General features: G+C 39.3%; 2 protein-coding genes across 4 annotated transcripts; both read right to left on the minus strand.

Annotated features, from left to right (window-relative positions):
- Nucleotides 1-27,403: 27,403 nt before the first annotated feature.
- On the minus strand, nt 27,404-62,863 carry SLC35F5 (solute carrier family 35 member F5). 3 transcript variants are annotated; one of them, XM_032215627.1, is made up of 18 exons: nt 62,702-62,863; nt 56,572-56,644; nt 55,473-55,544; nt 52,834-52,903; nt 49,179-49,445; nt 47,789-47,932; nt 45,600-45,662; nt 44,350-44,431; nt 43,461-43,651; nt 37,811-37,892; nt 36,774-36,861; nt 33,638-33,702; nt 33,221-33,325; nt 32,922-33,081; nt 31,214-31,304; nt 29,103-29,257; nt 28,485-28,576; nt 27,404-28,005 (listed from the first exon to the last, which is right to left on the minus strand). In XM_032215627.1, exons 5-17 carry the CDS (start codon nt 49,401-49,403, stop codon nt 28,492-28,494), a joined length of 1,536 nt encoding a protein of 511 aa, XP_032071518.1. In that variant the 5' UTR covers nt 49,404-49,445; nt 52,834-52,903; nt 55,473-55,544; nt 56,572-56,644; nt 62,702-62,863; the 3' UTR covers nt 27,404-28,005; nt 28,485-28,491. The 3 variants fall into 3 exon arrangements, with proteins under 3 accessions (XP_032071518.1, XP_032071510.1, XP_032071527.1); XM_032215619.1 differs by having other exon boundaries at nt 52,822-52,903; XM_032215636.1 differs by lacking the exon at nt 45,600-45,662 and having other exon boundaries at nt 52,822-52,903.
- On the minus strand, nt 53,943-87,613 carry LOC116523855 (homeobox protein Hox-B5-like). Its single transcript, XM_032238944.1, is given in 5 exon segments — nt 53,943-54,052; nt 56,572-56,644; nt 86,889-86,995; nt 86,998-87,290; nt 87,491-87,613. Coding segments are annotated over 5 exon segments (693 nt in total). The 5' UTR covers nt 87,601-87,613.
- Between the last annotated feature and the right edge of the window lie 16,216 nt (nt 87,614-103,829).

Here is a 103,829-nt window from a genome sequence, read left to right on the forward strand (position 1 = left end):
TATATTAGCCAAATTCTTGGGGGGGAAGCACAACAGCCACTCGGTCTTGTCCGGGTTGAGTACCAGTTTGTTAGCACTCATCCAGTTCTTAACGGCCTCCTACCCTTCCTTCCTCCCTCCCTCCCTCCCTCCCTTCCTTCCAACCAACCAACCAATCAACCAACCAACCAACCAACCAACCAACCAACTCAAATATTTTTATTTATTTATTTGCTTATTTATTTATTTATTTATTTGTTTGTTTGTTTGTTTTATATTACTTTCCACCAAGCAGTATGCAATCTGGGTTTTAGACAATAAAAATTCACATATTTGTTATAATATTCATCACAATAATATTAATAATATAACTATACAGTATATCAATATAATTACAATAGTACATAACATCTTCATCATCACATTCTCTCCACATTGACATTTCCTCTTTTTTTTTTTAATATGTCCTCCTTTCTAACTTCTGTTTCTATTGTCCAACCATTGGTAAAATACATCCCACATCAAGAAATATTCAGTTTCTTCTTTATCCTTAATAATGACCATTAATCTGTCCATTTCTGTGCCTTCTAATATTTTCTTAATTACACTCTCATCTGATAGTATTTCATCATTTTTCCATTGTTGCACAAATCTTCTAGTGCCAGTACAGTATTTATATTCTTGCTGGCCACACCCTTTTCTCTCCATGCACCAATCAGGAGGCAGGAGAGGCAACTACCATTCCCTAGAGCTACCCCCTTCCTCCTGAATTCTGCTAAAGTGCCCAAAGGGGAATCTCTAGTTCTAGACATTTCAGGATAATTTGGCGCAGAGCTAGGGTGAAAAGAGGATGAACCTGAGAACATCTAGAAGTATAGTAATGCTAAACAAAGCTCTTATCCTCTAAGAAATCAGTGAATAATTTCCATCACTTTTCTTCCCAGGACAGCTATTAATAAAATGTTAGAGTGATTTCCCCATTTAATACCATTTTCCTCTATAAACAAGATAATTATTCATGGATAGAAACAGAATCCTTAGGAGCTTTCATTTAACCATAGACATCTTCTCTACCAGATTGCTCAGAAAATCTTCAATTTAAACGTAGCCTATAGGAAGGAAATAGATTATTTAATTCCAATTGTTGCTTTTAGGTTTCATATCTAAGATATTTAATTTCCGAAGACTCCATGAAATAACATGTATTTGCCCTTTGTTTGCCTTCCCATATTTAATCTCATTAATACACCAATTGTATTAAACACGGCTTATAAATATGCATCTAAGCATGCTTTAAGTAAACAAATTTTTCTGAGTCCATAAAGGTTATTAGCATATCATCTGCATTCCTAATTACTGTGGAGAATTTCTGATTAATCGGCTCATCTGTAATTGATGTTAATTCTTTGCAAACTAACACCAATGGTATTATATGACAGTCCTGAAACTTGACCTCAGAATATTTGGGATTGTTTGATATTTCTACCCCAAACAATGTTGTTTTTCTACCCAATTAGCATGCTAAAATCTCTACATAGCAGCCGTTCCTCTTCAAATATATTCATACTGAAAGGAAACTGTCCTTGTTAGAATTACACCAGAATGAAACTAGCATGAAACACGCAACTCTGAATCTTCAAAGAATTGGGCTGAATTGTAATTCCATTCTGAGTTCCTGAATGCTTTTCTTTTTCTATCAAATGCTACTTTACATGGTTATTACTTCATTTTTTATGAATGGAATAAAAATTGTAAATGAACTGTTGAAAGAAGGTATAATTTAAATATCTGATTAAATTCTTGCCAGTGGAAAATGCATAGCAAAACAAAAAAAAAAAAAAAAAACCCCAAACACCTCAGACTCTCTATTGAATTCCTTAGTTAATACTATTACAAGCAAAAAAATCCCTTACAATCCCTTAAAAATATGCATTTTTAAAATAATTCGGGTATTAGGGTGAATACATGGACAGTCCCTGTTTACCTATTTTTGATCTATTGCTTGAGCAATAAACATCCTTTTCCATATGTAAATTCTTCTGGATTAATCAAAAGGCTCTTAAAACAGATACTGTTCTCAGGCAGCAAGTTTTCTATCAACTTAATCAAATGTCACAAAAGCCATATTCCAGATGTGTCTGCTCATTTATTAAGTACTGATCTTAATTGCCACTATTTCAAATGAAAATGAACTCCTATAAAGGCCCACATATGTAAAACTCATTTGAAAATAATCTAAATTATAAAGTGTTAAGCTGAAGGCTTGCTTGGAGTACAAGATATTCAATGCAAATTTCATCCTCAAAAGCTAAGGGAAGGTATGTCTTAAACGATAGAAATTTCCCACAGAAAATCCTGTATTGGGTTACCAAAAGTGTTTATTTATTAAATGTATTTATTAAATTTTGTATGCCGCCCACTCTCAAAAGAGACTTAGGGCGGAATCCCATTTTATTGCATACAAAACATTGGGCCTGTTTGCCTAAGAGATGTTTGAATTGTCCTACAGAGGTACAATATATTCAATGCAAATGTCTGTCCTGAAATCTTTTGGTCATGAAACAAGCTAATTCCTCCCTTTTCACTATTGTTTGAAATACTATGCTAATTGATCAGACTGAACAAAAAACCACAATGTATTCCATTTTGCAAATTGCTTTCCATATAATCAGTGGTGCCACTGTGTATTTACTGAGAAGAACTGTTATAGCCTTTGTGAAAGTCAGAGCAAGTCAAATGCTGTTAATTTATTGGAGAGTAAGTGAAGCTGCCATCTCTTCCCAATGTTTCCCACAGGTAACAAATTATCTTAAAAGCAGCACATCACCATTAACAGTTTTGAGATCTGGGATGGCAACTGGAGGGAAGGGCAAAAGAAGGCTCTGCTCTTATGCCTGGAGGAACCTCCAGCTATTGCAGCTGACTTCAGGACCCACTGGCAGCTGGCAAGGAAACCAAACCTAGGGCCAGAATAGCACAAATCGAAGCCAGCTTTTCTCACAACCTGCACAACCTGCACAAATCGAAGCCAGCTTTTCTCACAATCAGGGACCCACTGAAAGGAAAATCCACTGCAGATATCCAATTTTCATTTGCCTACCTTTGGAAAAATATGACTTCTAACCTTCCACTTTTGCCTTAATTATTGGTTTGTCATCTCCTCACCTGGGCACTGCTTAGGAATGTCAAGCCCATATTTTGATTGTCTCCACCTGCAGCTTACAGGCAAGCAGCCAATTCTTCCATGTGTTTTTGAGACCAAGCCAGAGGCTTCTATGCTAATACGTGTGTATATATATTTGTTTCTGCCTCAGTTGAGCCATATCCTTTGATGCTAACACACTTCTACATTGACAGCAATGAAGATAAACCACCTTTCTCTGTACTGGGGATGGTGGAGAGAATACTCTCTCTTTCTCCTGCTTTTGAGAAAGTCACTGAGTCCAAATAGCTGGAAAATGTACCTGTTTTGAGACTGCAAATTGTTGCTTATCTCCATCGTTACCACCAGAGGCACATCTATAATAAAGCCTGTGGTCCACCTGGAGCAGCAGTGATACATTACTTTTGGCAACACCAATGGGGACTTGTTAAAAATTGAGGGAAGCAGAAGGCAGTGTGCCTGAGAAGTGAGGGTGAAGTGAGGGGAGCAGAGCCACAGAATACAAATAAGGGAGGGTGAGAGTGAATACTAAATGGCAGAAAGCCTTGTGGAATCCATTTTGGCCAGAAAGCCACCACGAAAGACCTACAAATACATAATAATTGTCCCTTTTGCTTTTTTCCCCTCCTGTTTGCTCCTCATATGTACTGTAGCTCTCCAAGAAAACTACTGTCCCTTTGTCCAAAGTTGTCCCCCCTGTTGAGTTTGACAATGCTATGTTTAGGTGCATCGACTAATCAAAAGTCCATCTGGCATGATTCTAAAGATAGAAATAATAATTACTTGAGCATGAAAAGGGTAGAATTTTTAAATAAGGTCAAAAAGAAGCTCCATATGTGAAACACTAAAATACCAGTAAGAGAACAGGTTTGAAATGAGATCTTAGCTACTTGAATTAAAAGGGGTTAAACACCTGGAAAGAAAGAGAAAGTAGTCATATGGCCATTGGTTCCACCACAAATCCGTGAAGCCCTTATCCGCAGAGACATAAGCACGAAGACTAAATCGCGCCGTTCTAAGCGCTAAGGAAAAACGCGACCCTACCGCGATGACATAATTGCAGAGGGCAAATCTGTGCATTCCCAAGCACTCAGTACCCTAAACCTAACCCTAACCCTAACCCTAACCCTAAACCTAAACCTAACCCTAACCCTAAACCTAACCCTAAACCTAACCCTAAACCTAACCCTAAACCTAACCCTAAACCTAACCCTAAACCTAACCCTAAACCTAACCCTAACCCTAACCCTAACCCTAACCCTAACCCTAACCCTAACCCTAACCCTAACCCTAAACCTAACCGTAAACCTAACCCTAAACCTAACCCTAAACCTAACCCTAAAACAAACCCCTAAACCTAATCCTAACTCTTACCTTAAATGAAATCGGCTTTCTGCCGCGGCGCCGTTTTAAAGCGCCCTTCTGTTGCCGCGCTGTTGTCGCGGCGGTGATGACGCGTGGTGATGACGTCGCAGCTTTAGCGCCGTGACTTTATCACCGCGATTTTGACGAGCGCGGTTTTGTCGTGCCACGATGGCCATTTGCTTGCTTCTAGCACGGCCACACTTGGAAGAAATAGATGGATGATTGAAATGAAGACTAAATTAATGCAGGCTATCTGGAAGGAGATAGTCCTGGAGACTGACAAGTCTAGCTGTTAAAATTGAGTTGCTCCAAGGGGCAGTTTCATAGTGTGGTTTACTGACAGACATCAATGATAAATATTTGTATCTTGTAGAAGTGATCCCCAGAGTGCAACCTACTGTTAAAGTACTTAATTGTAAGAAGATGTTCCCAGAACTTAGGATTGATTGATATACCCACATTAAATGTAGGATGCTTAGAAAAGGGATGTCTAGAGGGTTGGAAGATTGACAGTCCCATAAGTGTGGTATGAATGAAAAGCAATTGAATTAAAGCACACTCAGGTCCGAGTTCAGCAGGATAATTTTCACTATTGATATGCATACTCCTTGAATCTGTCATACAATATTTGCACAAGATGAAAATGGTTATTGACATTATGGCTCCTCACCATATTTGTGGATGCTACAGAGCCAAAACAGTCATTAGTTTCTAGAGCCTCTTCAGATGATAGTCACACTACAAATCAAGCAAGACTCCAAGCAAATGTGAACACAAGCATTATGCTGTCCCTCCTATATCACAAAAAAGACTCCTCCTGGGGAGATTCAGGAGACATTTTATTGTGGGCATTAAAAAAAATAAGGCATAGTTTTTAATTTAGTTTTATTATATATTTTTAAAATGTTAACTTAGGAAATTTGTGGGTAACAACTGGCCTGTGAACTTTAGGATAGAGGGCAGACCGACTATTTTAATAATAACTAGACAAATAAAACATGGTAGAACCTCTGGCCTTTATAGGAATATTCCAAACCAAGCATAGATAAAGACTAGAGAGATGGTTTGCACATATGTTTGGCCTTTACAACATTTTCTTGTTTTGGAAAAAACAATGCTTTTTTGGGGGGGTTAAAGGCCCCTTTTAATGAATCTCCAGTACCTATTAGGTACATTGTACTACATGCACATTATTCATTCTCTCATTAGATCTATAATGCCATCCATCGTATGAAACACAACTCTGGGTGGCTCAAAGCAATAATAAAAATCAAATTGTTTAATAATCAATGGCTGTGAATCAGCTGCTAGCAATCTGCAATACGTCTTGATTAAGAGCTAGACTATAAAATCACTTGTGTGTTATGGATCTCCTTGACTGGGGGTTCAATTCAATTTCTCAATTTGCTACTGGGCTATAGAATGGCTTCCCGTAGCGCATCAATGGCAGGTCTCAAAAAAAGTCAGTCTGGGGTTTTTTTCTTTACTAGATTTTGCGGATTTGAGATGGGAGTTTATAGGTGGGAATGGGAGAATTTTCTCTCCCTAAAATTGCTTACCACTCCTAAACAATTGGAACATTATTTTTATTGAACATTAGCCATTTTGTTCCTGAGGTGCTTTGGAGGCTGCAAATCAGATGTGGGGGATCATATCCAACCACAGGTTTGGACTTATGACCACAACTGAAACCAAAATTTATGTGGCTAAGTGAGACAGTTGTTAAGTGAGTTTTGCCCCATTTTACGACTTTGTGTGGCACACTTGTTACATGAATCTCTACATTTGTGGGGTTAGTTACTGCTAAGTGAATTTGGCTTCCCCATTAATGTTGCTTGTCAGAAGGTTGCAAATGGTGATCATATGACCCATATGCAACTGTCTCATAAATATGAGTCAAAATACATGCTGGTTGCCAAGTGGCTGAATTTTGATCACATGACCATGGGGATGCTGCAATGATTGTGTGTGAAAAACAGTCATATGTCACTCTTTTCAGTGCCATTGTAACGTCAAATGGTCATTAAATGAATGGTTGCAAGTCGTGAGCTACATGTATAAGCCGTGAATGGGCTACTCATGTATTACAGGTACGTTCAGCTACGTACAATGCAGCAGTGCTAAATTACGGCTGAAAAGAACCACCTGTCAAGTCATCTGGTACTTGCCTCTGAGCATTTCATCAAGCAAAGAACTCTTTGAGTGTCATGGGAAAAAAATTAAACTAATTCCTTGGCTCCATAATGAATGGAATCTTGCAAATAAACTCCGGAAAATGTTGCACCTTGAGAGAAGAGAAGGTTGAGAGAAGAAAATAGTGTTTCTTTTAAGACCTAGAGCTGAGTTTTCTTTGACCAGGGGCTTCCTGTTCCTGCAGAACTTCCATTCGTTTTTCAATAAAGTTTCCCTTACCAGGCGTAAAACAATTTTCATACATTACTTTCTTCATTGTTTACCCTTTGTTTATGACAATTAAGTTAAATATTCACAAATGGCATGACATCCGTGGGAGTGTGAAGAACACAGCTCTTCTTTATCAATTGGAGTAATTAGTCAGCTTTTATGGAAGGGTCATCTTCATGGCCTAGGAAAATAGTTATCCACCAACACTTTTGTGGGTATAAAGGAAATGCCACCTACTTTCTTCTAGTTATTTTCTCTTAAAGCTATTTGCAACTGTCTTTACGAGACAAATCCCATCTCGTTTTCTCTCCTTTGTAGCAGTTCAACAATTCTATGTCACCACAGTGGTTTAAATTAATAACAACAATGCCTTCTTTTATACTTTAGGCAGCCAAATACTTGAAATGACGGATCCATTTTCCCTTCTTTTATGATGAACTGAACATAGTCCAAAAATAAACCCCCACAGTGGATCAAGGGATGATAGGAATGAAACATTTGGATTTTAAAATTATTATTATTGCAATGACAATTATAGCATTTGCCTTCTACATCGCCTGTAAAATTTCCTTGTTCTTTCTGAGTTTAACAGCAAATCCTACCAATAGGGTTTTTTGGGGGAGGGGGAGGTTGTAGATCTTCCTACAAATATCTTTGCCTCATCCATTCTTATTGTAATGAAATTTGATTTTAATTGTGAAGGTCTTGACTAATGAATTGAGAATTATTAGCACTTCAAAATTCTTAGTGAAGCTCAAAAGTGCTAGAACTCCTTGAGACCATATGTGTGGGTGGGTGAGTGGTACTTTCAAGAGTCTTGAGTCCTGGCACTGTCCTAAACAGGTTTCTGCAGTTTTGTTGGCAAGATTTTTGGAAGTGGTTTTCCACTGTTTGCTTCCTAGGGCTGAGAGTGACTTGGCCAAGCTCATCCAACTAGCTTTGTACCCAAGTCAGGACTAGAACTCACAGTCTCCGACTTTTTAACCTGATGCCTTAACTTCTACATCAAGCTGGTTGAAGCTGAAGATAGTTTATGCTCAAGAGTTTCAAAAATACTCTTCAAAGTACATGGAAGTACAATAGTGAAAAGATGAATTTTGTAAGAAGATGGCTGGATATCAGATACTCCAATGTTCATAGAAATCAGGAAATCTCCACTATGGTTCTAAAAAGAAAGAAACCTAAAACATAGGAGTCTTTTGGGTGGGTGGGGGTATATAAATCCACTAGTAACACATTTCCAAGTCTATGTGCTAATTTCACACCTCTAGCCCATTAATTTCACTGTTATGACCATTCAGGGAACTATAAGACATAGCCAGCTTCTATTATTTCCATTTTTATACTATCAGTACATTAGATGTTAACTTAACAGTGACCTAACTTATAACATCACTCATATATTAGATCCTGTGGAAAGAAAGAACTTTTCTCTGCAGCTTTGTACTCATGGCCTTCGGTCATTGGATGCTCCTCCCAACACAGAGTCATAGACACATATAACAAGAAATGAACTTAATGTGAAAGAAGGACAAAATGGCAGAGCGTATGAAGAACATTCTAATACAGGTAGTCCTTGACATATGACCACAACTGAATAGAAATAGCACTTAGACTTCTATACCGTTTCATGGTGCTTTACAGTCCTCTCTAAGCCGTTTACAGAGTCAGCATATGTCCCCCAACAATCTGACTCCACATTTTACCCACCTCAGAAGAGTGGAAAGCTGAATTAACCTTGAGCCTGGTGATATTTGAACTGCCTAATTGCAGGCAGTCGGCAGGCAGCAGAAAAACCACTGTGCCACCTCGGATGAACCCAACGTTCCCATTGCAAAGTGAGATAGTTAAGTGGGTTTTGCCCCATTTTATGACCTTTCTTGCCACAGTTGTTAAATGAATTACTGCAAAAGTTAAGTTAGTATTACAGTTGTTAGGTGAATCTGACTTACTCACTGACTTTGCTTGTCAAAGGGTTGGAAAAGGAGATGACATGACCCTGGGGCACTGCAACCGTCTAAATATGGCAAGCATCTGAATTTTTATCATACAACCATGGGGATGCTGCAATGGTCATAAGCTTGAAAAACAGACACAAGGCACTTTTTTCCGTGCTGTCATAACTTTGAACAGTCACTAAATGAACTGTTGTAAGTCAAGGACTACCTGTATGTTGAAGACCACAAAACATTATCTTATACTCCCTTTCAGCTCAACACAGAGCCATTAACAAGCATCATTAAGTAGAATAATCTATTTTAACTCTACAGCTAAATGAAAGGTTATAAGTAGAGGACTATATCCTGTATGCTACTTTTAAAAAGTCACGTGTTTCCTAACTGCAGAACAAATGATGTTCAAGAGCATGTTGTGGTATTCAAGGCTCTAAAAAGAATATCCTATGGTTTGTGGTCTTTGGAAAGACATGTGCTGATGGTAGGAAGACTTCTCCAATTTCAGTCTGAGATGTAAAATAGTATAACTATTTTTTGTTTCCTATCCTTTTTGACAATCCTCCCCGAGGCTGCTATTCAATTACTGAAAATGAATGGCCGCAGCAGGCTTCCACAACACTCTTCAACATAAATTTTGTTTTCCGCTATGCTTGGTTGTATGGATATCTTGTTCTGACAACTGCTTCTCTTCATCAAACTCTTCGAATGGTCCTGTAATCTACAAAACAATTGAACAAATCCTTTCAGTCATAGTGAACGTGGAGGTGCAATCCAAAGGTTAGGCCATGGTGCCAATTAACTCCAAAACCACCCTCGTGGACTGAGGAAGCACAGTTTTTATTAAGACTGGTATTATTTAAGAAAAGCGGAGCAGCAGTAACAAGAGACACACAAACTAAGCCACACTGCAGTAGCTCCCTCTGCTGGCCAAATCAAGAGAAACAACCTCCTGCAGGAAAATGAGCAATCCTGTCTAGATTTAAAATGAGGTCCTATCTCATTTCATGGAGTTGATTTGCCTATTTTAAAGATCTCTCTAGTTTTTACGTTCCGTGAAAATTTAATCTGTCATGTGTGTTCAATCAGCCTGGGGGAAAAAAATCTCTTACCTCAAACAAAACAGCATTATTTTTTCAGTATAGCTTTGCATGAAGGAACTGTATGCCATATGGGGATTTCTTTAAATTGAACAGAAGTGCCTTGTAAATGAAAAAAAAATGGCTTCAGGTTTACTTTCCTGTTCTTAAATTTTGAGAGGCTGTTTGGTAGTAAAATGTTTCTATTTAATGATGGTAAAAATATTTATATTTCAACAAGGGATATAATAAGCATAACCAAGAACTAGAAGGGATCATTTATTTTAGTCTTGGCTGGAGCTGAAATTCACACATCTTAAAGTTTCTGTGGTTGAGAAGCACTGAATTTTAGGTTGCTGAGTCCAACTCCCTGCTCAGTGTAGAAATCCAGCTTAAACAGTTGTTCAGTTTTGGCTTAAATAGAAGCTGAATCAATGCTTCTATTGTTGACTTGTTGGTCTGGATACCTTGAACTAGAAACTCCTTTTTGCAATTTATGGTAGTGGTGGGATTCAGCAGGTTCACACTGGTTTAGGCAAACCAGTTATTAAATTACACACACACACACACACACACACACACACCAGTAGCAAAGTGGATATCCTGGGCGCTGCGCTGCAATGGAAAAATGGGCAACAGAGCGGCTGGCGTGGGGGAAGGAGAAGGCTGCTTTCCCTCTTTCTTCTTCCTGCTCCTCCTCCTTCCCTCATGCCAGCCACTCCATTTCCCCTTTCTCCATTGCAGCACAGCACCCAGGATCAATTCATAGCAGGATTGTGGTGCTAATTTAAAGGTAATTTTAAAGGTAATTTAACAACTGGGTCAGGTTGGCCATTGCAGGAGGCTCATCCCGCATGTGCGGTGGAGTTGGAGGATAGGAATGGGCCACGCCTCCCATGAGAGCCAACCTGACCCCGGGTGAACCAGTTGTTAAATTATTTGAATCCCACCACTGACTTAAGGTCACCCTAAAGCAGCAGAAAACAGGTCCTGTTTTTCCCCTATGTGACATTCGCTCAGGTATTTATTTGATTGCTCTTTTTTCAAAATGAGTTTCTAATCCACTTCTTTTTAGTCTTAGCTTATGTTTCAGCTTCCAGTCCTGTGAACTGATCACCTTCTCTACATCAATTCCAATTTCTCTAAATGTTCCTTAAAACATGTATTTGCCATTTTTTAAACCAGCTGAGTGTGCAGAAGCCTAGAGAACTAATGCAAGTGCCAGATCCAATGATTGACTTGTAAACAATCCAAAACCAGGAATATAAAGCAAAAAGCAAAATGTTCTTTGAGATATGTATATATGTCTTTGTCTTCCGAAGAGAGAAGAAGAGAGCGAGACAGCCAGAGAGAGTATAAATCTGATAGTGTAGTAAAAAAACTAAAACAATTAATATTCCTTGTCACCGTGAACCAAATTATTCTTAAATTCTTCTCTGAACCCTCCATCAGTTAAAGAAAGGTGGTACCCAACAATCTTCTCATGTTAAAAGCCTGTGCTATTTTATGATCCAGCCCTTTATTTCAAAGAACCTATATCAAAAAGAATCAAATGAATAAAATAGGTTGGGGGTGTGAAGCGAGGAGTGGGAGGATGTAAAAAAAGAAAAGAAAAGGCCAGTGTGGTTCCCAAGGAGACAAGTGCATTTAGTCCCAGATTACAAAATCTATCTTGCTGTTTCCTTGTTTCCAAATATTGTTTCATTCGCAGAGTACTATGATTAGCATGTTGCTCTCTGTATGCATGTCTTCATTAAACTACAGAAATTAGAAAATGACACGGCATTTTTCCTGTGGGAATAGTTCACCAAGCCTTCGCTCATAAGGCTCATATGAACTAGGTTGCATCCTGCATTTGGCATACAATAATTTAAAGATTAGTTTTTTCCAAAGTCCAAATAGCAAAAAATCTACAGATGTTATACCTGGCAGGTGCATGAACTTTTGAACCCTGAATTTAGAAATGAGCCAATCATTCATTGATTAAATATATCGATTGTATTGATTCTGTGTGTGGTTTGGTTACATTTTCAGAAGATATTCAGTCAAAACTGGACCAAGTGTAAAGAAGGACAATAAGGTGATAAAGACTAAAAACTCATAAAAGAGATTAAAGGAACTGAGTATGTTTGGTCTTGATAAAAGATGGAATTAGGATAGGGGGAGGGAAACTCAAGTAGCTGAAGATTTTACTGAATCCTGAAAGGTTTTGAAGCTAAGGTGGTATCTCAGATTCCTTAAAGATATCCTGTCTTTTCTGATAAAGGTAGTTTGGTAATAATCCAATTGAAATTTCTTTGAGTTATTTTCATTATAGGGCTGTGTATCCAACACTATCTTCTATTTGGACGTGAGGATGATACCAGTTCAAGCAAGATCCCAGATTTATGAAACTATTGATTTCAAGTCAATCTTTCCTCAGGAATTGCTGGAGCTTTTAGCTCTTCTCAATAACTTACAATATGTACAGAAATTTCTAGATGAAGATGATTTAGTTTAATGTAAGTTTTATACTCAGCTTTTTCTTAAGGGGTTGATATGCCTAAATCCTATTTGTGCAATGATTTAGAGCAGCAAAAAGATTGCGGTCTGGCTCTTATTCTCCCCATCTGTCCTCAACGTTATTCAAATTAACTACAGAAGAATATTTATATTTAGCCATCTTGTTTCTGAAATGTATTTGGGTTGTTGATACTTATGGTTTTAAATTTTACTTCTCTAGGATGAACTTAATCAAATGTTATTTTATCGATGAATCTTTGACAACAGCAACAGCACTTAATATTATATACCGCTTCATAGTGCTCTCTAAGCAGTTTACAGAGTCAGCATATTTCCCCCAACAATCTGGGTCCTCATTTTGCCCACCTCAGAAGGATGGAAGGCTGATTCAACATTGAGCTTGGTGAGATTCGATCTGCCAAACTGTAGGTAGCAGTCAGCTGAAATAGCCTGCAGTACTGCACTCTAACCACTGTGCCACCTCCAATCCTATGCTGACTAGGAAGCAAAAGTCTTATAGGGAGGCAGATTCTGACTCAATGTTAAGAAAACTTTCTAATGACATGGGCAGTTCAACAGTGGAACCAATTATTAAAGAAGGTGATCAGTTCCCCTTTGATGAAGCTGTCCAGATAAAAGCTGAACAGTCTTTTGAACCTATCAGAAATGCTTTAATCTGGATTCCTAAACTGAGAAAAGGCTAGCATAATTAGCATCTTCTTAACGTGTTCCTGATAAATATAACCCAACGCATTAGACTAAAACTTTGACTTCATTTCATTGCTCTGTGACATGGCATTGGGCTAACTGAAATGTTTCAGAATGGATCGTACCAGAAATTGTAATAGTAATAAGAGTTCTGTTGTTTTCTTAATGACTATCTGCTTAATATGATCACCCTTATTTCAGACATTATTTAAGTTTAGTCTTACAATTATTACGGATATTTGTTTATCACCTGGAAGGGTGGGGAATTATATGAATGCAAATCTTTCCATCTGACCTTGAGTGCAAAATTATCTTTTTTTTCCAGATCAGCAGTGCAGGAGCACTGCTCATTTAGTGCAATTAAAATATACAGTTAAATTGTGAGAGATTAGAATTAATAGCGTATATCAGTACCAAGCTGAGAGTTGGATTATGTTTTCAGATTTTCAAAAACATAAAGGATTGGGAAAATGTCCATTAATATAATGAAATAGACTATAAAAACCCAGTATTGAGTTGAATGTTTAAGCGCAATGGCAGGTGGCTGGCAATTAATCTTGAGATCATACTCCTGAACCTAATTGATAAACTCATCATATTATATGAGTCCATACAACCTAACAAATTAAATCTCAAAGTCAGCATTAATGAAACATCAGTAGGAAAAAACATTCCATGGATAGAAGCTTTTTAACATAGATTTCAATAAGATCTGAATAAGAAAGTTATCTATAAAAAAATCATAACACAATCTTGTTATGTTGGAAGAAAATTTAATGTCTATGGTGCTCCCACCCCTAAAAATAATGGAGCAAAATTTAAAATTTAATGAAACAAAACCAAATGTTACAAAAGTCTGTCAAAATCTCTCAACTAGAATGTTTTCACATAAAAAAGCAAATATATATATTTGTGGTAAATCAATAAATATTAATTTTCATTCTATTAACTGTGCTTCAGTTGATCCCTATAGTTGTGTTGGAGTTGATACAATGCAACAATTATTTGTAAATATTTATAGTAATTATTTAACATACTCTTAAGTTTAATAAAGTTGTCCTAGGATTATCTTCACTGACCATCTATCAGTGGAAGGGACATCTTTAAGGGAATGGATTCTATTGACTGATCCTCCAGGTATGTATAGTGGTGGACATGGTGTCTACAAAGGAAAGCAAGCAAGAGTAAAATCCTGTTCTGGGGACCTGTAGAGATTCTCAGTCATCCAGTCACGATTGTCCCAAAGATGCTTTTTTTTAGGAGGCAACTGGACTTTCTTGTTTTTTCTTTGAAGATGTTTTTCCTCTTATCCAGGAAGCTTCTTCAGCTCTGACAAGACAGTGGGGAACCTAAAGAAGCTTCTTGGATGAGAAGTGAAATGTCTTCAAAGAAAAAAAAATGAAAGTCCAGTTGCCTCCTGAAAAAGCACCTTTGGGACTGTTCTGGAGGGTTAACTCAAACAATAATGCATGGTGCTCAGGATCTGAAGTATTTACATACTTCCATTTCGTTCTAATGTTAGAAGAATCCTTAACAGAAAGCTGTAATTGGCAGATAAAATATCGGATGAAATGGTATTTAGACAATTAACATTTATGACAATACAAATTTGTCCTTAGGATGTTGCAGCATCTCTTACCCTGCTGCAATTTTATGGGAACTGAAAACATTGGGTAATTTCCTTCTATTTATTGCTACTTCATACTTCCTCTCTTCTTGTCTCATGTGTTGACTTCTGCTTGAGGGCTCCTCAGGCCATCTGCCTGTCCTTTTGTACTCTGTAAAATTCTGCATGCATGGAGGGTGCCGTTAAGAACAGCACAATATTTGGCCTATGGTTCACCTGCAGCAAAACTATATTTCATGTGGAGGTGGCATAAAATGGGAAATGCATAGTTTTTGTTCTTTGGTCTATTTTGCACACTATGTTTTTCAGGTCCATCACCAACATCATCATCATCCCACATTAACCCACTGCAAGTTATGGATCACAATCTACTAATCCAGTGCAGAATGGTAGATTGAAATGTTTCATCTTGTGAGTCAAGAACTAAGACTGAGTGAATGGCCCAAAATTATCCTGTAAGCTTCAGTGCCTAAAGGAAGATAAGAGCCTGGGTCTCCCCACTCACAGTACGGCAGTTTGACAACTATACCACACTGTGTCTCATATATATGGATGATGTGAACACATTCACATAAACACTTCCCCCAGGGGTGGGTTGCTGCCGGTTTTACTATTGGTTCGCAACCCATGTGCTACCTGCGCGTGTACTCGCTTCGCTTGCGTGCACGTAGGCTGTCCAATTTAAATTGTTCTTCACGCATGCACAGAACAATTTACAGTGAACTGCGCACACGCAGTCACTAAAAACCAAAATGGTGGTGGCCTGATGGCGGCAAGGAAACTTGTTCAAAGGTCTGGCAGGCCTGGATCACTGCTGGTTCTGCGACCCAGGCCTGAATTCCGCTACCAGTTCGACTGAACGAGGCCAAACTGGGAGCAACCCACCTCTGACTTCCCCATGAAGTGTACATGTTAAGTACACACCTTGCATCCTTTAGTACTTATGGTCAGTCTTTAGTAGTTTGGGATAGATATCATTGGTTTAGGGAAGAGAGTGAGAAACTGGCCCAAAATCACCTAGCTGGCTTCTGTGTCTAAGGGAGGATTAGAACTTGGGTCTCTCACTCCTAGTCTAAGACTTTTAACCACCACATGTTAATGGTTCATAGTTCTAATATATATACATTAGGTATATCAATCCCATTTCCAAATGGTTCCAAGTCGTAAAAGACAAGGGATCTTATCTCTTTAGGCTAACAGTCAAAAGTTGGTATTTGCTCATCTTTATAAAAACATTTCTAAATTTTAGTACTTTGTTTTTGTTCATTATTTTAAAGGGATATTTGTACATTGTTCAGAACATAACTTCCTATTTTGTTATCTTTATAATTTAAAGAATTGCTGGCAGCAGGAGCCATGGAGGGAGGTCAAAATCAGCAAATCAGTGATGGATGGACTGTCACAATGCAAGCCCTGATTGTTGTGTATGTGAGTTAATATCATATGAATATTCAGATGGGTGAGCATGCATCGCAGGGTTCTGTCTGCTCTGTTGCAGATTTTGATCCTCTCCCCAAGGACACTACTGATTATAGATTGGTAATTATATTTGCTAAATAAAGAAGAATCTTGTTAACTATTTGCTAAAAAGATTCGGCCAAATTTTTTCCTTCAAAAAAACTGGGAAAAGCAAGAGTACCATTCTGCACACTCAAAGATAACATAGGATTAAAATACGTAAAATATTTATTTTGCTTTGTATTTTTAATCCATTCCTGGCTAAATATGGTATTTGAGGGAACTATTACCCTGTTCACTACAATATTGCTACTACCCTGTTTTCCTGAAAATAAGACCTTTCCGGATAATAAGCCCAATTGGGCTCTTGAACACATGCACTAAAATAAGCTATCTCCCAAAAATAAGCCCTCCCTGAAAATATTGCAACACAGCAGCAGCCATGAGATGACCACAATTGCTGCCTCCTGAACCTCAAAAATAATAAGACCTCCCTGAAAATAAGGCCAAGCCCTTAATTCGGCGGTCCAAAGAAAATAAAACCTTGACTTATTTTCAGAGAAACATGGTATCCTGATGCTTATGGTAGCATTTTGGAAGAATTTAGAAAATAAACATCTTTGTTGTCATACCTTTAAAAAATTTTCTGTCGGAGGGGGGTTCACTTCCTTTGTTTTGTACTAATCTGTCAATTTCTTTATTTATTAAATATTACTTCCTTGAAATGACAAAAAACACCATTTAGGATTTTTAAAAAATAAATACAAAAATTGCATAATGTGAGCACCAGTTACTGCTAGCCACATTCCCTAAAAATGTCACAAGTTTTTTCCCCAAAACTGTGCTAGTTTCCAAATCTTTTAGCAATTAGACGCCCACACTTAAAAGTTGAGTTTTTCTTTTGACTCCAGTCAAATCACAACAGTTTGCCAATCTCCGGCCTGGGAAAAACTAGCATCTTAATCAAAAATGCAAACCCAGAGACAACAGTGTGTATTGTAACCAAGGTTATAGTCTAGGGACACAGTCAAGAGTAAGAAAGCATGAATAAAACAAGACAAAATACAGAAGAAGCAATGCACATGAAATAACCTAGCTATGATTTTTTTTTAAAAAAAAGCAGCAATAATGGGAAATGAATAAACAATTAGAGGAGCGAGCTCATTTATTACCCAGTCAGAGAAAATAAAATTTAAATTATCTTCAGCCAAATTACTTCTGAGATATGTTGGTCAGGAAATATGTTGGTCAGGAAAGCCTCCAGAGCCTGGGGAGGGTGAAAAACACCCTCCCCCACACCGTGGTGCAGGAGGCCGATTAGGTCTTGCCCACATGGCCAGCAACAGGGCAGCGAACTCATTGCTGCAATTTTTGAAGCCCACCCCTGATTACTTGTCTTTGTAATTCATTCAAAATAATGAAAAAACCTCCCTCCCATTTTCACCTAGAGCAGTGTTTCTCAACCCTGGCCAGTTTAAGATGTGTGGAGTTTATTTTCCAGCATTCCTCAACCAGCAAGACAAGCTAGGGAACTTTTGGAGTTGAAATCCGCACATCTTAAAGTTGCCAAGGTTGAGAAACACTGATCTAGATATGGAATATTAATTTCATGATGCATATCAATTTCAGTGTAAATTGAACTCCTCTTGTATTGTTGGGCATGGGGTTCTTGGATAAGAGAAAATTGAATGAAGTTCAAGAGTTTGCCAGAAATGTTAACTTTAGTTGACACAAACAGTATAGAAACTGAGGCTAAATATGCTTCAAGATCTTCAATTGTAGATGTGGTGTATCACAAAGCATTATGAATTATTTGAGGAAGTATACTAACAAGCTCTGTTGAAAGAAAGTGTTGTGCAATATTTTCCAGGTTTCAAGGTATTTGCTTGAAGTAAATGGAGAAATAAGAGCTTGAAATGTGATAAGTTTAAGAATTCAAGACATTTTTGTATGAAAACACAAATGAATCAGTTTGCTGATTTACAGTCTTATATAGTTTCTCCCCATTAAGAACTTGTGGGCCTAATTTGATCCTTAACAAAATGTGTAACAAATAGCTCCCAATATTATGAAGTTAAATGTTGAGGTTAATATTTGACCTAGAAGGCTAAGTTATAAACATTCTTTTTGTTCTAAAAAGTTTAGAACAGATACACCAAGTGCAGATCCATATTATTTAACATTATGCTCAGTTATAAATATACTAACACATGCTTAAAAATCTTTTGGGGAGAATTTTTTTTACTTGTAATATAGTGCTAAAGTATGGTAAAAATAATACTCTGAAAACACATTTTATTGAGCAGATATAAACAAAATCAGAACACAAGAAGTGAAAACCAGACTTGTCAATGCTTAGTCTAACATGTATTGTTTTAGTGTCATTGATGAAATAAACCAAGCATATGTTTGAAACTTTCCCTACCCCCAGTTCTAGTATGGAAAAGGCATAGAATCATAGAGTTAGAAAGGACCATCAATATGTTTTTATAAAAATATAAATAGAATGAGAAAAATACATCAGGGGTTCACAAAATGTAAGCATTGCATTAAAATAACCAAAATATTAAATGAAACTGTTTATTCCACATTTTACCCTCTGGAAAAAAAGAGCAGCTTTCTTCTATAAACAACTGTTCCAGTATTTGACAAGTGCTATCATATCTTTCTTCAGGTGTCTTTTTAAAGACTAAATCTACTAGCTATTTCTATCTCTATGTATAGGATTTAATCTCTCTGATCATATTTGTGTCCTTTTCTGATCCTGTTTCAATTTCTGTAATCCTCATTAAAATGTATTGCCCATAATGGACATAGTATTTGAAGTATGATCTAATTAAAACAGAATTGAATGATCGTGTGATCAATCAATTATGTGATCCATCAATTAAATATATACATATTCAGAAGCCAAAAATCAAATTTGCCTTCTTTGCAACCATATTGGGCTGCAATGAATTTGCAATCAACAACTCTTCCAAAATTGTGATTGTCAGTAATATTACTTAAAACAGATAATTAGCATCCTGTAACTGTATATTTAATTTCTGTTCTGAATAATTTTGCACTCTTCTATGTTAAACTTCATTTGTTTACTTTCAATCCTTTCATCCAGATTGTCATGATTTTTATTTCTGTCTTATGTAGTATTATTGTCCTATCTCATCCACTTTGGTATCATCTATACATTTACAAAATATTCCCACCACTTATTAATCCAGAAAAGTAATAAAAATATTGTAGAGATCCCCAGAGAAACCCCTGTGAGATACCCACTCAAACATCACCAATTTGATGAGGAACCATTGACAAACACTCTTTAAGAAAGTTTTTTCAGCCACCATAATTGGTGTACCACTGACCCTATCTTAACTAACTTCTTCAACAGCATTTATGGGGTATTATATTGCTGAATTCAAGGTGTATGCTCATAGTATTCCCACTGTCTATTACATGCTTACAGATTATTTATTTATACTCTGTTCTAGATTTTTCCAGTATTGTTGTCAAGTCAAGTCTTTGTTTTGCTGAAACTTTCTTTTTTTCATTTTTGAAGGCAGCAGCATTTACTATGAAGACATAATTTAGATAGGAGCTATCATTTAACCATGTTTGTCTACCATTCTCAATCAAACAGTAACATATTAATCATTACTGTGTGTTTGTTTTTACTGGGGAAAACATCTGTACATTTGTAATACTGTTGTTTCAACTATAAGGGCAAGTCCCCATAGTTGCATTGCTAGAATTTCCTCCCATGCCAAAGCCAGTAGAATATCAAGCCATTCTAAATCCCTCACAATGTGGCATGTACCTGCATTGTGCTGCTCTTCATAGCTTTAGTACATGCTATTCCCAGAAAGGCTATGAAAGCCATAACCCAATTAGCAGAGCAAAGCAGCTGATTACAAGTGATCAAAAATGTAAAGTGCTGGTCTTTTTAAGGAAAGGAAAGCAATTTAGTTGGATAATAAATGGAAATAAAACCCAGGTGCTCATTTTAAATATCTGGAAAAAGTTTTCCATTCACAGAAGACTTGGAAAGCCCATGAGGAATATGTAGTCTCAAAGTTCTCCACAGCTATCAAGAAATTCTCAGAAGAATTAATGGAATGGAATGGAATTAATACCAGCAGCTTTAAAACTGACCAGTGCCATAACCCTTATACAAGTTTGATTTGGAGGTCAAATAATCATCTACATTTTTCAAAAAGTGAACTTATGCAAGCAAAATTTTAAGGTCCTGTCATGCTATGTGGAATGACCTGGGAGTCACGAGGAAGGGCTGAATGGTAGGTAATGATCAGAAAAGATAATGTTAAGCCCACAGAAGGAATGGGAGAATGACAAATGTCTTAGAATGGACCCTACCTGTTTCTTGGACTGTAAAAGTGATTGGGAAACAGATGTACTTTTAGACTTGCAAGATTGTTGATATAACTTCACAATAAAGACATAATTAATTCTCCTGGGTGTGCTTCTTGTCTAAGCTGACAGGCCTTTACATGTAGCCCCAAGGAGTACAGTCCTTAGGCTTGAGATGGGAATGCCAAAATTAGAAGCAAGGGCATGGAATTTAGTCTTCATAGGCTGGAAGCTGATTTACACTCTTCCTTATCAGTTAGTTATGAAAATATTCTTGGATGACTATTCATCAACATGGTTATCAGCAGTGAACCAGAAACATAGGTACTCTGGGCTTGTCATGGATTTGTTCTTAGTTTCTATTTTTGATCAGGTAAGAAAGACAGTTCACCGAAGACTGAATGATATCAGGTGTCAAAATGAAGGTAGATAAGGTAGCACCATCTCCTAGGATATACAAATTCTGATATATAAAAGCACTTTGCAAATTGCGAGTTTGTATTGTTGTTCCTAGGACTGAGAATGATTTTTTTCAGAACCAGACATATCTATTACCAGTGACGTGCGGTGAGGTTTATGGCTGGTGAGGCAGGCGGGCAAAAGCCACCCTGCCACCCCGGCGCTATGTCTGACATAGAGGCGGGACGCCTCTATGTCGGACATAGCAGCAGGGCGGCTTTTGCTCTAGCGCCGGGGCGGCAGGGCGGCTTTTGGCCACTTTCAAGAAAGCTTTCTTGAAAGCGGGCAAAAGCCACCCTGCCACCCCGGCACTATGTCCGACATAGAGGCAGGACGCCTCTATATCGGACATAGCAGCAGGGCGGCTTTTGCCTCTAGCACCGGGGCGGCAGGGCGGCTTTTGCCCACTTTCAAGAAAGCTTTCTTGAAAGCGGGCAAAAGCCACCCTGCCGCCCTGGCGCTAAAGGCAAAAGCAGCTCTGCTGCTGTGTCTGTCATAGAGGTGTCACGCCTCTATGCCGGGCACAGCGCAGGGCATCCAAAAGCCCTGCCGCTGTGTCCGTCATGGAGGCTTCCCTCCTCTATGGTGGACACAGCACCGGGGTGTCCAAAAGCCCTGTCGCTGTGTCCGTCATAGAAGCGTCCCTCCTCTATGGCGGACACAGCGCTGGGGCGTCCAAAAGTCCTGTTGCTATGTCCGACATAGAGGCGTCCCACTATGTCCAAAAGCCCTGCTGCTATGTCCAAAAGCCCTGCCACTGTGTCTGACATAAAAAAAGTGCTGGACCACGCCCCAGCAGAGGCGGGTAAAACACACACACACACACACACACACACACACAAATTACTTACAATAATACAATTACTTACAAATTACATTAATTTTGAATTCCTCCCCCTCCTCCGATCCACATAACTTTTCCAACTGTTTTAGAGGATTTCAACTCTGCTCTTGTCTGCCATGATGAAAATGTAAAAGGAAAAAGGCAAGAGCTGCTAAGGTCAGGCTGGGTTATCTGCTGCCAGAGTCCCCAATGGATGACTCTGCTTAACTGTTTAAAAAAGCCTCTTAAAAAAACGCCCTCTACAGGAGGAGGCAAGAGAACCAAGTGCCTCATCTACATAAGGAATTTTTCGGCTTTTAATCCTTGCTTAACACTGCTCGAGTGATCATAAAGATAGATTAAATGAGGCACGTGGTTCTCCCGCCTCCTCCTGTAGAAGGCACCTTTTTAGAGGCTTTTTTAAACAGTTAAGCACTAAGCAGAGTCATCCACTGTGACTCTGGCAACAACTACCTCAGCCTTTTTCCTTTTACATTTTCTTTTCTTTTCAGGATGACAGTGGCCCTGCCACTCCTGCCTGCACATCACTGTATATTACTATAGTGTTTCTACAGGCTGATTCCAAGGTGCAAGGTTTAGGGCTTTCTCCCGATTCCTGCCTATATTGGCCTACCCCATAGAGGCCAGTTCCCTCATCCAGCTTCTGCATAGCCAGATAGGATGGAAAATGAAATGCCAAGGTTCCTTCAGTTGCCCAGGTTTCTTTTCAAATCTACTAATCTACTTATTCCCAAATCAGGGTACAAGCATAAATACTGTCTCTTTCTTCTTTCTTTCTCTTTCTAGAAAGAAAGAAAGAAAGAAAGAAAGAAAGAAAGAAAGAAAGAAAGAAAGAAAGAAAGAAAGAAAGAAAGAAAGAAAGAAAGATGATAGATGGATGGATGGATGGATGGATGGATGGATGGATAGATGATGGGTGGATGATGGAGACAGACAGACAAAGCTAAATAGATATAATGCCCATAATGGACATAGTATTTGAAGTATGATCTAATTAAAACAGAATAGAGTTGAATGATCCTGTGATCAGTGAATTTGTGAATAGACAGATAGACAGGCAGGAACCCCCAATAGCAGTGGCATTGTGTCCTGACTGCACAATGAAACAAAGAAAGGAAACTCCAGAGGAAACACAATACCTTACACTTAATATTGTGTGAGATGGTTAGTTTTAGAATTGTGTGGTGTTTGGGTAAAAAAGCTGTCGGCTTTAGTCTACTACATGCAATTGCTATTAATGCTATTGATGACCTGCTTAAAATTGAACATAGATATAGTCCAGAGTTGCAGGAGGCAGGGGCACTTTCTCAGGGAGGAAAGTGACAAAGAAGCTTGGAATCTTTGGTCTGCAGGAAGAGTAAAGGCAGACTCCCACCTGGTAGTTCACTGAGTATATCTAAGAGTTATGCAAATTAGTGTTTTAGTCTGGCAAGATTTCTGTCTATAGGTGAGCAGCAGTAAAAAAAACTACTCGGAAGTAACTCCTCATGTCATTCTTGGTTGTTGGGGCCTGACAGCAAAGGAGCTTGGGATCTGGTCTCCACAGCCAAAAGAGGATGAAGGGATGGGGGAAAGTGTCCAGGATCAGAGAGTAAGGGACAATCCACAGAACCAACTGTAGCCACATTATTGACATGGAAGGCTTCCTTTCAAGTCTTTTTTTTTCAATTACTATACCTGCAGAGAGAATCTTGAGACATGACAGCGGGGAAAATTCCTGTCAGATGCACAAGAAACTGTCTTTGAACTGCTCAATATGGATTGCCTTTGAAACCCAGGTGGAGGCCTGGAATTAGTGGGTGGGTCCTGCGTGCAGTGGCTAAGTGGAGTTTGTCTGAGTGCAGGTTGAGCAAATCTATCTTTTTTAAGCAATTTAATCGTTTTATTGGAGAAAAATCTGTGCCTGTGAATGGTTGCAGTGTTATCAAGAGCCAATTATAATCAGTTTGAAAGGAATCGAAGGCACAGAAGCACTCGCCATGAACCTTCTGTCAGTTTTTTTTTTACACAAAGTAACACACCTCTCTATTTCTTTTTAAAGCTTGTGTTTGAAATCTGGAAAAAATACTGTATGAGTAAGACACACACACACACACATTGATTCTGAAAAATAATTGAAATAGACAAAACAAAATACAATCAAAAGGCTTCTTGAATTAACCTTTGCTTTTTATTTATGCCCAAATGTTCCACTGTATAAGCATTATCAGTCTCCCACCTCAGATATTTTTCCAATAAAGCCGTTGGCTTTGATCTTAAAATATCTAGGACAGCGATGGCGAACCTTTTCGGCTTAATAGGAAGACTGTTTTCAGGTAGACTGTCTTTGTGTCTTCAATATTAACTCAGTGTAAATAAATTAAGAATTTCCATCACTAAGAGATGCGGCCATAAAGCATGATATCATGTGACGCATCACTTAGCAATGGCAATCTGAGCACTACTTGCTGTTATTGTTAACCAAAACCCACTAGTTGTTAAGAGAGGATCCACTCCAAATCAAGCCATTCTCAGCTTGGTCCTTGCCAGCCTTGAACTTCCGTAAGGCAAATCACTGACTTCTCTTCAACTCTTCACCTTTCTGTCCTTTTGGCCACCTTGCTTCTGCCAGCCTTGCTGCCCTGCACAGCAGTGCAATGGTCATAAATGTGAGTACAGCTCATAAGTCACTTTTTTCCTCCCAAGGTTGGCATAATTTTGAACCATTGTTAAAAGTGATAAGTTGAGCATTACCTGTATTCAGAAGTTGAACTACAATAGTAAAAGTCATATAAATGCTGGATGTGACCTATTTTGCAAATTGGAGGGCTGTTTGGTATCCATAAAGCCTTTGATTCAAGAGCACTGCTTGGGAATCACAGGAAATCCATATTTCTAGTTCATTGATGATAACAATATTGATGTGTAGTCATCCAAGAATATTTGCATAAATATCCAACTCTGTTATTTCCAGCATTTATTCCCATAATGATATGCAGAATGCTGTGTATCATTGTGTAATGTAAAAGTTATGGTTGATCAAATCAAAGCCTCTCCTAACGCAACATATTATTTTTTTCCAGTTTCTTCTGTATCCAGAATATAAAGAAAATAGCTCCAATTGCTTTGTTGATCCTCTTGGGCAGGTTCAATGCAATTATCTGTAATACAGGTAATCCACATTTAACGGCTTCCTGCTTAAGCATCTGTTCAGTTATGACAGTGATAAAAAAGTAATTTTATGAGCAATCCTCATATTTATGACCAGGGGTGGGTTTCTCGCCCCGTTCCAACCGGATCTGTTGGAACGAGGCCGGCGGCGTCCTCGCGCACGCACGCGGCGTGTGCGTGCACGCATGCAGCGTCCTCGCGCATGCACGCGGCGCGCGCGTGCACGCACGCGGCGCGCGCATGCGTATTAGCGTCTGCGCGATGCTCCAGCTGCTCCTGGAGGATCGCGCAGGCGTTCTGCGCATGCGTGGAAAGCGCGAAATTCAAAAAAACCGTGTAAGGAGCGGGCGCGGGTGTGCGGGCGCGCGCGAGCTTGGGGGGGGGCTTCGCCGTTCCCGGAAGTTACTTACTTCTGGGTTCGGCGACCAACCGGATCGCAGGGACCGGTGCGAACCGGTTGAAACCCAGCCCTGTTTATGACCTTTGCAAATCTGTAAAATAAAGCAGAGTTGCAGTTTCACTTAGTGACCACTTCACCTAATCAGTCCCAGTTATGGCTGCTAATTGAGAACTAGTTTTATGCAAATAAAACTCCATTGACTTTTGCAAGTTGTTCCAATTGAATGGTCTACACCTATTTTCCATGTTAAAACCATCACATTTATTGGGGGGGGGGAGTTTCTATAGTTAAGGAATACAGGTAGTCCTCGACATACAACAATTCATTTAGTGATTGTTCAAAATTATAATGGCACTGAAAAAGTAGCTTATGACCATTTTTCACACTTTTGTAGCGTCCCCATAGTCATGTGATCAAAATTCAAATGCTTGTCAACTGGTTCATAATTATGATCTTTGCTCTGTCCCAAGTTCTCATGTGATCAGTTTTTGCAATTTTTGCAACCTTTGAACAAGCAAAACCAATGGAGAAACCAGATTCACTTAACAACTGTATTACTAGCTTATTGACTGCAGTGATTCACTTAACAACTGTGCCAAGAAATGTTGTAAAATGGGTCAAAACTCACTTAATGAATGTCTCACTTAACAACAGAAATGTTGGGCTCAATTCTGGTCATAAATTGAGCACTATCTGTAGTTTTCCCCATTTCAGTCAGCATGCTATAGTTAGTCCTTGAGTTACATCTAACAGTACTTCTAGAAAATGGAATTATGACCAATCTTCAAAGTTCCGACCATCACAGGGCATCTGAAGTCATGTGAACAAAATTTGGGCTGTTTCATCTCTGCTGATTGCCCCTATTCCTTCAGCTGCCTTGACATGCAAAGAAGCCCTTAGCCGAGGAGCTGTTAGAAATCACCACCAGGCATCCCAACCATGCCTGAAGGAGGCCCCATAGAAATATCCCCACCTTGCTGCTCAATGGAAGGATAGCTCTGGCCAGTAGTGATGCTTGTCACAAAGGACTTCCAGCCTTGGCCACCCTTCCCAGAAGGACACCAGTATCCAACTGCCTGCCTGGCCATACACCTTTGCACCTGCCCATTGCCCTGCCTGCCTACATTTCCTGGCGTTCTCCCTTCAGCCCATTTGACTGGGACTCCTATCTTTTTCCAAACCATGGCCCTCACTTAATGATCTGAACAGTCCTAAGGTTACAACAGCATCCTGGACAGCCAGGATTGTATCATTAAGCAATGCAGTTTTGTGACATCACAACTGATGACTGCATCATGTAGCAATGGAAATTCTGGTTCCAATTGCCATCATAACTACTACCTGTATTTTTAAAAATTGTTTCCTAAAAGCAACAAAATTGATTTATAAACTGGCTGGTAAATTCAAAATGTTTCTATCATTAAGTCATGGCATCTTGAAATATCCAGTGTGCAAGAAGAATCAATATGCAAGAACCTGGTTCTAGATTTGACCTCTTTTCATTGAATCACACAATTTCCAGGCATACATCATTAGCCCATATTCCCCAGATATAAACTGATCTATTTTATGAGCTGTGGTGGCACAGTGTTTAGAATGCAGTACTGCAGGCTACTTCTGCTGTCTGCCGTCTGAATGCAATTTGGCAGTTCGAATTTCACCAGGCTCAAAGTTGACTCAGCCTTCCATCCTTCCGAGGTCAGTAAAATGAGGACCCAGATTGTTGGAGGCAATATGCTGTAAACCATTTAGAGTGCTGTAAAGCACTGTGAAATGATATGTAAGTCTAAGTGCTAAGTGCTATTGCTATTTTGCATTCCACCCAAAGATCTGTTGTTTTCAATGGAATATGGGATGAGTTAATTTGAAAATGTGTAAAAAGTCTATGAAGTGAATAGTAACATATTATGAAGAAATTTTATCTACAAAAGTGAGACAGTACTTGTAACTATCTTTGTACATTTTTTTTAAATCTTGAATTTATTATGACATAATAGATATCACAAAGCACCCAATTGATTACCAACGCTTTCATATATATGAAGATACGTATGTATAGTATTTGAAAGCCACAATAACTTCTGCAATAATAAAGTTATTCAATAATTTGTTTTTTTCATTATTCAAGTAGAGTTTATACATCACAAAGTGATAATTCGTACCTATTACAGGTAAACTAGTGTTTTATCTTTCCATTTGAAAATTTTTACAAAAGTATGACTTTTTACAGAAGATGAAAAGTATTTGTAAAAATATCCAGCACTCAACAAAAATATGAATGTTTTCTTTTTTTAAAAGAAAATCATTGGAACAGCATTCTCTTTGATTTGTCAAGTAATTTCACCAGCTGAGTTCTATAAGGCAAGCTGGTTTCGTAAAGGATTGGCATTTCCTCTAACTGGTTAAATACTGGAAACTGAAAAAGAATCTGTATATTTTTAAGTTTCAAAAGAACTGAAACATTTAAAGATTCAGAAGAGGTACTGAAACATGATTCCATAAGGACTTTCCAAGTGATTGTCTCTTCGCTGAGTTTTCATGACATCTTTCGCTATTAAAAAAATGGGAAAATATAGCATTAATGTTCTTATATCACTGTATACATATCTTTGATAGGATATGTTAATCTATATTAATTAAACTTGTTACTGATGATTAACTGATTCCAAGCATGCAATTGTGTACCATCCTGCTCAGTATTTTAGTCCATAAAGAGAACTACGGACTAGAAAAATGGAAAATACTTTTTCCTCATATGATTTGACCTGCAACATGAGGATCAACATATTAGGCATGCTTACTTAGCACTGTAATGAGCAATTATTTCCATTTATTGTTATTTAATTATAAAATTATTTTGCAATAATATTGTCATCAAGGCTAAAGATATTGTTTATGAGTTCTCTAAAATGGAGCAGGGGAGGACTGGCCTTCAGCTAGGCTTGAACTAAGGGGAGGGTCTCATTCTGGTTCACTGTATTAGCATGTTTCTCTGTTAGCACATGATGAAGTTAATTTACAATTACATACCTGTTGCCTAAGAACAGCCACATTCTCCATCTTCTTGCGAAACGTTATGAACTGCAATGAGACTTTCACATTGCTCGCTTTCTTCAGATGTTCTATAGGATGTTACAGACTTGTGAGGCTTTTAAAATGCATTCATATTATTATGTTATAAAGAGCATAACTATAGCAATGGGATGAATATTACTTTACATCGCCCGCAAGAAATTGTTAAGGACAAACAATACAGATTTGAAATTCCGTAGCAACTGGAGTAATGTTGAGATCTTGTGTTTCATATTAGATATTCAAGCAAGTTTTTTTGAACAACGATAAGCAGAACTCTCCAGAATGATGTGAAGAAAAGAATGTTTCTTATAATAACACATAAAATACTACTGAAAATAAATTATAATAATAGGACATTCAATAGGTGTTCAAATGTTTAGGTCAAAGTAGAAGGAAAGCATATCATTTCCTTCATCATCAGTTAAAACCAGATCTTGCAAAGTTCAGATAGATCTTTACAAATTTCATTTTGAAATGATTTGTGGTTAAAAAAATGACATAGTAAAGACATAGTTTAAAAATTAAGGGAAGAAATATGAAGTGGACCGGAAAGAAGCAAATAAATCACCCTACCTCTGAATACGATGTTTTCGGCAGATAAATACAAAAACTCTTCTAATTCCCACCATTACTGGATCCCAGTTGTTGTAGTGACATAAAAGTGTTGCGATGAAAAAGGAAAAAAATACAGGGATTGCCCCTGCAAAAAATAACCAAGAAAACTGCACCTGAAATTAAAAGATCAGATTGATATTTTATCAAAAGTAAAGAAGTTAATGGAAAGACAAATATGTCATACGTTTGGATCAGGAAAGAGACATTTGGAGGGCAGTAAGGAGCTGTAGAAAAGAAGAAGGGAACATGAGAAGAATATTTAGCCAGAATCTTAAGTAAATCTTGGTTTCAGTAATGTCTACCCAATCTGAACTATTACGCTCCATAATGACATCAACCTTGGCTATGGTTGATGCTTGTTAGTCACATGTTTCCCATTCCTCGTGTCCCATTGTGTGTTCATGTTGAACTCATCAAATAATGGTTTCTCTTTGCTCTTTGCAGTTGTATCAGAATAGGTGAAAGAAAAGAGTGTAGAAGCATATGGCTCTCTGGGGTGTTTCTCCAACGATGAAATATGATGTTCATTCAAATGAAATCAAATGTGGAAAAGGATGATGCTTTCCACAAAGGGGGTCACATTTCTTTGATGGTTCTTCTAAATTAGTTACAAATTTCAAGTTTCTGAAGAAGCTATGTAGATCTCTACGGCTAAAAATGTTTGATCTGTTTTGGCAACGAATGAACTTTACAGCTTGGGCAGGGAAAGGAAAGTGGTAGATGAGAAGAAAGCCCACAAGATAAAATAATCTCATATTTGGGATGAAAAACATTTCAGGAATGGACACTGATAAAGTGTGAATCCTTTAATTTAAGAGGCAGAACTGTGTGAGTAACATAGACATCAACCAAGGTTACAGCTGACAGTTAAAACTGACAGCTGCATTAAATGCTAATTTCACACTATCTATGAAATATCTCACTTTAGAGTTAAAGTGTCACAGTGAGGGTAAATTTTACCAATGTTAGAAATAAATATGGAGAACAGATGATATTTCTACTGTTGCTAGTAAGATATTTCAGTGATCCAGTAACTGATGCTTTGCTTCTTTTGCTTTCCTGAAACAACGATGCAGAAATTTTCTTTTTAAAAACACATTCCTACCTAATCATAACTTTTATATGAAAAGAACAATCTAAATTCAGTAAAATCTCCCCCTACTCTATAAATATATTTTAAATTTATGTTCATGATGTAACAATTACTGGCTTAAATGAAAACTAACTGGGTGACTCACACTCAGTCCAAAACCACCTCACAGGGTTGTTGTGGGGAAAATAGGAAGAGGAAAGTGTTTTTGCTACCTTGAGTTATTTATATAAATAATAGGCAGGATAAAAATAAAATAAATAGTTAAAATAAAATAAATGAATGAATGGCAGGTTCATATTAGCACACAATAGACTGCAGCTACCACTACATCCTGCCTTATTCTGACTCCTAAAGCAAAACACCACAAGGGGGAGATAACACTCTATTTAGAAAAGTATTTCACTTGGGGAACTTACAATGACATCTATTTGAGACTTTCTGAAAACAGAGGGTTTGTATTGCAGTGCTTTTGTTGCTTGCAAACAAACACCTGTGCTTCATCAATGGAGAGCAAGTTTGGTGTAGTGGTTAATATGCCAGACTGGAAAATGGGAGACTGTGAGTTCTAGGCCTCTTTTAAGTATGAAAACTGACTGGGTCACTTTGGACCAGTCACTCACTCATAAGCCAAATCACTTTACAGGGCTGTTGTGGGGAAAACAGGAGGCAGGATTATTAAATATGTTCACTGCCTCAAATTCTATATGAAAAGGTGGGATAAAATAATAACAACAGCAACAACAGCATTAAAAGCTATTGATGGACTAGCAAATCCTATTACCTATAACTAAATACATTTATTTTTGCAACAGCATTAGAACTCTTCATTTGTTCATGAAGATTCCATTAGGAATTTTTAAGATTTTCTTAAATTTAAAATATGAGAAGGTGAGCTCAGTTAAAAAATTGAATTTTAAAAAATGTTGTTGGAATTTTCTGTAATATTTACCACTGCCTTCAGTACAATTTACATTACCTTTTGCATGCATATGTCAGCAATTATGGACAGAGGTATTGTAAGGCTCAGGGCAAGTGTTCCTATAAGTGATGAGGTAAGAAAGCAGCCCCTGGAAAAATGTTAAAATACAAAGTTTTGAGTTTTTTAAAAAATAGAGTCACATAAACAAATTTCACAAATGTATACCAGAGTTTTGCAGAATTTGTAGGTACCGGTATTTTGGCCTAGTAATATTGATTAAACCAAGATACTTAGGAAACTCATAATTTTCCTCTTAATTTATTGACCGGATCTTTCTAGTCCTACCATGTATTTCTGTTATACATATTTATTTGCATATCATGTATACTAATTTGCCATACATATATCATATCAGAGCTTAGTATAACCTGTCTAAGAAATCAAAGGATAACTACCTCTTCCACTATGCCTCAAGATTTTCAGATGCAGTTAATGAAGTCTAATGTTACACATCTAGAATAACTGATTCCAAAAAGTGTACTTGCTATCTGTAACTGATACTAACATACACTGCCATGTTTCAACAGAGGCCCTCTTCATTTAGGAACCACAATTTGGGACCAGAAACTTAGTTGTTAAGTAAAGTGGTTGCTAAGTGAAATTGTAACTGTGCTTATGACTTCCTTTGATTTATGGATCTGCAAGGGCCAAAAATGAGAGGACTGGCTGCAAAGTTATTTTTTTCAAAACCGTGAGTGATTGCTAAATGAAGCAGTTGTTAAACAAGAATTATGTCTGTCTGTCTGTCTCTTTCTCACTTACTCACTCACTCATTTGGCTCTGAAAAATTTCTTCAGGCTCAGTCGAAAGTATTATGCCAAAGATATATTGCTCTTGTCTTTATAGCAATTCATATGATGATTTTCACCATTTATTGATTAAAGGAAAGACTAAATCATCTACATGCACAGATAGCAACACTTACACATCCTTCAAACGTGAATATCCATAATTTGATTTTAAGGAATCAATTCAAACTAATTAGAAAATGTTTGTAAGATATATCTAGACATAATGGTTCTGATTAAAAACCATGCACATACAGATAGAACTTTGCTCTTTCAATTATAGATAAAGTTCCCCTCTTCTATTGCCATTCATTTATGGCCAGCTATGTTCTCCAAGCAAAGAATTGGCAATAAAAGTTGCATCTGCTATTAAGTTGATGTAATTTAGCTTCATTTGTGATATCCCTATAGCCTTAGGTTTGTTGGGAAATGCACAAATTTTATAATTGTACACTAGCATTTTAGGGTCACCTGAAATTATTATCCATTATGTCTAGACAAGAAGCCATATGTCATATCATGTCACATGTTGTGATGGCTATAAAAACCATTCCAATACACACTGTGTTAAGCAATACATTAATATAGTTTGATGTATGAATTCAGCCTTAATGGCTTGTTAACCAAATTATGGCCATAATTTGTGGATCCAACTCTAAAGGTTTTTTAAAAATATAAAATACGTACCATGATACGTAAAACCATATTATAGCTTTTAATATTTAATAAGCAATATTGGTCTGGCTGGATGACAACAGAGGATGAAGGGAATGATGCTTTCCAATGTATGGTATTGTGTCATAATCAATGCTTGGTAAAGACAGCAGTTTCCAAAACATACATTATGGAAAAGCAATTTCATTTGGTCCTATATAGACTGTTGTTAAGAAACCTAATAATCAAAGCAACAAACATACCACAACCAGAGGAATTCAGACAGAACAGTTCCAACAAGGCCATTAATGACTATGCACATTAGGGTTAATTTATTGGGAAATTCAAAGATCTCAAATCCAGTATAATGAAGTAGGAAGAAGCCTGGCCAAAGCAACAGCAAGTTAAACAAGCCAACAAAACCTGCAGGAACAGAATAAACAAACAAATCACATAACAAAGAGTTAGTCTTACATTGCAAAGTATACTTTGCAGAACTTAAAATATCAAATTCAAGATTCAGTCCTAAGTTGAAAAACGGAGTCTTAAAATTTGTTCTTACCAAAAAACATTGGAATATCAAGCTTATCTTCTCTGTCAACTTTTCGTTTTATCATAACTATATAGATCGCATACAGCACAGCTCCCATCAGAGACCACAGAGACCCTGTAAATAAGAAAGCAAGGTATTACCACTGGATTATTAGATGCAATCTTTTTGTTTAACAGACTACTAAAAGTATTCTATTTTTATTCAAATAAATAATTTATGCAAAATTAGAAAATTGTTAAGATCCTGCAAATTATTTCACTTTTTTTTTAAAAAAGCCGATTCCTTCAAAATGAATACTTACTACAGATTCAGCTATTAAAATGGACTTTCTACCCTTTATGTGTTTTTGTCACTTTTTGAATTAAAAATATAAAGCAATATTCATCAATCCCTTCAATTCATTGTAAAGAATTAAAAAAAAAATACCTATTGTATCTCTTCCTGCTGATTTCTCAGATCCAGACAAATTCACCATGACAACACCTCCAATGCTATTTTAGAAACAAATCATTATATTCTAGTTAATTTAGTCAAACAGTTTGTAGGGAAAGAGTTAACAATAAAGAGTGTTTACAATTGCCACTTATTGTTGTATTTCAATGGTCCTCAAAATTTTATATAATTTATACGGACTAAATAATAGCAAATTTTCTTAAAATTACAGAAAATAGCCACTTCTCAGGGGTGAATTCATACAGGCTTGTGAAACTAATTATGGTTTATTTGAATAGACCATTAATCCATATACCATGAGTGATAAACCATGGTTTACTAACCAAAACAACTATAAATGTAAGAGTTGAAGCCTGAGCTTGGTTGTTTTGGTTCTGCTTCCATGTGCACGGAGGACAGGGCACTAGTATTTACCATATATTAGGACAGGGTTTTTTTTCCTGCTTTTGGGAGGAAATAAAGTAGCAAATAGAAACCTTACAGAAGCACAATGGATGCACCTCATTAGTAAGGCTATCACTTTTTTCCATAGCTGCTCTATGGAAAAAAGCAAGCTTGCAAACTTTTGAAGGAGAGTCTCCCTTCCACGAAGGTCCAAAGACCACAGTCCCAACTAGGACCTGCTTTGCAAATGAATGTGGCCCTCTCCCTTCTAAAAGCCAAGTTTTTTTAAAAAAAACCTACCATATTGCTTCCCTCTGCTCTGCTTTATGGATTTGCCTCACTGCAGTATTTGCAGAGGTGAACTCCTCCAGCTTTGAGCAGCCTTTGCAAAGCTGGAAGAGTCATACTGCAAAGAGGAAATCACCTGGGTCACACTAAGAGCCTCACTGAACCAAATTGCAGTGTCATTTTGCTTCCGCTAAGAGAATCACATCATCTGCATGGCAGGAAGCTCTTCATGGAACTTTGCCCAGCCTAATCTAGAATAAAGTAGAACAAACGTATCTTTTCCCTCACCACTTCTGATAGGTGCCCATCAGGTTTAGTGCAAATATGGGTAAAACAGAGGAAGGTGGAACGTTCATGGTTGCAAAGCTTCAAATTCCTGCATGATTTCAACTCCTTTGACTTGCTAGAGATTACTGTCCGCAATAAATGAATGCCTGGGATGATTTGTGGGAAGGGACAACATTGAACTATGTGAATGTGTATGCTGCACAAACAAGCACAGAATTATGCAGTCTGCTCTTCTACATTCCTCTTCTGGTGAGATCATATCACTTTTGATCCCTGGGTCTGGATTCACACTTCATTTTAAATCAATCCAATAGTTTAACAGAACTGAATTGTGGAGAATAGATCAATATCTTACAGGTAAGCCCCCGACTTATGGCCACAACTGAGCCCAAAATTTCCACTGCTAAGTGAGCTTTGCCCCATTTTATGACCTTCTTTACCACAGTTGTTGTGGTAAATCGCTGCAGTTGGTAATTGAATCATGCTGTTATTAAGTGAACCTGGCTTCCCTCATTGACTTTGCTTATCAGAAGCCAGTTGGGAAGGTTACAAAGGGTGATCACGTGACCCTGGGATGCTGAAACCATCATAAATGCATGCTGGTTGCCAAGTGCCTAAATTTGGATCATGTGAGCATTGATAATGCTGCAACAGTTGTATGTATGATCATAATGTATGTAAGTATGTATGTGGTCATAAGCCACTATTTCAGTGCCACTATAACTTTGAACAATCACTAAATTAATGGTTATAAGTCAAGGAGTAACTGAATAGTTTAGCATTATTGAAATTTTCAGAATATAAGATCCATCTTTCCCCCCCTAAAAGAGTGTGGAAATGTGCGTCTTATACACTGAATACAGCCATTTTTGGCCTCCCAAAGCCCCATCCCCCCATCCCACTTTTGTAAAAATGGTCTGTTTTTCACAAAAATTGGGTCGTTTTTGTTTTTCCCCAGCCCTGCTGAACCCTGCAGAATGCTCCTGGGGGCACCTTTTTTTTCTTATTTACCTCTTCGAAATTTTGATGCGTCTTATACACCAGTGGATCTTATAGTCCGAAAAATATGGTCGGTCACTGTTGCTTGTCAAACAAGACACAGTTTTTCATGTTAAACCAAAATTCATAAGCAAGATGTGAGATCCTAGCCATAATAGCTTGTTTAAAACAAATCATGATAAGGGTGAAGTGCATGAATATGATACTGAACACTTCCAATTAACAAAAATTCACATAGGTATCCAAATCATGGCCTTGTTCACACATAACACCAAACCATATTGTGGTTTACAGGTAGTCCTTGCTTATTTTCTGCTCATTCAACAACTGTTCAAATTTATGATGGCACTGAATAAGTTTTACAACAGGTCCTTGAAGTTGTGGTCATTAACAGTGTCCCCATGATTACACAGTTAAAATTCAGGCACTTGTCAATTGATGTGCGTTTATAACTATCAGTCTCCCATGGTCACGTGATCGTCAGTTGTAACCTTCAAAGCCAGCATCTTACAAGCAAAATCAATGAGGAAGCTGGCAGGAAATCATGGTCATGTGACATTGCTTTTAACAACTGTGGGTGACTTTCTTAACAGCTACAGCTGGAACTGACATAAATTGGCATGGTTACATGATCTTTCACTTTACATCCCCATCACTTAGCAAAGGAGTTGCTGGTCCCAATTGTGGTCAGTAAGTGAAGATTACTTGAATTTGGTTTTAATTTATGTATTGTATGAAGTCAGTCACCATAATTTATTCCATAAAACATGGTTAGTAAATGTTAAACCAAAGTTTAATATCACATGTGAATTTAATCTTCGGTGATGCCACAGAGTTAGCTGATTTAAGAAGGTTCACGATGATATTAATCTAACAAATCTCAGATGGCTCATAATGCAGCTGAGAAATGGCTGCTTTAGTAGGGCAATGGAAAATAAAGAAGCAGTACTTATAGCATACATTCTGTAAACTAGAAAAACACTGCTGTAAACTACTTTGAATGATTTTTTCATGTAGTTGTATACAACTAGCTGCAACTAAACATAGTAACAAAATCTCCATTACTAAATCCAACTATCTAGAAGAATGTAAGAAAACTCAAGCCTGTTGGGGAAAAGAAAATTGAAGATTAAGAAGTCTATATTCCTACCTTAAAATGACAGCTAGCAATTTTGAGAGGGTAAATCTATCTCCACTATTACTTGGAAACACTGCAGCAAGGATTAAGGTAAATAATCCTGTGAAAAGAACAAAAGAATATGCTATGCACGATCAAATAACAAATGTAAGACTGAAAACATAATAATCAAAAGATAATGGTTTTAATTAATCTTCGGCCTAAATTAAATTAAAAGTAAAGTCAAACAAACATATTTTATTGGATTTCTTAGACTTTAAAAACATTGTACTATATATAACTTTATTGATTAAAAAAATACTAGCAGCATTTCTTTAAACAAAGTTAAAATATTATCAGAACCCTTTTTTAAAAATGGATTATCTCAGATTCATATATATTTGTTGCAAAAATGAGATTCATTTTTATTTAACAAAGCTTGTATTATTTTTATTTATTTATTCATCACATTTACAAATGAATGATACTGGCTCTTGGAAAAGTATGAAGACTACATTCCTTTAAAATACTTTTTGGAGACTGGGTGACACCTGGAACTGGATTTGATTTGTTAATCAAATAAATGATTTGATTTGTTAATTTGACTTTATTTTAATCTGCTGTTATTGTGCTGCTTTGACTTTATTTTGTTGTATACCACCTGGAGGTGATTACAGTTTAGCAGCATATAAATCTTACGCTTTGGCAAGATGGCTGGCCAATAATACTGCAGAAATTTTAACAATCACACACATTAGTTTACTATTACTGCCATCATTATATGGGAATCAATCCTCAATAATAATCAGTGTAGCTTTTAAACAATTCCACTGATGAGGCTGCTGAATAAGGCTGTACAGGTCTGCTTGTTGAACCTGAACTCTTAATCATGACATGTGATACCTCCCTCCATAGCTGCCTTTAAAAAAAGAAAGAAAGAAATCCTTCAATATCACTCTCTCCCTCATTAGAAGTGATACAAAATAGATAACTGTATTTTTCTTAAATATGAAAAGAGGCTATTTGAATGAAGTAGAACAACAGTTTTAGAATATATCTTCATTACTTACCAGAGGTTGATGACAGAATGTTAACTATTGCCACTTGAGTATCTGAAAGTGCTTCTTGATAAGAGAAATTTGCCAAGAACCACTAGAACATAAAACAGTAGATATTAGCATAACATTCAATTTCTTGTTTGTAACAACTGCTTTGAAAGTCAGAAAAAAGTGTTGTAAACCATTACAAATATTTAAATAATCTATATTTAGAGCATAACAAGAGCATACACACAATAACATTGGCCTGCATTAAGAAAAGGGAGAAGCTGATTTTACTGTAAACTACTGTTCTGATCCCAGAAAGAAACCCTACAGAAAGGTTAACTCTACCTAGTCTGATAGGACTTCTTCCTGTTCTAAGAAGAAAACCCTACTTCAGTTACTTTAGAGCAGGGGTGTCAAACTCGTGGCCTCACAGCAGCATCATGTGACATTTTGTGATTTTTTTTTGCACCTCTTCGCTAAATCGGACATGGGTGTGGCCAGTGTGTGACGCATCCAGCCCATGGGCGAAAGTTTGACAGCCCCACTTTAGAGCATTGGCTTCAACTGTTTATAATAAACCTTTTTTTTCTACATAATTCCTGCATTGACACAAGTGTTTGCAACTGACAAGAGGGATGTTGAAATGTAGGAAAGGACATTATCCATCAATTATCACATCCTGATAGTAGACAGTACACTGAGGATCTGACATTTAGCTGCTTGTACTGATTCCTCTCCCTGATTGCAAAGTGAATCCATCTTTTAGGGTTCCGAAGAATAATTTGCTATTAAGCTCCACAACACCAAACCTCCAGTCACCAAAAACAGAGTGGAGAGCAAAAGGATATACTGCAGCAGAATTCTTAGGGAGGGACAGTAAAAATTAAAGCACTTTCTGTAGGACCATGTGACCAAAAGTAGCATCTGCTGAGGCAAACTGGTCTATCTGGTAATGTCTAATGAATGTAGACAATTTCATGCATGTGGTTTGCTTACAGATGTCTATTAGCAGGAGTACTTTGATGGTATAGCTGCAATGCTAGAAGGAAGCTGTTTCTTGCTGGCAGAATATTTCAACATAATGCATTCAACTAACCCCTTCAGTTGACAGTGAATTGTGTAATTCTCACATTATCTGTTTTGTGAGAAAAGATTATTGGCCTCCTGAACCCCAAGGGAGCATTTGAAATATATTATTAGCACTCTTGGCTGATACAGTGCTATCAAGTTGGTGTCAATTCATAGTGACTATACAGGTAAGTTTTCTCCAAGAACTGTTTCCAGCTTTTGGGACTCACAATGGTGTATGCAATGCTGTCATAATCAACTCTATCCACTTTGCTACTGTGATCCTCTTCTTCTCTTTTCTTTCAATTTCCCTAGCATTATACACTTATCAAATGAAACAATGACAATTCCCATCAATATCCCAAGAGGATAAACACAGGGTAGGCTTGCATCTCTGAAGAAGTGGGGTATTTGAATGTGGCAAGATAGAGATGCATTTGCTGAGTAGAGACAAATGCTTCTCCACACAACACATTTGTACCCTTCTGCTATAAACTCCAAAATCTCATCATTCAAAAGTGTACCAAATCACTTGGTAGATAGAGCCTGGGCATGTGATTATTAAGATAGATTCCACTGCCAAACCTGAAAAGCTGGAGCTCAGATCTTCCCACTCAATGTCTAGGTATAAATCCAGATAATGAATTGGGACTTGACACATTTGGTGTCCTTTGTTATTTCTAGGAAAAAAATCTGGCATCCATATACGCAGTCCTTTGCTTTGTTTTAATGTTTTGCACTTTCTGTGTTCTGTAGGATCCATGGGTACTTCATTTTCCTCTTCTTGGAAAAATAATAATAGAAAACATTTGACAACCTTGTGGAATTCAGCTTGCCAGTCCTCTCTTTCTTCCAGCTTGAACCATGAAAATCACCCATGGGAATGTTCATATTGGCCACTTCTGTATGGGTATATTGGACCCAACAGAAATCTGTTTTCAGGGTCCTAATCATTAATGACCCTAATAACTGGTTTGTTTCTCCTTTGATCTATCAGGGTTCACTTCTTATTCCTCTGACATACTGTCTAAAGATTCTTAATTCTTGTGTTATGTGTTTCTACTGCTGTGTCCAGCTTTTTTGGGTGTTATGAGGCTTCTAGCTGTCATGTAGGTCCCTGCTGCTGGCACGTAGTCCAGGTCCAACTACCAAAAGATTATCTCTGTAAGTATCTCCTGGTGATATCTTAAATTGATGCTGCCCAATTTCTTGTTTGATGGATGGATGGAAGAGGGTCACTGCAATTGGGATTATCTGCTTCTTCAGGCTCTTTTCCTTAATTCTGTTCCTCTGTTCACAGTGCTGCAGGAGTTGGAGAAGGGCTATCAGTTCCTTGGATAACTTTTTCTTTGTTTCATTTTCCTAAGTATTCAATGCCTTACTGTTGTTTAAGGAACATGGAGATATTTTTCACATCACCCCAGAGCTCTGTATTTTCCTGAAAGCCATCACTACTGGTATGTTTCCTGCACCTAGCTAGGAGGCCAGTTAGGTACCTGCATGATTATACTGCCATGCAGTCAGTGGCAGTGGTCCTCACCACTTCTTATTGCATCTTCAAATAATTTTCTCCTTCCTTCCTTCCTCCTCCCTCCCTCTCCTACAGATTGAAACTGAGAAGAAAAACCATTTGCTTCTTCTAGGCATTTGCTAGAAAAATGGATGAGGAATAATGGAAAAGTGGAAAAATGGAAGAGGGTTCTTTCTTTCTTTTTTAATCTAGAAGAGGTAGACAAAACCTTTTTGATCAACTTCTCCTTCAATGACTTAAAAGGAAAGGATTGGGCAATTATAACACAAACAGAAATATCAGGCTGAGCTTCCCTGTCATGAGTATATCTATTGACACCAGTCTTGGAAGTTCTAGTCTCTCTTCCCTTTTGTAACTTTCTTTCAAATAAATTTTTAAGTAATAATAATAATAGGAAACTAGTACATGATGAGCAAAACACCAGCCTCCATTATTATATCCATCTGCATTTATGCTTATTAGCCCTAAAAGGTCTGAAAGAAAATAGTCATTCTTTGGAAATAATAATGAGGAGCTTCTGCCCATTGCTTTATTCGTTAGTATGCTGATCTGCTTAGAAAAGAAATGACAAAGGGAAGGAGAAGTGGCAATAAAAGAGAATATATGTAGCTCAGGAAGTAATCCTGAGCTGAGGATTCCTTGGTGCTCGGTTTGGTTGTTTGCTTGCAGATGTTTCATTATCCAACTCGGTAACATCATCAATGCTATTAAGGGTGGGTTTGCTCCCTCCTTATGTCTGTCTGTCTGTCCGTCCATCCATCTGTCATCTATCTATCATAGCTTATATACTATAAGTAAATATTGTTTATATATAGTATATGCTGCTTATATACAGTAACTAAAGCCCCCCCAAAAACATCTTATATAAGCCAAAAGACCTGTGGCTTGAGAAGTTAAAACCAGGATTCATCTACAACATACAGTAACAGTCACTATGTAGAATAGTCAGGGAGAAAACTATCAGAACACATTGATGAATACCAAGTAGCAGCCAGAAGATAAGATGAAAACTTCTTACTCAGAACCCATAGACAGATCCAACTACAGTTTCAACTTGGAAACTGTGAGCATCCTAGACCAACATAAATCCAAAAATATTATAAAATTCCTGGAAACTTGGCATCAAATAAATCAACCCACAATAGACACATAGAAATAAACTGTGTTTACACATTGTTCAAGAGAGAATAAAAAAGATAAGTAGGAACCTCTCCAGCAACCAAAGAGAGGTTAAATCATACAAACAATCATGCAGAAAACAATACTCTAGTGAAGGAAACACCAAGAAGAAAACAACACCCCCACCAACATTGACAGGGCAAGCTACTGTATATAGGGAGCAAACCAGGGGTGGGTTGTTGCCGGTGTTACTGCCAGTTGGCTGCGTGTGCGGGTGTGCGTAGTTTCCTATAAATTGTTCTGCACATGCACAGAACATTAAGAAAGGACTAAAAAACATGCCTCAATGGCATGGGTGACTGGGGAACCGGTTCAGGGGTGTGACCAGCCTGCCGTCCATACCGGTTTGGCGACCCAGTCACAATTTCCACTACTGGTTCATCTGAACCAGTGCGAACCAGTAGCAACCCACCTTTGGAGCAAACCCCATACTGATTAGCACCAATGATGTCACTAGTCTGCAAGCAAACAACCAAACTCAGAGAACATTAAGGAAAGGTAATAACTAGGAAGCACAGTGGCTAGAAGGTGGGTGGCAGGTAGCTTTATGCTACATCACTATATTCTTTTTTTCCCCATTGATGAATGGGGAAAAAATTACTCCTGCTTCCAGATAGTTTATGAAAATGCTAACAGTATGTATATATAGGGAGGCAAATGCCTGCTGCAAAATAATAGTAATTGTAAATACACATCTAGAGTAGACAGATATTTTGCTATTTTTCTATGATATATCCTGAATCACAGCAATCATAAACTGATTGGAACATGAAAATGCCAACTTTCAAATCAGAGAAAGTTAATCATATATTCATATAACTGTTCACCTAAAGTCCAATTAATGTTCAAACCTTTATAACAAATACCATATTTCCCCGAAAAGAAGACAGGGTCTTATTTTCTTTTGACCCTCAAAATAAGCACTTGACCTTATTTTCAGGGAGGTCTTATTATTTTTGAAGTGCAGGAGGCGGCATGCGTGGTCATTTCATGGCTGCTGCTGTGTTGCAATATTTTTGGGAAGGGTTTATTTTCAGGGGAAGACTTCTTTTAGCGTATGCACTCAAAAGCCCAATTGCGCTTATTATCTGGGAGTTCTTATTTTTAAGGAAACAGGGTAGGACAAATTAATCATGGCTAATTTAACAGAAATTAGCTTTTTTCCTGGATTAAAGGCATTAAAAGAGGAAATGTAACTGTTAGAAAGCTTAATTTCTCAAGAACTGGGGGGATGGGGGGTGGAACCATGTGTTTTTCCAAACTGCTGAATAGGTTTTCTGACAGAGTGAATTTACAGGCAACTTAAATTTGCAGATATATATCTTAATGCTAGAATATAATTATATGCATTTTGTGATGACTGAAATTAATGGAATGTACGGTCATATCAATACCAAATATATTCTAAGATCTAAAAATGCACTACTACCTGACTCAAAACACCATCTGAGTATTAATGAATCTAGATCAGTTCTGGAAAATTAATCATGGAATTTTGTCACTTTCACACTAGTGGAGGCAAGGAAAATATAATTCCAAGTTTTGATGTCTGATGGATGATAGAAAATTTGAAGCAACAGAATTACAAGTGAATAACTAACAACAAATTACTTAAGGTGTTTTTCTGTTTGTTTGGGGAATTACTGCAAGAGGCAGGAAACCATAATATACACATTTCTTTTGTCACAATGAATATAAGCATTTGCTCATTAAAATTGTCAGTTCCATTAAATTGGAACTTTAAACCAATTAGGGGAGAAGCCAAAATTATGTAGTTTCCTAAATGGTATGAACAAGGTTAAACAGTTGATATCCCAAATGATTTGTCTTCTATTAATATACCAGAGTTAAAAGACTCAATTTATACTCTGCAACAATTAAAAACAGATGACGTACCACAAAGCAAAAGAAAAAGCTGATTTTGGCTACTTGAAGTGCAGTAAGCTTCCCAACAGCTTTTAATATTGAATCCTGCTCTTTAACTGTTGGGTAAGACATACGAGACAGCTTTGCTTCCAGTGCATGACTTGCTGGGAGTTGTCGAATCTCCATAATGTTACTGAATCTTACACGAGGTTTTTTGGGAGCTTTAGGTGGGGAAAAAATGGTGTGTATTAGACTGGAACAGAAAAACAATCAGCAAGATAAGGTTCCTCCCCATGTTTGAACAGTTTATATCTGCAGCATGAATTAGCTTGTATACAGAAAAGATAAGCTAGAGCTGCAGATTTTACTCTAAGAGGTTTTGATTTGTACTGATTGCATTTATTTAAAGAAAAAGCCAGAATTTCTTAATTTTTAGAGTAACTGATTTGCTTTCTACCAGGAATGCATTTTTCATGAATTTGGTCTTTAAAACCTGATTCATGCATTTAACATTATACCTTTGATTTTAAGTATGGCATGACTTTTACTCCATCTTGTGGTTAATTCAACCAAAGGCTAACTAAGTGTACCAAAATGAAAAATGCTGTTTCTAGTTCTAGATTCTTGTTTTCTAAAGAAATAGGAGTAGGACAACAAAACATCTTTTAGCTTCATCTATATATTCAAATTTAATTCCTCTAAGACAGATAAATAAAAATAAACACTAAAGGTGTCTAATCCATATTGCAAATGTAAAGATTTTTCAGTTTACATTTACAATATATATAGGGATACAAAATAGATAACTAAAAAGCAAAAGCAATTAACTATGGATTTTCATACCATACTTCTAGTATTACATGGGGATACAGTGGGTGATATAAAAATATGTTTTTAAAATTCTGAAATATGTACTTACTTTTTTCAGCATCACTGTTAATGCTGCTACTTTTTTCACTTGGCAAATCATGAAACTTTACAGGAACATACAAAGGTTCACTCTGAAATGCAACGTAACCAATTCCCAGTCATATAACGCAGTTATCAAAACAAAATCAAGAGCTTTGGGCAATGTGATGAACAAAAAGGTACTCAACACTCTATAGAACTAAATAGAATTAAAATCCCACTGCTTAGATCAGCTGTTTATTTGGCATACCCAGAATTTCAAGCACAACCTTCTCATTTTTATAGGAGGCCCTTAGGCGATCCTCCACCAAGTAGAAAATATAACCCTCGTGTTCTTCATGTAAATTGATGAACTTCCCTACATGCACAGATCCATTTTATGACCGAGCAAACTGACTATCCCAATTCTGAAAAGAATTTATCTTTTTAGAAATAAAATAAATTTATTTTGGTACAATAACATCAAATTGGTCCTTAATTATAAAGACACTTGTATTCACATGTGCGTAGGCCAGTTAACATTCAAAGTGATCCGCAGATTTAAATTGGTTTTGCATCCCTGCAAACATAGTCCCTTCCTGGATTTTCAGACGTAGTTCAACAAGAATGCAATAATTAGCAAGGATTTCAGTGCAACACAATCCTAAAACAAACTATCAAAAAAGAAAGTAAAACCTTCCCTATTGAATTAATTTTCACTTAGATGATTTGATGGTGTTGGTTGAGAGAGGTACAGATAACTATATAAAAACTTCTTTTTGCACTATAAGATGGTATTTTGGCCCATCACATGTTTTCTGCCATTCAATGAAGGCCCTGTAGTCTTCCCACAAGGTTTTTCAGAAGTGATTTGTCATTGCCTCCTTCCTAGAGCTGTGATGAAGTGACTGGCCCAAGGTCACCCTGCTGCCTTTGTGCCCCGGGTGGAGCTAGAACTCAGAAAATCCCGATTTCTATCCTGATATCTTAACCACTACACAATACCAAAATAGCTTTATGCAAACAAGTGACAGAAGTAATCTCGAACTATAAGACTTATTTCCCAAAGCCAAATATAAAATGTGTTTGCAAATCAGAAATATTTGTTATTAGTTGTTTGGTACCATTTTTTATGGTTCTCTTTATCATGTTTAATCACCTTTTGTTAAAAACTACAAGGTATCTTTTTCTGATCTATTTTTATTTTAAAGAGAAATTTAAAAAAGAGAAACGAATAAATATTGCCATATGGCAATACAATGCTTAAATGAGAAAACTTACCAAAGAACTATTCACAGTACTGTCAGTTGTACAAGTGGCAAAATAATTTTCAGCATCTGCAAACTAAGCAGAAATTTGACACCTCAGATTTTATTAATATATATCTAGTGCTTTGATTTTTAAAAGTATGTTTAAGTCAGAGAATATTATCATCATTAATATCTTTGACTGAGATACAGATTGAGGAAAAATGGCCCACTGACAGCCACATTCCAATTCTTCTTCCTTGCTCCTAAACTAGTATCAGTTTCAAAGCCAATATTTGCCATTGCTTTAAAACTATTCCCAGAGAATAATAAGAGACGATAAACAGTATCGCTACAATAAAACAAAATGTGATCAGAGGCATATGGCAAGTTGACTATAAAATAAATCAGTATTTTGATGTTTTTCTCAATTATCCAGCTGTTAGCAGTAAGCTGATCACTAGTTTAGAAGTCAGCCAAAAATAAACGAACAAAAAGCAAACTATGATGTATTCCTCTTAACACATTTTATTAAAAAGTTTAATAATTTTTTCTTTCATAATAAGAAATTATCTACCCTGTTTCCCTGAAAATAAGACCTCCTCGGATAATAAGTCCAATCGGGCTTTTGAGTGTATGTGCTAAAATAAGCCCTTCCCTGAAAATAAGCCGTTCCTGAAAATATTGCAACACAGCAGCAGCCATAAGGTGACCACACTTGCCACCTCCTGCACCTCAAAAATAATAAGACCTTCCCAAAAATAAGGCCAAGCACTTATTTCAGGGGTCAAAAGAAAATAAAACCCTGTCTTATTTTCGGTGAAACACAGTAAATAGTTTTCAACCGTCAGCATTTACAAGCATCTGAATTGCCCAGGTCTGGTTTGCAACTTCCATTAGCAATAATCACTGTCTATGCCATTTGGGAATTATGATCATTGTTGTCCATTCTCCAGCTAGAAACCTAAGTTAAAAATGCTAATCTGTAATATCATTTGCAAGTAATCCCAGATCTCAAAAGGGGTATTTGGGAACTATAAACAAGAGCTGAGGAATCATTCTTAAATCACTGTTAAGCTATAAACTACTCTATTATTTAGGTTGTGTGATGCTTGGATTCCAATCTTAAAACAACAACAACGATGAAGCATTTATTAGGGCATCTACACTTTTTACCCAGTCTCTGCAAAGGGCACGTTTGTGATCCCAGCAAAAGCCACGGCTGCTTTATAGAGATAGAGGCAAAAACCCATGCATGCTCCAAAGTACCACTAAGAACCAATTTTGTATAGCCTTCCTGCTTATCTCCAGCTATTTGGCTGCCAGGACACTTCATGGCAAATGATAATCTGAACAAAATACTCTTTTATTTAAGATACAAAAGAGAGAAACTAAAGATAAAATGAAATTTTGAATAAAATTCTATGTAATACATAGAAATCTACCCAGTCTTCTAATTGAGTTCATGAGCTAATAATTAATCTACCAGCCTAGAAGCCTGGAGATGGTGAGTTCTAGTCCCGCTTTAGGCATGAAAACCTGCTGGGTGACTGTGGGCCAGTCACTCTCTCTCAACCCACCTGTTACAGTTGTTATTGTGGAGAAAATAGGAAGTGTGTGTGTTCACCACCATAAGATATTTATAAAAATAATAAAGGTGGAATATAAACAAACAGATGAATATAGTTACAGAGCTCTTTGTTTCATAGATAAACAAGATTTGTCAATAATCTAATGTATTTTCTAGTTGTGAGAGTTCAGTGAGAGGAAAACAACTGAATGAATTAGTCAGCTCTCGTTTTCTCATGGCATATTGTGAGTAGCACAATGACTGGGTTTACTGCATTTTATCAATAGAAAAACTACAGACCTCTTAATAAAGAAATCAACTTTGACAACATAGTTTTTCTTAAAATAACATTTAATGTGATATCTTTGTAAAGAACTAATAACACTTCAGCTAGAGGCAGAATATCACAAACAATATAAACCACGGGTTAACTTTCTTCATATCAGTTCCCCAAGAAACATTACTGCTATTTTTCATTTATGTAAAGATTCACTTTGAAATGCTAGACTTATTGAAACATTGCTGTATACGCTGAACATTTGGAAATTATCTTCTATTAGTTTATGTGGACTTTTGTCTCTATTTTACACTTTGTTCTTGTGTATAAAAAAGTCACAGTACTGATAAAAATCAATAAACAGAACAATACTTACAAAAGCTGCATGTCTTCCACGAAATCCACGCGTACACTGTTGCCTCCATGGTTTCCAGATGATGAATCCCAAGAGGTAAAGAACAAACATGGATGTTTTCGCAAACGTACTGAAGAATGGTTTTTTATACATAGTAAAAACATACTGGAGAGAAAAGGAAAAAAACCATCACTTATAAATACATTAAGCTACATGGACCTTCAAACATGGAAACATGATTTAAGAATTACAGCATTCCTGGATTTGTATTCAATCTCAGTCAAGACCAGGATGTGTATTAATTACTGTTCTCCATACCATAAATTATTAACATATTTCTGGCAAAAATAGATGTACTGATTTATTAAAGTTTTTAACATATAATGGTCTGCATTTTTGCTACTTGCAAATCCTTTGCAAAGTTATCTGTTGCAGCTGAAATTCCAAGAGAGTGGACAAGCCTGATGGATCACATTTAAGGATAGTCTCTTGAGACACCAAATTCCTAGGAGATGGATTTGAGAAGAAATGATTGTGGATAACTTGCTTATCTACGTGGTTGCTCAGAGTTGACAATGACTTGATGGTATATAATCAATCAATCAATCAATCAATCAATCGGTAAACAGGAAAAAATTGCATCTAGCTATCGAAGTGTGATATATTTATGTAGCCCTCAACTTCCAACCACAATTGAGTCCAACATTTCTGTTGCAAGGCACTCTTAAGTGAGTTTTGGCCCATTTTATCACCTTTGTTGGCACAGTTAAGTGAATCACTGCAGTTGTTAAGTGAATCTAGCTTTCCCATTGATCTGCTTGGCAGAAAGTCACAAAAGGTGATCAGATGACTCTAGGACACTGCAACTATCATAAATATAAGCCAACTGCCACACAGCTGTATTTTGATCATGTGACATGCGGATACTGCAATGGTCATAACTCTATTTTATCAGTGCAGCTGTAATTTTGAATGGTCACTACATGAATGGTTGCAAGTCGAGGACTTCTAGTATGCACTTGGAATATTTTCCTCATCTTAGAAGGAGTAAACTTAGCTCTTTTGGTTGGGGGACAGGAAGAACTTACAAAATGTACCACCATGGCATGAAAATTAAAAAAAAAAAATTCTACAAAATGTAACTGGTGCATTATATTTGCCATATATGTGCATGCTTTAATAAGTTGAAATATTTCAGTGGGGTGTATTTGATTTTTCATATGACTAAGGCTAGTTATAAAACCTTAGTAATCCGTTTTTGAGTAATTAGTGTAGCAAACATTTTTTGAGTAATTAGTTTAGTAAACAATGAAATGGGCGGTATGGCATGTTGTCAAAAATACTACTAGTTTCACTTGGGTTAACAAAAAATTAATATCACAATATTGTTGCATTATAGCATAATACTTACTGATGTGAGTTCGGAAGAGGCAACCCATATGACATCCACCAGAAGAAGAATGACAATGCCAAGAGCCATTCGCCTACGCTGAGTCAGAGAACTGCTTTGCGGGTTCATCCGATTCATGATAAAAATCCAAACCATTTGTAACTTGTCAAACAACAGCAGTGACAATGAGTTTTTTAAATGAATTGAAACAGACTTTATCCTCCAGGAACTGGGTGGGACAGGCATTCAAATATTAAAGTACAGCAAAAATGTAAACCAATGATCAATCTGTATGGTATGAAAGAAAATTGGACACAACTTATCTTATTCCATAAGCAGAATATTAAAATTCCTCCCCCCTGCCCAACTATTATTTATACTGGCAGAGAAATCTCTGAAATATTGTTTTGTACTGACATTGCTACCATCAGCATCCAATGTTATTTTCCTGCCCGCTCTGTTGCAGGCAATCCATTTTGGTGGCCCTGATCTCTCTGAACATTGGTAGTACTGTATAAAGATAATGTTTCGTCTGCTAGTATGAGCTAAGAAAAGAAAGGAGGACAAGGAGAAGTAGTTGGGTGAGAAGAGACTACATCTAGATGTTTATTTGTCAGGATTTCTCTGCCATGCAAGGCATGTGAAAAACAATAAACAAATAACGTATTTCTACTAGGCAAAGGAAGTAATGAGAAAGAAAAGCAATGAGCAAAAGACAAAAGGAAAAAAAAAATCTCTTCGCTCAGTAAGAAGAGGGGGAAAAAATTAAAATGATTTGGGCAGCTCTTATTGGTAGGGGTTTCTTAGATTATTGTAGATATGATCATGAAAACATATTAGATTCCAATCCAGTAATAAAGCCAATTATTGCATTTTGGTTAATGAAAAAAACCTATCCAGCAGTGACGTGCAGTCAGGAGAGGCAGGGCCTCACCACTGTCATCATGAAAAAGAAAAACAAATTTAAAAGGAGAAAGGCAGAGGTAGTTGCTGCCAGATTCACAGTGGATGACTCTGCTTAGTGCTTAACTGCAGGTGAGGCGAGAGAACCACATGCCTCCTTTAGACTATCTTTATGATCACTTGAGCAGAATTAAGCAAGGGTTAAAAGGCGAAAAATTCCTTATGCAAAGGAGGCACGTGGTTCTCTCACCTCCTCCTGCAGAGGGCACTTTTTAGAGGCTTTTTTAAAACAGTTAAGCAGAGTCATCCACATGGTGACTCTAGCAGCAACTATCCCAGCCTGGCTAGAGCAACTCTTGCCTTTTTCTTTTTACATTTTCACATTTTCATTGTGGCAGCCAAGAGGAGAGTTGAAATCCTCTGTGACACAGCTGGAAAAGGTATGTGGGTTGGAGGGAGGGGGGAGGAATTCAAAATTATTTGTAAGTAATTGTAATTTGTATTATTATAAGGTGTGTGTGTGTGTGTGTGTGTGTGTGTGTTTTACCTGCCTCTGCTGGCACGCGGGCTGGCACTTTATTTTTTATTTTTATTTTTTAAAGCCATGCTGCCCGGCCTCGCCATAGAGCGGGACACGCTGGCTTCCGGCCATACAGTGGGTCCCACTGTATGGCCGGGGCGGGGGCATGCACTTTAAAGTGCATGCCGCCGCAAAGTGGGATGTGTCTTGCTTTATGGTGGGGCGCGGGGGCATGCATTTTAAAGTGCCGGCACGCCTTTCGGCCATACAGTGGGTCCCGCTGTATGGCCGGGGCGGCGGCATGCACTTTAAAGTGCCGGCGCGCCTGTCCGCCATAGAGTAGGCTTGTTCTCTGCTTTAAGGGGGCTTTGCGTGGGAAGGGGGGGCTCTGCTTGGCTTTCCCCCCTCTCCTCAGGTGCAGCGGCAGTGGCGGGATGGATGGCACGTGCGCATGCACTATTCCGGCTGGCAGTGGGGGGGGAGGCAGAATGCCACAAGGAAAATCCTGACATGTGAGGGCGGGCAGAGGCAGGGGGCTCTGCCAACACCAGCCGCTGCTGCCCCTCCTCGGTGCTTCTGGTGTGCGAAGCATCTCGGGGAGATTATTCATTTCTTGCGGGGGAGGCGTTCAGATGCTTGGCTTAACCCCCCCCCCCCCGCCGCCACCCTCCTCACCCAGCTATAGTGAGCGAGCACACGCTCGGAGAGGCGGGCTCTGAGGCAAGCCCTCCAATCCTTGTGCGGCAGGGAGATGAACCCCGCAGCTTGTCCTACCCCCCTTCCCCAAGCGGATGCCCCCCTCCTCCTCTCTTTCAAAGGCAAGAGGCGGGTGGGTTTTTTTTTCCGGAGCGGCTTGGAACAGATGCCAGAGGATGCAACATTTGACCTCCTGCCCCAGCGGTCCTCTTAGAAACTGGGGTGGCTGCGCGGCGTGGTGCGGCGCTGTTGGAAATGCGTGTCTTGAACTCTGGAGATGGGCTCCTGGCTCTTGAGCAATCTGGCCAGGCTTTAGGACAGCCCAAGGAACTTTTCGACCCTGCCTAGATTGGAGGGGTGGGAGGAGGAGAATATAGAGGTCCTGCTTGCTTGCCTCACCAGCCGTGGACCTCACCGCATGTCACTGCTATCCAGCTATGTAGCCTGAGTGAAATGATTGTTTTGCACATGTTTTACAAGCTTCTCTATTGTGTAATAAAAAAATAGCTAATATTTAAGGGTGCATTGTGATATTTGTTTTTCATTTCACACTCAGTAAAAATATCTGTGCCACTGTATTAACATATTTCAATGCTTCAGACCTTAGGTTAATAAATAGTCTTCATGGGGTTATTATGAGTTGGCCTTTGCGATAGTCTGAATTTGAGACCTTTGGATTAAAACATGGATAAATGAGGTAAAATCTGATTTCTTTATAACGCCCCCTCCCGCCGCCCACACTTGACAAAAAATGAACTGATAGAAAGCATTCCTAAAATGCAAATTGCTGCTTTAAAAACAGTATAAACCTATTTCCTTTATGTCTGGGAAGTATCTTGATAAGCTTTAATTTGTTCCCCTTCATTCATATAAAACTAGAACTGAGACCAGTAGTGGTTTGATGATTCAAATATGAAAGGAAAAGTGAAATCAGAATACCATCTGCATGTTGATGACACCAATATCTCTGGATATAACAAACATTATTTGATGCCTCGTCAGAACAGAATATAAATACAAGCAATTTGTGAGCCTCACATTTAAGTCTGTGAGACTGAAACACCCTTGCAGTGTTCAGGCTTGCAGCCCAAATATATTTGTCTTTTTAAGTAGCTGACATGCAAATTAAATATGAATAGTGGAAATGTGAAGTATAAAAGGCCTAAACAGATTATCCTGAATTCAATTGGGGAAAAGGTTAAATACCACACTACTTATGTCCAGATTAAAATTGGAGCACAGAAAATGAAAGAAATACACTGCGTGTACATTTTGAACTGCATCTATTTTCATCTAAACTCAATATTTTTTTTTACTTTTACTTTATCCCAGGGGTCTCTAAACCTGGCTACTATAAGACTTGTGGACTTCAACTCCCAGAAAACCCCACAGCCAGTATGACTGGCTGAGGAATTCTTGGAATTGAAGTCCACAAGTCTTAAAAGTTGCCAAATTTGGAGACTCCTGCTTTATTCTTGTGTGCCTTGTATTTTGGATAAACAAACTGTAGAATGCCAGTTATTTCTCCCATGGTTATTTTCATACCTGTTATCTAACCTTTTAAGAATAAGATAATGACTGGACTTCAATGAGCTTCATGGCATCATGTAAAGATGAAGAGTATCTCCTAAAAATAAATAAATAAATTATTAAAGGCATCAACTGCCTACAGGATAATAGGCTTTTCCAACTTTCCATGAGATCTTAATCTGCCATTTCACCAATTTTGCAATCCAAGAGTCCCATTTGGAAAACACAGACATGATATGCACAATGCATATGCATACATAGGGTGTGGGGTGTAATTGACAAGACATGTGTTGTGACATCTTGATGCAATTCTATCAGTTATGTATTTGCATGCAATGTTGTGATACAGGAAGGAAAGGGATTGTGCTATAAAGGTTTCTTTATTTTTGCAAACTGTAGCTAGCTGTGAATGCCTATAGTTATGTACAATAGTAATATGATAACAGCCTCTTCCCCAGCTGAATGTAGGTGTTAATCAAAAACTTCAGCATGGATAAAGCTGCAGAATAAATATCAACATTAAATATGTTATTTCAGACAGAGATATACTGCAATAGAGTATCAACTACAGACACCCGGTATGTAGTAGAGTTATTAGAAGGCATACAATCAATTCCCCCCACCCCCATTTTTCCTCAGAAACATGCCCAAAATGAACATGCTTTCCATGGAAACAAGCTAAATCTATAAGATTAAACTCATAGGTAAAACAAAAATATCATGGCAGAAGTCAAGCTCTTAAAATTATTTCATTAATAAACTATCCTTTATGAGTTGTGTATAAAGCAGTATCCTGCATTAGTGCAACTAAGCAAAAAAGATATAAGCTAAGTTTATTAAATTATACTCTGTTGTAATTTGATTATTCTCAGCAGTTTAAAGTCTATATGCAATATGATTTCAATTAAAATATTTTTCACCTCCCAGAAGTGTGAGACCTCCGTATAAATTCTAGCATGACAATACAATTCTGGCTACAGCAGGTAATCCTGCATGTATTTCAAAGCCCAGCTGTGAAATATTTTTAAGTCAATATAAGCAACGTAAATTTTAGTTGGAAACCAATCAACAACCAGTACAGGACTCACAGAATTAATAATTCATTCCCCAATAACTGAAGCCAGTAAATATGAAGGCTAGCTGGCACATTCTGGACTTGTTGCGGTTTTCAAGAAGTCTTTAAACACATTGCAATAGTCTAGTACATTAATTACTATATCCAGGTCCTCTTGTACCAATTGGTAGACTAGTCAAAGACAGGCAAAAGCTCTTCAAGAGTGGAACCACTGCAAAACAGAACTGTCAAAACGAAGTCCCATAAGTACAGTAAGATACCATAGATGATGGTATCAAAACCACATAGAAATTCAAAAGTATGAGGAAGAGTTCACTACTTGTATCCAGATCTTGACTCACATCATCATGAAAGAGACTAATGCTATTATTGTCCCATGCCCAGGCAAGAAACTCAAATGAAAAGGGTCCAGATTTCTTCTGCCAACACTGTCTCAGCAATTTTCTCTCAAAGGGAAGCTGGATACGTGACAGTTGTTACCTTGACAATCACCAGATCCAGGTGGTTACTTCTGCATCTAAAGTACTTTTAACACGATCCTCATTATATTTTTCCAAATATGGTGGCTCTACATTCTGATAAACATAGTGGGTTTGTTTACAGGCCATAAGTATGGCACATCAACAAACACAAACTTCTAGAGACCTCCAAAAGCAATTACTAAATTGTCATTTCTGATGTGACACAAAGATAAAATTATTAAATATATGATAGACAGTCATTTTTCTTTTGTTCCTTTCTTTTCAACTACTTTTTTGACTGCTGACACTAGCATGCCAACTGTGATCTTAGTTAAAAAAAAAAGATATGTTACGTGCCCTATATGGACATTATTTTATTAGTTGTACAAATAATACCCTTTAGACTACATAGGAAGGAGAAGTCCTAAGCTTGCTAGAATTAGAAGCATTGCTTTCAGTGATGGTTTTATTTTTATCAGAGCCCCAAAATTATATCTGCAAGAAAAATATTATTTTCTTAGTCCCTAGAAGTGGAAAGAAAATAAAGGATCTTATTCCTCTTGTCATCCCTTATTCCGCTATAAAATATATTACTCAGTATCATTAATGTTTGCATTCATCAGTAACATATCACATAAATGTAAAGATCTGTGAATCAATACTATAACTCTTTTTAAAAAATTATGTAGATGTCTATTTATTTTCCTCATACTAGTTGCACAAAATGCTTTTTTAGAGATGGAATTAAGGTCCTGAAAAGTTGAGTTTGTGTGGTAGAATTTAATGAAACATGCAAAACAGGACTGACTGGCTGTGTGTGTTTTCTAAAGAATTATCACTCTGCCCAAATAAATCAGTTGGTCCAGTTTCAGTAAGAACATCAACCTAAATGATTTCTTGCTGTCAAAAAATGTACATTATAAGTAACTGATGAACATTTGTAACGCTCAAGTAAAATAGGAAGAATTAATAGTTATTTGGATGAAAAGAGAAATTAATTACTATATGCTCCTTTTTTAACTATAGTTTTACAATTTAATTATTTAAGAAATATTAATACATGGTAAAATCAGATTTATATTTCTTTTGTTATTTATATTAATTATATATGGTATGACAGGTTTTCTTACCTTCTAGAGTTTGTAAGTATGACACAGACATATCCCATGGAACATTATTTTATCTATATTCTTGAGCATTTTCTGCAAAAATTCAAGAAGAAATAAATCCTTAGCATTTTCAATCATTTATCAATGGTCATTGTTCTGTCTTTTATTGCAATGTATTAGATAGAGTAGATGGATTCTATATAGATACATACATATCAAGAGATGATTTTCATATACTTATTCAAACATACAAATATATTTCTGTTGATGAAACTTCAATTTTATAGTAAAAATATATTATTCAAACAATATCACTTTAAAATGAAAATCTTCAATTTCTGCAGAAAACTTTCTCTTTCTTCAGATTAATGTCATAAATCACACTCACCATAAACTAGCCACTACTAAGTACTGATTTTTAACCCTGTACCACATATTCACTTTTACAGAATGTAAAAGACACCTTAGATTTTACCAACTAAAGATAGATGTTAATCTTAAATATTGATAGTTGACCCACAATCTTGAGATTGTGCAGAAATGGATTCAAATTAACTGCTAATCCCTAGTGATTTCACAGAAATGGAATGTACACAAGTCACTTCCATAGCAACTGGTCAAAATTTCTGAAGCTTTCTGCATATGGTACATTTAAAGAAAACCTTATTAATGTATATTTGGGAAACTAGGCCACTCAATATTGTCTAAAAACATTTGTTTTTTCTCAAATTATAATTTCTGAAGTTTAAATCAAGAATGATTTTACCTTTTAATGAGAAATCCAAGAAAATAAATTTTGTTCAAAGATAAAAATTTGAAGGATTAACCTGAAGAACTAAGTAATAGGTTTGTATTGCATTGTATTGTAGTCAGTGGCAATTCTACATTTTTCCTACTAACATTGGATACATTTATAACTGATGATTATCTTTCTAATTAAGAGATATACAGATATAGCACCCACTACTAGAACACAAATCTTTCATCTGCATTTTATTAAGTTTTTAAAAAAATTCACAAGCTGTAAATCTTGCCATAATTGCTCAGATTAAAAATCAGAAAACACAGTGCATTGATTAAAAATGTAATGTGTCATTAAAAATCACTAATTCATTCTTACCAAGATATTTTGTTGCCATGATAGTGGCAAGTTTTGCAGAATTGTTTGGTGTAGTTACTTTCAAATATCTATTCTAAAAAAAAAGAAGAAGATAAAGACGATTATTTCTGAAATTATCAGTACTCAAATTTAACTTCACATTTTTAAAATTTTTAGTACCTATTACATGCCTCAATTATCTTATAGTTGACATTACAATATAGTTAAATAAATAAGGCCTTTACAGTATAAATCATCACACACGTCTCTATACACTTGATCAAAGGTAATTCAGAGGATGATGTGTTATGCTGAAGAGCAACAAGTGAGTTTTTACTTACTGCCCAACTTCTAATTATGGTGACGTCTCATTCTCCCAAAGTATAACCTTCATATTCCAGTAGGTAAATATACTACTGTTGATTCAAAATGTTCACTTTTGTAAGCTTGATATGAATATTAAAAAGTACTGTTTTATTTATTCTATTTGAGATAGCTTAAAAAAGTGAATCAAACCTGATACAAAATTTCTACAATCTAACCACCAAATAGGTTTTGCTACTATCATCGTGTTGTTGTGATATACTAGTACCTTTTTACAGAGGTATGAAACTATTCAATTATACAGAAGAAAGCAAAATGTTTTATTAGACACCACATGTGACACCCCACAGTATATAGCTTGGAAACTAAGAAAGAACTAATGTATGATAGTTAGTACTTAGAAAAATTTGAAAAACATAAGGGGCACACACTAGGCTTAGGAATTGAAAAAAAACAACAACCTAGAATAAGGCAATTGCAAACTACAGCTGCAAAGAAAACTACATGATGGCATCTATACTGCATAATCAACAAAAAAGTCAAGCTTAACTTGAAGACTTCTTTTTAAAATTAGAGAGACAGCAGAGGTTACAACTAAAGTTAAAAATTGCAAGTCAATAAACATTCAAACAATTTTATATCCATTGTCTCATTCTGGAATTTAACAAATATGAGGTAAAGTTTTGGAAACTAGCTTTGCTTCCAATACCAATAAATAATATATACATCCTGAAGCAGAGAAAAATTATAATAGGTATACAGTATGTTTGAATTCCCAGGGAGAGGATCAGATTTTAAGGCTGAATTGTCTGCAATCCAGGTTATTTTTTGATACATCAATAGACTTCCAATTTACAAACTGTTTAACAGCTGCAAAAACAAATGCAAGAAAAAAAATCCTTCCCATGACTGAAATTCTTTGTTATTTCCAGTTATTTAAATTGTAGCTTTTAACACATCTGGAAGCATAAGCTGAGCATAAATTGGCCCAGATCTTAGTGTAATTCTATTAGCCAGGTCAATGTCAGGTGAGAATTCCAGGTCCTTAATAAATTTGGACTCTTTATCAGGGTCATACTAACCCGGTCTTTTAGATGCCTTTGAAGTTTTAATGTGGGAAAAGCTAAGGAAAGCAATTGGTGGATTATCCAGGTAGCTCCCCCCCCCCACTTTCTCATCATATGAAAATTAATAATAATTTTCCTTACTACATTGTGAAGTAGGATTGAGTGAATCAGTGAAATGGGGTTGAGTTATAGAGGTTTATCATTTTCAAACTGCTCAAATGTCAGGTAAATAGACTAGAAGTGCTCTGCATTGCTACCTGTCAGTTGGTTTATTTCTGAATAAAGGTTTGGTGGTCTCCTGGGAGAATGCTAGACACTTTTGTTTAAACACATATCTACCACTCTTCTGGAATAGAACTATTATTTTTGTTCAAAAATGTTTGTTTTATATTTAACAGAAAGATTCTACAGAACATTAGAATAACTTTCTTCCAATCAGTGGTGGGTTCCTACCAGTTCGGCCAAACCGGTAATGGTATGATGGCTTGGGTCGCTGAAACCGGCAGTGACCCAGGCCTGCCACACCTCTGAACCGGTTCCCTCGTCTCTTCTGCTGTCGCTGGCATGTTTCTGTGCATCAGCAGAACAGTTTCAGTCAACTGCGCATGTGCAGCAAATCGTGGTGCGCCCGTAAAACACCCTCTTAACGAACCAGTAGTAAGCCGGTTATGAACCCACCACTGACTTCAATCCCTCCCTTGGCTACACCCATCACCTATTTGGTTAAAACGGAGAACAGTCAAACCTCTTGTCAATTCTACCCACATCTCATATATTCCAAATATTTAAAGAAATGGCAATATCAGCAATGAGTAGCTAAGCCCCACAGCACCTGAAAGTACAGAGAGTCCTCACTTAATGATGGTATTTAGGACCAGTAACTTAGTCACAGTCATAGAGTATGAAATCAGGTGACCACATTGACTTCCAAGGTAGCAGTAATAATCATTAGATGAATTCCTTATGGTGCCACAGTCAGGTGATCACCATTTGTGACTTCTTCCTGGCTTCTCTATTGACTTTGCTGGTTGGAACTGGCAGTGAAGGTCGCAAATAGCAATTGCTTGATTGCAAAATGCTGCAACGTAATTGTGAATTGATTGTTAAGTGCCCACATTGTGAGTACATGAACGTGGGGACATTATAATAATTGTAGGTACAAGTAATGGTAGTAAATCCCCTTGTTCAGCACTGTCGTAAGTTTTAATAGCCACTGAATGAATGGTCACTGAATGAGGTCTACCTGCATGCAAAATGGCAGGGGACTTGGCCATGTGAAGTTTATATTTTTTGTAGAAGCAGCAGAAAAGCTGTGTATACCAATAAAAATCAGTTGGCAGAAATAGCATTTTTAAAAGACAGATCTCACATTCTTTTTAAGGACTGTTGAACAAGGGCTTTAAGCCCTGTGTTCCTGCAGAACATCATATCTATTTTTAGGAGCCCATTTAACATATAACAAACGCTTTGAAATTGGCATAAGGCATAATGTTGAAGCTAGATGCCTAGTCTCTCTTTCAGCTCAAGCTAAAATAGCCATTTGAATGCAATATCAAGCTACCAGAAAGAAATGCTCAAAGCAGCTGGGGAAATCCCAGCCCATAACTGCATTATTACCAACACTGTTAGTGAGCTATTGCAGATCATTCATACAACAAGAGTACACAACTGTAATCATAAGAACTATAACTGCTTCTGCCTCTGGTGATGGGATAAAAGCGACATGTCCTTTAAAAATGGCTAGCAAAATATTTTCATTCTGTAGTCAAGATGCAAGGATGAGTTTTTAGATGTATCAAAGGGTTACCCTCTTTTCCCTTCCTCTTGTGCTTGTCCTAGCCATCCTCATCATGGGTGGGAAGTATTCTTGGGAAAGTTAGGCAAAGAAATTTGGAAGTACATGCCAAGAGTATATATTTCCAGTAGGGTCACCCAAGTGTGAGATTATCCCAGCTGTCCTGCTAAACCAAATGTGCACCTATATTGGGCAACAATGATAGAGGAAGATGCTGGAGATAGATGCTCACTTTAACAGTGTCAAAGACATCAATTCACTCTGATGGGAAAAGGGAATAGTAAACAATCCCTGTACTTTTAGCAAGAAAACTACATCTTTAGTGGTTTTCTTGCTAAAAGAAAACATAAAATTGATTATATAGTGTTGGATGTTGGGCCCCTCAGGTTAGATGACACGACTGAGGAAGAGCTGAGTTGTAATGGTGTTTATGATGTGCCTAAATTAAAATCTTTGGGATGTCTATTTCCTGCAGTGGTCATACAGGAAAATACCAAGCTGCAAAGACAGGATTTACACTGGGAACACGAAACATAGGATACATGAATCCAGGAAAATTAAACATAAACTTGAAATAAAACAACTACAGATGGACATCTAAGGCATCAGTGAATCGAGCTAGATTAGGATTGGACAATTTTGCTAAGAAGATTATAATGTTTTCTGCCCAAAGAAGGAACAGCACTGTTTTATAGTTAGGAAGGGTGTAGCAAGAAAAATATTTGGCTACAATGCAATCAATGACTGAACAATATCAGAGTTCATGGACAATATGAATTTCACATGCTAGCAAAATAATGCGTAGGATCATCCAAAACAGATTAGAGCCTTACAGGGAAAAGGAGATGCCAGATGTTCAAGATGGGTTTAGAAAAGGCAGAGAAAAACAAGACATTATTGCTAATGTACCCTGGATAACAGAAAGCTAAAAAATACCAAGAAATCACTATACGTTCATTAATTATAGAAAGATCTTAGATGGTGTCAACCATATCAAGCTGTGGAACATGCTTAGGAAAACAGAAACCTCAGAATAGCTTGTTTTTCTCATGTAAAACCTATCTACTAACATGGTGAAATAGACTAACTTCAAGTTAGCAAGTGAGAGAAGGCTGCACACTCTTCCCTTGTATATCAACCTATATGCTTAATATATATTAAGGAAAAATGTATTGAAGGAAAATCAATATGGTTTAAAACTGAAGGGAAAAACATGAATAACCCACGGTTATTCATGTTATACTGCGGTGCAGTATGGTGAAGATACTATTGTACTCAGACAAAAAAAGCAAAGGATCTGCAAACTTTAGTAACAAAGTCAAGGAACAAAGTGAAAAATGAGATTCAAATTAAACATAAAGAAGATTAAACTAATGACAACAGGTACAACAATAAGCTTTAGGACTATCAATGAAGCTATGGAAATGGGAAATATCTTCTGTCTTTTAGGATTTTTTTACCAGCAGTAAAAAAACAAGCAGTCAAGAAATACACCATAGATTAACTACCATATGGTAGAGTACCCATGAAGGCTTTGGAAAAGATGTTTGGATGCTATGATATGTCTATACCTACAAAGATCAGAACTGTGCGAGCCATGGTATTCCCCGTGACACTCTATGGAAGCCAAAGTTGGACTTTAAAAAAGCAGGCTAGAAAAAGTATTGATGCTCCTGAAATCTGATATGCTCTGAATACTGTGGGAGGCCAAAAAAAACAAGCTAATTGAACATGTCAATGCAGAGTTCTCATTCAAAATACATATGACCAGGTTCAAATTATGCTATAATTGATTTAAAGTTTTGCAAGAAGTTGTTTAGAATATCTTGGAACAGCGAAGGGTTTTAACGTTTGAAGCAGTCTGAACTGGGCTCAGAAGCCCAGTGGCAACCCGTAGAATAATTTCAAAATAAGTATTATCCTAGCTTGTCAGAGTAGTCCAGTCTGGAGTCTAAGCAATTGTAGCTTCTCCAAAGGTAGCCCCATAACCAACTGGTGAGAAAGAGATGGATTAACATTGCCAAGACAGCAATAAAAACTGCACCAGCCAGATTTGGGCAAAGACTTGCCTGATTTCCACTTACTTTCAAAGCAGGAACCAAGATGCCAAACAAACTCACCAAATTAAAACGATCTCCTTACAGCTTTCCATATCACTCTTTTAATATTGAGTGTCCACCCAGATTTTTGTAGCTTTTGATAGGGGAGGCTCTATTCTGAGGAACCAAACTTGCAACATGTGCCCCTTTTTCCTTCAACCAACATTTTGTAAACTACCTTTTCTTACACTGCTTTCACTTTCCACTGGTCTATTTAGCAGATTTTGAGCCTGTCATTCTCTCCCCCCCCCCCCAAATAAATAAATAAATAAATAAAAATAACCCATATTGCCAAAAGTCTGCTGTCCACCTCTGCTTTAACAAATTGAACACTAAGAACGAGCTTTGAAACTTCTCCCACCCACACGCTCTTCGCGGCCAAAGAGGAAGTACAGATAGACTTTTACACACACCCTTAAACAAACACACACACACGGACACGGAGACACAAACGTCAAACCAAGCTAGTTTCCGACTCTTCTGCGGGACGGCTTGAAATTTGCAAGGAAAAAAACAGACCAAGCGCGGTGGGGCGTATTATTGTTTGACAGGAGACGAAGAATAATATTAGGGCCACGAGGGGCCGGAACTGGTGGTGTGTAAAAAAAAAAAGTTCGTTTGCTCAGCTCTCTTGAGGTTCCCGCCGCCTTTCCCTAACTTGTTCCCCTTCCACCCTTTTTGCTTCAGCCCGGCTGCCACAGCCGCAGCTCCGAAGCACTTCGAGACGGGCGGCTTTCCTGCCAAAATCCTGGCGGAAGCTTGACAGGAAAGCAGCGGCTGGAGAGACCTCCAGCGTTCTCCACCCGACGCTCCGGAGACCTCAGCAAAACGCACAGCCCATGCGGGGGTTTGACCCAGCGGAGTACCTCTCCGTCCTGAGCGTCGGCTCCCTGGCTCTCTCGCTCGCTCGACCGGAACCCCGCTTCCCAAAGATGGTGGCCAGCCCCTCTCCTCTGCCCCGCTCTCGCCGTCCCAGCTGACTCGGCCGAAGACTCGGCTGGTTGCCTGGGCCGAAGTGAATCGACGGCCGAGAGGAAGAGCCACTCGCTCAGGCTGTTCATCGAGTCGCTCAGAGCTCTATTAGCGGCCCTGTATCGGCTTTTCTCCGCCCCCACCTCCCTCAGCCGTCTCAAGGCTCTTGGCCGCGCGCTCCTGCTTTGCTTGGTTGTTTGCCTCGCCCGTGCACAGCAATGGATGGGGCGTTGAGGACAGGGAGAGGCGAGGCGAGGCAGGGGCTGGCTGGTACCCGGGAGGGTAGTAAGGAAGGAGGGGTGGGGAAGGAGCTGTCTTTTGAAGGAACCTTTGCAGTTTTTAAAAAATGGGAATGACGGACATGGTGGAAAATGAGAGCTACTATGAGAGCTGCCAAAAAAAAGCCAACACAGTCCTAGGCTGCATAAACAGAGGGATAGAATCAAGATCACGTGAAGTGTTAATACCACTTTATCATGCCTTGGTAAGGCCACACTTGGAATACTGCATCTAGTTTTAGTCGTTGAGGCTGTAGAGAAGAGCAACAGAGGATTGGGGAACGGGAGGCTAAAACATAAAGAACGGTTGTTGGAATTGGGTATGTCTAAGTGTAATGAAAAGAAGGACTAGGAATGACATGTTAGCAGTGTTCCACTAGCTCAGGGGCGGCCACAAAGAAGAGAGAATCAAATTATTTTTCAAAGTACCTAAAGGCAAGACAAGAAACAATGGATGGAAACTATTCAAGGAGAGAAGCAACCTAGAACTAAGAAGAAATTTCCTGACAGTTATAACCATTAATCAGTGGAACAATTTGCCTCCACAAGTTGTGAATGCTCCAACACTCGAAGTTTTTAAGAAGAGATTGGACATTTGTGTGAAGTGGTATAGGGTTTCCTGTCTAAGTAGGGAGTTGGACTCCAAGGTCTCTTCCAACTCTATTATTCTATTTTATTCTATTCCATAGGTTGCAAAAAGCCAGATAACTTCTAGGCGGCAGCAGAGATGCCGGGAAGTTCTGTTTTTTTTGCTGCTGTCAAGATTTTTGCTGGACAAGTTTAGTAGTCCTGCACTAAATAGGTTAGGACTATGATCTTATATGGATTACAGTATTGGGAGTCCCTTCATTGGGACTGATCATCAGATCAGCGAGCGTACACAGGGTCTGAGCTGGGATTCACACAAAGTGCGATGGCATGGGATTGGCTTAGTGTGTTTTGCACAGAATCATTGGAAGGCATCTGTATTTATTGCAATTATGAAGTTTAAACTAGCCTTAGAGAGGCTGCACAAAGCTTCAGAAGGATGTTTTGCTTCAATAATATCTTGTATTAACATGCTTTCAGATTTGTTTTACAATGCCCCTTAACATGCTAAAGAACAAAGTACAATTGCCAGGTTGTTTTGCTTTCTGTCAAATATATTCCTGAAGTTCAAGGTGCACTATTGTATATCCACTGTATTTCCATGACCAATTAAACTGGTTATGGTGTCACAAAAAGATCGGGTTGGTTTGGCAAGATTTATCCTGGACAATCCCATCCTGATTCTCGCTAGGGAGTGATCTTTCCCTAGTAATCACAAATACTACTTAATCTTAGTCTTACACTGTCTTCTACTATTATCATTTTTGAAATTGCTTGTAATTGAGCTTTCGATATCTTTTTAGGAACTCTGCCTGTATTAGAATTTTTCCCCATTTTGTTTCTTCTGCATGGAATTCCACACTGTATTATTTGCACTGCTTTTCAAGGTACACACTTGAGTACTGTTGTCTTTAGTTTCTTTTAAAATCAACTAATCTAACTTTGAGCCATATCCACCATCTACTAAGGCTTATCTTGTTGGAGTACAGTCAGGATATTCCTGTGCTTTCTTGTACCATCTTCTACTATGTGAAGGAGAAAGTTATCAGCAAGGCAGCTAAGTCTTGGAGGAACCACACTTGACAAATGTTGGCTTTCAGCAGATGTCAAGGAAATAAGTTGGTCTAATATTTTCTTTAAAAATCTGTCTTATGCAATGAAATAAGACACAATTTGCTGTCATTGGTGCTCCTCTATTGCAAAAACATATTTTACATGAGCCTACATTCTTAATTTGAAAGAATAAAAAAAAAACCACAGTATTCTTGCCAAAATTACCAGAAATTTTTAATATTGATAGTCGGTTGTACTTTATTTCAAGCATTGGAAATGATCAGTCATGGAATTTAAAAACAATAAAATGAAAAGTGTCAGAAAAAAATGCACACCTAGTGTTTATAAACCTGTGAAGCAATGAAAAATACAATCCATTTCATTTATCATCACTAGAGCTGTCAATTGAGTAGACTAAGCATGAAAATAGAAAATATGCAAAATAATTTGCATAATTTCAAAAGCTCCTTAGGCATAACTCCTGTTGAGAAGACTTCTAAGTTATAAATATTGTGACTTATTTTGAGAATGGAAAGCCACTTGTAGCCTACAATAGAATAATAGAATCAAATATTGTAGTTTCAAACATTTTTGAGTTTGAGTTTTCCAATCCCTACCAATTAAAAGTTCTTGTCAGACACAGTTATTTCTCTTTATTATTTACTTGGTTTATCCTGCATTTATTGATTGGTTGATTCACTGGGTCAATTCAAGGCAGCTTACATACCTAATGCTCCCACTCATTTTTCCTATAGGATTTTATGTTATAGGACATTTTATAAAATATGTATTGTAGTCTAGCTTTTCAGAATAATATTATGGCTAAGAAGAGGGAGGGAAAAGATGGCACTTGGAATGTCAGGGATCAGGTGACAAATGCTATTTTTTAAAATAATTTTTATTGGTTATACATTTTTTTAATAAGACAAACAAATACAGCTTTAAACATACATCCCCCCTCCCCTCCTCCCCCCTCCCGGTGACAGTCATTCACAGCCCAACATTTTTTTTTCTTCCTCATTGTTTGGTCTCTAACCAGCATCTTCTCGTTACAAAATTCAGGAATCTATTACAATACTCACGTTCACTTTTAGTTCCCATTGTTAACAACTGCTATTTAACTTTCCCAGTTTTAAGTCCCTGCTGTTCTCTTTGTCGCCCACATATACCATAGGTTCCAGCTAAGATAATGTTCCGTTTCTCCTTTGTCCCTCAGCCAACCCGTCATTCTGTCCATTTCTGCACACTCATAAATCTTTTTAATTATGGCATCTTCCGATGGTATAGTAGTAGATTTCCAAAATTGCGCATAGGTTATTCTTGCAGCCACAATTATATGTAGGCTCAAATGCCATATAGATTTACTCATGTTTTCTGGTTTTATGCTTAGTAAAAAAGTCTCATGTTTCCATTCCATACTTGCCCCGGTAACCTCTTTTAGCCAGTTTTGAATCCTTCTCCAGTATTTCATGGCCTCAATACAGGACCACCAAATATGGTAGAATGTGCCATCCCTTCTTCCACATTTCCAACACAGTAGGAATAACCCAGGAAACATTTTGGCTAACCTCGTTGGGGGAAAGTGCCATCTATAAACCATCTTGTATATATTTTCTTTAAACGCTGTAGATATTGTAAGTTTAATAGTCTTACTCCATAGATCCCACCATTTACCCATAGGTGACAAATACTATTAAGAGACCCAGAATCATAAAATGAGTGAGTGGGATATGCAGTGCCTATAACTATCAGTCTTGAGTGAGCCATATACCAGTGTTGTTCTACCGTGTTTTCCCCAAAATAAGACAGGGTCTTATTTTCTTTTGATCCCCAAAATAAGCACTTGGCCTTATTTTTTGGGAGATCTTATTATTTTTGGGGTGCAGGAGGCGGCAAGCATGGTCACCTCATGGCTGCTGCTGGTGTTGCAATATTTTTTGGGAAGAGCTTATTTTAGCCCATGCGCTCAAAAGCCCAACTGGGCTTATTTTCAGGGAAACAAGGTAGCTCCATAAAATTCCTTTGAGTTTTTCCAGATTTTGTTTTATCTGAAGCCCAAAGTACTGAAGCATTCTGTATCTAGGTTTGAAACAAAGTACATTCTTTATTTTGTCTGTATTCCAAATTTTGGGGTTAATCTTAAACTTCTGTTAAGATAGTTGTCATCTTGAATAAAAGAATGTAAAAAGCGGTAGTTTTCACATGTTGAATTTATCTGCAATGTGGGTTTGAAAATACAGGTCAGAATATGTTTTTGAGAAAGCAGTGGAGAAGAAGTTGACTGAATGTAAATTGAATGCGATTTAGCGATACAGCTTTTAAAAATGAGAGTTTGACCACACTGCTACGGTTTCTGTTTTTTTCAAAGGCTAAAGTGAGTCACTGAACAGTTGCATATGTGAGAAGCCAAGATTCAGTAGCAGTTAAGCAGCAAAGAGAGGCAGAGCATGACTCACCTATCCCATGATTCTCTTCATTAGCTTGTGTTTTCCCAGTTTCTGACAGATGACAGACTTTGTTCCTGGTTGAAATTGGAGACAGATGTCATCCTTACCTCCAGAAAAGAAAAAAAAAATAGATAGAGTTCATAGTCAAGTTGGGAAATTTACCTTTATTGTTGCATATATGTTTTTCTAGGCTAAAGGTCACACTCTGCTTTTGAATACCACGCCGCTCCCGAAACTGGGTGGGCCAGAATCAAAACTGGTTTAAAATTTCACTTCATTTTGAATGCAGTATAGTTAGTCAGAGTTAATATAGTTGATATCAGCCATGCATTTAATGATTTCCCTCATCTATTTCATTACAATTTGGTGAGAACTTTTGGAACACCCGAGGGCATAGACATGTAAAATGCATGGGGTGGATGGTGAGAAAACTGTCTTGCATGGTTATATTTGGTCCCAGGTTCATGCAGCAAAACCAGTAGTGGGTCTCATTATTGAGAAAATATCACTCAAATGTGTTATTTTAAAATGTTTTTACTGCTATATTTAATGAATGTTACCTTTTTATTTACAATTTTAAAAAAATGTAAGCACACAGATTAAATGAATGAATGTACTATGAACTGATGGGGAGAGTCAAGAGGGCCACACTTGTATTGCAACCAATGATATGATGATGATGATGATGATGATGATGATGATGATGATGATATCTATTCAGTTGTGTCCAACTCTTGGTGATTCTATGGGCTCTGTATCTTCCAATTTTGCAGTACTTCTTTAAAGTTTTTGTATGCTCTGGCTAGTGTCAGCTTTGATGATGTCCAGCCACCATGTTTTTTTTTATTTCTTACCAATGACATACCATATTTTTCAGAGTATAAGATGGACCTTTTTCCCTCAAAAAAGAGGCTGAAAATCTGGGTGCATCTTATACACTGAATACAGCATTTTGTGCCTCCCAAAACCCTGCCCCCTTCACCAAAATGGCTGTGCATAGCCTTTATGAGGCTTCCAGAGTGCTCCTGGGGGCTGGGGAGGGCAGAAATTAGCAAAAAATGTGGCATATTTTGCCCCCCAGCCCCCAGGAGCACTCTATAAGCCTCTGAAAGGTTATTTATGCCCCCTTTTTTTTTGACAAAAATGGCATTTTTTGTTCATTTGGGGGGGAATCCCCCCAGGAGCACTGTACAAGCCTCATAAAGGCTATTTATGCCCCCTTTTTTGACAAAAAAAGGGCCCGTTTTTGGGAGGTCTGCAGAGTCAAAACCTTTTTTTAAAATTTGCTTCTTCAAAATTTTGGTGCGTCTTATACTCCAAAAAATACGCTTGACACACTTATATTACTGGATCATTGATCTAGTCACAACATACATGATCATTATGACATCATTGTGACACTGCCTGTATGACCTGAATCAGTTTGCAGCGCTTGGACTTCAAAAAAAAAATGTGCTGCCCAAGTGCGGCTCTTGGGTACTAAGAGATTACCCACCACTTCTACTATTTTCACAAACCAGAGTGGAAGGATCTACACAGTACTTTAACCAAAACCTATTATGACTAATCTTGCTGTACACACTGGGACAGAAGTCAGATTAAGTAACCAACATTTGCTTTTTATTAATTTGCCAGATGTGGATTTTGTATGAGCAGAAATTATTTTTGTCACAATAATTTAACATCCTGCAAACAGTGGAGATGATCATGCTACAGTGTCCAATTTTCATCTTCCCTAGAATGGGATATTAAAATGTGATTATGGTGTCTGAAGGAAATGGCTCAATGAAATAATAACTTTAAGTGATGGTTTTAGAAGAAACATCCTATAAAGTAAAAGATTTGAACTGTCTTTTGGGCTACATTGTCGTTTCATGCCAAAGTAGTTAAGTGAATCACTGCAGTTGTTAAGTGAATAACACGTTTAAGTAAATCTGGCTTCCCCATTGACCCTGCAACCGTCATTAATAAATGCCAGGTGGCAAGGGTCTGAATTTTGATTACATAATCATGAGGATATATATATATATATATATATATATATATATATATATATGTATGTATGTATGTATGTATGTATGTATGTATATGTATGTATATATATGTATATATATGTATATATATGTGTGTGTGTGTGTGTGTGTGTGTGTGTGTTTTCTGAGGTTTTCGCGGGTGTTAGTATGTAGGTCTCTAGTTGTTCGGGTTTTCTCCCGCGTAGAATTGGAGATGTCTTGGCGACGTTTCGACGAAGTCACATTCGTCATCTTCAGGCTGCTGCTGACTACTTCAGGTTTGGTGTTTCCAGGAGTAGTGTGGGATCTTGGCTGGCTGTTTGTTCCTTAGGGACATCTCCAATTCTACGCGGGAGAAAACCCGAACAACTAGAGACATATATATATATATATATATATATATATATACCGTATATACTCGAGTATAGGCCGAGTTTTTCAGCCCACTTTTTGGGCTGAAAAAAGCTGCCTCGGCTTATACTCGAGTCAGTGAAAAATTTGCCCAAATGGAGGAGAAAGCGCCCCTTTTTCTCCTCCATTTCGGGACCCAGTGGAAGTTCTCTGCGCGAGGTGAAATGGCCGGCAGCAGCCTCACTCTCCTGCCGTGGCTTCCGTTTCAGTCGCGCAGAGAACTTCCACTCGCTTCCCGGGCTTGTGTTCTGATGAGGGGGAAAGAGAGGACTTTCCTTACGCCCGCATCAGAGCTGGACGTAAGGACTTTACCCCATTGATGAGGCGGGCGGCGCGGATTGTAGCAAGGACGGCCGCCGATCGCAGCCTGGCTGCGCTGGCGGGGACGGGCGGGGCGGGGTGGGATGAGACTCCCCACTCGCCAAGATGGTAGGACTCCAAGTCCCATCCCCTCCACCCGTCCCCACCAGCGCAGCCCCTGCCGCATCAGCCGGAATCTAATTTCCCCCTCATCAGAGCTCGGCGCGGATTGTAGCAAGGACGGCCGCCAATCGCAGCCCGATTGCGCCAGGGGGTTCCGCTGGTTGAAAGAAAGTCCTTCTTTGCACCAAGCGCTTTTCCCTCCCAACTAATTATAACTAATTATATTAATTAGATAGATCAGTGTTTCTCCACCTTGAAGACTTGAAAATATGTGGACTTCAACTCCCAGAATTCTGGGAGTTGAAGTCCACACACTTTCAAGTCTCCAAGGTGGAGAAACACTGAGATAGATGATCCACGGTGTTTATTTTTGGAAAAAAGCGCCTCCTGCTCTGGACTGCCGGGAACGCGATCGCGTCTCTCTCTCTCTCTCTTCCCCCCACCCCCGGCTGTTCCCACCCGGGAATGTTCTGGCGGGCTAGGCGGAGGGTGCGTGTGCGTGCATGTGTGTCAAGGGTGGGGAGGCTAAGAGGGCGAGGTGAGATCCTGGCGGGGACCGCATTTCACCCGCCGAGCTTCCTTTTCCCCCGCCTTTTCCTCCGCTCGCCGACTTCCTTTCTCCCGTGGCTGACAGGTGGGTGGGTTTCCCTCCTCCTCCTCCCTGCTGGACGTGGATCTGCGGCGTGGGTGGCCGTCCTTGTTGCCCGCCGGCAGCAGGTCGCGGCAAAGAGAGGGAGAGGGAGAGAGAGAGAAATGCCGCCGCTCCCCGGCTCGCCTCTTTTTCCCGGGATCGCCGTGATGCTTTGAGTTTTCCTTCTGCGGAGGTGGGGTGGAAAGAAGAAGAAGTGGGGCCCTTCCCCGCTTCTTCTCGGACTACCTAAGTGTTGGGTGCGCTGTCCCCATCTGGGAAAGTAGTGCTGACTCATCAGGTGTCTGGGAACGGGTGGGTATTGTGTGATAATAATTTGTTATCCAGAGCAAATTTTTACAATGGCTACTGTATATTTAATGGGCACAGGCAGGCTGTATATGTTATTCAATGGGCAATGGCAGGCTGTAATTAATGGACACAGGACAGGCTGTATATTCAATGGGCACAGGCAGGACACTGGTAGAATGTATATTATGAGCCTATGAGTTTTGAAGGATTTTAACTCGTGTTTTAGCTTGGTTGCTGAATGAGCTAAGGTTTTTGTACTTTTACAAAAAACACGAGTTTTTTGGGCTGAAAAACTCGGCCTATACTCGAGTATATACGGTGTGTATATATATATATATATATATATATATATATATATATATATATATATATATATATATATATATATATATATATATATATATATATATATCAAGGATACTGGTCACATTTCCTGAAAGTAATATATAGAGCACTTGTGACCTATTGTAGGTCTTAGGAGAAAAAAAAATATAGTATGCAGAAAACACACTAAGTATTCATCAAATCACAATTTTTTCATGTTTTAGCTCTTTTGGCATAAGCGGTATGATGTAAGGAAGTAATAAAATAAACAGTTTTTAATTTCCAAAAGATGAGGATAAGGATAGATTTTTTTCCCCTATCAAAGGCCAGCCATTTAGAGTAGATGAACTTCTGCTTGTTCCCACTGGTATCCTTGAAAAAATCAAGGTGTGGTAATTTCTTAACATTTCAGAACAGTAGGGACAGAGGACCTAATCTAGTTTGTCTGGCTTTGAGTTATCTTAGAGAAAATTAGTTCTCATCATGAATCTTTTCCGAGAATTGCGTGAGCTTCCTTCTCTTAGTCTATGGACCTATTTTGGAGTGCAGCATGACCTGTAGCAACCAGTCCTTAGGCATGTTTACTCAAAAAGTAAGTCAAGGTGTGTTCAGCTGCAGTGACTGCACCCTGTGAATGAATCTCTCTGATCCCAGAGGGTCTTTTGATAAGTCATGTTGTGTCATGTCTTAAAGTTGCAAATATGTACACACTTATAACAATGAGACTTAACTCTAAGAAAACAGGTAGAATTGTACTGGCTGATCTGTGTTGCAAATACAGGTATACTGATGGAAGCACATTGTGTGAAACACTTTGTTTACCACATTGTGGTCATTCTGAATTTGGATAGCCAGACGTGGTAGCTCTGGCTACCAGAAACAAGGACAAATCTAGCCTCTTATTTTTCACTCTTGACTTTTTGTTTGAACAATTGTATTATCACAAGTGGCAGCTATATTCCAGCAGCTAAATAAAAAGGATAGATTACAAGTTTCAAGTACACAACTCAGGAGGAAGTACTTTGGTTACTTTGTGACTTTATTTCTGTACTACTTACTATAGCTAATATTTCTGACATTATTTTCACATATTCCATAAACACACAAACATTTTAGATATATTTTCCATAATTTTTATTCATACAATTTTTAAGTATTTTTTCCAAGATTTAGGGCAAAAATGCTTTTAGAGCAGCTTACAAACTCATCTTTATATATCACCTTGCAGTTTAAAAGACTTGATTGGTGGGGGGGAGTAGGGAGAGAAGGCTAGAGGGAGGAAGTGTCAATTTAGATAGCTTTCAACATTAAACTTTCACATGACAGCTAGAAAAAATTGAGTTTGCAAGTGAGAAAGAGCCAACAACATTGACTTTTCAGCAGTGTTGTTGAAAAAATTATTGCTTCTCATTCCCAGCTGTTCTTCTGAATCTCATTCATGAATGAATTGCACTCATCTCACAAGTTCCTGCAGAATCATTAGGTCTGGAACCATACTTTGTGCTAAGTGACAATGTGGCAACTTTTAGCTTAGCACAAACTCATGAAGTTACTCTTTAGCTTCATCTTATGCCTGAACCAGACCATATTGGCTTATTTTTACATTTCTGGCTTACAATATCTGGATCCAGCTGTTGGCATCATTGCAGCCAAAAAGACTTGACAGACTGAATGCCTGTTTGCAGGTCCTAACATATGCATTTTGAGCAGTCCCTGGAGAGAAAGACCAAGCAAAGTTACCAGAAGTCTTTTCTGGAGAAGACAAAAGGCATATATAAATGTATAATGAATATCAAAAAGGAACTTATTTTGGATCAATTCAGCAATTATCAATGACACCTGGATACCAAATCAACCAAACTGGATTCACCTGCTGAATCAAGAGGTCTCCAAATCAAGTCTAGTCTCTTTCTCCTCCAATCTTTCTCTTTAGGTAGAGGAGCTGTCCATCAGTTGTCTGATACCTAAAGAATATTTTACTCCTCTGAGAACTTTCATTGTTTCTCTGTCACATTGCCCTTGCCTTGCCAGCTTTTAATTAATAGTTATGGCCGCTGTAATTATTCTTCCTGCTCTTCAGTTCCCTGAAGACTATTGAACACAACAGGAAGTGAATAACAACACTGATTTACACACGTGCCTTAGTTGAGCCATTTTCCCCTTGGCTTTCATATTTTATCTTTTAAATCTGCCTTTCATATTTTTTTTAACAGTATATTGTATGTACATGGCTGCTTATGTAAACATCTCTATAATTACTAGGATTAGTTAGTGATTAACTTTCTTCTCATATTTTACCATTGCATTTTGTACTTCGGACAAAGTGCTTCTATATTGATGCCTACATGTTAATGTATTTTGGGTAAATCTGAGTAAAACTGCATAGGTTGTTAGTGTCCCTGGCTACTCTACCCTAGGCCTTGTCAAATAGTATTCCATGATTATAATTTCTAACACTAGGCTCTGTAATCAGAACTCCATTCCCATTTAAGTTTCATTATTTACACTGGCTGGATAGGTTTCCCATACGTTTTTCATAAAGTTTCTTTTCTTCTTTTTTTTTTGCGAGTTCTAAAAACTTGATTAAGAGAGCAATTCTGTCTTCAAAGCCCACTGAGTCTGCTTGAACAGCCCATTCAGTCTGTCACAAACCCTGATAATTTTTAATGATGTACAGTATGTCTTCTTTTGTTCTTCAGTTCAGAGGTGGGTTCCTACTGGTTCGGCTTGGTTTGGCTGAACCAGTAGTGGTATGGTGGCCTGGGTCTGCCACACCCCCAAACCTGTTCTCCGGTCACTGCCATCGATTCCATCATCTTGTTTTTGAGTTCTGCGCAATTTTAATTGAACTGCACATGCATGCGCAAAGAGCGCGCACGAGCGAACCAGCAGTAAAGCCGACCAGAACCCACCCCTGCTTCAGATGCAATATTAATATTCAAAACCTTTGTTCAATTTTGTACAATTTCTTTCTCCCAGAGCCACTGCCGGCATGCAGCTGAGATGGTCTGGGAAAGGGAAGAAGAGGTGAGAAAAATTAGTCTGCTAATATGCATGCAAAAGTGGATCTTAGGATCTACTTCAACTATTTATAAAGCATAATATAGTCATGATTTTATTTGTAGAAGATGAAAACAGTCCATTTTGTCTTAGACTTTCTTTACTTTGGAATGACAAAGCTTTGTGTTGGGATTCAAAAAGGATATAGGCCCATCAAATCTAAATCTAAAGTTTTTTTTAAGGTTGAAGGAAGTGTTTTAAATAAAATGTAGTATTTAGGCATGCCCAATTTTCTGTATGACTCTATATGCTTATTCTTCACAAAACATTAACGTTAATCATTAATTGTGCTCTCTGCCCAATTTATTGTTCTGAATATGAGATTAAATATTAAACAAGTTCAATTTTAACTACCTGTATCAAGGGCACGAATCTGTTGTTTGTGAATGTAACATGGCATTCATTTTTTACAGAAACCGCTTTGCTAAAAACTGAAATGACTGTGCTTTCCTGCACAAATGTCTGTTTTGAGAAAGAGTGTCCATCCTTTACAAACGATAAAATGTATGGATGTTCTTAATTCTTCAATGCTTTGATAAAAACCTCTCTTCTTTTTCCCATGGTTTTTTCCTGAAATAGTGCTGATTTTCTGCCTGTAACATAAATTCTGAACAAGTGGTTTTTCTCCCTGTGTAAACCAGCATTGACTTCATCCTTGGGTCTGTTCTATTATGAATCAGTGAACAACTGTTTGCAACTTCACCCAGGAGCGACTAAGCATTTGCTGCAAGTGATCACCAGATGGCAGTACAGAAGTAAAATCTTTTTCATTGAAGACTTAGAATAAAGAATAGCACTGTTTGGGATTAATTACATTTCTTCACATGAATTTCATGCTTGTCCACAGTAGTCAGGAAAGCTCCTTTTCCTGTAATGATTAGTTATTTGCTAAATGTTTTAAACATTTGACTGCTGTCGGAAGTGAAGGCAACTTTTGCCTATAGAAAACAAATATAAATATTAAGTACTCTGCAGATGGCCTTCCAGAGGAATCTTCAAGGCTGCAATGCTATACATATTTTAGAAGTGCATGGCGTTGACTATATGATTATACTATAGGTGTCCTATTCCTAGCCTTTTGACATCTTGTGGAGAGAATTAATTCATGTAGATTAAAAAAGATGGCAATTCATTTCTTGTTCCATAAGTTTGTGACCTACTGATCCCAGCATCACTCCCCATTGGTCTTGCTGGCTAATACCACTGAGAATTGTATTTCCGACTCTCCACCCCTGAGATCAATATAGGTAGTAGTCCTATTGGTAACACAAAAGAAAAAATATATACCGTAATACATATATAGAATAAATAGAATAAAAAGTATGTTTAGGATAACAGTAACATGGATCAATAGCTATACTCTTGATTCCTGTGTTGCAGTGGTGGGATATGACCGGTACGCCCAGGTACATGTGTACCAGTGCCTGCTGGGAGCACCAGGTACTATTCCGCTATGGTGCTCCAGGGGCCCACCCGCCCACCTTACCTGTATTTGAGCTGTTTGGGGCTTCTGCGCACGGAGCCTATGGTGCTTGCGCGACGTTCCATTGAGCAGCTGGAGCATCGTGGAAGCGTCATGGGCGGTAAGTACGCATGCGTGAGCTGCGTGTGCACACGTGCATACTGCACACATTCATGTGGTGGACGCCTGGCCCCGTTGCACCGTATCGGTTGCACAGGGATCCGGAACACACCACTGCTGTGTTGGAACTTTACTTTTGGCAGGGAAACATTAGAAATCTGTTTCTTGATTAGGATTCTGTGACAGATGCCACTGTGGTACAAAATGTTATCCTGATATCTTACCCCAGTATAGGTAGTCCTTGACATTCAAGGACAATTGGGATCAGAATTTCTGTTGCTAAACAAGACTGTTAAATGAGTCATGCCCAGGTTATCACCTTCTTTTGCCCTGGTTGCTAAGCAAATTGTGGTGATTGTTAAGTGAATTATGTGGCCATTAAGTGAATCCTTCCTTTGACTTTGCTTGTCAGAATCACACAACCCCAGGACACTGCAACTGTTGTAAATACATGCTGGTTTTAAATACAAGCAACCAAATTTTGATCATGTGACCATGAGGAGGCTGCAACAGTCATAAGTCACTTTTCCATCATGTAACTTTGGTCACTAATTGAATGTTGCAAGTCAAGAACTACCTATATCTGGTTAATATTGCTGGTGATCTACCTACACAGGAAGACTTTGCATTCCTTCACTTATGCCTGTGCCGCCTTCTGTTTCTGACAGGGAATTTTTTCAAATGGCCAAGGGAATAGCAATTTCTTCCTCCTGATGCTGGATAAGTGGAAAGCATCATTCAATATGTGCTCTTTTGCCATAGCTTTCATGAGGTTAGAGGGAAAACATAGATAAAGCTAAGGAGTTAAATACAAAATGGTGGAATTGTCTGTTAGCAAATGTGCTTCTGCTTCTTAGCACTCAGGTTAATATTTTTTCTGTGGTCTCTGACAATTGGAAATACATTTTTATGCTCTCAATTGTAGCACTGGTTTCTTGTTATGCATGTTGTGTTTCTTTTTATTACTTTGATTATTTATTTATTTATGTTTCCCCGAAAATACAACAGGGTCTTATTTTCTTTTGACCCCCAAAATAATCACTTGGCCTTATTTTTTGGGAGGTATTATTTTTGAGGTGTAGGAAGCGGTGAGAGTGGGCACCTCATGGCAGCTGCTGTGTTGCAATATTTTTTGGGGGAGGCTTATTTTCAGGGGAGGGCTTATTTTAGCATATGTGCTCAAAAGCCCGATTGGGCTTATTATCTGGGGAGGTCTTATTTTCAGGGAAACATTTTGCGCTGCCTTGTTATAATCTGCAGTTTGCAACAATAGACTTAGTTCTTACTTAACAGCTACTGTACCTTCAAAAACCAACCAACCAAGATTTATGACCTTTAGTTACCTGAAACAGTCTCTTCTGATTGCTTCCCTTGATACATGGCAATTTTATATAATTATCTTCATATAATTCCCACACTTGAATAATCAATTTACTTATTCAGACCAATCTGTCACATTGCAAGCAACAAGAATTTAATCTGTTTCCTTGCTTGGTTGTTCGGAAGTTAAAGCATTACACTTTAATAACACTTTAATAAGTAAGTGGATATAATTATGAGCTTTGATATGACATTAATATAGCAAATGGAAAAAAATAGCCACTGATGCCAAGCATATTTTATGCATTTATTTTCAAATTTTCTAGCTCCTATTTTGGGGGAAATGTGTATAAAACATTCACACTTAAGAATATATATTTTAATGATATTTTTATGACACCACACATTCTATAAAAGCATAATAGTAAATTTTACTCCTGGTGATTACATTCCTCTTCAAGGTTTGTTGTTATTATTTTTAAATGTCCTAGTCTAGGGACAACTTTTGGATTGTTTGGTGGCCTCCCACCCAAGTTCTAAAAAGATTTGATCTTGTTAACAAGGGTGGTATTTGCTTACCTTCCCTACCGGTTTGCAAATGTGAGCACGCACCACGTCAGTGCATGCGCGCCGCCTTCCACGCATGTGCTATGTCTAAAAAAATGACTTAAATGCGATGCCGCAGAGCCTGGGCATTGATGCCAGAGATTTTCGCTATCAGTTTGGGCAAACCGGTCAGAACCGGCAGAATACCACCTCTGATCTTGTATATCTTTTTATGTGTGTGTATCTATTGTTGTTTTTATCAGCTACAGTTGGTTTGAGAGCCAGATTGGTATGGTGATTTAAGACCCCAGACTAGAAGCCAGAAGAACTTTGAATTCTAACTCTGCCTTGGGTACAAAGCCAGCTGGATGACCTTGGGCCAGTAAGTCTCTCAGCTTTAGGAAGAAGGAAGCAAGGGCAAAACCTCTTCTGAAGCCTTGGCAAGAAAACTGCAGCGACTTGTCCAGATAGTCAACATGAGTCAATACTGACTTGAAGAACCAACAAGAAACAAGGTTAGTTTAAGTGATGCCACAGGCTTAAATGAGCGGCAGAAGGAAAAATATTAAAGATATGGAGAGCAATCATACTAAATGAACATCATATTAACTAAAATGATTCAATTTTTTTGTCCTGGACTTACTTAGTTCTTGAATTAGTGCCCTTGGCCACATGTACATTTTTAATCCAAAAAAAGTCTGCACAATCTGTCTGAAAGATCTTTGTAACTGCTTCTCCTTTGCAGCCACCAGTATTCCGAAGTGATCCACAAGCATTCAAAACACATTTTTGAGGAAGAACAGAGAAGTCCAAGAAACTTCTCCCTGTTCCATTATTAGAAGCTCTCAAATGAATTTGTATCTTCTTCAGACAGAAGAACTTGGCTCCACATTTAGTAATGGCAATCAGAATATGGCAGCCAGATTGTTAACTGGCTGACTGTCAAGAACATTGTTCTAGCTTTTAAAAATTCTCTTGAGAGATTCTAACTTGCTCCAGAATTCAGTTTCTTATCCTGGACTCAGTTTGCTATCTTCCAAGCAGCCTGAAATTAGACAATGGTAGTCAATGGAGAGATGGCCTTTTCTGTAATAGCATTCTAGTTTATGGACCCTTTTGTCTACATATATTTACCTATTTGTTTCTTTGCCCTCTTTTAGTTTCCAGGCAAAGACTGAAAGTTGTGTTCTTTTGTAGTTATATACTGAAAATCATTAACAATATTTTATTATTTTGGGATTATGGGAATCTCAAATAAGGTATACCTAGCAAATGGCTTGCAAGACTCTGCTTAGATAGAAGTTATGCTATTTGGTAAATCATTAGATGCTCCGTCACTGTTTTAAGCATAGCAGATATGCTGTGGAATGCATTGATGGCAAATCAGTTTTACTGGAGAAGATACAGGAGGAAAATGATTGAAAGGGGGTGGAGCCATCATAGCATACAAACAGCACAAGTAAGACCACTTGTATTTAAATCAATAGAATACAGCTGGAAGTCTTCTAGTCCAGCTCCTTGCTCAAGCAGGAAACCCTATACTAGCGATGGCGAAACTTTTTTGGCTCGCGTGCCATAAGCGGGGGGAGTGCAGGGAGGGTCGTACCACACCCATAATGCAATGCGTGATCCCGCAGCACACATGCTCAAATGACAGGTTCTCCCCCCATTTTTTGCATGCTTTTTTCGCCCTCCCCAGGCTCCAGAGGCTTTATAGGAGCCTGGGGAGGGCGAAAAGAGTCCCCTGGAGGTCCTTCAGGGGCTTCTCTGAAGGCTCCAGAGCGCAGAAAACTGACCCTACATGTAAACCAAAAGTTCGGGAATGGACTTCTGGTTTGCTGGTTTGAGAGCCGAGGTGGCACAGTGGGTAGAATGCAGTACTGCAGGCCACTTCAGCTGACTGTTATCTGCAGTTCAGTGGTTCAGATCTCACCGGCTCAGGGTTGACTCAGCCTTCCAGCCTTCCGAGGTGGGTAAAATGAGGACCCAGATTGTGGGGGCAATATGCTGACTCTGTAAACCGCTTAGAGAGGGCTGAAAGCCCTATGAAGCGGTATATAAGTCTAACTGCTATTGCTATTGCTATTGCTCGTAGGACCGGTTTAAGCCCTCTGGAGCCTTCAGGGACCTTCAGGAGGCTTCCCTGAAGGCTCTGGAGGACAAAAAACGACCAAACAAGCAAACCGGAAGTCACTTCTGGTTTGCTCGTATGACCATTTTTAGAGCCTTCAGGGACCTTCTTCCCTTCTTCTTCTTCTTTTTGCGCTCCGGAGGCTTCAGGGAAGCTGCTGAAGCCTTCGGAGGGCCTCACCGGGGGGGTGGGGGGAGGCTGTTTTCACCTTCCCCAGGCTCCTATAAAGCCTCTGGAGCCTGGGAAGGGCAAAAATGGTGTTAAAAAAGGCTGAACTCAGCTGGCCAGCGCGCACATGTGCGCTGGCCAGCTGACAGGGTAACACCTCGCGTGCTCTGACAAATGGCTATGTGTGCCACCTGTGGCACACATGCCATAGGTTCGCCATCCTGGCCCTATACCATTTCAGATAGGTGCCTGTCTAGTCTCTTCTTTAAAACCTCCAGTGATGAAACACCCGCAACTTCTGAAGGCACACAGTTCCACTGGTTAATTGTTCTCACTGTTAGGAAGTTTCTTCTTAATTCCAGGTTGCTTTTCTCCTTGATTAGTTTCCATCCATTGTTTCTTGTCCTGCCCTTTGGTGCTTTGGAATATAAATTGACCCCCTCCTCTTTGTGGCAGTCTCTGAAATACCGGAATATTGCTATCCTGTGCCCCTTAGTCCCTCTTTTCTCTAGACTAGTCAAACCCAAATCCTGCAACCGTTCTTCATATGTTTTAGTCTTCAGGCCTTTAATCATCTTAGTTGCTCTTCTTTGCACTTTTTCTAAAGTCTCAACATCTTTTTTGTAATGTGGTGACCAAAACTGGAGGCAGCATTCCAGTATTTTCCATTCCTTTCATTAGTATCTACTAAAGTAGCTTTACAAAAATATCAGATTTGGTGCAAATAACTCCTCCTTTCTTAACAATGGGATGGGGAGAATAAAACATGGCTACCCTTACTATCCTAATTTGTTAATGCTACAACACAGCATAGATATAATGGTGCTTCAGAATCTTGGCAAGAAGATAGTGATTTGTAAAAGCTTTTATAAGCAAAGGATGTCACTCTTTTTTATTCCTATCTGACTCTAATAACAGTGGGGCATGCCAATAGGCCAATAGCCAGCTGTGCTATTTGGACAATTGGAGTAATCCATGACTGGTGTGGTGATATAAGGATATATTGTCAGTCACAAAAACTAGGTGCACATTGATTTATTGCTAGAAGCCTATTGCACAAAAATCTTTTCAATTAATGGTCAGCCTCTCATTACAATTAATAAGGGTCAATGCAGGGGTGAAATTCAGCCGGTTCTGACAGGTTCTGGAGAACAGGTAGCGGGAATTTTGAGTATGGCAGAGAACCAGAAAATACCTCTAGCTGGCCCCAGAGTGGAATGGGAATAGATATTTTGCAATATCCTTTCCCCAGGAGTGGGAAGGAAATGGGGATTTTGCAGTATCCTTCCCCTGCCTGCCCACCAAGCCACGCCCACAGAAATGGTAGTAAAAAAAAATTGAATTTCACCACTGGGTCAGGGTTACTTAAGGGGTACTTAATGGTTTCGTTCACTTGTGGCTATGTAAGGATTCTAGGCTTAACCCCTTTCACTCCACTGCCAGGTTCTGTCATTTCTTCTCCTACATATACGGTGGTAATGGGCAGCACATCTGTCATGACTTCCTTGATTCACTTCAGTTATGGATAACATCCTTCCCCCAGTGTAGGCACAGGTTGGTTTTTCTGGGAAACTGGGAGTTTGCAATTTGTCATCTTCCTGTTCTTTTTATGGTTCTGGTTCTGTATTTCTACCATTAGTATTTTCATTCTGGCACCTAATTTTGTGTTTCTGGTTGTATGCTTTTCTGTTGTATCTCCATTCAGTGTCTATTGGACTGATGTATTCCTACTTCTAGTGTTATGCAAGTATAAGATTGGTAACTGCAGTTAGCTGCTGTTATGTTTCATTGGAATTTCTTGCATTTTTTAAAATCTTTGGTGTGATTGTAGCATAAAAGGCAAAGTAAAAATAATGAGAATCAGATTTTTTCCCTTTGTTTCAGCACAAATTTAGTTTGAATGGGTATTGATTATATTATAAGTACAAAGATAGCTAGTTCCAGAAGAAACACGCCAAAACATATGAAAAATGGTTGCAGGAATTGGATATATCTTATCTAGTGAAAAGAAGGACTAGGGGAGACATGGTAGCAGTGTTCCAATATTTGACGGGCTACAACAAAGAAGAGGAGATCAACCTATTTTCCAGAGCATTAGAAGGAAGGACAAGAAGGAATAGATGGAAACTAGTCAAGGAGAGAAGCAACCTAGAAATATGGAGTAATTTTCTGAGAACAATCTAAGCCTGTGGAATGGCTTAAATTCATAAGTTATGGGTGCCCCATCACTTTCAAGAAGAGACTGGACGGCCATTTGTCTGAAATGGTATAGGGTCTCCTCCTCAAGCAGTGGGTTGGATTAGATGACTTCCAAGATCTCTTCCAACACTGTTATTCTATGTTCTAAACATAACAATATATCTGGTTTGACGTTCTTTTAGCAGCTGTCACAGGGTGATAAGATTGTCTTCAATTAAACCTTTCAGCATATAATCCCTGCGGAGGGGGAGTAGCTTCCGAAAGTCAAGCCTCAGCAGGAAGTGATCTGACCATGACAAGGGCAAGGTCTCTATCCCCCTTAGTTCAAGATCACGTCTCCACTGCCCCGAGAGAAACACAAGGTCGAGTGTGTGTTCGGCTCTATGAGTCGGACCCTGAATTACCTGGGTCAAGTCCATGGTTGTCATGGAAGCCATGAACTCCTGCGCTCCATCAGAGCGTTCACCCAGTGATGGCAAGTTGAAGTCTCCCAGTACTATTAGTCTGGGAAACTCAACTGCCAACCCAGCTACTGACTCTAGGAGGGCAGGCAGGGCTGTTGAGACGCAGCTGGGAGGTAGGTACATCAGAAACAGGCCCACTTGAACCCCTAGGTCCAACTTCAAGAGCAGAGACTCACACCCCACAGTCTCTGGAGCAGGAATCCTGCAAGGGACTAATGATCTTTGGATAATAACTGCCACTCCCCCACCCCTTTTCTGATGTCGAGGTTGTTGGAGCACCTGAAACCCTTCTAGGCACATTTCCGAGAGGGGGACTCCTCCCTCATCTCCCAGCCAGGTTTCAGTAATACATGCCAGGTCCGCCCCCTCGTCGAGTATTAAGTCCCGGACGAGGGGAGCTTTATGGATCACAGACCTGGCATTTAGCAACAGCAACTTGGGTCCAGGGCCCTGGCTTATTTTGTCACCAGGTTCTGGAGTTGAGCTTACAGGGCCGGAACAAGGGATCGCTGTAACATAGCGAGCCCTCCTTCCCCGGTAATGGCTAGCCCTGTAGCCCCCATCATACCTGCCCTTCCCAACCATGACCAGAATGCTCCGACATGCCCCCATCCCCGTAGACCCCCCTCCCTCTCCCATGGTCCCCGTTTTTCTCAGCAGGCCACATCTATCAATCATTCTAGGGCCAGAGGTAGGCCTGGGCCCCCCACCACGTCTGCTTATGCACTCAGTGGAGGGGGCACCAGACTGTATTCCTGGCCCTCTCATGTATACTACACAACCATTCTCTCATTCATACATGGTGTGTAGTCTTGGACCTTGTAGGTCCAAGTTTTAAAAAGTTTTGTTCTGCATAAGATAAGATTTTATGCCAAATTAAATTCCCAGTGCTTGAATTGGACAGATTTTCAGCAGCATTAGAGGACTGGCCACCTTCTGAGATAGCGTTCAATTTCTTGATCTAGCATAAACCTCAGAATTTTCCAGGGATCTCCAATTCAATACTTAATTTGCATAACATATTGAGATGAGTCAAGATCTGCTGGGTTACCAACTACAAATTAGTAGGATGTAGTGGCCACCAGACTAGAAACTGAGAGACTATGAGTTTTAGTCTTGCATTGGGCACAAAGCCAGCTGGTGACCTTGGGGGGGGGAGGTGTCAATCTCCCCCGTCCCTCCCTCCTCAACTTTCTCAACTATACGAGGAAGACAAGGCCAAACCACTTCTGAAATTTCACTAAGAAAATTGTAGAAACTTGTCCAGTTAGTCAAGAGTAAGCAACACTTATTCCAAAACTCCCCCCACCAAAAAACCCCCCAAACAAATCCAATTTGGAAGGAAAAAAAATACAGATTAGCAGCACAATGGGTCTCCAAATCAGCTCTGGAAGAACTCTCATATTCCAGAGCAAAACACATGGAAGTTTTGAGGATATCAGATGATATGATGAAAGCATTATGTAGAAGATATCCATAACAAGTGCCACCAATGGTATATGTCAGTGATGACAAACCTTTATGTCCTCGCATGCAAAAATTGTGCACCCATGTGTGATAGCGTACACGTGCATGCACACACCCATAATGCAATGCACCCTGTCCCCTGAGCATGCATTCACAACACTCCTACACTCCCCCGCGCATGCGTATGACCCCCTGCACATGCATGTGACACCCCCATGCCCCATTTTTGGCCTAGCAGGTCTTCCTGAAGCTGCCTGGGACCAAAAACAGTTTCCCCCTGCCCCCACGCATGCGTGCGCAATCCCACTCTACCCCCCACCCCCGTGAGCCTTTCTCACATGCATGGCAGAGACCTGAAAATCAGCTGGCCAGCAGGAGGCGCATGTGCTGGGCGACGGCTCACATGCCCACAGAGAGTGCTCGTATACCACCTGTGGCATGTGTGCCATAGATTCACCATCAAGGGTATATGTGATGTAATAGTCATCCGTGCCCTGATATCTGGAATTCCAAAGCATATAACATGATGCTAGATGCCAAGGAAAACTTTGTGTGAAACAACCACAGACATTTTCATAATTATCCCTGTGTTGTGGGTCAGGGACTGAACAGACACCAGCTGTGGATTTGCTTGAAGAATTTAGAACAGGAATAATTTGTATAAACTGCACACTGCAGTTGTGAAAGCTGAAAAAATGGAAAATTTATAGCATGATGCAAGGGAAGACATAAGAATATTTCTAAGAAAGAGATAATAGATACAGTATATATAAGGTGACAAGACGTCCCGCATTTGGCGGTACAGGCACGCCTTCTCATAATTTTTCCCGCGTCCCAGGCCATTCCCAAAAGATCCCGCTTAATATTGGCGCCTTCTTCGACTTGCTCCCCCGCCCATCCGCTGCCGCTTGCATGGACGGGGTAGCGTAGCGAGCGAGCGGGCGGATGGGCGGGGGAGCGAGCTCGCCTTTCCAGCCCCACTTCCAGACAAGCCGTGGGACAAGCCTCCGTGAAAAGAGCCACCTGGGGCCGCCGCTTCTTCTCCAAACTCAGAGTAAGTGATGAGCGGGGCGAGTGAGCGGGTGGATGGTGGTGGGATCGCCGCCCACTGCACTGCAGCTGACTCGCCCCGGGCCGGGCGGGCTGGGAGGCTTTGGGCATCCGGGCGGGAAGAGCGCGGAGGAAGGCAGAGCGGCGCTCGACGCGACTCTGCTACTTCTGCTGGGGGAGCCCCTAGATAGGGAAGGCGGGTGGCAGGGCGGAGCAAGGGAGCGCAAGCGGCGGATCCCGGGCTCATATGCAGACGGAGCTCTCCAGGCACAGGAGCACTGGAAAAGTGCTCCACTCATGCACCCACCGGGACGGAGCACGCTCGCTCGCTCGCTCCAGCCCTGCCTGCCAGCAAGCTAAAGTACCAGCATGACTTGAAGTGCTGGCTTGCCGCTTGCCTTCCACTTCAGCCCGCGCGGAAGGCAATCCAGCACTTCAAAGTCATGCCGGCAGTTTAGAACTTGGCCGCCATTCAGTGAAACATTTTTCGCTGAATGGCAGCCGAGGGGCACGCTAAAGTGCCGGCATGACTTTGAAGTGCTGGCTTGCTGCTTGCCTTCCACGTCGGCCCGCGCGGAAGGCAATCCAGCACTTCAAAGTCATGCCAGCAGTTTGGAACTCGGCCGCCATTCAGCGAAACATGTTTCGCTGAATGGCGGCCGAGGGGCACGCTAAAGTGCTGGCATGACTTTGAAGTGCTGGCTTGCCGCTTGCCTTCCACTTCGGCCCGCGCGGAAGGCAATCCAGCACTTCAAAGTCATGCCGGCAGTTTAGAACTCGGCCGCCATTCAGCAAAACATGTTTCGCTGAATGGTGGCTGAGGGGCACGCTAAAGTGCCGGCATGACTTTGAAGTGCTGGCTTGCTGCTTGCCTTCCACGTCGGCCCGCGCGGAAGGCAATCCAGCACTTCAAAGTCATGCCGGCAGTTTAGAACTCGGCCGCCATTCAGCGAAACATGTTTCGCTGAATGGCGGCCGAGGGGCACGCTAAAGTGCCGGCATGACTTTGAAGTGCTGGCTTGCCGCTTGCCTTTCACGTCGGCCTGCGCAAAACATGTGTCGCTGAATGGCGGCTGAGCCCTGCCAGCAGCCTTCCGTGCCGGCCGGCCATTCAGCGCTCGCACCCAGCACTCGCACGCCCACAGGACGGCGCCGGGGAAGAGAGGAACTGCACGGGTCCCGCCGCTCATGGTATGGGCAAGGGTTGGCCGGCTGGGGGTGGGGGTGGCTGCTGCTGAAGCCTTGCAATCCTGGGCGGGGAAGGCGAAGGTTCGCTCCAGAGCTGCAGAAGACCATTGCACCGGGAGGCCTCCGCCCCAGGGATCCCCCGCTCCACCCATTCGGATTATCCCCAAACCCAAAGCAGCCTGGGCGCAGGGGTGCAGGCCAGGGAAGACGGGGTTTGGGGGCTCAGAGGAGGAAGGGGCGATCTCCCCCTCCATTCGTCTGTCCTGCTGCAGAGCTCCTCCTGGGGGAGGGGGAGGCGGCGAGTGCGCTGTTCCCCGTTTGCAAGACCAGCCCTCCACCTTCTTGTCCCGTTGGGAAGGGGGTGTGTGGGAGACAAGAAGGGGGCAGGCTTTATGTGGCCGGCGTGGAGGTGGCGTTCGGCCATCTGAACTCGGGCGCCGTTGTTGGCTTGAGAACCGCTCTCTTCGGTTCGCGAGGACGCACTGGTTTCGTCTATTTCGGCAAACGCGGTGACGCTAACTGCGCCGACAGAAGCTACTGGTTGGTGTGGGAGGACCCGGCTGTCTTGCCTCCATGGCTTTTGTTGACGCTGCCACTACTGGTGCTGCTTGTGCAAGGGAGGGATTCGGGACAGGACAAGGAGCAGCTGAACGCCTCTCTTAACCTGCTTTCGAGCGCTGCCTGGGCAGAAAAGACGTGAGAGCTCTCCCCAACCGCTCCAAATTGGCTGGAGGAGGAGGAGGTGGTGGTGGTGGCTGATCCGCTGATGCTCAGATCCATTCCATTGTATTTGTATCCCCCGTAAGAGCTGGCGTGCATGTTGCCTGGATCTCTATAGCAGTGTTTTTCAACCTTTTTTGTGCAAAGGCACACTTTTTTCATGAAAAAAATCACGAGGCACACCACCATTAGAAAATGTTAAAAAAAATTAACTCTGTGCCTATATTGACTATATATAAAGTGTTTTTCCCACGGCACACCTTACACTATGTCACGGCACACTAGTGTGCCGCGGCACAGTGGTTGAAAAACACTGCTCTATAGGATCCATCCATGGATCTGCCGGCCCCATAATTTAACAGCTGATAGTCTGGGGCATTAGGGTAGCGTCCTGAGAACGAATGTACAAAGTAATAACTCATGTGGGTTTGTATCTTGGAGGGCTTGATTTGGGGTTTGTGGTGGTTATAGCCCCCATGCTTGAGAATTTATGATGTATTAATGAGTTATAGCGGCGGTGCCTCCCCCTCCCCCTCCTCTGCTAGGAACACCTCAGCTGGGCAGGCAGGGGTGCTGGGCTTTGCCGGCTTCAGCTCAGCCGCAGCGTCAGTCAGCAGATTTTAAGAAGAGACACTGGACAGCTGCTTGTCTAAAATGGATAAGATCTCCTGCTTGAGTGGGGGAAGGACTAGAAGACCTCCAAGGTCCCCTCCAGCTAATTCTGATTTGACCAGAGCCCTGGTCAACAGTTGCAACACCGACATTGTGGAATGAGGGTTGCAATGGCCATTGCAAGCCACTAAATGGACTTTCCAGCCCCTGTTGTCTTTCTTAGAGAAGAATGCAGAATACCGGAGCTGGAGGTCATCTAGTCCAACCCCCTGCTCAAGCAGGAGACCTGATACCATTTCAGGCAAACTGTTGTACATTATCTTTTTCAAAACCTCCTGTGATGGATCACCCACAACTTCTGGAGGGAAGCTGTTCCACTGGTTAATTGTCCTCACTGTCAGGAAATTTCTCCGTAGTTCTAGGTTCTTCTCTCCCTGGTTAGTTTCCATCAATTGCTTCTTGTCCTTCAGGGGCTTTGGAGAATAGGTTGACCCCTTCTTCTTTGGGGCAGCCCCTCAAATATTGGAAGACTGCCATCATGTCACTCCTAGATCTTCTTTTCTATAGACTAGAAATCCACAATTCCTGCAACTGTTCTTCATATATTTTATCCTCTGGTCCCCTAATCATCTTTCTTGCTTTTCTCTGCACTCTTTCCAGAGTCTCCACGTCTTGAGACTGATTGATTGGTCGATCTCAAGTAGCTTCTATCCACCTCAAAGCCACAAAGTGTTTCCTCCAGGCTCTTATCACAGATCACTTATGTTACTAACTTATCAGCTGCAGTTATTCACTTAAGAACTGTGGCAAGAAAGGTGGTATAATGGGCTTAGTGACCTAAGTTACAATGGCATTGTAAAAAGTGACTGATGACCATTTTTCACACTTAGCGACCATTTTCACACTTAGTGACCGTTGCAGCATCCTCATGGTCACGTGATCAAAATTTTGATGTTTGGCAACAGTTACATTTTATGTTTGTAAATTGTAGTTATGTTGAAATAAAAAAAATTACAATACTATTTTTGCGTTATATGAAAATTTTTGTTGCTCCGTATAAAATTTTAAATCAAGCCCCCCCCCCCCCCCCGGTCAAAGGTGTCCCTCTTTACCAATCTGAAAATCTGGTCACCTTAAGTATATACTCTATCCCACTGATGGCTAACCTTCTTTGGATAGCTTGCTAAAAGCAGGGGGAGCGTGGGGGGTTGTGCGTGGGCATGCCCACACCCATAATGCTATGCGCATGACCAGAATTTTGTAATGAAAATTAATTATTTTTCTAAGTTTTTGCTTATTTGTAGCTCCCAAATTGCATTGATACAAGAGACTTTGCTTTCAGGTGGTCACTCAGAATCTATAACCTCCATTGAATCTTCCAAAATACATTACATTGCAAGATCTGGTTTACTAACTACAGGTAATCCTCGACTTACAAGCACAATTATTGACCCCAACATTTCTGTTGCTAAGCAATATAGTTGCTAATACGTTTTGTCCCATTTTATGATATTTCTTGCCACAGTTTTTAAGTGAATTGCTGCAGTCATTAATTTAGTAACAGGGTTGTTAAGTGAATTTGGCTTCTCCATTGACTTCACTTGTCAGAAGGTCACAAAAGATAATCACATGACTCCAGGACACTGCAATGCCATTAATATGAGTTAGTTGCCAAATATCCAAATTTTGATCACGTGATCACAGGGATGTTGCAACAATTGTAAGTGTGAAAAATGGTCATAAATTACTTTTTTCCGTTCTGTTATAACTACAAACTCATTAAAAGAAAGGTTGTAGGTTGAGAGCTATCTATATCTGTCATGCAACAATCAAATTTCTATGCCACTACTTTAAAGGAGAAATGGACATATTATGATATGCTAATAAACTCTTGCAGAATTGGAGTAAAGTATTCAAGAATCTCCAGCTTCCAGTTGTTAAGCAAGAGCAATATAGTATAACTCTAGGAAATCCTGTTCTAAATTATACAGCTGGAATGTTGAATGTGTGGGGTAACAGGATTATTTTCATCTCTGTGAGCTCTACTTACTTTGGTACTCAGTAAATTTCTGGCTTCTGGATGATTTCCTTCTGGCTCTGGTTGATGGACCTTGGGATGCTAGTAAAAACAAAATATATTGTGGAAGTCTGAAATTGGCCTAAACTGGTGTAAAGTAACACCAGAAAATGCTTTTTTTTCTTCTCTAAAAATGTATCCAAACCTCATATTCCATTATGGAAAGAAGACTTTTGCATAGCAATAGCACTTAGACTTATATATCATTTCACAGTGCTTTATAGCCCTCTCTAAGCAATTTACAGAATCAGCATATTGACCCTAACAATCTGGGTCCTCATTTTACCGACCTCTGAAGGATGGACCTTCAGAGGTCAACCTTGAGCCAGTCAGGATCAAACTACTAGCAGTCGGCAGAATTAGCCTGCAATACTGCATTGTACCCACTGCGCCACCATGGCTGAGATTTTTTGTATGTGCTTTTTTTGTTTTTCCTGTGTAAAAGATTCCATCATTGAGACAAATGATTTGTTTAATTATCAACAAGCAAAATTCTTTGTGCATTTACTTGGAGATGCCTTTGGGGTTTAGTCTGGTTTATTCCTTTATGAAAGTGTTTGCTATGCTCTCCTTTTGTACAGAATATTTGCTGTGGCTTTCTGAGCAAATAAGCCATGCACCAAAAATGTGAGCTAGCTATAGGAAAATAGTGGGTTGAGTACAAGGCTGAGTGGCACAGCATGTAATGTAACTCTGTAATCAGTTTTGAGGACATTTATAAAAGTTGCTCAGTCATACTGCATGCAGACATGGCTCAAAAGTTGCAGTTACTTCATAGTCTGCTTCCTTTGAAACATTTGACTCATTTTACTTTTCTTCTGGCTTGGTGTGATTGTGCTTTGTTGATCATTAGAAGCTCACAAATGTTAGGTAAACACACAGCACACATTTGTGTAACTTGTTGAGTAGGATACAAGAACTAGTCAGGATACAAAAAACTGATTCACCAAAGGCCTTGCACACTTTGGACTTCCTGTTTTAGGACAGAGAATCCAAATTGCCAAATATATTAGCTGTCTTTTGAATTGAAAAAAAAAGGATTTAGATTTAACCTCCTTCCACTCCACCTTCAGCTGCCAAATCCTTGATGAAAAAGTTCAAGCTCATAGATAGGCTGCACTGGGGGTTTAAATTCTCTAGTTATTACAATATCTGCACTTTTTTCCTCAGAACTCCTTGAATGAAGAGATTATGAAGATTGATGCTGACAATTCTGTTATGGAAATGAAAGTGAAATTGTCAATATCAACTTCCTTTAGAATCCGAGTGTTTAACAGCCATTTGGAAATTTACAAAGCCATTTGATTATTTATTTTAAGACAATAGCTTAAGCTACACTGTTTACATTATGGTTTTGGGCTGGGGGAAGGTTTGAAGGTTGTGGGTTAAACAGAAGGGTGAGCAGCAATGCTTCTGTTTAGAAAAGCGCAGTAATAGAAGAAAATAAGCAGAAGCAGAAAACCAGCATCTACTGGCATTGCTGCTCAAATGATGATCAACAATACATCCAAAAATGCGAAGAAAGAAATACATGAGCTAAGTTACCTCATGACGCATTTACTAATAAGCCATTCTGGTAGCTGTGGTTGGTGCAAATATATATGCACAAGAGGATATCAATACCGGGAAGGTATTGATCCTCAATTCCCAAATGGGTGGCTGAAAGACACATGAGGAGGAAAGGTAGAAATTAGCCTAAAAATTTCTGCTATTTTCATGCAAAGGAAAAGCACAACATATTAAGGTGAACAGCAGAGAATAAACAGACAAATATACTTTAGTACAGTATATATTTTTTAATATGTGCTGAGATTGAAGAGCTGTCCCACCCATTCCTATAACAATACCCTGAGATAGGTTGGTTTGAAAAAAAAAAAACACCTATCAGCCTTGTGAGGTAATCCAGACAAGAAGCACACCCAAGGTACTTTATTGTAAGGTTGTACTAACAGAATCTTACAGTTTGAAATTGCATTTCTCCCATTACCTTTACAGTACAAACAACTATAGAAAAATCTTTATGAGATGTTTGCCACTGCCTCATTCCTTTTGTGGGCTCAGTTGCTTCTTATCTGACATTGCCTAGCCCAAGGCTCTTCCTCCTGTCTGCTAAAGTCATACACACATTTCATTGCAATGACTGGCCCCACCTTATCAAAGGAGCTCTCATGATTGCCGATGGGTTTTTATTTTCATTCAACATTTTAACCTCTGCATAACTTTGGCTCTCTATTGAAGGTATAAATTCTGCAATGATGTCAGTCCATCCAGTGCATATACTTATACTTTCTTACCTACACTAACTTACACTCAAAGATTTATCTATGTCAAAATTGAACAGTCCTCTCTCAACAGACAGGGAGGGATACAATATCATTTATCTCCAGTCTACAACACAGTCCTTTCAACAGTTCCAAGTAGGCTCCACACCCATTTGCACCACTCAGGTGATCCTGATGACATAGATAAATCTCCAAGTGGCCTTAACGACTTGCTAAAAGAAAACAAATGACCAGCTGTCTGCAAGGACAGTCATTTCCATGGCCCAGTTGCAAACCACTCACAGCCCACAGGTTGGGGACCCCTACCCTAATCATATTTGTTGTTCTTCTCTTCACTCTGAGTTTTGACATCTTTTTTACACTGTGGCGACCAAAGCTGAAATGCAGTATTCCAAGTGTGATCTTACCAAGGCATTATAAAGTGATACTAACACTTCACATGATCTTGATTCTAAAAGACACTAGAAAAGACTTCTGCTCCTGAGAATCCTTCTCCACCTAATTTGTTTCCTAATTGAGTACTTTCAGCTTGCTAAGATCACAGTCTTCAGAATTCCTAAACCCCTTGGCAAAGTCTTAAAGCAAGGGGTCTTGCTGGGTGGGAATTGTAGTCTTAACCTTGTTACAGCTATTAGATTTGGGGAAATTCTGTTAGTGGATGGGAGAAAAAAAATTGTTGATACCTGCAGCCAAGTTTTCCAACCTTCTCAGGGAGCTGGATCCCCTTCAGCTGAAGCAGAGCCAACAGTAGCAAAACAGGAAGAGTGGTAGCTTTCTGATAACAAAATCTAGTCAGGCAAAATCCAGAGGGAAAGGAAGGGAAGGAAAAGAAAGGCAAGGCTGCTGCTTCGATCAACTGACAAAGCTTCCACGCAGAAGACAAGTGGATAGTTAGATAGATAGATGAGAAATTACAATGAGGACAATACAAGATTTAGCAGGATTAAATGCTCAAGAGAATAAATAGGTTTTCAAGTGATAGACAAGTTTACAAGGCTGGGGAATAGCCAAAATGGATCAGCGGAAAATTGCCAAAATTGCAGCATCTGTGTCAGATTGTTATTCAGTTAATCAGTAGCAGAATATACAGAGTCGAGGAGGACTGCCAAATTCTAAGCTGATGGTGGCAAATCTATGACACACATGTCAAAGGTAATGTGTCAAGACATTTTGGGTGACATGCTAGTGTTCACCAACACTCAACAACTATTCTTGAAAGCCTATCCTGATCTTGCTCAATTTGCAGACATTGAGAAAAAAATGGGGTGTGCTCTCACATGGCCTCTGGATAAGGTGACCAGATGTCCCGCTTTTGGCGGGACAGTCACGATTTTTCAAAATTTGTCCCGTGTCCCGCTGCGTGTTCAAAAAGTCCCGATTTGAAAAGGACGCCGTTAAAAAAAAAGTTTTTATTTCTCTGAAGTGTCGTTCCCGTTGTGGCCTTTAGAGGGCAGTGGTTTCCCTCCCTCCGCTCGGCTTGCTTGCAGCGCCCAACGAGGGGCGAGGCTCCTCCCTCCCCTGCTGCTCTTCCAAACACGATCATATCTCCCTTCCTTTCGATCTGGTTGCTTTTCTCTGGTCTCCTTTTGGGGAGGGGGTAGAAGATCTGTCATTTTCCTTCCTTTAAAAAACAGGGGGGAAAAACCCAGGATTTATTGCAAATAAAGAAATCCACCCCAAATGGATCGGGAGGCGGGATGGGGGGGGGGAGTGGGAATTAGGGGAAAGGGGGATTTTCCTCCCGTGCCTTGGATTTCATTTATTTATCTATTTATTTATTTTAAAAGTTGCTTTTCTTGTATTTCCTTTGCTCATTTGTTTGGTTGAGGGGGGGATGAGTGGAGAAAAAAGAGAGAGAGAGAGATCTGGGAGCTTGAATTGGTGCGGCTGGAATTGGGGTTGCGGGATGGGGAGGGCAGTGTCTGTGTGTATAATTTGGAAGACGCGGGGGGGGGGATGGAGGAGATTTCCTTCTCTCCGCTGCTCTTCTCTCGTCTCCTTCTGTTGGATAGGGTTGGGAGTGGGTGGGTGGGGGCGTACGATCCCCTCGTATTTTTTTAATCTATCCCTTTCCTACCTTGTGATCTGCCTGCTGGTAACTGAGCCGGGGTTTTTTCTTTTATTTTTTAATGTATTTTAAAATAATATTTTATTTATTGTGCACAGGATTTTTAAAAATAGTTTTATTCTGTGTGGATTCTTTTTTTAAATTGTCTTAGACTATATTTTAAATAGTCAGGAGTCATTGACACTGAATTTGCACTTTTAATAATCAGGAAGCACATACTGAGTTTCTTTGAAAAAAAATCCAATAATTTAAAAATCCAATAATTTGTTTCCTAGTATAATTTGATTGCTTATTAGTAGCCTATGACTATCACTAAGTGTTGTAGTTTATGATTCTTGATGAATGTATTTTTTTCTTTTATGTACACTGAGAGCCTATGCACCAAAGACAAATTCCTTGTGTATGCAATCACACTTGGCTAATAAACTATTCTATTCCACTCTACTCTAGTCTACTCTACTCTACTCTATTCATTTCTATTTCAATTCTAATAAGGAGTTTAGCTTCTCTCTCTTGAAAATATAAGCTAGCATAAGGCATTATAATGCAAGCTAGCCTTAGCTTTCAAACAGTTCATTTAGTGACCAAAGTTACAATGGCATTGAAAAAAGTTACTGATGACCATTTTCACACTTAGCGACCATTTTCACACTTAGCAACCGTTGCAGCATCCTCATGGTCACGTGATCAAAATTTTGATGTTTGGCAACAGATTCGTATTTATGATGGTTTCAGTGTCCTGGGGTCATGTAATCACTTTGTGACCTTTTGACAAAGTTAAATGGGGAAACCAGATTCACTTATGTTACTAACTTATCAGCTGCAGTTATTCACTTAAGAACTGTGGCAAGAAAGATGGCATAGTGACCAAAGTTACAATGGCATTGAAAAAAGTGACTGATGACCATTTTTCACACTTAGCGACCGTTGCAGCATCCTCATGGTCACACGATCAAAATTTTGATGTTTGGCAACAGTTACAATTTATATTTGTAAATTGTAGTTATACAATATATTGTAGTTGAAATAAAAAAATATTACAATACTATTTTTGCGTTGTATGAAAATTTTTGTTGCTCCGTATAAAATTTTTAATCAAGCCCTCCCCCTCTCCCCCGGTCAAAGGTGTCCCTCTTTACCAATCTGAAAATCTGGTCATCTTACCTCTGGGCTCTCTGGAAGTTGCATGAGAGGGCCATATTCTCGCTGGCCTCTGAAGCCTCCAAAAATTACAGAAAGGTGGGGCATGTTTTTGTGTGGTTTTTGGAGGCTGCAGAGGCCATGGAAGAGCATTCTCTAAAGCTGCTTCAAGAACCAAGACTTTGTGCAACCCAGAGCAGCCTCAGATAAGCCATAACAGATAGAGAACACCATCTGAAAATAAATGGCGTGTAGCAGATCCTGGGGAGTGCCAGACTGTGGCAAAATCACATTGATTTCAAAGTTCGCTGTCTTGGGTCATGGCATGAGGTGGCCTGTTTCAGTGGCAATGATGGCATTAGGGCCGCTTCTACAGGCCTTAGCACTGTCAAGAGGTAGTATTCAGAATTGTTTAAAGGGAGGAGAGATAGAGAATTATTTTGTTTTTGTTGGGGGGGTGGGGAAGGATATATCCTCATTTAATACTTGGAAAGAAAGATGCTATTAGCCTACACTTTGATTATACAGTAAAGGTCTTCCTGACCTGGCCTGGTTCAGCTTTGGAGTCTGCTAAAGAGCAGCATAATCTCATATATATGTGTCATTTCCCCTTTGCTGGCAGTCGTATTCAGAATGCAACTATCATAGAAAACTAGAGAACTGTGTGATTGAGGGGAGGGCCAGAATATCTACCTCATTACCTACAATATATTTGTACTGTATTCAATACAGTAGTTGTTTAAAGATAAATGTAGAAGCAGTAGATAAGAGAGTCATGTGAATATATTTAAATTGGTTTTGAAAACCAGCACCTTTTAAACAAAACATAGACATTTATAAAATATTATATTCCTCTTTGGTATAATTGATATGAGAACCAGTTTTGTGTAGTGATTGAGGCAACAGGCTAGAACTTCCAGGCTGCAGCCCACTACCAGGCCATGGCCTACTTGGAATTGGGCACTGCAATTGACTGGGCTGAACGTGTGCATACAGTTCAACTTGCATAAGCAGTGGGTTGGCAGGTACTTGTGCCCAGTTTCCCCCCCCCCCTCCACCAACAGATGGGCCACTAAGCCATAAAGGTTGGGGACTATGGGCTAGAAACTGGGAGACTGTGAGTTCTAGTCCCATTTCAGGCACAACTCTAGATGTTTTAGGGCCACTCACTTTCTTTCAGTCCTAGGTAGGAGGCCATGGAAAAACCCTTCTGAAAAACTTTGCCAACAAAATTGCAGAGACTTGTTTAGGCAATTGCTAGGAGTCAAAATTCATTCTAAGGCACCCACAAGCAAAAAAAAAATCTTATACGAAGCAAAAGGTACCAGATAGCATCACGAGGAAATAATTGAATAGAAGAATGGTATAATTGCTTTGGGAATCTAATGATTAATGCATGGCACTGCTGGGGAAGAAAAATTTGGAAGATGTTATAGAATTTTTTTAAAAATTGCATACATAATCATTGATGAAAAATAATTACATCCAGGGATTTTCTTGCATAAGTGGAGGTGCCACTCCGTTTGGTTTGGTTCTAGCAGTACACACACACACACACACACACACACACACACACACACAATTAATACTTATATTAAAAACCACATAATTACCCATCAAAGGCCTATGACTTGAGATGGAGGAAGAACTATAATTTTAAATAGATTATTTGCTGTCCGTTGAAACAACTGACTCTCAATATTAGAAGAACATTGCTTCCCATCATTGACCTCAACAGCACTTATACTAATGCAGTTTATGGAAAGTGTCCAATAGATATGCTTTGTTGGCACACAGTTTTTAAACATTTAGAGGTCAAAGGTGATGAAAAAATATATCTTGTGGCTTGTGAAGAGGTATGCAAGCACATAAAAAAACAATTTCAACCGTTCATTGGTTGTTTTTATTTGCAATATATTAGACGTATCAAAAAGTTTTCTCAAATGAAAAAAATCCTACATATACTTTACTAGGAAGCATGCATATTAATCTATGTACATCTAAAGACTGACTTTAGGCCTAGCCCATGTTTACCCACATTATCATTTGTAAAGGCCAGCACTTCTGTTTGCAGTACAAGATTTTAAAAAAATACTATGCCATTTAATTCACAAATTTCTCCTCCTTAAAAACAGGCCTAAATCCCATAGTGGAATGACTCAAGCCCCAAAAGAAGATGCAAAAACATGTTACCAAGTGTGAGAGTGGTCGTAACTGCTCAATTGAACTAAAAGTGAATTGTGAGGAGGTAATTGTGAGGAAGTGTTCACTTTAGATAGCACTAGCACACGCAGCAATGATGAATATGAGGCAAATATGGAAAGGAAGGCCATCAGACTGGCAACTAAATGTAGGTTAGTCTGGTCTATGGTGCTGCCCGAAGGTACCTATGGTTGTGAAAATCGGACCTTAAAAAAACAAAGAAGAAAGGGAAGAAAATCGACTTTTTTGAGCTGTGGTGCTGGAGAAAGCTTCTGCATATTCCTTGGATACCAAAGGTGACCAGAAAGCAAATACCGTAGCGCATAACACCAGATATGTCACTAGAAGGAAATATCATGAAACTGTATCTGACTTACTGTGGCCATGGCATGTGGGGAAGAATGGGCAGTAAAAGGAAACCTGGCTGCCAAAGAATATGGTGGCTGGACACCATCAAAGCTGACAGTACCAGAGATTCGACCGGAAGCTCTTCAGCTGGACAGACGTTGGGGGTGTGAGCTCTCAAGAGCTTCACATGAACCCTGTCTGACAAATCTGTTCCAAGATCCTTTTTGGATCAGAACCCCCCTGGGTGGGTGGGTGAAGAAGGGGCAGCATCTCATCAGACCCAGAGGGAGGTAACAGGTCCCTCGCAGGTTGGAGATTTGCCCACTGTCATAAATCAAAACTTGGAAAAGGCAAAGAATCTTGAGAGTACAAATAATATTAATAGGCAGATCTGGATTTTGGCAAAAGGAAAGAAAGAAAGGGAAAATGGAGGGTTGAAACACCAGCCCCTCCCCCCCCCACAAAAAAGCTATTTGTTTGAAATAAATTTGGACAGAAAGGGAGAAAGCAGAGAAGTGACAAACCCACTCAAATATAAATCCTATATTTGGTTTTGGATTTGAAATAGAAACCAAACATTCCGATGCATTCCGAGGGATTACGTCTGAATTTCTTCCAACTAATATATCTTAAGCAATTCCAATTAGGGAGAAAAATCAAGAAAAAAAGCACTACCTTCTCACTGGTAACTGATAACCTAATCTTGACTGTGCATGTGCAGGAAGTTTTAATTAACCAACAGCCATACATCAGAATTTGGAAAAGCAGAGGCAAAGAGATCAAGATAGCTTCAGCTTCTCTTTCATTTTTAAATTTGCTAAATTTAAGGTGGACCAGAACCTCAAAATAAGATCTATATAACTAACTGCAATTTCGGAATTGGACATTTAAGGAAGAACAAAAGACCAAGATAGCTCCCGTCGCTCTTCCCCATAGCAGCTGAAGTAGATCAATTTAAGGTAGACCAGAACTCTGAAAGAAGAACTTTATAACTAACTGTAACTTTGGAACTGGTCATTATGGAAAGCTGGGAATTTGAAGAATGTGAAATCATAAAAATATGCATAAACCATTAAAATTAAGCCTAAATAGAATTCTGAACCCAGAGAAGCAGGGATTTAAAGAAGAGGAGAAAGAAGAATGGGGGAAAGGTAATGAAGAGGTAGAAACGGTGGGAAATAGAAAGCAGACAAAAAAACTCCATTGGGCTTGGCAGTGGCATAAGGGAAATTGAAATAGGAGATTATGCCCCAACAAATATAAAAGATGGTGGAGTGGAGAAAATTGAAGTGGGTGGATGTGTCAAAACAAAGAAAAGGGAGAAGGCAGGAACAGAGAAGTGGGACAAAAGACTTACTAGGAAAAAATCAGACAACTAGAAATTGTTACATGGGAAAATATAAAGTTAAGATAAGGGGTTTATTCCTAAATATAACAATAAAATGGAATTACTAAGGGATTGAATATGATAATGGAAAGATAATTAAATAAAGGTCAAAAGACATGGAATATGGATAAATATGAAACTGATATGGGAAGATTGTAAAGCAGAGGTTTGTGATTCACTTTTTTACATGATAATTAAACTGAGTTGCTAATTGAATATGACAATAGAAGGACAATTAAGCATGGGTTAAAATATATGAAACATGGAGATATATATATATATATATATGTTTGGAATGTTTGGAATGTTTATTATAATTTATAGGCCGCCCTTTTCCCTGAGGGGACTCAGGGCGGCTTACAAAACACGGGAAAGGGGGTACAAAGACAAAAGACATAAGACAATACATAATATTAAAAATAGAGCACAACATTCATTCATCATTCGGGAGGGGACAAACTAAGGTTTTTCATCCCCAGGCCTGACGGGCTAGCCAGTTCTTGAGGGCTGTGCGGAAGGCCTGGGCGGTGGTGAGGGTGCGAATCTCCACGGGGAGATTGTTCCATAGCGTCGGAGCTGCAACTGAGAAGGCTCTCCTCCGAGTAGTCGCCAGTCGGCACTGACTGGCGGATGGGATTCGGAGGAGGCCTACCCTGTGCGATCTGATGGGACGCAGGGAGGTAATTGGCAGAAGGCGGTCTCTCAAATAGCCAGATCCACTACCATGGAGCGCTTTGTGAGTGGTAAGTAGGACCTTGAAGTGCACCCGGAGATCAACAGGTAGCCAGCGCAGCTCACGGAGGATCGGTGTTATGTGGGCGAACCGTGGTGCGCCCACAATCACTCGCGCGGCCGCATTCTGGACTAGCTGAAGTCTCCGGGTGCTCTTCAAGGGCAGCCCCATGTAGAGCACGTTGCAGTATTCCAGCCTAGAGGTCACAAGGGCTCGAGTGACTGTTGTGAGAGCCTCCCGGTTCAGGTAGGGCCGCAACTGGCGCATCAGGCGAACCTGAGCAAATGCCCCCCTGGTCACAGCTGACAAATGATGGTCGAAACTCAGCTGTGGGTCCAGGAGGACTCCCAAGTTGCGGACCCTGTCTGAGGGGTATAAATTTTGTCCCCCCAGCCTGATTGATGGAACATTAACCAAATTTTTGGGAGGAAAACACAACAGCCACTCGGTCTTTTCCGGGTTGAGCACCAGTTTGTTAGCTCTCATCCAGTCTTTAACAGCCTCAAGGCCCCGGTTCATCACTTCCACCGCTTCATTGAGTTGGCACGGGGCGGACAGATACAACTGTGTATCGTCCGCATATTGGTGGTATTTTATCCCGTGCCTCCGAATGACCTCGCCCAGCGGTTTCATGTATATGTTAAATAGTAGGGGGGATAAGACCGAACCCTGCGGCACCCCACAAGTAAGGGGCCTCGGGGACGATCTCTGCCCCCCCACCAACACCGACTGCGACCTGTCCGAGAGGTAGGAGGAGAACCACTGCAGAACAGTGCCTCCCACTCCCACCTCCCGCAGTCGTCGCAGAAGGATACCATGGTCGATGGTATCGAAAGCCGCTGAGAGGTCAAGGAGAACCAGGATGGACGCATGGCCTCCATCTCTGGCTCTCCAGAGATCATCGGTCAATGCGACCAAAGCGGTTTCTGTGCTGTAACCGGGCCTGAAGCCAGACTGGAAGGGGTCAAGATAGTTAGCTTCCTCCAAGGTACGCTGAAGCTGGAAGGCCACCACCTTCTCAACAACCTTCCCCACAAAGGGGAGGTTGGAGACTGGACGGTAGTTGTTAAGAATTGCTGGATCCAATGACGGTTTCTTCAGGAGGGGTCTCACCACCGCCGCCTTCAGCGCGGTGGGGAGGTGTCCCTCCCGAAGAGAGGTGGTAACAACCGCCTGGATCCAGCCTCGTGTCACCTCACTGCTGTTGGCAACCAGCCAGGAGGGACACGGGTCCAGTATACAGGTGGAGGCGCTCACAGCTCGCATAGCCTTGTCCACATCCCTTGTCCACATATATATATATATAACCTTTAAGATAATGAATAAAGTGAGATGTGTACCATTTGTTACTCTATATGATAGACTAAGCGAATTGTAATGAACTTGAACAGCAAGGCTTGCTATTTATAGACAATTAAGGGTAATTTAATTCAAGATATGGAAAAAAGGAGAGGGAACATGAAATATATTTACAATGGGAAACTATTGAGTTTTAAAGACAGAATCACAAATTGGGACGTGTAAGGATGTATAATTATATAAATATAATGATGAGAATAGCTTGGAATTGTAACCAGGTCTATATCTTGGCCAAAAATAGCTGGGGTTTGGGTGTGTGTGTTAAAGGCACAGTGACTATATATGTATACTTTTTATTTTCTCTTTTTTTTTTTTAAAAAAAAGGAGGAAGATATATGTCAAATATGTGTACTGAAAAGGAATTATAAATACCATCAATATAAAATGGAGCTCGCTCAGAAGCTGAAATACAATGAGATGAAGAGTGTGAAGTAGAAGAGAGAGGTAAGGGAAGAAGAGAGTGATAGGAGAGAGGGCAGGGGGGAAGAGGAGAGAAAGGAGGAGTGGAAAGGGGAGAGAGGAGAAGGGGAAGTAGAGAAGAGAAGGATGACAGGGAAGAAAAGAGGTAGGGAGGGGGAGGAGACAGGGAGAAGAAAGTCATGGATAAGGTACAAATATGGTGTATGGAGAGCAGAAGAGCCAATAATTGTTTTGGGGAGTTGATGGTTAGGTGAATTAATGTAAACATTTAAAAATACAATGTGATGTTGGCTATGTAACAGTATATATCATGTTTCCCTGAAAATAAGACAGGGTCTTATTTTCTTTTTACATACAAAATATGGCTTGGGCCTTATTATGAGGGATTGCTGGGTGGCTGCTCTCCTGTGAGTGGGCTCCCAAAGAGCTGGGCACAGCCTCATAGGTGAATGGCTGTGTTGCGCTGTCGCAGCAGTGCAACACAACAGCCATGAAGCGACCATGGTCACGAGCAGCCACCCGGCAAACCCCCTTTCCAGCCAGGCACAGTGCCATTCACTGACCTAGGGATATTGCCAAGCCGCGTGAGTGCCTGTTCGCTGATGCCCGGCTCCCGCAGATTGGCGCCTTCAAAATTCCAGTGAATAGCTCTCTGCACAGCTGGAGAGAGGGGTTGCGCGAGCGGCTATTCCACTCTCGCTCACACGCCGCCCAGCCTCATGATGCCCTGGTCCAGCCCCCCCTACAGAGCCAGGGCACCTCCGGTGTCGCCGCCATCCCAGCAACTTAATATGCAAAAATAAATAAATAAAAAGCTGACACTACCAGATCACAAAAAAACTCAAAAGAAGTAGTGTAAGATGTGGAGAGACCTAGTCCATATAATCTCCAAGAGTTGGAAACAACTGAATGGAGAACATCATTGTGTTCAAGCAAGCAAGAAGGCGTCTGTGCCATAAAGGTGATGTTAATATCATATGCTGAATCACAAACTAGACAACCACATTTTGACCTAATGTGTTGTGAGCAACTAACTAGGGTGGTTAGTTTGTAGTTCTGATGGAATCTGGACCAAGAAAATTGAGGTTTTGAGTAAATCATTGGTCAGTGAACCTTAGACATACATTTATGGAAGCACAAGTTGGTTTTGTGGCCCTTGTCACTTGTCTTGGATGATCCTTTTAATCTCAAATACATACTCAAGATTCAGTTATAAATAAGTTTATAAAATAAATGCTCCTTGGTTTTGAAATACATCTTAAGAGGAATTGCATTTAGTATCTATTTTCTCTGCCTTTAGAAGAGCAGTCAAGACACATTTCTTTTGTCATGCTTTTAATGCTGAATCAACTATTCTGATATTTAATTTTTTATATTTATTATTTTTTATATTTTCATTTATTTCATCTTCTTTACAGTTGGCAAGCTTCAGTACAGGATTCTGGCTAGTAGAAAGATGGGGTATAAATCAAGTAGATAAATAGCTTGTTCAGGAAAGAGTCAAGGCTTCAAGAATTGTTCAACGTGTTAAACCAAATGCAACTGATCAGTAATATAAAAATGTATCTGTATGTTTTTGTATGTTAAATTATATGACTATAGCTAAACAGCTTTGTATGTACTCAAAAAAACACTCAAGAGTCAGACCTAGTTAATCCTTGGATGGAAGACCACAAGGAAATATGTTTAACTTGGAATGTAAGGGGGAAAAAATCCCACAAGGTTTAAAAATTTTCTAAGAAACTTGATGAGACACCCCATTAATTTTATATATATTTAGTTGAACAACACCTCCACCTTCCCCATCCTTTCACTTGTATCCTGGGCCTTTAGGGTGAGATGGTTTTAGAGATACCGATAGAAATGCCAGGCCAAGTCGAAAAGGCATCCGACAAAGGACTTCCTTTCGCTCTGAAAAGAGGCGTGCAAATTCTGCCTAGTATGCAAGCATTAAGGCTACTGCAGCCCTGCAAAACGACTGCCTTTTAAAAGCCGGGATTCTGAAGGCAGCCAGTTAGGAAGA

Source organism: Thamnophis elegans, chromosome 1, assembly GCF_009769535.1.
Source record: "Thamnophis elegans isolate rThaEle1 chromosome 1, rThaEle1.pri, whole genome shotgun sequence".
NCBI classification, from domain to species: Eukaryota; Metazoa; Chordata; class Lepidosauria; order Squamata; family Colubridae; genus Thamnophis; species Thamnophis elegans.

Bases quoted from the DNA above. Each gene is read 5' to 3' on its own strand.
- SLC35F5 (XM_032215627.1), bottom strand. From the start codon at position 49,403: ATGCCTGTCCCACCCAGTTCCTGGAGGATAAAGTCTGTTTCAATTCAT. The intron at 45,663-47,788 runs GTAAGTATTGTT...ATTTCTGCTTAG, and splicing joins GTGGAAGACATGCAGCTTTT to TTTGCAGATGCTGAAAATTA. The intron at 31,305-32,921 runs GTATGTTTGTTG...ACATTTTTCCAG, and splicing joins TCTGAATTCCTCTGGTTGTG to GGGCTGCTTTCTTACCTCAT.